At 39.4% G+C, this 121,896-nt stretch overlaps 5 protein-coding genes and 1 long non-coding RNA gene across 6 annotated transcripts in view; 3 read left to right on the top strand and 3 right to left on the bottom strand.

The window, feature by feature from the left end:
• Window positions 1-14,202: 14,202 nt before the first annotated feature.
• Window positions 14,203-16,114, top strand: LOC137172502 (uncharacterized). Its single transcript, XR_010924993.1, has 2 exons — window positions 14,203-14,525; window positions 15,550-16,114. It is a non-coding gene; the product is annotated as an uncharacterized lncRNA (long non-coding RNA).
• A 21,910-nt stretch (window positions 16,115-38,024) lies between these two features.
• Window positions 38,025-61,527, top strand: LOC137167862 (calcium-binding protein 7). Its single transcript, XM_067570179.1, has 5 exons — window positions 38,025-38,920; window positions 55,143-55,286; window positions 55,444-55,556; window positions 56,672-56,822; window positions 58,631-61,527. Exons 1-5 carry the CDS (start codon window positions 38,812-38,814, stop codon window positions 58,759-58,761), a joined length of 648 nt encoding a protein of 215 aa, XP_067426280.1. The 5' UTR covers window positions 38,025-38,811; the 3' UTR covers window positions 58,762-61,527.
• A 17,666-nt stretch (window positions 61,528-79,193) lies between these two features.
• zgc:112294 (transmembrane protein 17A) lies at window positions 79,194-81,748 on the bottom strand. Its single transcript, XM_067576977.1, has 4 exons — window positions 81,464-81,748; window positions 80,730-80,836; window positions 80,005-80,118; window positions 79,194-79,691 (listed from the first exon to the last, which is right to left on the bottom strand). Exons 1-4 carry the CDS (start codon window positions 81,588-81,590, stop codon window positions 79,365-79,367), a joined length of 675 nt encoding a protein of 224 aa, XP_067433078.1. The 5' UTR covers window positions 81,591-81,748; the 3' UTR covers window positions 79,194-79,364.
• Window positions 81,749-82,103: 355 nt separating this feature from the next.
• On the bottom strand, window positions 82,104-84,466 carry selenoe (selenoprotein e). The gene is made up of 4 exons (XM_067576961.1): window positions 84,255-84,466; window positions 83,832-83,908; window positions 83,462-83,540; window positions 82,104-82,530 (listed from the first exon to the last, which is right to left on the bottom strand). Exons 1-4 carry the CDS (start codon window positions 84,360-84,362, stop codon window positions 82,387-82,389), a joined length of 408 nt encoding a protein of 135 aa, XP_067433062.1. The 5' UTR covers window positions 84,363-84,466; the 3' UTR covers window positions 82,104-82,386.
• An 8,921-nt stretch (window positions 84,467-93,387) lies between these two features.
• scarf2 (scavenger receptor class F, member 2) lies at window positions 93,388-114,037 on the bottom strand. The gene is made up of 11 exons (XM_067570148.1): window positions 113,333-114,037; window positions 110,723-110,781; window positions 110,524-110,625; window positions 109,794-110,313; window positions 109,045-109,263; window positions 108,671-108,799; window positions 108,222-108,325; window positions 106,755-106,869; window positions 106,324-106,421; window positions 99,532-99,687; window positions 93,388-97,042 (listed from the first exon to the last, which is right to left on the bottom strand). The coding sequence occupies exons 1-11, from the start codon at window positions 113,440-113,442 to the stop codon at window positions 95,805-95,807; spliced, it is 2,850 nt and encodes a 949-aa protein (XP_067426249.1). The 5' UTR covers window positions 113,443-114,037; the 3' UTR covers window positions 93,388-95,804.
• A 2,631-nt stretch (window positions 114,038-116,668) lies between these two features.
• The window catches only part of prodhb (proline dehydrogenase (oxidase) 1b), an 11,742-nt gene continuing 6,514 nt past the window's right edge, over window positions 116,669-121,896 (top strand). Inside the window, exons 1-8 of the mRNA XM_067570157.1 lie at window positions 116,669-117,170; window positions 118,222-118,430; window positions 120,542-120,576; window positions 120,666-120,815; window positions 121,106-121,170; window positions 121,268-121,384; window positions 121,511-121,584; window positions 121,796-121,877. Of these exons, the coding sequence (XP_067426258.1) occupies window positions 116,802-117,170; window positions 118,222-118,430; window positions 120,542-120,576; window positions 120,666-120,815; window positions 121,106-121,170; window positions 121,268-121,384; window positions 121,511-121,584; window positions 121,796-121,877 (1,101 nt within the window). The 5' untranslated portion in view covers window positions 116,669-116,801. The remainder of the gene's footprint in view (window positions 117,171-118,221; window positions 118,431-120,541; window positions 120,577-120,665; window positions 120,816-121,105; window positions 121,171-121,267; window positions 121,385-121,510; window positions 121,585-121,795; window positions 121,878-121,896) is intronic.

The following is a 121,896-nucleotide window of genomic DNA, read 5'->3' as shown; positions in this document are numbered from 1 at the left end:
GTTACCAATGATCCATGTGGAAGACATGTAAACAAAGAAACAGCATTGTTCATTTATTGCAATGTAGAGCTAGGAGTTATAAAAAAAATTCATGCTATTTGCTCATAAATAATGACTTTAGGACCCGTTAAACCTCACTGAGCATGAACTGATGATGGGCCAGTCAGTGCAAACTCATGCTGTGCAGAAAAACACTGTTCAAACCCACAGCACTTTATCTTAAATTGTAGTCGAGGAGTATAAGCTACAAATAAACTGCTGCTGTTTCAACTACATTCAAACAACCATATTTCAATGGGTGAAATGTTCTAACTACATGTTTAAATCTAATAACTTAAATATGTATATAACCAACCTAGACATCTAAAAACCTTTAATTTTAGTGAAAATTAAGCCCAGTTTCAAAGACACAGAGAAGTCTTTTGACCTGCCATTTACTAAAACCATGCTTACTGGGAAAGGTCTAATAAGGTGGTGTTATATCATAGTACAAAATAACAGAATAAAAACTGTCATACCTCATTTTGAGACTTGTTAGCCTTTGTAGTTGGGTTGTGCTCTGACATCTGCTGCTGACTTGTATTGCTGTCCTCCATCTCTGAGTGGCTGAGAGTGTGATTAGGTGGAGGAGACTGGGAATGTGTTGAAATGCCAGTAGATGGGGAGTAGTTGTTCCAAAAACAGAGTAGAGGCAGAAAATGAGCTCTGAAAGCCAGATGCTTCAGCACCTGGTGAAATAAGAGCTGAGTCATTTGTATTTATCAAAATTCCTATCAAAGTGTCAGATTCATGGCTAATTAGTGTTCTGGGACAAGTTGTAGTTTTTTCCCTTAAAATATGCATTTGGTGCAAAACACTAGTCTGAGGAAGAGTTCCCCTGCAAAGCTGGCACACTGTCAGAGTGGAACTCATTCACAGTTACAAGACCACAGAAGCACTGCAAACAACACTCCGACATCAGAAAAAGTAGCACACCGATGCATGATGATACCCTTCGTCACCACTGCTCTGTTCAATTTCATGCCCACCGAGCACTGAAGCAGGTGCTCGCAAGTCCACTCGTGTATTTGATGCCATGGGCAACTCTCCAGGAGTCTGTTTACCTCTCGGCCTGTCAGCGAGTGTCTAGCAACCCTGTTGAAAACCTCAGTCACCCCCGGTAGACACACACACACACACACACACCCCCAAGGACGAAGAGCTGTCCGCTGATATACTGTCAGCTCCATCGCTTCTTACAATTTTTTTTTTCTTTTTTCGCAGCATGTCTCTTATCTAGAGGATAGATTTCCAGTGTCAGATTTTGTATGTATGTGTTTCATGCAGATGCGCTACAGTGTGATTTTTGTGACAGTCTTAATTTTAAAGAGAGATTTATCTTAATCTTATGCTGCTGGAGGCTTCTTCTACATGGAGGAGATCACAGATTCAAAGTTCAAATAATAAAAAAATACTTGTAAATGTTTGCCTTTGTTAATGTACTTGACAGACTTTCATTAAATGCTGACAGTATGGCAATATATTTGGGTGAATAATAAGACACTTCCAAAGAAATAAAAATCATTTTAATTATACCAACACTCACATTTGTGGCTGAGACAGTTTCCATTTCATGTTTGTTTTAGCGTCATGTATTCATCAGCGTTGTTACTTTGCTGCTATGATGAATGACTGCACAAACAAAATTAAACTAATTTGACTAATTTCTCACGAACATTTCAGCAGCACACATTAAAGAGGATGACTGATTGCAGTAAGTTATGTTTGGAAATACCCAACCATTATTGCATGATAATCCCAAAATGAAGTATGTTTCATTTGCATCTATCTTGTGTCATCATGAGACATGTTGACATATTGCTGAAGAACAACTGATATAATTGTGAAAGCACGAGATAATATCTGCGCTTCCTCAAGACACATAAAAACAGACAAAAAAAGTGATAGTCTTTGTAGAAACACAACACAATACATATAAGGGAGTTGGGGCAAAAGGCCATCACTTGATCATTGCAAACTACATTTACAAAGAGGTAATTAAAGTAGCAACAATACAATTGTTGCTACTGAAACTGCATCATTAATACACATTACAAATTTTGTTTAAGGCGTCCTTTGTTTCGGTCTGGAAATTGCTTCTCACAGTCATGCTTACTGCTCCACAGATGCCAAAAAGCCAATTATTTCACCAAGCCTTTCGGTAAAACTAAAAAAAAAGACAAGAAAAGAAGAAAAAGTGAATTGAGTGAAATTGCCATTTGCCTCCCTCTGGCCTGTGTGGTGCTGCCAAAGGGGTGGTATTAGCTCACATTTTGTTTTTTTAACACATGAGTGAGTTTAATTGGGAAGCAGTTTCATTTGGGGGCTATCAATACCGAGGTCTAGTCGGCTTGGGATCCGACGTGTGCCTTGTTCTGCAGGGGTAATTTCATTGGGATTGTCTACAATTGGCTCTCCTGCCTGTTTCCATTACCCTCAGAACCAGAGGAAAAATAAACAAGGTAAGATGAATGAGAATGTGTGGTGAAAAAGAAAAAGCCGATGGGGTGTTACAAGGAGTTCCTGCTGTCCAGCTGTCATGGTTGGGTGAGCAGTGTTTTAACTGAAAATGTGTGAAAGGAGCAAAGTTGTAGGTGGTGTCAGAAATGTTCCAGTCTGTTGACGCTGTGTATGCATGTGTATACATGCGCGTGTGTGTATTTGTGGACTTTGGAGAATAATTACACGGCTATGCAGATGTCCTCCAGGTAACCTTGTTAACAGACTGATTAAAAAAAAAACATCTGAATATTAAAAACATACAAAACATCTCAGTGTCAGTTGTATATGCTTCCCTCACTGTGATGATAAAGAGTTCAAGTTTATTGTCATATACATTTAAAAAGTACATTCAAGTGCAATGAAATGCATCTGCCCTGGCTCTCTCAGCCCTATATATAAATAATAAATAAATAAAAACAAAAACAATAAGTAAGAAATCCCACAAATAATAAATCACTGAGTTATGTAAGTGCTTACTGTTCGGTAAAAGATAACATTCTGTTGTGATGAAACCTTTTCTCTACTTTGTTTCCAGAATCTTCCCCCACTGTCATTGATCAAATGCAGTCAGTACCATCTGGGAGACTTACATAAGTTCTATAAAAGCCTGCCTCTTTCTGCAGTTTCCACTGAACGTGCAGCCTCTTGCTAACGAAGATCCCTCACATCAAAGACTTTTCTGGAAAGGACTACAGGCCCAAAGTGTCCTTCTGTGTCCTTTTTCCTCTTCTCTCTCAAAACAAGCAACTGTTGCACGTGAACGCTGCATCAAGAGATACCGTAATGTATGTTTTTTTTTAAGGGGAATGTGCACACAGAAGAAAAAAAAAACTGATTAAATGAAACAGGAATTAGGATGGGGGTGTTTATTTCACAGTACAGCTGTTGGCCTCTATTGAGGAGGCAAAGTTAATTGATTCAACATAAACATAATGAAGTTTTATTATCAGAATTTTCCTGCAAAACTATCAGTCACTTGACAACTGCTACTGTGAAATGCAGGATATCATTTTTTAAAAATATTTATTTTTCTCATATTTCCAGATTTGACTTCTATACTGTTCATACGTACACATTAAAGCGTGACAATATTTGGAGAAAACACGTAAAATTGGATGTCTTATTTTCGAAACGTAATTAGCTGATATGGGTTACTCAGAATAGGCAATTAGTCTCTTAGAAGCTTTGCAATTCTGAGATACACGCTAAACAAGCAAAAACATTTAAAAACCTCTCAGCAGTTATATCTGTTACCATCTGTTAGATTACAGTCTTCCACAATGTGACTGGCTTTCTTGAAGCTTTTAACAAGTAGGGTGCAGACTGCAGAGTGCACTCAGATCATTAAAAAACAAACATGTCGAGAACATTTTTGCACCTGGAGATGTGTGCAGAACGCACAGCGATGCCATTAGAAGATGTTTAAGTATAGATATCAGCAAAACAGATGTGGCCTTGAGGCGTCTTTAGCTTTTCATTGACTGCTAACAGGAGGCAGAATGAATGCAGAAAGAGCTTATTCTTGTTTGTTGTTTTTTTTTTGTGGTGATTTATGTGTTTCAAGTTAAAACAACTCACATCTGCTGCCATTTGGTAAAGGACTCACTGCTGTATCAAGAATGTTATTTGTTGGATGATTAATTGTATGAGTAATTGGTTTCATGTGGAAGGTCACGCGTATACAATGGGTGTCCTTGAAAGGACGGTTACGTCTAAAAGCTTTAGCTCCTGATTACCTGCTGAATGTACCAGTGACAGATGGAACAGTACTGCATTATTTTATATGTAGCAAAGTGAGACCAGGAAAAAAACTGAAAAACTACAGCACTGGACATTTATTCAAACCACAGACTGCATATAAAGATGGACGTAGCGAGGTGTGATGTCACCCATGGGTTTGCATTAGAGACGGTTGAAGGCTAGAGTTGGTAGGTGCCATCTTCTCCATTTGGAGCCAGGATCTTCTAAATTGGGATTGTGGGTTGTTTTCTTTCATGCTCAAAGCGAAGGCTAGCTTACTGGGAAAAAAAATGATTGACTTAGTATTTCTAAAGAGAAGTTGACACTTTTTGAATGGGAGGCAAGCTTCAGCCTCAAGCCGTGGTTGTTGCCACTCGATTTAAACACTGAAAGCAGCATTGATTCATTTTTGGGACATTTCGGAGCAGCAGAACAGGCTGTAAATACAAACACTGACATGTTATCACCTTTGTTGGCAAACTGGCCTATTCACACATTCATTAGACACAGAGCAACATTAGCAATGCTTTGGAGTCGCATTTCTGGTCACCTGTTTAATTTAAGTCCAATATTTACTTTTTGTTTTAGCTTTTTAATTGGCCGCCACCAACTCATGAGGTAAATATTTGGCTTTTTAGCTGCTAAATGCTCAACTGATTTCATCAGCTAGTCGCTAGCAAAAGTTGTGGGTTGTAAGACCAAAACAATGAGCTAAAACACATTAAAACGCTCCGTGGAGCTGAGGGGAACTATGATTTGTCCCTATGAGCGACCCCTTTAATATTACACATAATCAATTGACTTGATTTAGTATAATTTTTGTAAAACTAATTTTTGGAAGGCGCTCACAAACATCATCATATTAACGATACCAGATCAAAAACACTCATTTTGGACATTTTAGAGACAAACAACCAATTAATATTTAGGTCAGAGGACTTGTTTAGTCCATAGAAGCCAAGGATCTTTACTTTTTTCTTTTTACAGTTACTTTTCTCTCCCCCTTTTTTTTTTTTTCATTTTGGCATCCCATTAACTGCCTCCTGTTTATTTATACAAGCTACTAGACCTTATTCCCTGTGGAAATTCTCTGACATGGGACTCCCGGGCCCAACAACGACGCCTCAGCATAAAGTGACAAAATTATCCTAAACGATTACCCACTAGTACCAATTATGGGCGCCCTAGAGTACTCTATCTGCCTTTTTAATGCCATAAATATTTCCCTTCATAAAACTTCAGGCAACAAGGGGATAGGCGTCACTTGAAAAATGCATATCAAAGGAATGTGTCCCTGAAAATGATGAGGCGCCATTACCCTGGGAGGTAATATCCTCTGATCATGAATTTTCTTCTCACAGAAGTCTACAGATGTGTGTGAGAGGTTGTCGACGAAAAGGCAAAATTGAAATTTGACTTTTTCATGAGCACCCAGCATCATGAAAGAAAAGGGAATAACACTTGTACAGTGTGATCAGATGGTAAATTTAAATAATACGATCCAGGTCACGTCAATTTTAAAGTAATAACTGCATCTGCATTAAACACATTAATGCATGAGAATTATTGACATCTTTTAGATGATTGCTTCATGTTTTGGGATTTCATCAAAATCAGTATCAACATCAATAAATTAGTATTGAATGATGTGTCAACACAGGCTGTGTCAGGGCTTCTCTGTGAAATGCAGATTTCTCTTGCAGGATGATTGATGGCGACTGAGGAAACTAAATAAGAGGAAGATTTCTTACTGAAAAGTAAATACCCATTGTTGTCCTGGAATATTCTCTCTGATCACACTGATAGAGTACATAGCAAATACATTTCTATCCTCTGTCACACAATTACAGACAAATGTATCACTTTGGCCCTAATCCATGTAAATTGCTTGTTGACTGCAGCTACATACTGTAAAATTCCATAAAACCTGCTATAGTTTTACCTGGTAAGTTAATACCTCTGTGATGTTTTTAAGTGAATTCTTCTATGCTAATCTGTGCTAATCCGACATTCTCTTCACACATCATGCGCTGCAAAGCAAAGAGGTGTAGTGCAGGCTTATGCCACCAATGTGCACCAGTTAGCAGGAAAGAGCCATTATTTACTCAGAACCCTATTGGCCCTCATTGACTGCTGACATGTCATTGTCCTTGTTTCAGCTCCATCATAACACGGTTTGACATGTTCTCTGTCCATTATCCATACCCGCCTGCTCTAACATCATCGCCTCTTATTGCAGATCCTGTCATTCCCCCAGCTTTTCCCGTGTTCCCTGGTCACCTGGCTATTACCTGCCTGTGCACCTGTCCCTTATCCTATCAGCCACCGGGTATATACACTAGTCCGCTAGCTCCCCCATACTTCCATCTTCTCTATTGTGCTCTAAGCCGTAGCAGTCCAGCCAGCAATATACTTGCCTGTCAGTGATCCCAGGCTGTTTTTGGTATTTGCTTGCCTGCCTGCTCCCCTTTTAGGACTTGTTTGATCTCGCTGACCGTCTACCTGTTGCTGACCTTATGTTTGAGCAACGACCAATTAAACTGCCTTTTTTACCTTACCTGTCCTGCTCCCGCATCCTGTTTTGGGTCCTCACTACACTAATCTTCTTGCCAAGGTCATGGCATGAATTTAAGGTGGTGTCGCACAGTTCTGTGAACACTGACACACACAAAAAAAGCTTTCAGGTATCATATTGGTTCCATATTTAACAGTCATGGCAAACAAGGTCAAAGTTGAAACCGATTAAGCTTCGAGTGTAGTGTGCAAAAGCCAAGGTAGAGCTGCCACACCATTCAATGTCTTCATTCTCCCGGCAGGAAACCAATGATAAGTGTGTGTGATTCTGCCACTAATTATATGTAGAGGGCCTTCTCAATGCCACTTCAAACTGCAATTTTGTGTTTTTGGCACAAAAATGCACTGACAAAATACAACAGGATAAAGACTGCCTTACCATCCTCATGTATTCTTTTCTATTGTAATCTAGTCTATTCTTATTTAGTTTACTGTCTGTTTTTTTTTTCTTTTTTGGGGTAGTATATACCTCTCACGGTGAAGACTTTTTCTAAGCAGACTGCCGCAGTACCATTGCAGCTCAAATGACAGTCTGGAAACAAGTATGTTGCAGAGAGAAAGAGAGAGAAAGAAAGAAGGCAAGGGGGGGAGGTAGCATGGTTGCTGTGGGGTGGGGAAAGTGTAGAAGTGAGACAAAAAGATGACTGATGAGTGTTAATGTGTGTGTGCGTGCGCATGTCTCATATGAGGCAGAGGAGAGCACCGAGGTAGAGAGAACAAGAGAGAGAGAGAGAGACAGTAGAGCAAGAGAATACCCCCTCCACCCTCGAGTGAAACCTCAACCGACGTGTTGTGCAGAATCTTAATGGCTTCTACTGTCAAATATGGGGATTTTCCATCCAATTCCCCAGACATAAAGGGCACATACACAAACACACGCAGACATTAATGAGTTAGTCAGGGAGGGAAAGCACCCTGAAGCTGATATCGTGCTCCACAAACTATGTATTTATGTGTACAGAAATACAAGTGAAAATGTGATGATAGTGATTTTATCAATCAATATCCTATTATCTACTACTGATAGTCCATTAACTTTGCTGTCTGGCCAGCACAGATAGGGTTTTATCACACTTATCAGTCAGCAGTGAAAATGAATTCTACTTAAAGTTGTTTACATACACAAACACGCACATGCATGCACATTCTCGAGCGAGTCAGTGTGGGAATAGTTAGCATCTGCAATCTTAGATTCAACTCAGATTGTCGCTTTCTGGGGCACTTTTTCCAATATGTGCAGGAGCCAAAGGGTGGTACAGTGGGGAAATATACTCTCTGTTTGACACAAACACACTGACCTGTTGTAAATGTTCGTCACAGCTGGTGTCGGAGTCTTCTGTGTTGAAATCACTGCAATGCTACAAAGAGATTCAGCTGCATAAATATGTTTGCTTTACAGTATTGTTGTATCCTCCGTTGTGACATATTTCATTCAGTGTTTTGCTTTTTTTATTTTTCCTAATGCCATTGTTGTCATTTGGAGTGTACACTGCCAACTTGTCAGGGTGGTAATTTGGACAATTACATTGATGACCCAAAGTCAAACAAGCAGGTTTTTGTCAATCCTGCAGGCGGGATAAATCTCAGTGGTATTAGAATGAGGAGGGTTTGTCCCTTCCCCTAATTATTCATTGAGCTTTTGTGCCCTTGAGCAAGGCACCCAACTCCAAATCTAAATGATAACTGATAAAACGAAGTAGCACTGGGTAACTTGAGTTTGACTTTGTAAGTATGGAGCTGAGATAGAGCAGAATTACTAACAGAGGAAGCACTGAGTAAAATCATCTGGGACATTGCTATATAATTTATATAATATTCCACATATATATAAATACTGTGGCTTTATAAATAAATGAACTTGAACTTAGCAACTAATGTAGATGTCCTTTTCCTTCTCTGTAATATCATCCTACTGCAGACATCTATTTCTTAATAATAAAAAAGGTTGAACATTGATATTGACATTTTTTATCATGCACTATCGGTCTGATCATTCTGAATCGGCAAATGATTTATTGTAAAGGAGTGTAAAATGATTTTTCAAGAAAGCACTTCAAGGTTGTGGCAAGTGAGTAGTATATACTTGTAATGTGGCACTCCTACAGTGCTGACATCTGCACACAACATCATTTTACATATTGTCGCTGTCCAGTGAATACAATACATCACCTAATTTGTTCATTTTAAAATTTTCACATAAACTGAAGGATTAAGTGAGTGTTCCTTTATGGGAAAAGAAAAGTCTACTACTTCTTAAGATAAATAAACCACTGGATTTTTACAGTATCTTATAGCTCACATATGAAAACTGACTTTGAAAATGTGACTGGCTGAGACAAATTTTTTAATCACAATTCCCTTTTGCGCATAGCTTGTTGCCCCTAAAGTACGAACAAAGATAAATTGTGCGCCCTCAGTGACCTTTCACATCTGCATGTGCAAAGTTAAGATAGAGTCCTATATTCTGAATTCCACAGGGATGACAACCAGAGACAGCTTTGAATAACAATGAATGGGATTCTGGTGGTCTACCATGAATAAGGTAGAGACAGGGAATGAGCTGTGGGAGGCTGTATACATAATTCAGAGAGGTGTCCTGACACATGTCTGTCTCTTAAATGCTAAACCCAACACACAAGAACAATTTTACTTTCATATGAAAAATATTTTTTCTGGGGTTCATTATTCAGTATTTTATTTTGTTACTCTTCAGGCCTTCCATACATTATTTTAGATAATTAGCCAAGGTAAACAGAGGTTGTGTATATTCATTTTTATAGATGTTGTGTATGTATATATTTTAAAACATTCATTTAAAAATGTGCCCAAACCTTATACAAGCAGTAATTAGTTTATTCTAAGCACTGACCATTTTGTCATCATTGGCAGATACTCTCATTTAAATCTAAAACCTTACACACAAACGTACTGTTTTGTACGGAGCGACAGGCAATCAATAAGAGCATTCAGAAATAAGTTTTTAAAGATTTCCTATGTCAGTAGTTGCCAAACTGCCCTACCGTGCCCTCATTAAAACTACAGCTAGAGAGGGATTTAGCTTGTAAATAAGGCAGAACTGTGACAGTAGTAAGGAGAGCGCTGCTTTCCTCCCTCTGAAGTTGAACACTACTTCTGCATGTTGATGAATTTGCTATCGTTTCCTCCTTGACTGCTGGAATTCAGGAATCCTTGGCACTGTTGCAGGGCAAACACATTCATAAGTGCACATTTGCATAATGACATATTATGTTGTTTACATCGAAAAGGGAAGTGACAATTAGCAACGGGCTGCAGAGTGGGGGAAGAGAGAGACACCTGTTGAGATGATTTTGGAGACAAAAGAGCAGCTTGCTCCTCTGGGACCCCAGTATTAAGCTCTGCACCATGGGGGATCGAGCTTTCTGCTCTGCTGCACCACAGTTGTGGAACAGCCTTCCTAACCATCTGAGGGCAGCACAGACCCTAGTCTCTTTTAAAAAAAAAAGGCCTAACCTTTCTATTCAGGGAGGCTTTTTCATCTTAACTCTTATTACTAAATCTTTATTTTGTATGTTCTATGTTATTAATACTATAGCACTTTGAGTTTCACTATGAATCTTAAAGTGCAGTGCAAATGTATTATTATTATTATTATTATTATTATTATTATTATTTCAGAACAGGCTTCAGGTATGGCACTACATACTTAGAATTGAAGCAATCCATCTTCAAATGTTACACATCTATTCAGAATGTCAGAATCCTTGTAATTTAGTAGTGGTGTATAGTAGTGTTTAATTTTTAAAGCTTTAGTGAAGGGGTGACAAAGAGTTTTTTCAATGCTCTAGGGTTGCCTCCTTATATTGGATTCTGAATAAGAAACAGAAATAATTGTAAAAAAAACCCAACAACAACAAACAAGTCAGTGATGGTTGCAACCATGCTGTTTTTGTTGTTCTTGTTTCTTGGTTCTTTCTCAAATAAAAGTTGTAGAAACTTGGGCAGAACATTGAGCAGAACAGCTGTTAATATAGTTATTAAATCCATTTGACAGGTAAATAGTGATTCTGAATGGCTGTTGATGGCCGATGACTGCAAATAGTGCAGTCATGCCCAGTGTTTCTTTGCTGACAACCTTGCTGATAGTTTAAACATTGTCTGTAGTACTCTGATTGTGAACTTGAAAATGAACGGGCCTCTAGATATTGTTGAATTATTAAATAGCTTTGCATATGCTCTGTGTATACAGATACACACTACACAAATATTCATACTGTAGGCCAACACAATGTACATACACAAACAAGTGAGTGTGTGCACTTGATGCATACAACTGAGCTCATTAAACACAGACACACAGACACTGAATCACAACTCCAAACACTGCAGGAGGAAGGGTGTCTGCCCTAACATCCAACCCAACTCTCCGCGTTGGCTGGGCTGTAAATCAACGCAAAGTAAATCCAGACATCTGTGCACACTCTTGCCCACATGTGTGTCCACTGAGGACTGGTCACGCCACCTGTGCATTACCCGTAAGGCTGCATTGTGGTTGGCCTGGACAAATGAGATGGTGAGCATCTGTCGGAGAGAAACTTCCTCTGCCTCTCTCTTTCTCATCCCTATCCAGCCCACCAGACTGTACACACACACACACACACACACACACACACACACACACACACACACAAACAAAATATACCCCTAATGAGATTTACTTGTCAAGGAATGGTAGTTGATTCATGGCATGCCATATCAGCGCGATAGAATAAACATGAGGCTGCTAACTCTCAGTAGAATATAACATGGGCCATTTGGTGGATAGGTGGTCATATGCATTAATTTCAGCAGGTGGCCCAGGGAAATAAACTAACTGCGCTCTATTTTTTGGCACCACAAATTAGGAACCTCATCAGTTCAAATTTTCTGAAAGGACTTTTTTTTTCACTGTCACTGCCATAAAACATTAGTGGGAATGGCCAACACGGTACATCCAGTTATAGCAATCAGATACCACAGCAGCATGCCAAATTGAGATGTGTTAAGAATGCGCAATGGCAGCGCCAGTGTGTCTTCGATGCCGTTACGAGACCCAGCAGTGGCTGTCAGTGGCTGTCCAGGAAGTGATTGTTGATTTTGGAAAGCCCCCACCGGAACAGCTGTCCAATCATAATGAGTTTGGAAGTACTATCTTTCTTGTTAGCCTGACTGAAAGTGGACGTCCTCCAGCTGGTGAATAGTCTTGTGAAGCCAAGAGTTGTGTTAATGTAACGAAGTGTTGCATCCAGGATTGCTGCTGGGCAAAACTATTACAACCTGGTCGACTTTTCTAAGAGAAGTATTTTGAAAGCTGGGATCCTTTGATTTTATAACATAATGTGCATCATTCTAACACCAGACATTTCTTGTGACAGGAGAAATATTTGTTTCCCAAAGGGTTATATCTCATGCAGCAACGTTGCTTTGGGAGGTCAGTTACATATTTTCTATCCACCAGGTGTGATATCTCATGTTATAACCCTCTCACATCTAACGAAAGTCTCATCTTGTTTAGTCTACTGCAACTCCCTATAGTCCTCACATACATGAAAAACCAGCTGCTTTAGAAACAGTTAGAATCACCACCACAGAGCAAAGAGCATGTCTCTCCACTGGTTGCCAGTTAGATTTAAGTTTAGGATTTTTTTTTATACAGATCAAATTAAAATTTGAGGTTTAGCCAATATACATGAAATATGTTTCAGTAAAATAAATATTCACAGAAAAGATCTTCAGAGACTTGTAAGGCAGTCAGTTGGCCTAAAGGCAAGCTATCAGAGTAAATAAGACACATTAGTTGTACATTTTGACAGATACACCACTCACCATTTCACTGTTTTTTCTACATCCGCTATCTTTTCATTAGTTTTCTTCATTTTGGTCCCCATGATAAAACTTGTAGTGGTAGTTAGGACCTGCTTTCTGTCAGTCACCTGGTATTATGGGAATATTTACATAGCAATTGCTCCTAGTTAGAAAGGGTAAAATAGCCAATACACCATAATGTGAAACAGCACTGGAAAAAAGGTACAGCTCATGAAAGAAAACTATAAAGGAATGCAGGAAATGAACAAAAACTACAGCCATACTACCACCCTTGAAAACCCAACTAGATCTGACCTCTACTTATATCAGTGACCTCTGGCTCCTAGTGAGGGAGTCAGTCATCAAATATCCGTAAATGTCCCTCAGCTTAAAGACTAATGGTAACTCTAAATAAATTGTTCAAGGCTCAATCAGTAATTAGTTATGATTACAAGTATATTCACAAACTGTGTGTAGGCTATTGGAAGGGTCTGACTTATTTGTGAGGGAAGTTAAATTCAAATTGCCATTGTTTGTGTTGTCCACTTGCCTTTCTCTGTTCAGATTCTGGCTCAAACATGTACGGATGTATTGGTGAAGTTTCCATTTTGAGTAAAGAACGAGAAAGAGGAGTGAAATCCTACTACTACTTTGTTTATGTAGCCTTCGGAAACCAATCAGAACATAGTTGGCTCTGTGGGGCGCGCCTTAAAGAGACAGATGCTAAAACAGCCTGTTTTAGACAGAGCCTGAACTGAGGGTCAAGTAAATCCAATCCAATAAAGGGCCAGTGTAAGCTATAACCATTATTAAAATATTTTTATTGATTTTTTAAACATATAAAACACAACAACCAGAGAAAACCCATTACACACAACCACCAACAAAACAAAAGGTAAAATACAATAAATAAATCAATAAAAGCATTTCCATCATGATCAACAAACAGGGATTCTTCCAGTTTTGAACATAAAGTAGGAATGGCTGCCAGATCTTTGTAAACCTTTGATTGAGCCCTGAGTAGTGTGTTTGAGTTGTTCTACTTTAAGGTGTGTCATTATGTCCTCCACCCAGCGTTTATGAGAAGGTGGTGAAGCGTAACGACTCAGAACCTCAGAACCCAAAAGCACGATACCAGAGACAGGAGCAGAGTCCAAAATACTTTAATCAGTCCAAAAAAAATGAGCAGGGTCACAAACTAGGGACTAAGGCAATACTCAAGACCAGGAAACAGGCAGGATCTAAGGTAACAGACAAGCAAACAGGTAGGTATAGAAATGCTGGAAGGCTAGATAAGCACGCTAGACAATCTGGCGAGGGGCATGTGAAAATGGACCAGTATATATAGGGAATGGCTGATGAGCCGAATGGGATCCAGGTGAGGAGATGGGTGGGGAAACTCAGGTGAGGGGAATGAGGTGATTGCAGGGCAGATGGGTGTGGCAGGATCTGCAATGACAGGAGAGTAAGAGATCAGGCAGGTGAAAAACATGAATAGTCACTAAGACGGTGAACCCGTGACAGTGAAGTCTTTTTTCATCTGAGCAGGATCAGCTGCAATCACAACCACAGCTTGGTGAGCTGACATTCTTAAGTCCTGCAGGGCCACTTCAAATATGGCTGTCATTGGGTTCGGTTGAACCTCTGTCCAGAAATCTTCCAACTTTGGACTGGCTGAGGGTGCCTTGATCGTGTCTACAGCTCGGGCAGTTTTCATCTGTTCCTGGAAAAAGTTTGGCCAATCTACTGCTGGTTAGGTGAAGTCTATGGACTACTTTAAACTGTAACAGCCCATGTCATTAAAGACGTATGTACTGACCTGTCCGCTAACTGCCACATTACTTCCAGTATGTTTGAGCCCAATTCCACCTTCCACTGTTGCTTAATGTGATCTAGTGAGGGGGATCCGGTACTCTAACTCATGCAAAGATATACCCCAGAATATAAATATAGATCTGGAAATGTGCATGATACATACCCTTTAAAAGACCTGTGAATCAATTAGGGAATAAAAGCAACTTCAAATCTGTTTGGAAGTTTGGCCCAGTAGATTACATTTATAGGAGATGTGCCTTCAAAGCACATTTATAGATTTGCAGACTTATTTTACTTAATTTCCTCAGTATATTCATCTTCCTTGTTTTTCTGCTATTTATGAGCCTTATTTCATCTCCTCTTTAGGAATGATACTGACTGTTTCACGCGTTCGTGTCTCTATGTAGAGGACTTTGTAAACTCTTTAGTGCTGATGGATTATACAGTAGCTCATGATCGGATGATGCATCCTCTCTCTCTCTGAAGCTTGCATGATTTGTGTGGGAAAACACATTTACTTGATTTTGAGTGAAATACTGATTCATTGTCATTATGGAGTTGACCTTGGACAAACAGTAAGTAGTTTCACAACATGATGTTATTAACATACTATTGGTTCCTTCAAACCAGACCTTGGATATTCATATTCATTCATTAAATATGAAGCATATGAAGCAGCTCATACATTTTGCTCTTAATAACTTCACTGGTGACTTTGCTGCCATTCATTGTGCCACTCAGGGAGCAAGGTCCATGTGAAGGGAGACAAAGACATGACATAAACACAAGCACAGAAATACTGCATGCGGTGTACTTTTTCACATTATGTATACTGTGTATCACTGTATACCTCATTAATTTTTATACCAGCATTGTGCATGATAAATATTTCATTAATGTATGAAATTCAAGTCATTGCCATATTTTGTTTTTAAAGAAATTATTGTGGCGCTTGCATAAGCTTCCTCTGTCTGTACGATGCATGTTAGGGCTTTCAGTATCATTTCCTATTCGCAGCTTTGAAAATGTTCTTAGTATCAATCTTTTCCTTTGCAGCACCAGAATCCTCCTCTGACATCAAAAAGTGTATTTGCCTCTTCCAACATGTCAACATCATCGCTGTCAACATTAGACTGAAGATATCACATCAAAGATGTTCCCCTCTGTCTCATTCACTTCCTTACACAGGCTTCATTTACCCTATGATAGCAGTCAGTGATGTTATATTGATTTGTGGCACCAAACTTAGCGAAGGCCTTGTCTCAGGCTGTGATTGACAGCACTGCCTCATGTGGGCACTGACACCGGAACTGAAACATTGACTGTAGGCTCGAACCAAAATCAATCAAGATCACTTTGGCATGAACAGCTCAGCCTGTCTTTCCATAGCTGTCAGGTGACTTGTCAGATGGAGAACTGTATGATGACTGTGTGATGAAGGCCCTATGTAAACATTGTTGGGGTCCAATGTGTATTTTCCTAGCCAGACTATTGACATGACTACAATTGCAACTGTTGACATAAATAGCAACATTGTTCAGTCAGAGTATGTTTTCCTGTTTTTAGTTTTTGTTGTTGGTGAAATGGACTCATTAAATTACATGCAGATTGATGTATAGCATGCCAGCTTCCTTGTAAAATTGATCTGTGCTTGTGGTTTGAGATAAGAAGATTATAAACTAGTGTAAGTTCCATTCATTAGGAAGAAACTTCCTATCTGTAGATATTGGGATTATCTTCGTAATCCCAAAATCTACAGAATGCTTCTGCCATTATAATGTCATTCAGGATGGCAAACAATCATAATAATTGGTAAAATAATATTCTAAATAATGTCTCCTTGGGAATAGATTTCTTGACTTAATACAAATTTGCCTTATTTCCTCAATGAACTTTATCTTTTGTGCCTTCATTCTCTTTGATGAATTCCCCAAATTAAGCCCAACTAGCTACTTAGAGCTGCATAAATTAATCACAAGCTATCAAACCCACCTGTAATATTTTGACCTTTCAGAGCTGGGCTAACATGTTGGCAAATAATTAGTCTATTTTCACATTCAGAAGACACAACATGAGCATTAATTTGGAGTTGTCCTTCTGCCTTTAGCTTCGGTTTGGTCTCCACCAACTCCTGATGAAAAAATATCTGTGCCTTTAGCAGCTAAATGATTCTCTTACTTTCTTACTAGAGTTCACCACCTAGTAACTTTGTTTACTATTTGGTCAACAATCAATTTTTCTGAGCTTTTCAAACCAGCTGCCACTGCAGAAAAACGGGTAGATGAAAGTGGTTATACTGAACCATACAGTACATTTGTGGACCATAAAACCAAATCAATGAGCAACAACGAAAGTGTTTGTAGCTGTTCTGAGAAGAGATGCAGTGAGTTATACAAATATGTAATGGTGTACAATTTTAGACAATCTCACCTTAAAGGCATGAGTGGTGTTGCACATTTGTGCACATGAAAAAAAGATAAAAGTGTGTAGAATGAAAAAGAGCGCTTGAGAGAGAAGTTCAAACACCGTCTATTTTCTCACCTTTGGAAATCAGTCGCTGGGTGACATAGGCGTGAATGTCGGCTTGTCGGTTTTGGAAAGTCACAAAAATTGTCACACGCAGCTCCCCGATTCTGTTGTTGGAAAACTGTGTGGGAAGGGGGTTTTAGACGCTCATCAAGCATCCAAAAATCAGTTCTGTTGAAGCGTAGTGACGCCTTTAAAACTGTAACCCTGCACAACTGGGAGATAATTCTCTGTGGGTTCATCATGATGAGCGACACCTTTCACAATTTATGCAGTCATTTGATTAACAATATTGATTAGTAAAGCTTTAACAAACTTTAATTTGACATTTCCAAAGTGATGTTGCCATGCATTTCTATAAAATTGTAACCTTTTGTAATCTAAGGTTTTACAAGCTTAATGGATTCTGTTCTCAGTCCACCATTGGTTCTTGGATGCCGCTCTTTAATTATCATTGTGCTGTGATGACGAGTGTCTAGACTATAAAGAATCATGTCCTGTCTCCTATCTTCATGAGCCTACTGAATGAAAATGTCTCAAACCAATGAGGTCTAATATTAGTCTTTCTTCATTGATAACCTCAATAAATACTCTCAACTGATCTTTCTTTGTGGAAATTCTATTAATGTGAAAGTATCAACAGAGATATATGGGGCAGTTCCATGTGCATATTTACTTAAATCCCATCCTCCCTCATCTGGGAAGTTTTTCTAGTACAAAGCTGTACGTAAAACTTCAGAGGTGCCTGTCTTCAATATTCTTCTTATCTGTTACCTGAATCCCCCAGCAATGGAATCCTTAATCTCTACTCAGGGATGGAGAGGACAGCCCATTTCAGCCGGTGGTGTAGGGAAAGGAAAGGGAGGGCTGGCGGCTGGGTTGGGGGGGGGGGTGTTACACTCTAATGAAGGCTCCTCACCCTCCTGCAAAGCACACGGTGTGATATTCCCCGACAGGCAGAAATACATTAGCCTCTGACTGTCCATTCCCCATTTGACAGCATTACACAGCCAGGCCGAGGCAGGGGATCAGGACAGACTGCTGCCTCAGAAATTCCCACTTTTTCTTTTCCTGTAGAGCTCTGACTGACACCTTAAGTCACCGCTGACAGTAATGCAAATAGCAAATCACATGCTGACAAACATCAAATGTTGGGAATACATAAACAGCAAAATATCAATTCACAAGCGACCCTTTTGGTGTAAAACACTCAATGATTTATTTGATCAGCGGAGGATAAGGGATGATTTATGATTCACTTTATGCCCACCATTCAACAGCCAACACAACGTATTGGTATGCGGACCAAGTAATGTTTTTGGTTCACTGGTTACAATCAAAGCTGGGTTATTATAGTGGTGCAGCCCCAGCAACAGAGCACCAGGAGAGAGAGAGCGAGAGAGAGAGAGAGAGAGAGAGAGAGAGAGAGAGAGACAGAGAGAGAGAGTGTGTGTATCCATTGTATATTTGTGTGAGAGTGTGTTCAGTGTGTCCTGAGCTTATCTGGTGCTAATGCATCTACAAGAGGAGGTCCCTCTTCTACTGCTCTATTGTGCGTCTCTTTCACAGTTCACAAGTCCCTGCTGTTAAGAGAGAACAAATTACAAATGTGATTGACTACTATGTGTAAGGTACACTTATATTTTAGATGTTAAATCCTGTCAAGAAATAAAAAAAAAGACTAATAATACTAATACAGGTTTTTCTATGAGCATAGAGTGAGCAGCCTATTGAATTTTTATGTAAATTAATCTAAAGTTATCTGCTACAATGATAAAACAACAAAATAGTAACTAAGTGAAAAAAGGAAGTAAAAATAAGACTATTTTAAAAATAGGATACTTCAAAGACATACACATTATCTCTCCCAAAGGTGAATCTTTTTGTCTCTAATCTCCAGCTTGTGTTTACAAGATGTGACTGTCAGTCAGCCTTTTGCTGACCTTGCTCATGCAGGCACTGTTCCCGTTCTGTTATCTTTCTCGCTCATCGAGGCTGCTGTAAAGCTGCTCTAGATAACGTTCTCCGGTCATGAGGACCCTTCCACCCCCTGCAGTCACTTAATACATGTCTCAGGAGGACAAGCCCGATGCACTGATACGTGTACATACAGTATACTGTATGTAAGTATGGTCATATTTTTCCCATTGTATGTAATGCATTTGGACATCAATAACATGACTTTTAGATTTGCACTGATTGAACAGAGGTCATAGAATCCTTACAATATGATACAAGTCAAATTTTTATTATAATGTCATCAATAATGCCCAATAAATTTCTAAATTATATAGTGCAAGAAACATTTTATGAAAGCCTGTGCTACTGGAGATGTCAATTATAATAGCAGAAATTGCTACCTTTTGCATCATATTGAACCTTGCATGTATTGTAGTTGTTGGTAGGTTTAAATTCTTCATGGGCGGCATAAGAATGAAAAAAAGTAAAAATGGTAAACAGCATTTATACAGTGCTTTTCTAGTCTACCGACCACTCAAAGCACTAAAAACACATGCTAACATTCACCCACTCACACAAACATTCAAACACTGATGGCAGAGGCTGCCAACCTGCTCATCAGGAGTGATATAGTGCTTTTACAATGTTTCTAATGCTCACTCACTCATTCACACACACGCACACACACACACACACACACACACACACACACACACACACACACCGATAGCACAGCCATCAGGAGCAAAACACAAGATATACAAATAAGTTCCAAATGTATCAACGATAGGCTATATGATGTTGCTACATACAATGTATCTCATGCACATTTTCTCACTACAAGCTAGCCAGAACATGTGGCCAACATAAATACACCATCTGTAATTTTATCTGCACACAAACCATTCAAATATGTCTGATTTGTGAAAATATACATATACATCAATAAATAATCCCAAAGGTTACCTTTACATACTGACCATGCTTTCAAAGATGATGTCAGATAAAAAGATATAAGCTTTCCTTAGGCTCTGACATGGAGAACTGCCCAAATGCCTACTGTTGATGTCATCAACTGATGTCATCTCACCTTGAAAGTGCACAGACAGGGAAGAGTACTAACTCTTTGATCTTAATATCTTAGAAATTTGAGTATTTGGTTAATGAGTGCGTGGATACTCTTGATTAAGTGAGATCTCCCCAGTTTGTTCCTGTCTGTGTGCATGTTAGTGAGCTCTTAGCTGTTTACTGTCTATATGTTATTGGTTAACCTGCTCTCCCTTGCACAAAGTTTTTTTTAACTGCATCAGATTATTATACTGAGTCCATGTAACTGTAACAACTCAGGACAATTTATAAGATCTGGCAGCAGTTTACTACCTATATCCAGTTAGTTGGATGAATTGCTGTGTGAGCATAGCTATCCTTTCACTTCACTTCCATTGCAATGAAATGGATAGGTATGAATGCAACATAAATTGAGCACTGGTTTGGTAACAAATCAGTACCATCAAATAATTGGCTTAATAACATTAACAATAACAATTATTGTATTGTGTTACTCGTTAAACTCAAGGAGACCTTTCTGAGTCCATGGACTAGTAGAACTGAAATGGTTTTCGATTGAAAAAGAGAAAGAAAAGTAAAAACATAAACAGAGTGTCTCTTTTAGTGGGAATCCAAAGGGGTACACCCGCGTGTTGCAAGCAGTGTGAGTGCGTAAGATAAGCCTTTATTGATCTCCAAGAGGGAGAGGCAGTGAGAGAGGTACAGCTGTTGTATCTCTGCTGAGTATGGTCATAAAGTGGACTTTTTTAAATACTTATTTTGTTAATTTTATATATATACTTAGAATTTATTATAAATTATATAATGATGATATGATGCTACACATAGTTGAGATAGGGTCGTATGAGAAAGCTGCCTGTAAAAGTCAAAGTCCTACACATGGTTTATCTCATAAGGGGAACAGTATGGAGAGCTGCAAGTAGTTTGGTTTCTGTCAGATGGAAGCTTAGTCCAAGGGAGATAGATCAGTTGAAAAAGAATATGGATACCAAGGATAGTGAAGAAAAGCTGATGTGAGGGTTAATAGACAGGTAATAGACAGGGAGAATAGACAGGACACACACACAGGAGCTGTGTTGAGAACTATAAACAAATAAAGTATATATATAGTGAGTTCTGGTTCAAGACATATTTAGTGTCATGTATTAAAATGTTGAATTTTGACAATTTAACACGATTTATGTATAATTTCCAACAGAGTGTATGAGCTGTTATCACCCCAAAGAATTTGTTCTCATACAGTCTTATCAATTTCAACATCACTGATTGTGATCTCAATAGTAGAATTGATTTTATGATCACCAAACACAGTGAATCTAGGTGAAAATTTATTAAAGTCAAGCCATTCACAAAAGTTATTGGATTGGCAGAAGGAAATACATATCAAGCAGGGTATACTAAAAATCGCCAAGATGCCAACTGCAGCTGCAGAAAACCTCCTCACAGTCAGACAGCAAAGGGGCAGAGGCAGGAGCAGCAGGGGCAGAACCAAAAGGTGGCCAGGGGGACCCCTCCAGCTCCTAAACTCTGCCATCTGGAGTCCCTTCAATCCATTTGCCTCCAACACCACCTGAACCTCCTGTCACTAACACCATGAGAAGCACACTTAAAGCCCTGCTTCATACAAGGATTGCCTCCAGACATCCAGAATGAGGCAATAAGACATTAAGTTTGACTGTGAAGCAGGAAGATTGGCAGCAGTTGAAAGATATACTGCACATGCTGAAAAAAGAAGAAAAAGACAAAAAAAGCATGAAGAAACAGTGGCCAAACTTCAAATGGCACAGCTGATGGTGTTCACAACTCAAGCCAAGTGTCTGGACAAGGCAGAGGTGAAGGCAACGGGAAGACTGGACATAAGTGTTTCATCTGCAGAAAAGTTGGACATTTTGCCCAAGGCTGATGCCAAAAGCAAAGAGATTGATGGTGCGGGGGCTGGAGACATGCCGGGATATGGATGACCAGGAAGACAGTAAGAACAGAAACAGAAGTATGTATGTAAGTAGTGCAATTAGTGCAAAAAGCCGTTAAGACATTAGAACAAAAATAACAAGCTAATGATTATAAAAAAATATAGGCAAACCAAGCTTTGATTTTTTTCACATCAAGCCTATAAAGCTATGCCCACATTAATGCTACAGGCAAAAAAGTGGACTTTTAAGTTGACTCAAGGGCCATACAATCAGTAATTAAAAGCTCCAGCTCAAAAATAAGCAGGAGAACACTGCTAACCACAGGAGCTAGTAAGAATACTGTCAAAGAATGGTACTTTGCTCTTTCATCAATCTAAGACGAGGATGGAAAGAGATTTAAAACACTCTCTTCTCCCGTCATCCGTTTGTCTAATAAACCTAATGAAAAAGAGACCCAGTGTGCAGTGAGCACACACACACATGCAAAAAACAGGAAGTGCAGTACATGAGAAAAGATTTATTTATTATTTATTAATAATTATACTTCAATCGAGACAAAATGCTCTGCGTGCGTTTGTGTGTTTGAGTTCAGAGCGCTTACAGGAAAACTTCCACGACACTGCAGGGATGGACCTTGTGGCATGGTCCGCAGGGATGTTCAGTGGATACATAATACCACTGCTGTGGCTGTGTGCTCCTCCTGATCCTCTGGGTCTGATTGTTGACATAAATGCTTTTCATTATAAATGTAACCCAGAACTACCTTGCTGTCTGTATAGAAGGTGACTGCCTCATACTCTATGTCAATCTCATTACCTCTGAGATTGACATAGATTGACATTGACATGGTGGGGGGTTGGTAGATGCACTACGCAAATCTCGGGAGAGACTCAGCAGCCACACATTTCTCCATTTCTCCACCTCAGTTTCTCTGTTTAACATTGTCAGGTTAGGCTAACCCACTGTTGCTAACTTTGGGCCTAACCCTCTTCACTTTTCCAGCAGCTAGGGAAACAACAGACGTGACTATTCTTGGTTTTGAGAAGCTGCAGCATTTATTAACTGACACATTGCAGCTAGTATTGTACATTTACTGCCAGATTCACAACTTAACTTCTGACCTTTTCCTCTGCTCTGCTCACATTCACGTCACTTTTCTGCTGTTCATACTCGCTCAACCACTCACTTGCTATGTACACACATTACGCACTGCCCTATTCCTTAAAAGGAGCTATGTTACTAGGAGTTTCCCAGGCAACGACACAGAGGTTGACTTACATTTTACATTCAAACGCTATTGATTTTTGAATGAATGGATATTTGGTGTTATTTTTGACATAAAAAAATATTTTTTTGGCTGAGCAGGGGTTCTCATTGGCCTGTCAGCCTACCAGGCCTGTGCAATTATAGAGGAAACACTGAAGTCGATAGCTGCCTCTGTTGTGGGCAGGGACTTAAGTCCATCATCAACATAAAAGTCTCTTTCAACGAATTGCCTGGTATCATTGCCAAACTCTCTTCCCTTCTTCAGCCACTTGTCTGAGACAGTGAATGGCAACTGCTGGTGATGGACTATTTCTGAAGACATGCACTCTCATGTGATACTGTGTGATGTCATTTTCCAGGTTGTTATCTCCATACCAAAGAAATCTCAGGCCTGACAACAAAACAGTGGAACATCTGTTGTATGTCCACTGTGATGGCAATGGAGTCCTTACGAAAGCGGAGTACCCCAAGAAGACTGCTGTTGAGGTCTGGATCAGTCAGATGATTCAGTCAGACTCCCTTGTGTTGAGCATTTGAATCAAAGACCACCAAAATCTGGCCTGGTTTCTTTGGATGGTAGACCCCAAAGCAAGTGAGATACCAACATTCTTCATCTTTTCTGAGGGGACGAGCTGCCTCTGCATGGCCATTCTGGATATCTTTTCCATTAATGAGATGAAATGGTCCTTCATCTCAGGCTTCTTGTTAAAGGAGTGGTGCAGTGAAGACAGATAGTCTGCTGCTTGTGTCCTGTTGTTGGGAAGGCAAGGTTGTGGCTCTCTGAATGGCAAGGGAGCTACCCAGCTATTGTCCTCATCTCTATAGGCTCACCGTTCCATAGTCTTCAGAAAGAGTATATCCTCAAGTGAAGGGCCCATCATCTTTAGTCTGTTGAAAGACACCACATCCCAGGTGCAGGGAGACCTGGGGCCTTGCTGCTGTATCACTTTTCCTTTACGACATACTGATTAGGGCATGGTTCAAAGACAGAGTGGTGATCATTTTCCAGAATGTTGTTATAGTAGGTGCTCACAGTGGCTGGCTTGTGGACATTTCCTAGACATTGCCAACAATTACCCAAGTCCAGTTTTTGAGCATAGGTGGAGTCATGTGGCCCATTTATCTGTTTCCTTGCTTTGTGGATCCTTATGATGTCTCTGCCAAGCAGGATAATGGTAGAGACTCCTTCTAAAGCAGTTGTTGACTGATAGGTAGCATGCTTTGCCTGCTTTTCCACATACTCTTCTGTGTGCTCCACTGGATCATGAGTTTGAAGATCAATTTTGGAGCTCATTTTTCTGTTCCATGGCTGCCTTTTCTCCAGTTGAAGAGCATCAACTGATACCTCTAAATATGTCTTCTCTACCTTTAAAGATACCTTTAAGCATACTTGTTCCATTTTGATTTGGCTTTGCTTATCTACAAATGCTGCCTCTGCTTTAGCGGCTTTGGCTTCAGTACGAGCTAAGGCTGTGACTGCACTGGTGGAGGAGCCATGTGGTTGTTTGGATGACCATGAACATGAGGCATGAAAGCTTGTCCATAATGACTGAGATCCTGATGATTTTTCGTCTGACATTTTGGAAAGAGAATTGTCTTCATATTCAGTGTGTCGTGGCACTGTTGTGACATTTGTTGTCTTGTTCCTCGCAGTTCAGTCTGCCAGAAAACATTGTTTTACTGTCCTGTCCTCTTTACACGCCTTACATTAATTGACAGGCAGATGAACTCCATCCTCAATTACTACATGGACAAAAATATTCCAAGTTGGCCTTCTTTAATTTAGCAACTTGTAGTAGGGTAAAACTAACAGAAAGAAAAACATTCAATCAAAAAGTGTTCAAATTCCCATTATGGTAAGTACAAGGTAAGTATTAAGTATACCACAAATGATACAAAACAATACACAAAGTACATCCAAACCCTCTTAAATTGTATCCAGATTTCCCTCACTTGTGTCTTTTCCTTGCATCTCAGTCCCCCCACTGTGGATGCATGGAGAGAAGCAAGGAAACCATGTGAGGAGAGAGGAAATGAGGATATTTGTTTTAGAGTTTGTGTCTGCACACATGTGCACTGTGCTGACACTAATAAAGGTGCACAGGTATCACTGCCAGAGCAGCAGTGTTTTCTCTCTGCAGCCTGTTACCTGTTTGACAAACACCTGCGCATGAATAAAAACCTACATTCTGTATTTATACTGCGTACTGTCTCCTGCTCAGAGGCACATGAACAATTTCTACTGACAGAATGCGTTTATATTATTTATTCGTTATTTATTGATATCCTGATAGTGAATTCATTATTTAATATCCCAGAATATGGTCAGGGTGTCTTTTGAACACTGGAAATTATTTATTAGGCTAAATGTTTCAGGGAAAAAGGAAATTATGTAACTCATATCCAACCCGACGCTCAGGAATTTTTAGACTCACATGTGACTGAATGGAAATGACGATAAATGATTTAAAATATAAATCTGTTTAAAATGTGTTTCTTGCTGACAGATAGACTCTCCCTTACTTTTTATCCATAAAAAAGTTAATGGGGGAAATAACAGATCATGAAAAGAAAAATCTTTCTAATAAATGAAACCAGTTGTTTATGGTTCTTTTGTTGATCAGACCGACAACTAACACAGATTTTTAATTAGATGGTGAATCAGAAACCAAATAAAATATAAAACTTGGGAGTTATACACTTGAGTTTAGTCTGTAATCTGTCTTCACTGTGGTATGAAACTGCAGTGATGTTTTGATGTATCAGATCAGTTCGTTCAGCTGCAATCAATAAGGGAATCCAATAAGGGGGCGCATCGACCTGTAAAAGACTTCCCTGAAGGCTGCTCTTGTGTATCCTCACTCATAACTCCTAAGAGATCCCTCCTCACTCCTTGCTCCTCGCTCCTCAGAGCAGAAATAAGAGACTTGGGATGGCCCTCAAAATGGCAGACCAGAGCAACTTCCGGTTTAAGTGAGGAACGAGGAGTGAGGAAATAGAGAGAGAGAGTGAGAAAGAGAGAGAGAGACACTTGGGGTGTACCTATGAAGAAGTGCCTAGATACCTACTGAAGATGTCATCAACTAGAGACACAGATCACATGACCTAAATGACTACTATACAAAACCACCTGCAGGGGGTGCTAAATGACAACTCCCTCTGTGTAAATCACTGGATAAGAATATGCACACACATCCAAACCAAAGCGGGCAGGTGCTGAGCCGAACGTGAGCAAAAAGTCAAAAAACAAAGCAATAGCTCGCACACTGCAGGGCTCCAATGTCCACTACAATGGTGCAATAAATTCTTGTGGACATTGGAGCCCTGCAGTGTGCGAGCTATCGTTTTGTTTTCTGACTCTCTGTAAATCACTGCCTGCTCTTTCAAATGCTTTTCAGCAAATTTCTGACCTTCACCAATAGCCTCCTGGTGTTTTGTTTCCTGGTGTTGTTTCATTTTGTAGGGCTTCACGCTGTCATTAGCTACCGTCTTGCCACAAATGACACATTCTGGCCGAGACCTGTCCTGTCCTTCAATAAAACCAAACTTAAGGTAACTCGAGATATAGCCTTACTTTCTTTTTTGATACAGATGAGTCATCAGCACTGTTGCATTTCTCAGACATGTTGTTTCATTCATAAAATAGTGATGCTCTGACTGCAGGAAAAACGTGGATATGCTAGCTAGCTGACCTGACAAAACTGATTAAGAGTGCAGGTCACAGAAGTTGAGAGGTCACAGAGGTGTGGCCCACTAAGTACTACTATATTTTGAGTGAGGACCAAAAATTGTACAATTTTAATAGTTTTATAAACTGACTTTTGTATAAATTACCCTTTAAGTGTGTTTTATTAGGATTTTATATATTTATATTTGTATTATGGTTTTATGCAACGTGCAAATATAATTTTGACAACCTCAAAGCCTTGCACCCCCCCTTTGAGGGGGCACGGACCCCAGGTTGGGAACCAATGGTGTATGGGAAGTATTTACAACTTTGTGTAGGCATTCATGAATGTACATTTTGTTAAGAATTCAATTATGCACTTTACAAACAAGAGTCAATACAATATAAAATGAAGGTTAACAGTACATACAACAGCCAGCACCCATCAATACAAGGTTATAGGACTAAAAAAGAGTAAAATAATGAGGTTGTGTTTTGATGGGCTTTACTCTTTTGAGTGAAAGTAGTTTTTGATCCTTCTGATTGTATTCTTTTCATTGTGTGGACTAACAGCTTTGGACTTATGGCCCATTCTTTGCACATTTTATGCTCCCTGTCATGATCCTAAAAAAACATTTTTAGTTTTAATTTGTATGTTTTTGACTCTACTACCCTTTAACTCTTTTAATGTGATGAACAAGTTCAGCAACATCCAACATCACAATTCTCTTCAAGGTAGAGGCGGAGAAAAATCTAAAATAGATGTAACAAATGATTGCTGAGCTTTCTACAGTGCCAAATGTGTCACAGTTATACAACATGTTACTATCCAACACAGATTGAGTGGACTGCAAGCAGTAGAACAGGAAATAACACTTAGTCCATCTGCGTCGATACTTGGCTGTGAAAACACAGTCATGGTGTCACAGGGAAATGGAGTCTCTCACAACGGGGGAGTATCGACCACAGGCTGTTACCTGGGAGAAATATCCTGTGAGTAGAGGTTTAGGGAGGGAGCTGGGACAGATTGATAGACAGGACCCATTGAGTGGTTCCACTGAACTACTGCTTTGTTAGAGGTCCATCCGTCAGCAGTGTATCTGCACATGGGGTGTCTGAAGGGCTCCCTGAAAATCAAGCAGGAATTAGGGGCACTGCACCTATCCATCTGTCTGTCTGTCACACCTGCTAGCATCGCCTCCAGTTTGCCCACCGGCAGCACATCCAATCCCAGCGAGGACACCTGGGTGGCCTTCATGGTTATCGGGAAAAGCAGATTTGCACCAGCTGTTTTCCTCTGAATGCGCCTCTGACAAGCCAGAAACCTTTGAGTGCAGAGCGATTTCACTGTTGTACCTTTCAGGCATTGTAAGTTTGATTCACAAAGCTAATTCAGTGGGGCTAAAAATAGAATCCTGCAGTAAAAGCGTCCCTACAACAATTAGAGGTATTCAATATTAGTCATGTCTTTTTGAATTTGAAAGACATTAAATGGGGCATAATCCTCATTTACATCTTAAAACATTATTTTCATAATGTGCAGTAAAGCAGGACTCAGGAGTAATCTAACCAGAGTTTTCTTTATGTATTGCATAATTACAACACAGCTTATTATTACTGTATGTCAGACAGAGAATTAGGCAAATAAAGAGATGAAGAAGAATTTACCCATGTATTGGTAAATTTATTCCAACATTTACATCAGATGTATAAAATGGTATTAATTTATCACTTCTATTATGAATATCATTAAGCAAGAAATGAGTAGGAAAAAACACATATTTAAATATGGATGCAATTAAGTCATGACATGAGGCTCCAGGAGTTCCATAACAAGATGAGCGTGGAGAAACTGACATGTGGACTGCATGCAAATATAATATGAACCAGCACCACCCAGCTACATTTCTTGCACTTTTCTTCCATTTTTTTTTTTTTCACGGTCTGGTGGTTCTACCTCATAGAGCGAACACATGTGGAGGGCCATGCTAAGAAAGGCTGTTCAAGAATAATGCACGGCAGGTCGGCATTCAGATCCACTTTTCTTCAGATCTATTACGGGGTCACACAGCAACGTAGTAATATACTGTTAAGATACTGACACGGGAAACTGAAGATGAAGGATTGCTTGTTTGGTATTCAAGAGGAAGCCGAGTGCGTTGAAGTGGAGAGGACCCGTTGACAGCTAACAAACATTGGTGAAAATGTGTGGCTGTCAGACTTTATGGACTGCTATGATCAATCTCAGGGTTACACTATAAATAAACACATAATATTCAGATTCAGAATGACAGTGATGCAGAGAATAGTATAGAAAACCAGTGGTGGAATGTGACCGATTAAATTTACTTAAGTGCTGTACTTCAATACAATTTTGAGGTACTTTTTCTTCACTTGAATATTTAAATTTTTTCCTACTGTACTTTATAGTTCTACTCATACAGGTTTCGTACGTTCATTATCATTATTTTTTGTTGCATACTGGCATCATTCATCATCTTCTCCCACTCCTGTGGTGTCTTTACATAAGCCAATTACCTCAGTCTTTGGTGAGATGCTGTTTCAGGATAGGCAGCTCATCAAGGTGGGTGACAAGTGTGTGGGTGGAAAATTGACTGACTAACTTATAGGGAGAAGGGCATGACTAGCAAACACTTGGCTGACTCATGTTGGAGAGGAACATAGTAGCACATAGCTTTGAATGAAGGCTAAATGCCTTTTTGTCTCTTAATGTGAGAAAGAAAAGAGATAAACTTTAAATGATCGGCTTAGGGGTGCACTTTGCCTAAAGTGGTGTCTTCTTTTGTATTACTGTGTAAAACTCACTTTTGAGGATATTTATTTATTCTAAGGCCTTTTTAATAACCATATCAATATCAATTTATTCACAAGACATAATCTGTGTTGCAGCTAATTAACCTGAAATACTATTATCTCAAGGTCATGTCTAACAAATTGCATGGAAACATTTTTAAGGACATTTTCCCCAGTAATCTGTTTAAGACACTTTATGCAATGACACTTAAATAAGACAATGAGTAGACTAAGAATAAGACAGTGCCTCAGTTAAAAATAATTTGCTTAATATTGTGTTTTATATAGATATTTGGGTTTCTAGCATAATATTTATGTACTGTAAATTCAAACTAGATACTTTTTTCCGCCCTCCTGTTATTCTGAATACATCTTATTTTGAATATATCTGCAGGCAAACTTTTCAATTTGGTAATTGTAAAGGGTTTTGTGCCGAATGTTAAACGCTAGTGGTTTTCTATATTTTTCTTATTGTTGACAAATGTTATGTGCAGAGCCAAACCAACAATGAATCGATCTACTTACAATTATTATGAGTTACCCAAAGCCTGATATATCGTATTCCTCTGTGCCTTAGACTTCTGTTGTTGTTGAAAAACTATTAAAAACATATCAGTGAGCCATGCTGTTGCACCGGGTGTTCCATTGCCCTGAAAATTACAGTTAGGGTAATTTGTTTAGAAAAGGCTCCAAAGACTGATAACAGCCATCACGTTTTCAGTCTCAAGAGAGTGGTTCCTTGTAAGGCAGATGCCACTGCTCTACGCAGGAATGCCATTCTGTTTTCAATGCGTCACTAGCTTGTTATGCTACATATCACAACCTCTTGACTTTGTATTGAAGTTCTTTGAGACATTTACAATGTAGTACAAAGTCAAGAGGTTGTGATATGCGGCACAACAAGCTAGCTAAGCTCTGTAAACGGAACCATGCGTAATACATCGCAGGATTGAAACTTAATCCAATTGGTCAGGAATTTAAAATGAATAAGTAAGTAAAGAATTATCTATATATAACTTTTACAATACAATAGTTACAAGGTGCTTTACAACAAAAGCATTAAATATAGAGCAGGATGGCAACAAACACAAAACCAACAAAATAGAATTTATAAAACAAAAATGGCTTAAGATGTAGTATATTTTACCTATAAAATGTTACACAGAGACTTTCAACATCTTTTATAAATTGACCTGAACCCCAGGAGGATGTTCAATGTGTGCACATATTGAACATAAGGATGTAATTTGACAATTGTTACAATTGCAACAATTGTTTACTTTTCCACCTTGAGATTATTGGGCATGAGTTAATAGTTCTTGATGTGAACAAAAAGTATAATAGAGAAAAAAAGAGAAGAAAAAAAAAAAGTATATAGTGCAACACACATGCATGCACACAAAAAGGCTGGAAAGGAACACTGCACATCCTTTCATTTTAAAATGTTCAGTGCTTCTCAGTAGTGGGATAGCCAGCAAGACTGTACACTAAAGAGACACTGTAACCTTTTCCTATCTGCTCTTGCAGGCCTGTCTGAGAGGCCCGTTTTCTCAGTGGGGCTCTGTCATGGAGGACACGGCTGTGGCAGCTATGGTTTGCCTGGCTACACTCTTCATCGAGAATGTTACCCACATTATGCTAAAGGGTTTAGCCTGAAACTTCCACATACTCAGACAAACACACACACACACGCACGCACACGCACATGCACGCACACACACACACACACACATACACACACACACTTCTTAGGGAATTCAACTGCCAGGGCCTGCACATCCCTGGAGATGACTGTGAATAATTGATTTTAACCAAGGAGACGTTTGCATTTTTCTCCGATTTCCATATAGAGGGAGTCTTGAGGAGGTGATTCAATAGTTGACTGATACTTGCAATACTTTGGAAAAGTTTGAGAAAGTATAATTTGTAGGTCTAGGATGTTTCCCCAAGGATGTTAGCAAATAATGCCAAGTTTTATTAAATTCTGAACAAAATGTTGTGTTTTTTTTCTGTATGGGTTGACTTGGATGCCAATATATAAATGCGGAGCTACAACTAGGCATGTATTATACCAAACAGATGATATACACCAGCAACCTTTAAGAAACATGTTTTCATGTTTGAGGCCTTCCACTGGGACATTTTCTGCCCTTAGGAACAGTGGTGCAAAATAGACAAGAAAGAACATTTTCACCAGTGTCATGATTATCTAATCAGATTTCACCTCACTCTTACTGAACTTGGAGTTTGCTTAACTTTTTTCAAAAGGCTAAATTCCCTTGTGGTTTCTCTTTCCACTGCCTTCGGTGTTGTCTTTCATTTCTGGGTCATGAGAAGGAAAACAGACTCGGGCGTTTTTGATGTGTCGAAACGGTTCCTGTAGAAAAGGTGTGTAAACACTCAGCAGCTTACTCAGGAGGTAAACATGACGCCGCTTTCTTAGCCTAGTTTCCACAACTTTGATGTTTGGGAGATGGCATTAACATTCTGGGGGGAGCATGAGCTCAGTGCTTATGTTCATCTGATATCCCTCAAATTAGGAGCTTAAGGCAGAAAAGTCTACCAGGAATTTTTCTGCTCTAAGTCCTGAGTGTGTCTTGGATTATTCTGTCACCGTTCAGACGCCTCTGGCTGTTGGTAGCGCGGTCAGTCTGACATCACAAGGGTTTGTGGGAGAAGCTGGGGGCGAATGTGTGATGGCTTTTTAAAAGAGGATGTCTCCAGTGTCTGTTCAATATCAGTACACAGGGAGTGGTCTCAGTACTGTGGCTCTGTGAGAACTAATGGGCATCCAAGTCATTTAAAATCTGATTGATGCACATTGTATATTACATATGCACAGTCTTTACATATTATACTGCTAACATAGCACTGTTGCAGTTAGCTTGGGCTCATTTGCCCTCAACACAGCTGCAGTGCTGAAGTGCTCATTAGTCCAATAATCAAAAATTAATAATACATTGATCAAATACTGGAAACTTAAGCATTTTTTAGTTTACAGCAAATGAGACATGGTAAGCTGTAGAACTTTGTCAGAGTTTCTATATACTGTACTGAGGCACAAGTAATTATTGCATGCCCTGGGAGTCTTATTTCCCAACCATATTTTGCAAAGATCAAGAGGGTCAACTGGCCGCTTCTGCAAGAAATGTCAAGGTTTTTAATAGGTCTTGCTTTCTACAATATATGCACATGGAAACTATGCTATGGTTAAAGCATTTTGCAGGTAAATAACCAGATATTTCCAATTGGTAGAGGCCAAAACAGAGGAAAAATGGAGTGAATATTGGACTTGCATTTGCTAGGTGGACACAAACATTACTCCAAATGATGGATGTGTAATAAGCAAATGTTTGCTGACAAATTCACACTATCAACTTAAAAGGTTATAATATGTAATTGTTGTGTTTACAGCTTGTTTCCGCTGCCCCCAAGTGGCAAAAAAAAGGCAAAGTAAGGAGTTCTTTAGCAAATATAAGCAGCAATTAATGCACATGATTCCAGTTTTGCATGGGTTATATGCCCAATGGGTCATTCTGTGTCAAATCAGATAAGGTTTTTGCAGCACCATCTCAGCAAAAAAATGGGTTTATAACACAATCAATATCAGTCTTGTTTAGGAATTTTGCACTTTTTCCCCCAAATCCTTATAGAAAATCAAAAGGCATGCAGTACAAACTTTTAATGGTTCAGTCATACTGGGAGCATATTTGTCTTCCATCCTACAAAATTTGGTGAGGCTAGGAATAATACTTTTCAAGATATTATTGCCCAAACATGGCTTCCCAGATAAGGCATTTGAGAGAGTAAAAATTAAAAAACATCAAGGGCCAAAAAAACATGAAAACATTGGAACTGAACAAAAATATTTTACAGCCTTTAGTTTTGGACAAACCTCATATAAACAAACTTGACAAAGTCTTCTGCAACTGCAACTAATTTCCTGGTTTCTCTCTGATTTGACACAGAATGACCCCAGTATGAGAATGACAAAACTGGAATACATTTTGCCAGACATAAATATCAAGACACAATGGCAGACACAGAATATTTTGAATGAAGCCATTGTGAAACTCTCTTTGTCCTTCTCTCACAACAGTACTTCAAATACCATGTTACTACAGGGAGAAACCAGTCTGTATCTGATTGCCACCAGGGGTTGCTGTTTCGTTTCTTCCCTAAAAAAAAGAGGGTTTTCTTTGCTTCCAAATCCAATCTCTTTTTCCTCCTACACCTCCTCCCGACGGAAACTCCCTAAATAGCAAAGCAGTACTTCAAACAGGCACTGACATCCTCTGAAAACCATTGACGGGGTCCAGCTTTTTGCTGCCCAGTAAGGAGAGGCGGAAGGATAGAGAGAGGAGGGCGTATCGTAGAGATAAACACAAGCTAAAACACCTAGGGAATACATGTTTGGGCTTGCAGTGAAGCTTATGTTGATCCTGCAGCTTCATTCAGAGGCGTATTCAGCGCAGGCGCCCACTGGCATATCCATAATTCCCCTCATAGACTGGAACTCCTCTTCCCACAGTCAGAAACTTTTAAGAATTGCAGCATCAGGCCAACCATGTTTGGTAGAGGAGAGAGGCATAATCTGAAAAGAGGGATGAAGCCAGTTCTCCAACAGAGGATGTCTGGATGTGTAATGGGACTGTGGGGCAGTGGAGTGATCCAAGGTAGCGCTTAGTCAGTAATGTCAGACTTTTGTCAGCAGTTCAGACCCCCAAACATCCTTCTTGTCATGCAGAGTTTTTGTAAATGCGTCACCTAACTACATTAACTAATTGTAATGCAGTGCTTTAATGACATAAGTCTGTTTGGGATTCTGTGAAATGACCACATCTGTCTTTGTTTCACCCAAGCAGAGAGGAAAAGCTTTTATCTCCATCTATCCCCTTCAGTCTCCAGCTCTCTCTGGCTCCATGCTTATAATCCTGGAGCAGCTCAATGGGCTCACAGTATGGGCCATTATTCACTCCAATACTTTTTTCTCTGTGCTGGTCAATAGCCAAGGACGTAGTAGAATTGAAAAGGTTTATTTGTTCCAGGGGGGTAGACGGATCTGACCACACGGGCAGCATCACAACAAGCCCTCATCTTATGGACTCTATAGCTTTCTTTCTGTATGACACAGAGAAATGTCCACATATTTTCCAGCAAGATGCAGCTTTGTTCATTTTTTACCTCTTATCCCGGCTATTTGAATGTTGTTTTTTATTTTGACATGTGGTAAATCTTCAGAAGTAATAACTTATGACAGGTAGCCTGACATGAAATTGCAGTCTTTCTCCTTATTTCCCTTTAATCTAAAACAACTCAATCAGGCAGCTTGGGCTCTTATCTGTACTCTGTCCTTGTTACAATCTCATCAAGCCTTTCTTTTTGCTCATGTTAAGATGGGATACTGGGAAAAGAAGAGACAAGAGGATGAGGATTACAGGTTTCCTGTCAGATGGGCTGAAAATGAGAATGAAGGGTTTAAAATCCGTCAAGCTAGTTTGTCATTAGGAATCAGAGGGGCATAAAGGTACAACCTTGTCATATTCCCCTAATTTAATTCAGTCTAACATTGCAGCATTTTTATTTTAAGTGGTTATTATCATAATGAACAGCCTCTACTGATTCAGTGAAATAAAACACATCACATTTTAATGGAAAAACATATCCTCCTGATTTTAAGTGTCAGTAAGCCCAATAATAAAAACTGTTGACATTATCTATATCTACACACTTTCAAATCAACACGACTTTAGTGGAAAGCTGGAAAGTATGTTTTACTTGAAATATACCATACCAAGATTGGTAGGTTTCAGTTGTGTTCCTTATTAGAGAGGAAAAACATTAAAGAAGATGGATTTTCAAGTCAGGCGAGACAGCTTTGGTCTTGGTATCTTGCTTATAACACAAAATGCACACTTCTACTGAAATAAATTACAAAATGATGCACAATTTCTCCTTATACTGTAGCACAAGTAGTTCTGCACTTCTCTGTCAATAATAAAATGACACAAAAGTAGCTTTATTCAGAGACTAAAAGCACTTGAACACACAATGAGTTTCAGGCTACATTTTACAACTTTGAATTTTGGAATGAGAAGCTTATTAGCAGATGAAGGCAGCGGGACTCTTGCGCCAGACTGTAGGGTGATGCATGATGAATGAAGGAAAATTAGGACTTAATGAGGGAAATATTAGACTCTTGAATCGACAGTGCAATCATTTGGCTTCAGAGCACTTGGATTATGCTGCAGAATTGTTTGGGATCATTTTTGCACTTTTGGAAGTTGACTCGACGACCATGTTCACATCCACTTAAGCTGATTCAGACTTGCACCTGCTGTGTTACTGAAGACATTAAAAACTTCACTTTCCTTTGGATTCACTCAGGAGTGAATTGGTGATGAAATTTGAGTTTTTTTCCCCACTAACCTATTCTTGGATTTTCTCTATTGGCATTATTACAAAATTGGATATAATTCGAATTCACAAGTCACTTTTTTTCTGGTGGATATCATTTAGAGTTAACTATCCTTACACCACTTTGTATGCAAGTGGCATTTAGTGACTAAACAACAGTGTGAGGAGACACTGGAGTGGTAAAATCAGCTGCCATCTAGTGCCAGCAGTAACAGCAGTCCACCTCTCATACCCAGAACCTGAGAGACCTCAGCCTATCAGGGGGTAATCATTAAACATTTTCAGTGACAAAAGAGTCCTGTGACGTTTTTGAGTCTGAACACCGTGGCTATTGGATTCTGAAAGTAGTCTGACCTTCAAAGTTTGCCCCTGTTGAGAGGGCTTTTGGTGGACTCTTTCTGTGAAAATAAAAAGTTGCCACATGTCACCCGAGGATGCAAAGTTGGTGGTGCCCTTTTGTGTCCAGCCAGCGGTTGCTGGTCATCGGGGACACTCTCAGACTGACCAAAGGTCTATTGAGCATTGGAAAATGGCAGCCAACACAGTGAATGTTTTTATGTGCGGACTCAGTGACTGAGCTGAGTAAAAGTGGGATTTTGGAGAGGTTTCAAGGTTTTTCTGGGGTTATATTTGAACCAATTCAGAAACTGCACATTATAACTAATCAGGTATGTAAACAAGGCAACACACTGTCCTTGGGGACTCTATATGTTAAGCTATTTTTGCAAAGTGTGAGGAGAAGAGGAGATGGATTTGGTAGTAGATCAACTTTACAAGTGTTTCCATAACCACTTTGCAAATTATTAAGCCACTTTTATTGCTACGTTCCCCCAAAACAAACCCATAGACCTGTCAAATAACATGCTTTACCAAGATATAGCCTGTACATCATTGTAGTTTATGATCAACTATTGCCTTTCCTAGTTTTATGTGACATCAATAAAGTGGATAATTATAAAAATCACAAAAGGGACAATAAACACAGGAGGAGCGAGTCCCCCCAATGACAAATCTCACTTTAGGGCCTAAAAAGGCTGTGGCTGGCCTTGTGATTGATTGAAATAAAAGAAAGACAGGGAGAAAAGAAATGTTTGAAACCTATCTGGCAGGTTTCTACCGAAAGAGAGATACATTTCAGGGAATTACCAAGAAGACAGCTCATGATAACAATAAAAAAAAAAAAACAACAAGCAACCCAAAACAAAACAAAAAAACAAAAAAAAAACCTAGTGGCTCCATTCAGCACTGGCCTACTACACCTTACCCTGAACTGCTTAGCCAACCATGTCAAATAGTCAAAAAGTACAACAGTTCAATTCAAAGGCTGGCTCTGCACAGATAGTGGTGCAGCAAAGCATACAATTGGGGATGATGAGACAGGAAGCCAGAAGAATTTAACTCTGCTTCTCTCTCTCTCTCTCTCTCTCTCTCTCACACACACACACACACACACACACACACACACACACACACTGTACAAAATACTTCCCACTGTTATGTACTCCAGTCTCATTCAAGCCAGCTAAATCAGTGGTAGGTGCAGTTTTGCGTCATAGCAAAACTTCAAATGCACATTAATTATCTGCTCTTACGCCATATGGATTATAATTTAAACAAGTGGCGTTGCAAGGTATTAATTCCTTACATAGCTGTGGCACAAGAGGAAATCAATCATACACGTACCATCCATCGTCATCAATCACACTTTATGGTTAAAGGATAGGTTGATGAGTAACCGAAATGCGCACAGTGAGAGTAACTGAATTAAAAAAAAAGGAAGACAGAGAGGGATGGAGGGAGGGTGTTGGGTGTGTTTGTGTGTTATACGTGGCGGATTTGCCCATGCAGAGTGTGTGTATGTGCAGACGTATGTATGGGAGAGACAGAGTGACGGGGGTGAGACGAGAGAGAGGAGACTGACTACATATCTTCCTTTCACAAAAGCGTTTTCTGTTCTCCACTGAAGATGGAACAACTGGATCGCACTGCGCCCCAGTCCCTATGACCAATTAAGAGCGAGCAATTATAGTCTTTGAGGATCCAGACACGCGCTGACCTGATATCTTTTCACGTTTTCAAGAGACACAATTTTAGTCTGTTCTGTCACCCAGTGTAACGCGTCGTTTATGTGGATTATATGAAACTGGCTGGATCTTGAGGACGGAGTGCGTCAAGTGAGCGCGCGTATCCAACAAGTGGATGCATGAATTTGCCCGCACCAGACCAACCCTGGGACTAAAAACACAAATATTCAGTGGATTGATAACCTACTATTTTTGTATCAGTTGCTCAGTTTACAACTGAGACAAACAAGCTGCAGCAATTAGCTCTGCCTCAGATGTGAAGCTTGTCTGGGTTGATGGTGATGCACGTATGTGCGCATTGTCTCGGTCTGAGGTAGTTTTCTATCTAATTGACATTGTGTATTAATCAGGAAATTGTTTTAAAAGCAAATAGAAAACTGCAATGAGGTAAGATATCCCCCACATTTTCATGCTCTTCGCTCATTGACCAAAAGCAAGATTTCGGCGGACACGCTGCGGAATCCACCGTTTCCCACCTCACCCCTTTCCCCCCATCCATGGACTCGCTTCTCCATTCCCTCGGCGACCGTGGGGGGAAGTTGGGATCCTCTCTGTAGATATTCCTGTATGACGAGGGCGCAGGTGGTAGCCAAAGGTCGCAGCCATGCCGATGCATCCAGTCACCTCCACGTTGATGTACCGGGGAATCTGCACCATCCCTGACATCCTCTCATACAGCGCCCCGGTGAACCTGCCCGAAGACGAAGTTGAAGGTGAGATGTTACCTGTTCGTGCAGAGCTGAGTTGGTTCAAGGCTCCCGAGCATCACAGGGGGTGTTTATTCATAATGGGCTCATGTAGTGACAGTGTATGTGGCTTTGGTCAGCTCCTGCGGTGGAGCTCATTCAAACAGACGCGCGGTCAGCACCTTGGACAGCGCTCAGCACGCGGATAGAGATTTGAAATTTGATGCCTGTTTCAGCCCTTTGAGTCTATTTTAAAAATCCAACCTTCTCTGATCTTGATGTATGAACGCTTAACAGAATGTGCAGAAATAACCACCCACTTTGTTATCAGTGTTGCTCAAAGATCAGCTATCTAGATTCAGTTTATTTTCATTTCTTGAAAATATAGATTCAACCTTTGGAGCTTATTCAGAAGATTGCTCACATACCATATGCCTCTTTGTGCCCCTTTGTGTGGAGTTGATTTGGTTAAAACAATTAGGGATCCCTGCATTATTTTTGCCAATAAGTATTGCTTCTTGGAGACAGAGATGATGCATTGGCTCTAACTAGAAGCAGAAGATCCTGGGTGGAAATATACTTCTGATTTCACTAGTTAATTAAATCTGGCCTCAGACTTTTTGGCGGTCAGAAGGTCCAATGAGTCTTTCATAAATCCATCTTAAAATGTTTTGAACCACAGCTGTTGAACAGTTCAGCCAACATCCAATGTAAATCCGCTCTTGAGTAAAAAAAACCCAAAAAACTTATCTACATAATTATACACACTCATCCTGCAGCACTGCAGTGGCAGCTAATAGTAAAAGAGGCGCCATCCCCCGACAAGCATACTGACACATGACAACTATTCTGAGCAATTTGTTTTTCAGTATCATGAGAATATTCATGCCTGGGGTCTTTGTAATTGAACCTGTGACATCTGCACATTATCATGCAGGAGCTCTTGGGTTCATTGTTCTGATGACAGTAAGTTGTTGCACTGTTGCCATGTTTTCAGTGTGGTGATGCTGTAAGGTAGCTGACGTATGATTTGTTCACTGCACCTCTTGCTCTTGTTACCTTATTAATATACACTTTGTAGGGAAAACAAAGCATAGACATTTCTTATCAAAAGCAGGTTTTCAAACTGTGTTGTTTAGGTTAGTTTAATGCTGGACATCTTTGTTGGACAGATTCAGAAGTGATCAGTGTGCATGTGTGTCTTTAAAGATGACACATATCTAACTTGGCTATGAGTGAAATGCATATGTGTGAATTACAGACAAGCTGGGTCTTGTGAGAAATCTTGTCAGTGAGTGCTGGTGTGGAATGTCCTGAGGAGAGATGACAAATGAATTGTTAATTGAACCTGGAGCTGCACAAATTTGAATCTACACAATCACACTCCGTTGTCTCACACACACATGTAGAGGCTTGCTTCTGTAATACACTCAAAGACAAACTCGTACACACACAATAAGGTTGGCAGTGAAACGGCACTGAGGTACTGAGGTCAATTATTAATTAGAAATGCGGACTGGAAGAGGCCAAATTATGAATAGGTTTCAATTCCCAATTAGTGTTCAATGAATGGACTCCATCCATCCGTGGACATCCAGAAATGGCAAAAATGCCTCCAGGATAGACCAGGTTGGTTCAAGGTGCTGTTTTCCCTCCTGTTTATTACACTCTGTTCCCTTTTTTTGCTTTGGCACTCAACAAACTGAGCCTGTGATAAAAGAAAAGATCAACACGTCAGTTCCAAAACTGATCTTAGCATGATGTCATCCCCATGATTATAGCATGGCATCACTCATGCGCTTTATTGTCAAACATGATTTCCAGTGTAAAAAGACCTTGCATGACAGAAATATATTCTGCGCACAGCAGCAGCACAGAAAAAAAAGAACTGGTGTCTCATATTTCAGTCATTTTTATCGACTACATGAAGAAGCTTTTGTTTGTTGAGGAATCTCTGTTTCCTTCTGTCCTCCCACTTTAATTTATAGTCAGCTTTGGATGCAATAAATAGAAAACACTTCATTTTGACTTTGCCTAATGATTCCACTTGTATACTGTCAGGCTGCAGTGTCTCTGTTGCAAGACAAAGTGAGCCGTTTGGGCTTTACAGCTCAACTTATAGTGGCAGTTTGACTGGAGAAGCAATGGGATGCTTTGTGGAGATAGGATAGGAGAGCCCGGGGTAATGCACAGTTAACAAAAGTGACAGAGCCTTTTTCAGCTGTTGCAGAGCATTAGTGATCCCATGTGAGGGATGTCTTACAGGTTGTGAAAAGAGGCAGACTTTAAAGGTGATGTCTGTGAGGAGATTGAATGTTGTTGTTGTCAGGAGTGAAACTGGAATTCATTGAGATTCACAGCTTTTCCTGCCAGATAGCACAACATGACAGTAACATAAATGTGACAGGGCCTGCCTTTTCCTTTATCATACTTCCAGCTGCTCAAAGATGGTGGTCAGCGCTACGAGTGAGCAGCTGGAGTATCACAATGCAATTTTCTCTCAAGCAATATTATGTTGTATAGTGATACATTACTTCTTCAGTGGATGTTTCTCTTGGATCTTTGCTTTTATTGTCGTTCATTGATTGCAGATACTGCAAAGGTCAATAAGATCTCAAATGTAATATGCATTGAACAATTTTGAGTACTTGTCAGTCAGATTTTGACAGCGGTTACATTTCATAAACGACTTGTTGATGAGAAATTTGCTGCTCGAGCGACAGTCTCTGTGTCTCATCACCGCTCTCATCTCTTGAGAGATGGACGCGAATTGGCTGGTAGTCTGAAGTGTCACATACATCAGCTTGGCCATCAGGGAGACAGGGCTTTGTCACGAAACAAAATTGCACATTAGTGAATATGAGTGTGCGGGTGCATGTATGGGAACAGGAGGCTCAAGCCCTATTGGCACGCATAGCCAAGGACTTGATTTTCAATTACTGGCTTGGACACCTCAGGGAATGGACCAATGACACCATACTTTCCAGCTGAGAAGGCTGTCAAAGCTATAATAGGAACAAAGTGCTATTTTTTTGATGCTCAATAAGCTTGTGTGTGTGTGTGTGTGTGTGTGTGTGTGTGTGTGAAGGTTTGGTGGGGTGGTTGGTGGTGGCAAGTGCCTTAATGTACATTGATGCGAGCATAAATTGAATTGGACTCCATATTCTCCATTTCCCCTCCCACACAAGAGGGATGAAAAAACAGTTGGTCATATTACAGGAGCTCAATATAGTTTTAGACCTCCTCCACCACTAAAAGACACACATACACACACACATACACACACACACACAGCTCAGTGTCAATATCACTGCAGGTGGAATTAAGTGGGTAGCCCATTTCCACACTGCCTAACAACAACCTTATTGGAAGCAGCTTCAAAATAGTCCCAGGGCTGAGCTTAAAGCATTTGTAACAGGTCCCAGAGTGAGGCTCATGTAAACACATGCCAGCAGTTTCCTGTAGACACAAGGAAAACATAAGACAGGAGCAGAATGTTTGCATGTTTCCGGCAAAGTGAAATTTATTCGTCATTTCAGTACAAATCTACTCTTGATTTTCTTTCATCATTTCTCACTTTTCTCATTTTTAGACCTGTAGAATCGAGGACAAGTTCAAATTTGCCGAAATATATTTAGACATGTTCTCTCCTTCAGTCTTCCTCCAGTTCCCTGTTCCCTGTATTCTTGTGATTATAGTAATGTTGTTTGAGGGAAGTCATTCATTTCAAGAATTTGGCCCAAATTCGTTCTGTTGCTGATGGATTCTCAGGAGAGTTGTCTCATAAACCTCAAAATGCCTTTACTCATTTGGGACAAAGTGTGAAAATAGAATGTATTCATAAGTAGTCAATAAATTCTGATATTATGGTAAATTAATCCATTTGACATACATGAGTGAGCTGAACAAAAGGATAATTCACCTCGAGTCTAATGACTGAATTTTATATGCTAACAGGAACACTATAATTGCATGTTATTGGAAAAAAATAGCTGTGAATTAATTCAGAACAAAAAGCTAAACATTGCATTACCATTACAATCCACATGATATAGAAGCAAAATGTCAATACAAATTACAGTCTCAACCACATGCTTGCAGACATTACTAATCTACAATAAAAAAGAGAAAGAGACAGGCAAACAGGGGAATTTACTTCATTTACACGGCAGTCATATTTGATGGACATCATGTTCGGACCAGGATGCAGGTGGAATCAGAGGAAAATCTCATGGTCCGAAGACAAAACTGTCAATTTACATCAAAATTATGTTTTCAAATCCACACACTTTTAATTATACTCAGTTCCAGCTCCAATGTCCAAGCTCCAAAGACTTCCCTTAATCACTGTCAAAGAAACATGAAAGTGTATCCCGAGCCAAACCTGTCACAAAGCCCCAGTGGGGACAAATCTCTCAAGGAGCATTGTAAACTCACCGAGTAACTGTCTGCAGTAATCGGAATCAACGCAGCCAACACAGTTATCTCCCCATTTGTTCACACTAGTGGCGGAGTGAGGGGGCTTTCCTCATTTCGAGATCAAACACAGACGTGGCTGTCACTCCCCCAGAGACAGGAAGCTGCGAGTAGCAAACAGGAAGTGATTGGAATAACAAGAGCAAGGACACTAAAGCGTAAAGCTGGATTTATAGTAATTGTGTTTACGTTCTTTCATTAATTTTGAGATATAGACAGCGGGAGGGCTTACTTGTATCATTAATAAATAGAAGACTATCACCATGCAAATGTTCACTTTGACAGAGAACGACAATTGGGATGAGCAGAAGTTTTGGTGGAAATTACTTTGCTAGATGTGTGTTACTGAAAAGGAGAAAATTACGTTCGTCCACTCGCTTCATGTCTTTTCACATCAACTGTCACCACCTGCATTGTAGTGCTCGGAAGTTTGAGTGTTTTAGTTGTCTCAATACACTCGAGTCCAGACTAAATGCATTGAGTTTTTCAGTGCTGGGTGTTGTGCAGGTTACTCTAACCAGATGTGTGTGTACCAAGTGGTAGTTAAGTCGAGTGGAGTCTAGTTTATGGGTTTTTAGTACTGAACGGTCTCAGCACAGCAGTGAGGTGAGTGAATACAGCTACCATAATGCCTGCTTAAAGCGAGCTAAATGTTATTTCGCTCTCATTTTGAACACAGTTTAAAGTTGTAATGCTTCTATTTTTACTGCACGCAGCTAGTCTGGTGACATATAAAACAAAGTATGCGGGAGAAGGTGAAGGCTTTTCTAAGTGTCAGACTGCGAGTAATTGGCTACCAGTACAGACCAAATACATATTGAACCCACAAATGAATCTGCACTTTTGATTTGTTGGTTCATTTTATGCCAGTACTACAGCATTGGAAACTTGTAGGGAGAAAACACAAGCAGCCCAAGCAGATCAATCAGTTCTTGTTGTCTCCGTGTCTCTGAGGCTGCCATAGCCCTGAAGTGGAGTAACGTTTTTGAAGAGGTGCTTGTCAGCTATGGTGTAGCTATGTGTGTAGGCTAAATACACCAAAACATAATTATAATTCCCCTTTACAACAACATGAGACTAATGAAATCAGTGTCTACCAAAGGGGACATTGAGTATCTTTAGTTAGATCACTTATCACAACAAACCTCCTAAAGCTAATTAATTTAATTGAAATCACATTATGCCTTAATTTCAGCTCTGCATTTGTTTGGTTTGTGTCTGAAAAAAAGAAACTCTGTAGGGACAGAGATGTTAGGTTGAATAAGAAACCTTCCCAACACCCAGCAAAACTCCGGTAGGTAAAGTCTACATATTTGAATGAGGAAACTCTGAAAGGCAGCACTCTTGGCTTGTAGACATGGCTGGCAAGTATTTCACAATTTGTCTTTGAGTCATAAATATGCATTTTAGATTCTAATTTCCATTCTGCATTTTATATTTCAAAGTAGTTTGCTTTCAGTAGTAGAAATGTAAAACATTATTGGGGCTTCAACATTTTTAGTCGTTCCCTTGGCAGAATTTATGGGACTTTGCAATTCACGTTGACTGACAGCTGTTCCAAAAACACTGACACTACTGTGTTCCTAATGGCATAAACTGCCTGTGAGGCGATCTTGATGTTTCTGCTTAACTCCTACTGTAGCTGCAGCAGAAAACATTGACTCATTCCTTCGCCCCGCGGTGGAGGGTTGACTTCCATTCCTTTGGAAATACTTACATGAATACAAATGAAGATATTTAAAGACACCGGCATCTGCTTGGCAAGACAGAAATTATGCACATAACGTATTGCTGGTGCAGAATCAGTGGGTGTTGTGGGGGTGTACTTCCAAGGGGTCAACTGAGACCATTTTAAAGCATCTGCTGCTAAGAACAACACATAATAAAATGACCAATCATGACGGTAGCGGATATGCTGGCTCATTTTCAGGAGGTGGAAAGGATCCAGATGTGTTTACCAAAAACCAACACTTGTTTTTCTTTCCTGTTCACTCTCAGTTATTGACTGCTATTAGCACAGCTCTCTCCCAGGAAGCCAGAATTAATTCAATGATTGTTCTCTTACGGAGAAAAACTCCTCATGGTATCATTTAAGTGGATACCCTAAACAAACTGTTTATTTCCCTTTGCATAGAAGAGAGTTTTTCATACCTTCCTAGAGGAAAAGTTCTTCATCAAAGCATCCTCTCCCTGAAACAATATTGAAGCAAAATTGAAGAAAAAAATGAATCAAGTTAACAAATTAAATGTTTTTCCAGTGCCAACACCACTGCATTTCCACTTTCTGCCTTTTAAATCCTTTTGACAGTGTAACAAGTCTTGCAAATATCAGTTTATAAGTCAGACGGCCTTTGTTAATGATCAACAAAGAAGAAAGACATGCGACATCAGCAGCATTGACTGCTGTAATTGTTAAATTACAGTTACAGTTAAATGCCTACAAAGCCTGTGCTTTATTTAGAGTTCACTCTGTCAGAATTTGGCTTTAGTGATGTTCGACTTTGTGCCTTTTTATTCAATAAAACAGTGATGCAGGATGGTGAGATAATGTTACAGAGTGGAGGGAAGGTAGCAAACTAAAGTGAAATATCTGAAAAGCCTCAGAGGAGTTTTTGACTAAAAACCACCAAAGAAGAAAAGCTACAGACCTGGCTAAAGAAAAACAAAACCCCACAAGATTAACTTCATCCATTTTGGAAAAGGACATGGATCGTGACATTACAGATGTGCGGCACAGAGGACACCCATAAAAGCATCCTCCTCCTATCTAATCAGGCCAAGAATAATAAATCTCACTTTGTACGTCTACCTGTCACTCAGCTCCATCCTCAACCGTTCTTACTCTACCTACATGATGGAGGGCCATCTTACACAACCTGTCAGACAGACAGGCAGGCAGGCAGGAAGGCAGGCAGGCAGGCAAGCAGGAATGGATTTCAAAATGGCTCTCTCGAATGTATCACCTGCCTGGATGAGACAGGCGGCATATGAAAAAGCTCTACTTGACATAGATGGTGATAAAGATGTGAGCAGAAACAAGCCGTTTCTCGGGGGTAAGGTGACCCAGCACTACAGCTGGTGAGCCACAGGTCGTATCTGTAGAGTAGTACCGCTTTTAGAAGTGTGTACAAGACATTGTGGTCATGATTATGAGTTATAAAATTTGAGATTCTGTAAAATAAGAGAAATATAAAGGATTTGGGAGAATCTGTGATATTATTGGTTAAGATTTTAGCAAAAAATATGTAAAAACACAAGAAAATTGATAATTTCTTTGCATTTATTGTGAAATGGGTACATATTTTTAAGCAGAAAATCAACTAAAAAGTTGAAAATTACATTTTTTACTTTTCGCTCACTTGACATCTCATCACATCAACAACCACAGTCACATAAATTTTCAGTTAATCAGTTGCTGCTATCTGCTATGACATCTTACCTTGGCAAATTGGGTTTTGATGGAAAACGTGGTGCAGATTAGCGAGGAATATCATGAAGTGCTGTGATTACGGCTGTCGGGTTGGTTAAAGTTAAGTCATTTATTTCCATTGTGATCGATTGCCATGAAGGAGTGGATCCAGCAGACTTTATTACCTGTGAAATGAACTCTGATGAGTTCTGGAAGGTGAAGTGCTTTTTCTCCGGGGTAATATTCCCTCACTTTTGATGAACAATACTGCAAAGTCTACACTAGACAATAACATAATACAGCAACAGAAAAAAATCATCTATCCATAAGCGAGTGCATACAGTTAACATGGTGGAACTGAGGGAGTGTTGGATAGACTGTAATGCATAGTGGAGGCTTTTGATTGTTCACATCTGACCTCTGTTTGAGGTGCTTCTCACGGGGTTTTTCGCCTCGTGGATATTGGCGCTGGCTCAGCTTGGTATCGGCTGTGATGATGAAAACTTGCAGCTTTGAAAACATAAGAGCGAGGGAGGGAAAAGAATGGAGACAGATCAATGATTCCCCATCCCTGTTGGAAAAGAAAACTGAAAGAAGCAACGGAGACGGGCTAAAATTTCACAGCCTTTCACTGACTTCAATCATTCAAGGTCAAGTGGGGTTTAAGAAGTTGGCTGGGGGATTTCTTCTTATTGAGGATAAAGCAACTCGACCTTTCCAACTTTTTTCCCCCAGTATCTCCCTATGGTTGTGTTAGTGTTGCACTGGCGAGGTTAAAGCGTTTCAAATTTCATAATGGAGGAAGGAGTTTTTATCCAAACCCAGAACTGAGATTTTTTCCTTAAGACACAGATGACTTAGACTCTGCCATATACCCCTTTTGAATACTCCAGAGCCTTGTTAAAAGCCTGTTATGGTAATATTAAAATCTTCTGGGTGCCCAAGTCGGCCCATATCCAGCTAAAGATGGATTAAGGTTGCTATGGGTGTTTAAAAATAGTCACCCGAGGTTCACACACACACACACACACGCATGCACACAGCAAAAGCAGTGTTTTTCTCACACTGATAAGGTCTTACTCAAAGAGTGGGTGTGCTGCAATTACCGATCCAAAGCAGCTCTAAGTAGATGCAGGTCTGACAGAGGCGAAGAGGATCTCTGGCTCTGAAAAACAGGCCCTGGATTACATTCATGGACTCTTCACCGCTACAAAAGCCCCAGCATTAGCTCGCTCTGCTCAAAGTAAACCGTGCGTAATTAGCAAAAGTTTTCATTGATGCTAAATTTAGCCAGAAAAGGGGTAAAGCTCTGCTCCAGGCATGCCTCAAAAAACTCGAGTAAATATTTCCCATGTGACGTGTTTCTGTTCTCTGAGGATGAGGAGAGTTCATTTCACTCATTTTTTATTTGTTTTCCCCCCCATTGTTGCTATAATAGAACACACCACATAGAAAGTCGATGTCACACCCTTTGTCATGATCCAAGAGTTTTCTATTTGTCTGCATGAATCAGCTCCTTTTCCAAGTGATTCCTGGCTTTGTCTAGTGCCGCGTACAGTTCACAGACTGTTCAGCATCTCTGTGCTGCAGCCAGGATCCGGTGCACTTCATTGATATAGTGTACAGGGAGTACGGTGCGATGGGAGTACGCTGCACCTTTCACTTGTGAGAGTTCAGCTTTAGATGCTTGGTTCTCACAGCTCCCGATCTTAACTTAGGCTTTTCATCCTCTGTCAGATCATACCACAGGGGACCGCATGGCTTTGCATCTTTGAAGGCCAACAAGCACCTCTCTACATCAAAGCGAATACCACACGCTTTCAACAAAAATATTCACACCTCCCCGGTGTAGCAGTGGTCCCGGAGACTGAGTGGAAGATGCAGCATCAACAGCTTCTAAAATAAAAAAAAATGCTAAATTTTCTTTATAAGGAAAGTGAAATGTCATTGAAGCTGAAAGTGAGAGTTGCTGTAATTTAATTAGGTGAGGTGCTGTAATAATAGCTGCAGCAGCAAAGGAAAAGTACAAGACAGCGGCACTTCAGTTCACATAAGGTAAAATTTAACTTTAACAAACATAGAAAATCACTCAGCTTTTTGAACAGCTTCACACTTTCCTGAAAGCTTTGAAGGAATTTGTAGCAATTCTAAAAAATTTCAGGCAGTAGGAAACTAGTTCTATTTTAAGGAATGTTTTTTCTGATTTGAAACCCTCCAAAATTTAATGTACAGTACTGTGTTGCCATTCAAGTCACCGTTTTTTATTATAATATGAAGGTTATTTTAAAAATCTATAATGCTGAAACTATTATGTACACCAACAGTAATGAGTTTCCAGATGAAGAATTTTAAAATACATTTTTATTTAAAAAAATACTTCTAAAACTTTCAGTTGACTCATTAAGAGAATATTAGACATCAATAATTTTGATAGATAATCATATAAATTATTTATTAAGCAAGGATGACAAACAGTCTTTTAGTCCTGCTTCTCAAATCAAATAGGATATAGCATTACTGTCCACCAAGGTGGAAAATTGTCCCACATGGCAGACAAACCTAAAACATATACACTGACAGTATGAACACTGTTATTAATAAAATACAGCACACACATAACTTTTGATTGAGGAGGCCATTTGCCTGTGGAATAAATTACTTTCTATGTTCTGTGTTGCCAAAAACATCCAGCTCAGAGTTGTTAACCTGTTAAACTTGGAAAATGGAGACTGTGAAGGTTCGTCAGCCTCAGTCAGTCCACCTCTGTTCCCAGAGAGCCCCCAACTGGCTCTGTGGCCCTCTGATTAGTTTACTCGCCAGATTGATGACCCTTTCCAGCTTGTTGTGTATCTACTGTTCAGGTATACCATGCAGAGATATTTTATGATTGTTGATATTTTATAGACTACTTGTAAAATTTATGGGCTTATTCCAAAACTGTTAATAACATAATAAAACAAAACTATTCCAAATGATACTTGAGCATTTCTTTATTCTCTCAGTTTTTAGATGATTGTAAGTTGAATATATTAGGGTTTTAGGCTGTTGGTCAGACAAATCAAGCAATTTGAAGTTGGAAACATGAAAGTGGATTGTAGTTATACTGACCCACTGTCGCTTTAGTTAACTATGCCTCACCGTTCTATCTTTTTAGTTCAAAGCTATATGACTAGGCATATACATACCTCTCTTTGACTGGCCAGTATAAGTCAGGTCATTTGTGCAATTTCAGAATTATTCTCTTTTTTTTGCCTGAGCATTTATTCACAGTCAGGGGGAGAGAGGTTTTTTATTCTGACAGAGGCTATTTGTCAATTACAGTAGAGTCACTGCTGGGGCATACATGTGAATTTGGACTATTTTGGGCTCACAAATGAAAATGGGAAAATATAGTTTTCTCTCCTGAGGACAATGAAGATAGTTAAACTTTCAAAGAGATAACACTCTATCTGGATGGCGTGTGGTCAAAAAGAAATTCATTCTTTTAGAGGATGATTAGTCAGCCCCTTTTGATAAATTGTTCGAGGAGGGATTTTGTATGGTCTGCTTTACTTCAGAGGTTTGCCATTTCATACTAATAGTACTCTGGCCTGATTTCAAACAGAGCCAAATGGTTTGATAATGTATTTGTAATAGCTGTATATATTCCAGCATTAAGGTTGTATATCTCACTGGGCTTGATAAACCATTCATTATATTTCTGGCCTATACAGCTTCAAAGCATTTGTATTCTGGGAATATAGAGTATAAAATCCTCCTACAAACTTTTTTTCTCGTATTTCATCACACAATACCAACTATTTATATCAAATATAATATACACCACTCACCAGACGGGATGTTTTGCTCACCTTGACCTTTGATCAATAAATAAAGCTTTCAGGGGAGATAGAGTATTCGCTAAAACTGTTTTGGCACCTTATTTAAGAGTGTGTTTGCCTCCTGCGAGGCGGCAACATGTTGTTTTTCTTCTGTGACGGTCTGCTGGAAAGCCCCTCTTTCTAAAGTAAACAGATGGTGCAAGGACCTCAGGTGGATACTGAGGTATTGTTATTCTATAAACAATAAGATCACACCCTGGGAAGGAAAAAGCATAGCTGGAGGCTCTCAATGATTCAAACTATACCTCCAGTAAGACATTTTGTGGGGAAAAGCAATATGAAAAATAGCTGCTGCGAATGTTACTCTGCTTGGTATTATAAACTGCATGCCCGGATGTAGTCTATTGTAATACATGATTGCCAAGTACCCTTGTCCCTGTGGCACAGTTTCTATTCTGTGGATGTGTACTTGATTACAACAAACTATTTCCTGAAGCCCTGCTACCACATTATATACAGAATGACACACAGTTTCCTGCCATCACCGATATTTCATGTTTTGTTTTCCAACTGAAATATTTGTCACAGAATGTCACGCTGTGGATTTTAGCCCAAGGCTTGACCATTCGTCGCTGTTCTGACACTCCGGTAAATCACCAGAGCAGCAATTCCCATTTACACGACTTCAGGCTTTGCAGCGGATTGATAAAGTTTGTTTAGTATTACACTTCAGTAACTTAACAAAAGCTAATTGGCTGTAAACTGAGAAGGGAAAGTCACATTGGATTTTTTTTATTTCTCTACCTAGAAGGCTGTTACTGTCAGTTAATTGTATAACAGAGACAAGTTACGCATTATTTAGCAACAAGATTCAATACTTGTTTTGTTTTCATTAATCATTCAAACCTCACTCTACATTTTCTCATTTACAAACTTAAATTTGCTTTATCTTTTCTCTGACCTAACGTATAATTATCTCTCAGACCTCTGCGAACCACCATATTTCCATAAAACTTATTTTAAAAAAATTATGACTCTTACATGCACGTGTAATGATGCATTTTAAGGTTCCTGATTCCAGCAAATGCTAGATTAGAGAGATTATACACATTACATGTAATGTTCAGGAGATTTACTCTATGCATCATTTCTATCTTAAGACTCATCTCCTGCTCTGCTCTTTTGTGTGCTAATCAGGCGTGTGACACGAGGATGTGACAAGTCTGAAATAGTAGGTGACTTGGTTGTGGATGTTATTGCATATAAATGAATGGATTCAGTTCCTAATAAGGAGTTAACAAGCAGAGAAGATTTCTGATTGAGAGGAAATATGTTGTATGGCTGAACTGAGGAATTAACTGCTTAAAGTTTTCCTATAGTGATTGTGGCTCTGTAACAGCAGGGGCCATACACGCGCTGGATTTTATATTGCTGAATTTGTCTTCTGTTATTGCTGCTGCTGATAACATAAAGTACCAGTGAGTTAAGTTTAAAGGGGTACTCCAGCAATTTAGTATTGCGCTTCCATAGAGCTTAGGGAGTTACAGACAGATTAAAAAAGTATGGTCTAAATCGGTATTGAAGGCCAAGATAGTTTTTGTCTTAACGATGAGTTCCTAAAATCCCTCTCCACTCAAAAATGTGTTTTGCTTCTTGTTTCCTCAGTTGGATGTTTGAGCTTCACTGTGCAGAATGATGTATGTGTAGAGTTTGAAGAAGGCTGTTTTCACATTCATCTGCTGAAGAGAAAATTCTCTGTTCTCACCACAAAAACTGGGTTTAAGACATGTACCTTCAAGCATGATTAGTGACATCACAACTAGTCTAGATCTAGTCGTGGTCCAGTATGCAACTTATACAAGTGTGATGTGGAAACTTGAAAGCTCCAGCGCACATATACTAAAAATGGACTTTACAGTAGAGTAGCAGACATCTTTTGGCCAGCAGCAATATTGACATATTCAAATATTCTCAAATATTTAAGAAGGAGAAGGTGGTAAATGGACTGTACTTGTATAGTGCCTTTCTAGTCTTCCGACCACTCAAAGCGCTTTTTACACTACGAATCACATTCACCCATTCACACACATTCATACGCTGAATGGTACAGGGGCTACCATGCAAGGCCCCAACCTGTCCATCAGAGGAAATATAATCATTCATACACATTCACACACTGACGGCACAGCCATCAGGAGCAATTCGGGGTTAAGTGTCTTGCCCAAGGACACATCGACATGTACCCCCTGAGCCACAGCCTCCCTAAGATGTCATTTTAATAATTTAACAAACGTTTTTTGTGGAAAAACCATATTAGACATTAGTTATTATTCAAAGTAGGACATTTTTATATACATCTTAGAATATGTCTGGAGGGGATCTTTATGTATCGATCAAGCTCAGTCATCACAAGGTTGAGTGCACTGATTCAAACCGAAAACTTATTTTATGGACTAAAACTAAAAAGCACTGACCAGTCCACACCTGCAATCCTTCGATTTAAAGATTGAACATTCTTGGAAGCTTTCATTGACCACTATTACTACACATCATGGATACCAACACTGCCAGCACTACACCAAAACCATTCAAAAGAAAGACACAGAACTCTCCCACAGACACAGATGATGTTCAAACTAGAAAAACGGAGGTTGGTCTCCTAGCGAGTATCAATTAAAATAAATGAATTTTTTAGCATCACTTCACAAAGAAATAAAAGACCTCTGTTCTGACCTCGAATTTGCACACAATAACATCATCTGTTGAAAAAGCAAACTGTAATCCTCTGTTAAATCATCCAGCGAACAGACTGAAACCGTCCCAGAAGAATATAGACTGATGAAAGAACCCAAACTCAAAGCATTTGTGACAACCTCATCTTCTCTGGTATGCCAGAAAACGCACTCGACAACCTGGAGGGTCTAATCAAAGGCTTCATCAAACGCGCACGTCAAACTTCCACCAGACACTGTTAACAAGATTTCCTTTCAGTACGCCTCACCAACACATGATCAAGAAAAGGATATAGACCTATCACCGCAAAATTCTAACATTTTCAACAAAAATAATGAATCAAAAGTTAAAGGAAGACAAGAGGGGTTTTATGGATCAAGTTCAAAAACACTGAACCATATATTTGTCATGATGCAACTCGGTAGCATAGTATTACCAACGTTCACAATGACCATGAATGTTTGTACCAAATTGCATGGCAATCCATCCAATGAGGTATGTCACCCTGAACCACAAATGGCAAACTGCTGGTGGTGCTAGAAGAAATGTCAGGGAATCATCAGTGTCATTCAAATTCATCCTCCGAGGATCTGCACAAAATTTAATGGCAGCCAATGTAATAGTTATCGTGACATTTAACTAAAAAAACTAAAGTGTCAACTTCATGGTGGTGCTATAGGAAAAGTAATTAAAATTCATCCTCTGGGGATCATGACTGTCTGTACAAAATTTCATGGTGATCTATCCAGTAGTTGAGATATTTTGGTCTGGACCACAGTGGTGGACCCACAAACTGTCAAACAAACTGACAGACAGACACTGACATCCATGGAGTCATTTTGCTAGCATGGCTAACAACATGTTGTCTTGCTGAGAAGACTATCATCAGAGTTATTTTCTCAAACTGTATTCATTGTACTATTGCCTATTGCCTGTTCTGGTTTTATGTTGTAACAGACTTCTTTGCTATTCACTTTGTAACTGCTGTTCAGAAAAGTGCTCTTTACATAAAGCTTCTTCTTTTTATTATTATTCTACATAACTAACAGATATATAACATGATGGACATCCTATTGGGGTCTTCTTTTACTCAAGCATTACATGCATGGCTGATAATCTCTTGATTTTAGTTCAAATTTGGTCCACTAACTCTTGAAACTAACATTTGGCTCTCTAAATATTGACTTATCTTAAGCACTCACATATTTATCATTTTCTGATAGTAAGTTTGTGCTGTGGAAAAACTTAAAAACAGCTCATCAGTGGCACTACTAGCAATCTTTTCACAGTACAGGGGGGCATTTGATTTTATGTTAATGTCAGCGATCTTTTTTAGATAGCAATAATTGTTTCAAATAGTGGGCATTTTCTTCTAACCTTTTTGACATTAATTTGTCTTGCTTTCTAAGAAATTATTAGACTGATGGGAATCCAGGAAATGCAACCAGGTTATTTTGGCATCAAGGCTTTTTTCAGATTGTGGCAAGAAAGGAAGTTTTACTCATCCCCATGAAATGTAAAAATACACAGAGGTGAGGAAGAACTGCACTATAGTGTTGACAATTTGTTCTGATCTCAGCTCTTTGTTCAATTTTTACCCACTTTTTTTTGCAGGTTTTTTATCTTATTTTGGCTCTTTTTTTGTAATTTTACTGGTGGAATTTATGCTTTTGAGCTGCCAACCCCCATATAACTATGACTCAAGCACTGATGCGGCATAACAAATGTGTCTTTGGTGCGTGGAACATTTCCCATTTTCATATCCTGCTCTGCCGTAAGCAGCTCGTCTGTGTATGTGTCTTCTCTGCAGAGATCCGTGAGGCCTTTAAAGTTTTTGACCGCGATGGGAACGGGTTCATTTCAAAGCAGGAGTTGGGAATGGCCATGCGCTCACTGGGCTACATGCCAAATGAGGTGGAGCTGGAAGTCATTATCCAGAGACTGGACATGGATGGTGAGGCAAACACACACACACACATGGTACTACAGCTTGGATTTTATCTTAACTCACACAAGCACAGAAGCATTGCTCTCAATGTGCCCACAAAACTGGACTGTACTAGGCAGTAAAACCAGCTACAGTAAATGCCAACTGTTCCTTTTTCCCGCAGGCGATGGCCAGGTGGACTTTGAGGAGTTTGTCACTCTTCTGGGCCCAAAGCTGACGGCAGCTGGGATGCCAGATAAGTTCAACGGCACTGACTTTGACTCCGTTTTTTGGAAGGTGCTCATTCAGTTACTCATTTCCTGCCTATTAGAGAAAAGATAGACTGTAGAGATGCTGCTGTTGCAAACCTCCAAGCGCAGAAACATTTAGGCACTGTCGCTGTACAACTTTAAAAGAAAACCGGTTTAAATAGCCACATCCACTGGTTCTTTAATGAGGGATTTAATTCTCGGAGAGGTTTAGGATTCCCTTAAGAACTGTGTCCTACATCAAGACTTTGAGTTGATATCTCAGCCTCTGTGTGTGCGGCGGCCGTCTTATTACGTAGAACATTAAAGTCTATTTTTATGTAAAATACATATTAATTTATTTACAGACATCTCATTAGATAATCAACTGCTCACTTTGACAGTGGGATGGAACTTAATGGGATGTAGCTCGCGTCAAAGCCGCCTTTGTTGTAGCTAAGTGATAACGGCTCTAGAGTGGCTGTCAGAAAGTGAGGCTCAAAATCAAGTGTGAAAGAGAAGGGATTTATAGGAATTCATGGTACAGTCCGTGTATGAAAAAAGAATCACAACTACAGACACCTGCTGGGAGAGACAAGAAACCCAGGGGACTGTTGCAAAGGCTGCATAGCTTCACATAACATTATATAACAGAATAGTAGTATGAAGCATGTGCTGCTGGATTGATCACACAGAGCCTCTGGTCACACTGGTGAGCTGAAAATGAGTAACACAGATGAGCTTTCCAACAGGCGCACATCATGGATTGGTATTTTTGCAGGGATTTTGTTTTTAGATTTGTCTTATTCATTCACAGAGTCTTTACTTTATTTACCCTCAACTTTACATAATTCCCACAGTGGATTATAACCGAGATCATTTACTGAAGACCTATACTTTAGTACAATTTTAAAGCTTTTTACTAAACTAGATTTATCTGACAGCTGTAGCTACAAATCAGATTTTACATGATTTGTGCTTATAAAACTTTTGTATTTTAACTTAAGTAGACTTTTGAATGCAGTTGCTGTTATTGCGTGATATTGTGTGAGAGTGCATATACTGTCTGCATGTATGTGTATTGTATTTGCGTGTGTTTCCATACACACCAGCCTCGTGTCTATATTAATGTTCGGATATGTGTTTGTGTGTGTGTATCTCCAGTGTGACATGCAGAAGTTGACGGTGGAGGAGCTGAAGAGGCTTCTGTACGACACCTTCTGCGATCACCTTTCCATGAAAGACATCGAGAACATCATCATGACTGAGGAGAACCACATAGAGAACCCTGAGGACTGCCAGGTGGATATAGACAGTAAGGAAGATCCTCCTATACTTGATTGAACAGAACACACTCCAATATTCACCTTAAAACACTTCAGAATCCTGCTTTTTACAATGTATTTTGCATTTCTGGGGCAGTTTTGTTGTCTGTTATACATTGTTTACATACTTATGGATGATTGGCCAAACAGACAAAACAATATCATCTCATTACATCATCATTGCACACCCTACGGGTGTAGAAATGCAGATAGTTTCAGTTTTATTTATGGCAAGATATTTTTTCATTGTTATTTCTCGATGCTTTGGGAATTACTAACCTTACTTGTTTGAATTATTTAGATGGTAGTTGCATCTTTTTGACAAAGTGATTATGAATATATTGTTTAAGGGAGTTATGACATTATTGTGCAACCCAGCAAACATCATTTGTTGTCTTCCACCACAATATATTAATAATATTGTTACAGTTAAAAAGAAAAAAAAAACATTTTGGATTTAAGCTTTAAATTATCATTTTTATTTTTATAGCCCAGTATCACAAATCACAAATATGTCTCAGGGGGCTTTACAATCTGTAGAGCAAAACAATATTTCCTTAGATACGGATAAGGAAAAATTCACCCCCATAAACCCTTTAATGGGGAAAAATGGAAGAAATCTCAAGAGGAGCAACAGAGGAGTGATCACTCTTTCAAGATGGACAGAGATGCAGTAGATGTTGTGTGCAGATAGCAAAATTAGATAGCAAAAGTACAGAAATACAGCATGGAAAAACAGGATGACAAAATTGTAGATGGATTGATAACATAAGAAAAGTAAGGGCTCCTCTTACTTACTCACCATTTTGCATCAACATCTAGCAATCACAGGGGAAGAAGAACTGTGTTGTAGGAACAGCAGAGTGACCAATTCTCCTATTAGCTGTCTCACTAGATCATAATGTACTTGTGCAGCCAGTCATAAGCAGTATATGAAACGCTGTGCCCCTGTTCAGCTTTTCTTCAATTTGAGCAAATGTGCACAGCAAAGCATAGCATTGTTCTCTCTCCCTTCTCAGTTTTTCCTCACTTGTAAAAATGACTGTATTAATGCTAAAGCTCTGTCCACCTAGAAACAAAGGAAATCCCTCACTGAGTTAGAAGTGTAGGTATAGGTTTTGGAAAAATGTCCACACAGGGTTAAAGTAAATTACACCTTTTCATGGTTGTTGAATATGGCACCATGGTATCTCAAAAGAGTGGAAATGTATATTGATGATTAATTTACAGAGGGCTGTGATTGTAGATGCTTTGCTTTTAGGTTTAATGCCTGCTGCAGCCATTAAAATTTACATGATTCACAATAAGAAAATGTTTTATTTATTGTTTCTGAAGATGTGAGATGTTTTTCTCCACGAACAGCAATGACCTCTGGAGGAAGTAAAGATAAATCAAACGCAAGATCAATTTCAAGGATTTTGAAATGTCACAAAGTTTCTGTTTGAACCTCTTTTTTGCCTCAACTGCTTTAGCTCTTACTTCAGATGATTCTGCAGGTATACTATATCTTCTCTCGGAGTGCCAGTGTTTTGATCAGCATGTTTAATATGCCAGTCAGGCACTAATAAATTTGTCTGTTGTTCCAAAACTCCAATCAACATTTCAATCTCCATGCAGTTATGTACCATACAGGTGTGAAAACAAATTTTCTTGGCAGCGTTCATCCCTTATGATTGTGTTCATGTAATTGTGATGAGCTCTTTCATTCAGAAATTATTATCAAATATCTTGAACGTGCCCTCAAGTAATCTCTTTTTCTTTCCCTCCCACCTCCTCTTCTTCTTCTTCTCCCCTGCAGGTTCCAGCCCGACGCAGCAAGTCAAGCAAACCTGCGTGCGCAAGAGCCTGATATGCGCCTTCGCCATTGCTTTCATCATCAGTGTAATGCTCATCGCAGCCAATCAGGTGCTGCGGAGTGGCATGAAATAGGAGTTGCGGCATTTTCAGCCTTGACCACCACCCAAAGGCTGCCTTACAGATAAATGACTGTGGAGATTAAGCTCAAAAAAACAACAACAAATACAACAGACAATCACACAGCTGTAAAACAGGCCGACATATGACTGCTGAATAACTGACATCACCAAGGACATGTGCAGGAATTTGTCTTGGTGACAGAGAAATGACAACAACTTGCAGAGTTTCAAGGACAACAGGACCTCACAAACAAAGAGGCAGAGTGTTTAAATTGGACAGCTGACTATACATATCACTCTCCATAATACAACATTTAGTATTCATTAGCTATGTGCATTTGAGCAGTGTTGCATTCAATATGGTGGCAGCTATAGAAAGAAGTGTAGTGACTGTCCAGTTTTGTATTTGTCCAGTGTACCATGCGGTTATTATAAACAAGTAGAAAGAAATCTGTGAAATATTGTTAGGGACATTGGAGGAAATGTATTCCTTAAGATGGAAGGTGTTGTCATGTTCAAGGTCAGGAGTGCACAGTGTTGTGGAGTTTGCAACATTGTTGAAGAACCACTTGGGAATAACAATAGCTTGGTAAGAAATGGAGGTAATAGGAGGGGTTTGCAGGGAGGTGCATGTGATTGTATGGATGGTTTCACTCATTCATAGTCTGTGGGGACTCAGTATGAGAAAGATGGAGTAGGGTGAAGCAGGTTAACGGCTCTTGGGAGGAAGATGTTTAGATCTGAATGGACAGGTAACTGGCTGGAAAGTGGCTGGACATGCAGTAAACACTCGACTCTTTCTGTCTCCACAGCGGGGCTTTGCAGGCCTCAGAGGATGACCATCATCTATGCATGAAATGCATGGATTTAAACAGTTGTCTTGACACATTTGTAAAAGTTCTTATCAATGTATTAATCATTATGACTGTGTAACAGAACTGTTTTCAATTACTAAATGACAACTGTGAGCAATTGTGTGTGGTGCGAGGTATCAGCAATCACAACAAAAGTAAAGCATACAACTGCATGAAAAAGAAGGGCTGCTTTAGTACACGCTCGTAAAAATTATTTCCGGGGTTTCTGAGCTATGGACCTTTTGCCTCACCGGGCACCTGATGATCATTTCTCACTGCCACCGCATAGCGAACAACTTCAAGATATGTGCCACTCAACCATTTAAAGAATATGCATCAAAACTGATCTGGTTGGTAGTGAGGATACAAATGTGCAGGAATCTGTTTTGTTCTTTCAGTTGTTTTCTGTCTGGATGCGTTGCTATAGAGCAATAAATGTATGTAAAATAGACATCTCACAATGCTTTGAACAGATATGAATCCTTGAAAACATTAGCACCAATGGACCTACTAACTGGTGAGGTCTTTAATAATAGAAAAATGTCTATAGCACTTTTCAAATTAAGGCTTTGGCAATACAATAGAGACATTGGTTCTGATGTTCAAACATGGAACCTATCACTCCTATTTAGTGAGATACAAAGATTAAACAGATGAGTGGAAAGCTGTGTGTCAGAAGCTGCCCAGCGTGTTGATGTATGACAAGGGCCAAATGGTGTAAACTGTTGCAATAAAACATTAATATCTGTGAATCACCACATGAATTTGATTGGGTGTAGTTTAGGATTGTTGTGCATGCATCTGAGTAATGTCTGTCACTATAAATGTGAGTTGTACATATACTATATACCAACTTCAACCAAAGCTTTGTAGGGGTCTGTGACATCAAAACTGGGCCAACTTATACATTGTCTTGAATTAATGTTTGACAGCTTTTAAATTAGAATTAGAGAGAAAATGGAAATCCTGCAGTACCCACGCAGTATGTAGTTACAATGTGCTGATCAGTCGATGTACGTCAGGAAAGATTGAACCTGAACTTTTAAAAATTTGAATCTTTTGAAAGGGCCAATACATTTTTGGAAAGTCAAAACCCTTCAAAATGCCCTCAAAAATAAGACATCGTAATATAGAGATGTAAATAATTCACATAATATAAATACCCCTATTTTGGTTCGCTATTGGCAGCTCCCCAAACTAAAACTTAGATTTCATGCCAGTGCCTCAAAGAGGCAACAAAATTAGATTACCCTATCGCCCAGAGCCAGGCAGGATAACGATTATCTGATGCGCCCAGGCAATTTGTCATAAGTGTCAACTCTGTGGAGAGCTCAGTTTTTAACAAATACCTTTGTTTCCATTTTGCACTTTAAGAGGCGCTGCAGCGCACAACAACAACTCACCGCCATGATTGTTCATCCATTTCAAGATATAGTTTAGGCATAAAGAATTACTTTACCATAGATGTATCTATTTTTGTGATAAGAATGTGATGGAATAGAATATTAACTGACTGACAAATGATACTGTCTCATTCCTTTTCTATTATATCGTTACTGAGGGAACATTTTCATGGGGAATAAAGTTATGATAATAATTATTTGAATTGTTGCCTTATTCTTTGACACACTTTGGCATTGTGCATACACATAACAATACACTAACCATGGGTTCATTATTTACTACCAGAGAAAAATGTACAAACCAATATTTATTTTCTTTTTACAGATGAAAAAAAAACCTGTATGAACATGTTGATAGTCTACTAAATGTTCTATTTCCATTGTACTGTACTTTGATACTTGTCTTTGGATCTTGCAAAAAATGTTTATTGACCATGTGATATCTGTTCATTGACTCCACCCCGATGCTCTTCTGTGTCTGTGGAATGGTATTTCACATGAATAAAAATCATATAACGACGACGTTATGTGTGTGTGAAATAATTTTCGATTTGTCAAATCCTCAATCACAGAGCTTGAGATGACTCTATGAAATACTGAGGATCAGTTTCGTGGTATTGATTGACATCCTGACATTTTAGATTGAAATCCATAGAAAGTGATGGATTTTTCAAGCTTCAGTTATACCATTTTGAGATGCCCTTTGGTGTTTTGGGCCCCTTCTGTCACATTTACCTCAACAAATCACCTATTATATCTCTTATGTCCACTAGCAATGGTCAGGCTGTCTAAAGCAGATTGGGAGGAATTACTAGCTAGAAAATGTTCATTTAAATGTGCTGCATATAATTGGTGGCCGAGTTATCTAGACAGACACTTGCTATTATTATAATTTCAAAAGGTAGGTAATTTAACCTTTATGAACTTAGGCTGATGCAGTGACAGGCAAAGAGTGAGGCATTCCCCACAGCTTTCCCATTCCCTCATGCTACAGCAGCTTGTAATGGCCAGTAAAATAGTTCAGATGTCACTGATTCATCTTGTGAGGCAGTTTTATATCAGCATACAAATACTGAAAACATATTGCTGCAAGGACATTTGTTTTTCTGGCTTGAGAAGGAAACATCTCAGCCTTTTTTTATTTTGATCATATACTGCTATGATGCTGGCCTCTTGCTCAAAGCACCATGCTCTGTCTTTTAGCTGCTGAAAATGCAAGTAGGTGGGAAAGGAGATTAGGAGTGTCTGAAATTGCCAGGAGGCAGAGAGTTTCTTTACCAAAACTGGGATTCAGCTAAACAATACATCCTCAATGCAATTGGATGTAACTGTGTGCTATACACACAGAATTTTGGTCATTTTGTTCTATTGTTAAATAAAAAATTAAGGTGGTGATGAATCTTTTACTGAACAAACAAATGCCATTGTGGAATTATTCATATAAAAAGGTTGTCTCTAAATTTCCACCCATTCCTATTGGCGTTGTGCTGCATTTTTCTATCTTAGCCAGTAGCCACACAAATCATTCAGATCTCTCAAGTGTCATTTTTTATTTATTTTTAGTTCATTTACAGGGACCATAAATATAAACAACAAGATAAGCGATGCAACAGATGTAATGTAGTGCATGTATTGTATATGACTGTATGCATTAACTTATGAGTGTTATGTTGTGTGTGTACAATATGTAATCATATATTTAACAAGTGAATCCAGTCAGATATTATTCAGAGTTCACATCTTTGTTGTTCTGCATATTGAATGTAAAAAGGGACTCATACTGTTGAGAGACAGTGACTAACATTCCCCTGGAATCAGACAGCAGTATAATGATCGATGCAGCGTGTTATTGACGCCTCAAACAAAAGTAGCCTAAAGAAACTATATCTGCATGCTGAGAGACACATTATACATGTATTGAAACAGTAGCAACTGAAGATTTCCTTATCCCCCGTGGAAATGTCCTCATGAATTATACTAGAAAAGAATATGAAAGATACAAATTCATGCAATAAGTCAATACCATATTTAGAGTTGCAAAGGAAATTGCAATTCCTGCAGGGAGAACTGTACAGCATTGTTCCATTTTAAGAGTGGGTCACTAATAATGATTATTCTTTATGTCCTTTAACACATTTTGCCAACCAAATATGCTCTACAATGTTCTCAATGGTACAAGCCCTTGCCAGAATGAATAACGGTTTTGTCATTCCCAGAGGGAGAGGAAATGGCAAAAGTATTTCATTTCTTTTGTCTCAACATTAATCAGTTGCTGAATGCCTCAAGGTGAACACTAGTAATCAAAAGGAAATAACTGGCATGACATTCATCTTTTTTGTGTGCCGTGTAAAAACCTTGGAGACACAAGACAGAGAAAAAAACAACAACAACAAAAAATAAATAAATAAAAAAACGCAGCAAGCAGCTGATGACCAGCGAACCATTACAGTGACCTGATGATCAATGGAGGTCAGAAACTGAAGTTCCACATGAACAGATAAATCATAATGGAAGAAGATGAGGTACTTGTCAGTTTTTACATGGTGGTGGAGCACCAAAGTTGAAAGCCTTGTTTTTTACAGGAGAGCCAGATTTATCTCAGATTCCTCTGTGGTATCAGTGACTCACAGTAACTTTATTACTCAACTGCAAGGTTCAGAAAGAGCACTACTGTATTGCATCAGTCCGTAAAGGGCTTTCACTGAAGTTCTTCTGCGTACTGTACCACCAGTGGCTTTATGCACCCAGGAACGATCTCCCTTCTTGGCAAAGCTTAAAGGCTTTTCATTAAAAAAAAAAATATATCTTGATGCTGTTTCAAAAGAACAAGCCAAGGTTTGACATGGTTCTTAATATGACTTGAAATCCCGAGATGGCAAAAGCCCAATAGGTGGTGGTATGCTACAATGTTGCCTCCGTCTCAGTCCTAGAAAGGACATGAGATGTTTCAAAAATACCCAAGATAATACCTACGAGCTATGTAAACCCTTAGAGGAAGTTTTGTTAATCTCATCAGAGCTGCACAAACAAAATAGGCAATTGAGCATGTTTTTCTCTCTACCATACCTAAATAAGCACTAGAGCTAAGCCGATATGGTGCAGTACCAGTGGTAATCAAATTTATTTATGGAAGGGAGCACATTAGAGAGCAAATAAGTTTGTTCTGGGGATCTCCGAATCCATAAAAAACATATTTACATATCTAGGCAAATGTTCACAAGGGAGGACAGCGATATTCATGCAGGAAAACATTGAATATTAAATTGCTAATTGCTTGACTGTTGCCAGTCAGGTGCATAATGTGTATTTGTGTGCAGATAGTGAATGTGCATGCAAATGTTTGCAAAGTAATGGTTCTAAGTAAGGCTCAGCCTCGGAAATAAAGGCTGCATATTCTTGTTTTAACCAGTTCTTTCAATCGTTCCTGCTCTCCCAGGCTTCAGAGTACTGAGAACAGATCATTATCATTTCCCAATAAGGTGCTAAATACATTTGCTCTATCCAGATAACTTAATTGTCAAGGGACTGTCTGTAGTGTTGCCAATCACCATCAATTTGGACCGCCCAGTCTGCATACAAATTGCTGGTTTGTAATTTATATATGTGGCAAGCTTTCTGGAACAGGAGTACTGTAATTTGTAATGGTACATATTTCAGCATCAGATCACATTGTCTACAATGGGGACATTAGTAGTCACATCAGGCCACACTATGAAATCCCACAGAGAGCGAGTGATTAAAAGGACTGCTTCTCATAGCAGCGGCAGAAAAAAAGAGATATTTTTCATCCATTACTGATGAGCCTGTTTAGCCTCCACAGATGAAACTATGGATCTGTACTTATTAATGATTTATTCTTTCAATCTCAAATTTCAATGAGGGCAGAGCTACAATTGTTTAAATGAGCTTTTTGAAGTCATTACATCAGCCAGAGTAATCAATAGCAAAACAAAGGTGCTGAAAACTAAAGCCATTTAGGGAAGTTCAAGGTGATCAATTAAATTGACCCAAGTTATTGTGAGTCACAAATGAATCTCTGTAAAATAGATTCACTTTTCTTTCTTCTCACTAGATGCATCAAGCTGTATCTGTGCTTGCTCTACAAATTTAAAATGTGCACCAGCCATTGCTCATCCTTTCAAATGTATATTTACCCAAACCATCACGTAACATCTCAATCTCTTAAAACTCAACAACCAAAAAGCAAGCATGAAGACAGACAAACGCTTGAACACGTAATGCAGTGATAGCTTAGAGCAATACTGGAAACAAGTTAGACCTACACAAGGCACAGTTTTTGTATCTTTGGTAGAACATGCTTTGTTAATTAGACAAATGATTGTGATCCCTGTGAAGAGGATCAAGCGGATATCCTAATTAAATGGTTAGCCAACTCTAAACATCCGTAGTCAGGGTCAACTATAAATCTCAGGGCAGGTATTTTGTGCAATATCATCTCCACCACCACACTGCATACCACAGTACACCATAATGTCTGTAAAGCTTCATCTCAATCATCCAGTTGGATCACTGCACTGGGGTTTTGATTCCAAGGGTTATGCTCTGTTCACACAGGGATTCAAACACTGGATGAACCTCCAAACAACATCCTGGCACCTCCTTCAGTTATTCAAGACTCAAAAGCTGGAGAGGTTGAGAAAGGTTTAACTTTGCGTTCCCTAACACACAGGAGTGTGTTTTCTACACATCCTGATTTCTACTCCTCTCTATTCTACATAAAAGCACCTCAAACAGGTGTTAGAAAAGCAGATCGACAGGTTCAACGGCTTCCCCATTCAGTATGACTGAACCTTAACTAGCTGCAGGGATTTGAATAGGAAATACAATACGTGGAAACACATCGCTTGGGAAATGAACCACTGTATTGTGCATCTGTACAGTGTCACTTGGAGCCAAACATGTATATTGTGCTTAACATACTTAATGTTAAACATACTTGTGAGAGGAAAGAAGGCATTTGCTACTTTGAGTCTGTTTACGTGAACACTCATGTAAACAGAATTGGATTGAACTTTCTCTAGATGCCCTATCTAACCCTCACTTCCCAAAATTAACTCATTAATTTGATCCCTTATCGTAACTAAAGTGAACCTGAAAATCTTAAGTACTAAAATGATTATACCTTATCTAAATCTCTAACCTCAATTCTAATTATAGCAACACAAAATTCATCTGGTTAAGGTGAAACCAAGTGGAGGATTTTCCAAATGGACTGTCATCAGGGCTAGGACAATTTCTCCTCTCAATATTACACCCACACTCGCATGTCCAGCCCACACAGATACATTTCAGTCAAGGCGAGCAATATTTCAGAAGCCATAAACATGCCACACACACACACACACACACACACACACACACACACACACACACACACACACACACACACACACACACACACACACACACACACACACACACACACTTAAAGATCTCATTTTGCTAATTTGCTAAAGATTTTGCCAGATGTAGTGTGAACTAAAACTGCATGAAAGCAGCTCTTTTCCAGCTTCCACTTAGAAATCACCCATCACTGGAACAACACATCTGTCCAGCTCTGGCTGCCACTCCTTCCCACCCTGTGCCTTGTCTGGCATGTTCACAGCCCTGGAGATGAATAGCAATCAACAGACTTCTAGGAAGTCAAACAATGTTATATTTCTTGCCTCGAAGAGATGTCATTCAAGTTGATCCTGAGGTCAAGGCCAGTTTGATTATGTGAGTGAAGACCTGTTTAATGCCATCAGTGCTGGACTTGATGGGAGCAGATGGAGCACTTGCTGCTGATGTTAGGACAGCTGCAGCTGCCAGAGATTTAGAGTTTTATTTTCTCTTATCCTTAGTAATTTATTGATGTTTTTATCTAATTCATGCATGTTCTTTTTTGACAGGAGGTCCTGCTGTTCCTCTTTTGGACAGAAGAGGTTGTAGTTTTACCCTCCATTCCGCGCAGTACAGTTATTGAGACATCTGGGGGCAAAGGGAACTATTTGAAGTCTGAATTAATGTATATCGTGTCTCCAAGTTGAAGTTCATGGATGATTCAGTTCACAAATGGTTAGTATCCTTTTTACTGAAAAAAATCCACATTTCCTTCACTCGTTAGATTAAAGATTGCTGATGAAAGGAAGCTTTCCATATAGACCACAAGGGCTTATTACTCTTAGATTCTGTATGAAACACTGTTAAAGGGAATGTTACTTGTTTCTTCCTGATGTACTTAGCAATAAAAAAATAACTGCAGTGGGTTAACAAAGATTGCTTACTGTACAGTGATGCAAAAAAGCAGTGTTTTGTGTGTTTTCTGTTTTCTCCTCTATAACAGCTGATATGTTTTGGACCACTTTATGCCTTATTTGTGATATGTTGGCTGAATTTGTGCTGTCTTTGAACTGGTTTGAGCATATATGGTTCCATCTTTAGAAGTCTTTTTTTTCCCCCATTTTTCTATAATTAAGCAAGAAAACAATAGGGAAAACCATCAAGGAGAACAAGAGAAAGTAAAAAGACCCAACAATAGCATTTGAAGTCCTGTGTTTGTGTGTGTGTGTGTGAATGACACAAAAGGAGTTTGTGTACATAAAAAACACATGTAGTGCATGTTCACTGACATCAAGTGTGTGGTCTAAAAGGGTAGATTTGTTTTCAGATTAGTGTTGCTGTTGTACAAGCTGGCCTGTTGAAGATAGTGTGATTTTACCAAAAGTCGATGTAATCCCTAGCAGCACTGTTTGAGCATGAGGCACTGTAACTTTCCATTCACACAAAAGGTTATTAAGTGCTCCGGTACCTAATGAGACCTAGTTGGAAAAAATGCCTAATCATTTCACTTTTAAAATGCTCTTAATTGAGGTCATTGCAAACCAAAGGTCTTGCATAGTCAATTTCATGAGCGCTCTAATGTCTTGAATATAGGGAGCCTCGGTTTCAACACTCAGAGACATGACCCTCTGCCTGCTTATGGCCATCAACCCAGTCAGGCCCCTCTGCCTGGATAATACCGCACAACTCCAGATTTAGAGGCTCAAAGGCTCTGTGCTGCAGGAGTATCAGGCAGTGGTGCTGCAGGAGGTCACACAAGGTACTGAGGGATTACAGAGTGATACTAGGCTTTGTATTGTGTGAGCTTCCTCCACAAATTCACACAGAATAGTGGTTATTCCTTAAACCTGCATACTGTATATCCTAAATATATTGAATATCTTTACCACCTCAACAAAGTAGACAGTTATTTATAACTGTCAACATCTAAGAGGAATGAGAAATTCACTTTTCCAAATATTATACAGTATATCTACGTTACGTACAAAAAAAGCAGGAATGGTGTATGTGAATCGATTGCTTTGTTGGTTGCAAAAGTGGTAAACAAACTAAATTTTTGTTTACTCCAAATACTTAACCTGACAGTCAGACTACCATTTTGTTTCTCTTCATTCATTCATTCAGCCTGACATCATTTTCATGTAGCCTATTTCTGTACAAGTGAAGTACTGTATATGTCCTGCCTATGTCATAAGAAGAAGTTGTGCTATAGCAGTTGCTAGGAGCATTTAACGTTTTCACAACAATCTGAGAAAATGCTAATTTAAGAAATGTCATTTATGTAAGTTAACTTACAGCAGCCTGTATAGCTGTCGATCTCTTCCACTCTTATCGCCAGATTTATAGTCATTTCTCTGTTGCTATTGTATTGTATTATACCTTTTGCTATCCAAACAAACATGGATATGTCATTTCAGTCAAGGTAATTAAACCTAAATCGAATGGTTATGGTGCTATATTGTACTTTTAACCCTCACATGGACAACTTTGCAATCATACAATTATCTTGTGTTGTTTAATGACGTGTATGTTCTCAAGTCATAAACATGGGAATCTTTCCCATTTCTTCTACCATTCATTCCATACAGTATATACCATGATCACTTCACAATCTCCAGCATAGGTCTGCCCAATATCAACCTGAGCAGCAGAGGTGTAACCCTTGGAAACATCTACATGAATGTGCCTGGGCTTTTAACAGAAATCCTTCCAAATAGTGCAAATTTGACTAACTTGAGACTAACTACAAACTAACTAATTACAAACTAGACTAACTTGAGATTGAAATGTAAAGTTGAGAGCGACTATACTATAATAATAAATACTTCAGTACTATTATGATTTAGTTCTACTTTTCCGTTACAGCATGGTCTAGTATGACTAGTAGCTTATGCTGGCTAATGTTACCAATTCATTACATTGACTTAATGACTCTTCTCTTCTTGTTGTGCCATTTCATTTTGCTGTTTTGGTTTACATTTCTGAAATGTTATTTACACAGTACAGTAAATATTGAAATTTCAGTCACATCAGTGCTGTTTTTCATTTTGCCATCGGTTAATGTTATCTTTCTTTTCTCCATTAGATTGACAAAGCAGCGCACGGTGCAGCATTGGAGAAGATTTATTATTCCCTCTGCTCAACCTTCTCTTCTAGCATTGAAACTGAAACAACATCATTATAATCTCCAGACATCTGGTCATCATGCTGCAGTGACTTATAGACATATGCTTGTGCTCATTGTTTTTAATTCATCTCACTGTTATAAATTTCCATCACGGTCCTGCCTGCCAGATTCCAGTGTGTCATATCTCTGTCTGTCTCCAAGATTGTTTTTGGTGGCATTATCATTCACGTCATGGTCATGGACTGGAGCCAGGAGCTTGATTGGATCAAGAGTCACCGAACTTCCAGATTTAATTGAATTGAAGCCTTTCTCTCCCTAGGAGTCTATCAGTGCCCATGGGTAGAAAATACTAAGCAGAGCATTAACAATATGCATGAGATAGTCAAGGTGCATTAACTGCAGCCTTTAATGAGGTTAATAGCCATTGAATATCAATAATACATCAATGTTTTATGATACAGGCTATCTGTAAGTACCCATTCTCTTAGTCAGAATACATGTGACTGGATTTCAGATTGAATATAAACAAACCATTACTTTAGAAACTATATAGCCTGAATAAATATTTAATGAAAAATGTGATGATGAATGCAGCTCTGTGAGATGGAGGTTGTGCCTATATGGCTGATCATAAATTTGAATCTCTATATCTTGATTGTCAAATATTTTCCGCTTTTTATTTCTCTTTGATGTGTTGGGCTTCACATACAGTATTGTCAGGCTGGAAAAGGACTTTTGAGTTTTTTGTTTTTTTTTCCTCAAAAGCCTGGCATCACTCTCTGCCATGTTTTCCCTCAGCTGTTTGTCAGCTTGAAGGCAGCTCGATCATCCGACTAACTATCACAGTTAAAACATGTTTTCCCATAAGCCCCTGAGGAGAATTCTCAGAAGCTCTGTGGCTTCCGTTTCTGCTGTCGCTGCCCCCGACAAAAACACAAACACACCAGTCATGCATAATACTTCATAAAAGAGTATTTTTTTAGATAGTTGGGGGTAATGAGTCTTATTTTTCCTGAATTAATTATTGTTATTCAAATAATTATCACTTTTGAGTGTTGGCACACATGCCACATGCTTGCATCTTACAGATCAATTAGCAGGAATTTCACACACTAAAAGCTTTAATAGTTTTGTCAGAACACACCTCAAACATATCAGAGCCTCGCCTGAATCAAACGTCTGGCAGGCTCATGACTACTTCATCTCAACTTGGAAGTGGAGCTCTGCTGCTCTGTTGTTTAATAGAAGGGCTCGAATAAGCCCTCAGAAATCAGATTTCTTTTAAGCACAAAGAAAACATTAGTAAACAGTGGATTTAATTGAGGAGTTGTAACTTTATGTGCAATATTAATGTGAGATTTGAGAACTTATTTACAATGAAATGAAAAATGACTTTTGACCCCGTATAATTAACAGCAAATGTCACAAATATTATACATATACAAATTAGATTGCATAATGTAACCACATCATAACTGATTTAACCTTCTGTTAAATAACTGCGGTGGCCCTGAGGTGCAAAACACAACAACATTTCAGGAAACACGACATTTCGGAATACACTACATCATTTCGGAAAACACAACAATTCACAAAACAACATTTCACAAAACACAACATTTCAGAAAATATTGTGTCATTGTGTTTTGCACCTCAGGGCCACCGTACATAACACCTGCAATTTCACAACTTTCAAAGTGAATCAAATTGTGAAAAATGATACGTCATAAATTTGCTGCTGGAATCTTTTCATTTCAATACAAACTACAGCATCATTTTCCATGTTTGTCATAGTCCAACCACACCTCAATTTATTGTACGGCCATATAACTTATAACTATAGCTACATAACTGAAGAACAGCCACTCTGGCTAGAAGAAGCAACGTTAAATTTCCTTTAATTTCCCAAGATATTCGTGTCAGTTGCTCTAAAGATGTCATCAGTATGCGACTTGATCGACAGTGAGTGGAATGGGATTACAAGCAAGAAGAAACAAAACACACATAACAGCTAGATTAAGTACAGTGCTTTTACTATTTTACTTTTACAATAAAATTATTAAAATGTTTATCTGTGACATGCTGAAATGTTGTGTAATGACAGCCCAACTTAAAAAGGAGTAAAAGTCAGCAAATTGAGTTACACATCCATCTAAAGTTTGCTAACATTAGCCACTATAAGCTACTGGTCATACCAGACCAAGTAAGGCTGTACAAACAAAACAGCTGACTGTTTGAGTTTGAGCAAGAGGGTGTTTTATCATTTATGATTTCAATGTTTATTTGTAAGAGGAAGATTGTGATTTCTTCTTTGAAAATTACATACTGTTGCTTTAAAATATGTGTTCTAATTTGAGTCCCGGTAAATATTGTGCTGCATTTAGTTCAATCAGCTGTTGAATACTTACTTTGCTACATAAAAAAACAAACTAACAAAAAAAAAACATCAGTTAAAACTCTTAAAAGTGTGCACAAGTTTCTTTGTGACCTTTGTGTCTGCCTGAAGCAGGAATGATGATACTTCTAAGGTGATGAAAGAATTCATGTGTTCAGTCGCTGCAACAGCTGAGGTTACTGTCGATCCGTCAAGTGTCAAGGAGTAACCTCAACCTGCTCACTCAATGACAGACCCTTTGATCATCAGATAAATGGTTAAACAGCAATTCACACACGCTCAAATACAATGTTTTTGTCATCTGTTCGATTATAAGTTGAACCGTACTCACTGTGAGTGACGACTGTCTCGCAAACCTGGGATTATTGACATGTCTACAAATTAGATAAGCAGTCTTGGCAAAAGTAGCAACAAATCACAGACTGGTGACTCTGAATGAAGCTGAGGATAACTGAGAACAGTTTTTGGAATTCAGTGTCTCTAGAAATCATGTCATAATGTTGGTCAGTTGCACACAGCATGTTTGCATTTACCAACTTGGCCAGGCTGGGATCTTAGTATGACTAAGACAGCCAAATGGACAAAAGGTTTCTTTGAATGAACTGCTTGGTGTCAGATGTTCAGGAGCATTATTTTGCCTTGATACATTGCTTCAAATAGTTACTCTACTGGGCTGCATTTAATAGAGTTGGGATGTTTTTGTCAGTTGGACATCATGATCAAAGTAGGTAGGATCCAGTTACACAATAATTTTGCCTTCTGCAACTTATCTCACTTTGGTAATTGTCCTTTAACTGAAGGCTCACAAGTTTTATATACACACTACAGCTACTGCGTCTCAGATTGTATATTATATTTAGTGTCCGCAGCTATTATCAGAATCAGAAACAGAATCATCTTTATTGGCCAAGTATGTTTACGCATACAAAGAATTTGACTCTGGTTTAGTGGCTCTCAATGTACTTACACAAAAAAACACAACAGTCTTCCGAAATATACAAAGAAATGACTATATACACAGGTGAAACTGTTTCTGTGAACTGTGAGCAAATACTGTGTACAAATAGTGCAAAGAAGTGAAAAGTGCTGAGATAAATAAAAAATGATAAAAAAAGAAAGACTTTATATACATATAGTCGGTGGTCATGTACAGTATATACAGCCTGTTCAAATATACAGTAATGAAATGTATTGCACATTTTGTATTTTAAACTAAATAAATATGTATAATTTGTAGGTACAGTGGGTATTATAATACTTTCATTTAGCTGTATGCATTCTCATAGGCCTGTTTCTCCACACATTTCTCCACACATTTAATGTTTACAGTAATAATTGCTACTTGTGGAAATCACCAAGGACAATGGATCTGACAGGCAGATGGATTACATTTATGGTGTAGTTAGGTTTTATCTGTAATGGTGGGGGATGATTTTTATGTTTGCTGGCAAGAGTTCTGGCTAGTTCTGGCTCTAACCAGACTAGAGTGAGATGCTTTTTCTGTTTTGCCAGTTTGTGTATGCCATTAAAAATGAATCCCTCATTTTCTCTATTCATACTGGTAGCTGGTTTGGTGCAATAAGCAGAATTCCACACATACCAGGTCCTTATCAATATGTATAATACTTGTTTCTGCACTCACCTATGTGTGGAGCAGTTTCAGTTGGGTTTACTTTATTTCCAGGCAGTCATGTGGGTACACATTTTATGAATAAATAATAAAACATAAGACAACTGGTCTATTAAAGACCAACAGCCAGGCTTCCAGCACTATACCATATATATATATATATATATATATATATATATATATGATTTGGGCTCCATCCCTGGCCCTTAATGGTCACTGATTCTGATTCTTTGTTAAAAGGCAGATGTTAATGTATTAAAAATCTTATATTGTATCATGTATATTTGTCATATTTTTGCACATCACCATTTACAGATGCATTATGTTCACCAGCCGCCAGTCAAAACTCAGCCATCATTAAAATCTTGTCCTTTTTTTGAGGTCAACATTTACATAGTCTCCAGTATAGTAAAGGGTGGGAAAAAATAGCTTCAGCATTCCAAACTTTAGTAAAACATGGACAGAAAAAAACAAGTGTGCATTAGAGGTGAAACTCTCTGCTTTCCTTTTTCTGCATATACATATATACCACTTCGGCAAACCCAGTCTGAGCGTATAATAACATTTGTTAGAATTCTAACACCAGGAGTGAAACAAACCTCCCTCTTATGTAAAGAGCAAAATTGGGTAACATGCATGGCTCTATTCAAAACCCTCTCAAAATTATATCAAAAATAAAAAAACCCCCATAAACTGAATATAACAGCCTTTAGGCAGTACATTTCCCCATGACATCAAGCTCTGCAGATTTAATACTGTCGCCCCTGATAAAATATTCATCTGTACAGTACTGCATGGTGAGTGGCCATTTAAACCACAGGGAGAAGTGAATTGCCCTGCCATTCCCCCTCACCCAGGTAATCAGACCCAAATTGAAAATATCCAGCCGCCAATTTCAGTCTGAGTTTCAATATTCCCTGCCTGCCAGTATGATGTCACATTCTCTACGGCGCCTGGTGGCTATAAAGGTGGAGACAATATAACTGGCTTATGAATGAGATTTGAATTTCATGGCCCAATATCATTTAGAGTCCATAATTGTGCAATATGTATCCTGTACCCCTAAAAGGCAGCCCACTCATTCAGATTTGAGTGGGGAAGCACTTGGGTCATAGGAATGGCATCAAAATAATGGAGCCATACATGTGTTCCTATCAACAATCATATTGCTATTTCTTTGCAGATGCCAGGTCCTATTCTATCAGCCACATCTTGATAAATGAGAAAGGAAGATTGAACAATGTCCTGGAGGATTTGCAGTAGGCTTGCAGCTTGACACTCCCTGCAAGCCTGCATGTCTGTTATCAATACTTGCCAAATTCCCCAACCTATCTGTGGCTCTCAGCCCCAAGCCCATTAATTTCTACTGAAGACATAAATGATCAAAAATGGGTCACAAATACACAGTTTAACTTTGAAAGAGGTTTAATAATATCCAAAACATTTCTACTTTATACTTTAGTGAATGCTACTCAAACAGAAGTAAACATGATTTTGTTGGAGATTATTTTCAGCTGCAGATTTCATGCTCTGTTGAGAACACCAGAAAATATGTGGTTATATATCAAAATAAATGCAGTGCCCATGTTAATGCTATTGAAGGAATATGTCACCCAATGCAATACTGTGGCTCATTGATCAATAGTTTTTGAACAACAATGAAGCTTCATGGCCCAGTTGAATGAGTTTTGGCTACACAGACAGTACTTGTTAGTACGATCAAGGATAATAGGTTCATTGTATGTTTGGACCTTTTCATTGGATTTGTTGACAATAGAGAAAATTATGAAATATCACCAGACCTTTCCCTTAAGTGAGAAAATTTTGTGCTCTTGTAATTTGACTGAACTAACCCTTGAAATGTTGCGCATAAGGAACTTGTCATCACAGTTTGTGAATGAAGCTGAACTACAATAGTTTGTGAGAGTTAAAACTCATTATGTAGCCACCTGGGATTAAAAGGATGGGAACATTTCCAGTTGTCTTGGCAGGACCGGCGGGCTCTCCACTGTGAGGGATTACTGAAATAAGGGATGAGGATGTCGCTGTGATGCCTTGGATATTGCTTCCCGCTGGTGCTTAACACAGCCTCGTCAGTCACATTTTCTGAATACCTCTGAGCTGCACCCAATCATAATTAAGGTGATGCCAGAGTCACCAAAGCCCAGCTAACGATGCTATGCCGTGGCATTGTGGAGAAGATGTAAAGAAGAAAACTTGATCAGAAGTTTTTAAAAGGATACTAATAAGCATAGAGGGAAACAATATGTTTAGTGAAATTGGGAACATTATGTCCCCAGACTATACCAGGCTATTATTCACTGCACTCCACCAAAGAAAGACAATTTGATGAGACAAAAGGAGCGAGGAGCTGCCTCAGATGTGACCACTGTGCCTCAGAGGGGAATTTCTATTCTGTTTTTCACCACCAGCTGGTTAATCTTCTTCCTCTCCATCACCTAATAGAGTTCATACTTATTAAAACCGGACACAGGGGAAGCTGAATGGGGCAGAGCATCCTGGTGAAAATACAACACCCTCTTGAGAGAGGGGAGTGTGAAAGCAATGCTAGTTCACAGGGCACACGTCATAGAGCACTTGTCATTTTTTGAAGCTCAACACCAGGGCTATTATTTCATCTTTGCAATATGATCACCATATTTCAGTCGACCATAAAGAACGTTGGCTAGAGGAGAGAAGAGATTTAATATTGAAGGATTCTGAGTAGCATTTAAAACAAATCAATACATGGCAACAAGATTAATTAATACTGCCAGCAAATGAGAGCTTGGTAGAGAGGATTTGTAGCTCCATCGTTAGATGCGTGCAGTTTTATTAGAGCTTTTTCTCTGAATTGTCTCCTTTTTCTGATGCCTCGCTGCATGCATTTGTGTTCTCTTTGGCTTTACTGAAGAGGATAAACATGTTGAAAGTGACTTTGACATAGTGATTTCAGAGTTTTACCCTCTGCCACTGCAGGCAATAGTCAAACCCAGGACATGTTTTGCATAGTTATAGCAAGGAAATGTTCGTGTCATTGGTCAATTTCAGATGGCAACTAATAATGTTAAGGTGTCAACGAATAATAAGTGGTCTGCTCTGGTAACGCAGGAACTGGTAGCCAAATGAAACAAGGACAATCAGGCATCACAGGTACAGATAGACCAAAAACAGTCTTGAAAGCAACAAATGAAAATTTCCCCTCTATATATAAACTGGGAAGAGTTAATGACTAACACAGTGCAGCTGGACAAGCAGGTGAACAAAATCAGATGATCAACTGAAGAAGAAATCCAGAGAGGAGAGGAATGACAGTCTAACTGAGTCTAACTATTGGAAATGATCTGACGCAAAATGTCTGTGTTGTTTTTCAACACTTAAATTACCCTTGGGATTAATAGAGTATAATTTTATCTATTTCCTGCCAAATGAATACATCACCGTTTTCTGATAAATAGTTAATTCCCAGTCGCAATTAAATTCCCGAAAATCCCAGTAGCAATTATTCTTGGATAAATTGTAATCATGATAATTTCCATATGTGAATGTAGATTAGATCACTATATCTGTATCAAAGCTGTGCTACCCTGACAACACAATGCTAAGCACTTAAACACTGAATAAACTGCACATTTGGTCCTGTTGTTGGCATTGGTTGCTCTCAGTTTATCTTTGCCCTAGAAGCACTAATTAACCGAGCTGCCTAGTTGTTAGTGCTGTTTCTTCCATTTCAGCAAAACAGCACTGCTGGTTGAAGGTCACGCCGGTAAAATTCAAAACATCCAGTGTATTGTTAATTGAGGTTAAAGGGCAACATGTTTTTGGAGCAGCTTGTTTAGTCCACATACACTTGATTTAGTCTTTAGATTTTGAGACTATCAACAATAAATACATACATACATACACACATATACATTACATTTTAATTCCCCAAAATGTGTCCTCATGTTAAGAGTGTCTTTTGACTACTCACTTAATGAGGTTTCCATTTTCTGTTCTCTAAGAACAGAGCAGCAGACACTGCATCTTGTTGGTTCTTGAATGTAAAGTAGAGTGGAATAAGTATGTTGTATCACAGAGACTGTAGCTCACACACCCAGCTTGTTGACTACTGTGTACCACACTAATTAATTTCTCACCAACAAAGAAATAATGGAGCATAAAATGCTGTCTGTTCGCTTGTGGTACAGCAAGTACGACATCTGTAGTGGTTAAATTTATAACAAAGTCATTTCCAAAAAAGGTAAACAACTGCAGATAACACAATATAAAATTGATTTCCAAGTAAAGTTATAGATGATCAAATAATGTATCATTTTCAAGGGTGGACAGCCTTAACCTTTATTCCTCTGCCAGAGGGTTTCCTGATCAGGACATGTGCTGCATGATAATCTGTTCTTGTTGGACTTTGCAGCACAGTCCTCCTCTTTTGGTCGCTGACTGCCACTGTGTGGTCATAAATATTTAACACAATTCTCATGCAGTCAGGTTGAGACTCTTTCACTTTATAAGCCTTAACAAATTCGATAACCTTCAACAGTCACAGTAATATTTTACACTGTAGGTGCAATTTGAGCACAAATTGGAAAAAATATCATATTGTTCCTTCCAGAAAAGAAAGAACAGTTTACTCTGTACCTGGGGGGAAAAACAAATTTTGTCTCGTGTACGAAAAATTTCATTCTTGCTTTGCCAAAACAACTCACATTGTTCCGCCAACACCAGCGTGTCCAGCCTCCATCATCCATCATCATCAAAGAAAAGGTAAAAAAAAAAACCACTGTGACATTATTGCAATGCACTGCCTTGTATTTCTGAGTCCATTTTGTTGTTTAGTTGTATATTTTTGTCTATTTCTCCATAAAGTCATGTTACCCATGACAGTTTGGATGACATGACATTGGGTTTTGACATTTATAGTGGGGATAAAATGATGCTTTTCACCTTTTTGAAACATCAACAGCAAAGGTCAGGCTTTGACATCAGTGTTTTTTTTCCAAATCAAATAGTCAGGCCTGTTTCGAGAGATGTCATTTTACACCAGTGATCAGCAATCATACAGGAAGAAGAGGTAGACATGGGGCCAAGAGGTTTCAGGCACTGACCATGTAATCGTAATATCCCCAGTTTAAGGTCGGCGGGGGACCTTTGTTGCATGTTAACCCCTCACTCTTCCCTGTCAGATCAACTTTATCTACTGTCTAATAAATGCAAAAATGGCCAAAAATATACTTAGTCCCCCTCCAGTCAAAAATTGGCTTAGCTTATTGTTCCTTTAGTTGGATGTTTGAACTTCACTGTGCAGAACAATGTATGTGCAAAAGTTGACACTAGAGGGCTGTTTTCACAATCATCTGCTGAATGTGAAAAGTTTTGCTGTGCTCACCTTAAATCTGAGTTTAAGGCGTGTACTTACAATTATGATTTGTGACATCACAACTAGTTTGGAGCCAGTCGTGGTCCAGTATGCAACTTACACAAGTGTGATGTGGAAACTTGAAGCCTCCAGTGCACATATACTGAGAATTGACTTTTGAGTGAAGTAGGAGACATCTTGCGTCCAGCAGTTAAACCTTTGAAATGAAAAATATTTGCATATTCATAGATTCTGGATTTTTTAATGAAGGAGAAGGAGTAGATCTATTTTCATTAACATAAAGGAACTTTTTGTGGAAAAAACATGTCAGACACAATTTATTATTCCAAGCAGAGTATTTTTATATATCATAAAACAGGACTGGAGGAGATCTTTAAAAAAAAGAGGCATGGACAAATTTCTCCATACTGAGTTAAGGTATCTGATGAACAAAAATGTGCAATAATTAGCTATAGACATCACACATTCAAGAAGTTGAATTTTTTTTTCAATGGTACATATCACGAGTGGGTGACATTGACATGGGCAGCACACTGCGGTGGTAGGACAGCCCGTACACAGGACTCATCCTTGTATGACGGAAATTGTCCACCTTGCCAAACTGGCGCAGATGGAAGAGGAGGGTTAGCTTTTGGGTCATGGTCCTGAGTGCCAGGAAGGAGGCCAGGATCTGGGTGAGCAGGAAGATGAGGTAGAGGGAGTGGACAGCTCTCTCCAGAGGCAGGATGATAATTCCTTCATCGGTCAGGAAGAACAGCAGTACTGGCAGCTGGAACATAAAAGAGAGGAGCCAGAAGGCTGCCAGCTCTGGCGTCTGATGATAGCAAAGGAGAGAGAGAGTTTGGGTTGGTAGATGGAAGCGATGCAAAGATAGAGCAGTCAGGCATCGAGTGCTTCAGTTGTATCCACATAAAAGTGCAGATACACACCTTCATGGACACACATACACCTACACACACACACACACACACACACACGAATTCCATAGACAGTTGTAGCCAAGAGTTGATTGTTTACACACACAGGCAGAATACTTAAGCAGCCACTTCCTCCGCTCTGTTATTCAGGAGACGAGTTCATAAAAGAGCTCTGTGTTGTGGTTCAGAGAGGATGTTGGTTTGAATTACCTTTTCTTTAAGGTTGCCAATGTAGCCCAGATAAAGTCGGACCACTTCAATGACTGTGAAGAGGATCATCCCAGTTATGAGCAGAGCCTGGTAGTACCCAGGCAGATAATAGAACTGGAAATGAAGCAGAGCTGTAACTTCAGTATGTCAGTGTACATGAACAGGTATGGAAATATCCTCTCCTCACATGGACTTCTGATACTTAAAAAGAGACTACTATTTAGTGGCCAAAAATACCCAAAACACAGTAAAAAATTATGATTTCACTAAGTTTCAGCACATCTGAAGTACAACTCCAAACCACTGTGTGTATTATTTTTAATGAAATTATAATCTTCCAAAATTTTCTGATGGCATTAGTTTTTGTTTTTCAGAAAGATTAGATAATCCTAGTGAAAAGTGGTGCAGTCTACTTTATTCACCTCAGTGTTTCTGGGTTGGATCTTTCTTTTTTGATGCTACCACTGTGGGGTGCCATCGTTACAAGTTTTCCAGTTTGACACACTGTCTTTAAGTGGTTTTGATTTAACACATCTTTTTACACACTAAATACTAAGTATGTTTTATATACTTGAGTGTATTTTTTCTTTGGTAAAGCCTTTAAGTGCAATAAAGCTATCAGTTACCAGAATAAACTCTGTAATTTGTCATTTGATCCAATCACTCTCATTTTGAATTTGCTTTCATTTTATGTTAAGGATAAACTTCTCTTCCACCCAACTAACCTTTACTTCCAACATGAAAACCGCTGAGAACCACCAACAGGGAAAATAAAACATGTTGAAGTAGAGGAGCATCTGAAGGGGAAGGTGAGAAACCAACTCGTTGACCACTGCAAGGCAAGTAACAACAGTACAACAATGTCATCAAGACACCATTAAAAGCAACACAAACAACAGACAGAGTAATATAAACACCTTATGAAAAAGGACCTTACTCTCATGCAACTGAAAGACAATTACATTAATTACATTTGGTCAGTGCCAGTACTTTATGACTGTATAAGGCAATGTAAAACAGCTAAGTTTTAAAGAAACTCAAACATATTGTATGTGTCTACAATACAGAAGCATCAATAACTGAAAAACAGCAGCACTGATTACAAGTTGGAGTTGAAACTAACCATCAGAGATATTATTTATTTCAAAATTTAAGGATAAACCCCTTGAGATGTGCCAACTTGTTTTTGAGGGGGTCCTTGATTATGTTCAGTACCTTCAGTTCACCTTTAATGTTTACAATGGTGATTAATTTTCTTAAGAATATGCCCAGTAGTTTATTCCGTTAAACTGATATTGTCTGCCCCTTGAAGTGAGTTTGTTTAAATTATAATTACATGTATTCCATGTCCTTACTATATTTTATTATGACACATTCTACACCACTATGTTATATGTTACAGCATATTAAACTAGACATTTATACAACAGTTGCAAACAGTCTCTTGCCAGTAACCAACCAGAAACATCCTCCTGCTCCCTGGTGAAGTCACTATCTGCCGTCCTGTTGTTGGTGAACACAGAACCTCCCATGTAGGCCAGACCCATCTGCAGGTTCTCGGGAACAGGCGAGTAAAATACAGGCATTGTGGGTAGAGATGGTGATCATGACCAAGCTGCGAAGTCAGGAAGTGTAACCGTCCAAAACTGCGTTCGTGTTTCTATGTCTGCTAATCCTTGTTGTCTTAAGTCACACAAATGCACAAATGCATGCGCACAGAGATACAAATGGACACACACAGACGCATGCTGGCAGACGCTACTGTTAATCAGATTATAGTGAAGGAGGCGGGTTGAGGATTAGGCTGAAACAGTGGCATGGCAGTTGTTAGTCAGTTAGTGGCCATTTATTATGCTCAGTAAATTTGTTTATCTAATTAGAGAAAAAATGTGTTTCTTAAAGTCTACAGAGAAAAAAAAAAGGACAAAAATGAAAACCGGAACAATGCCTGTTAAATAAAGAAAAAGGAAATGATAATTATAATATAATAATATATATTTATAGAGCACTTTTCAAAATTCAAATTACACAGTGCTTCACAAAGGCAGCAAAATAAAACAAGACAAAACTATAAAATATGATGGCAAGAACATAATTATTCCATACAGATATGTGATTCAGTTTACTGTATGTACACTGTCCAAAATTCAAGGTAACTGGTGAGAGAAGGAAAATAAGGCTCATCAAATGCATTGCTCCAATCAACATTTATTGTAGTGGTTCAAAATTCCATCTTTTTAACAGCAGTGTCTATAACCCTGCACAGTGCACCCGGCCAATGAGTCCTCAGAATGGTGCCTGGCCTATCGTTTTGGCCTTGGGGCCCCACTCGTCATTAATGTGGCCAGGGATGCAGTGGCAGAGTTTGGCCACAAGGTGTCATCACAGCTCGTCCCTGGGGGCATGCATGGGGAAATGCTGAAACTCCTCTGGCACCTCTTCCCCTTTCTGGGACCTCTTGTAGAAACCGAGTGAGTCTAACAGGCTGCTGATCTCGTCTGCCTTCATTTTCTTCACACGAACAGTCTGAAGTGTTGGGAAGCACACACACAATCACAGAGAGACATGTGGACTCACGGTTAAAGGCATTAAATAATGAATGTAATGTGTCTATAAATGAGATACATATATAGCTACACACAAGTATATGCATGCAGACATACAATATCTTTTGATTCAAGTTAGGTTAGGCTGATTGTTTTGCCAATATCTATATTCTTTAATTTGTTCTGTTGCTGCTGATATGATGGTTCCTCCTGCTAATTTATTTTCATTTATTTGTTCAATAATATAGTCTCTGCCAAAAATATTAATTCAAAGTCAATTTACGGTCTCACATGAAACAATAAATGAAAACAAACATAATAACCTGAATGAGACAAAATAAAAACTCCCACATAAGTCATAAAATGGAAAATAAAAGATAAATACCCTAGGAAAGCAATAAAGTATGGAAGCAGTTTCATATTAAATCAGAACAATGACTCTTTATGCATTCAGAGGAAGGTTATGCTAAAGAAATTCATTAGTATTAGTTTCAGTGGAGAGTTTTATTGTCCCGTGCTGGTATAAATGCAGGTTCAGGGGCTTTTCTTAACAAAAATAAGTCTGTGGGGAAAAACTGAACATTTATAATTTGGGGGAAATAAAAAGGTTCAAATCTATATCAACATTGGTACCAACTATCCTATTTCAGGACAAAAATATTGCTCAGCTGTCAGAAACCTTTATATACTTATCTCACTCTCCCTCTTTCTTGCCATTCTTTTTTTTTTGTACCTCTTTCTTGCTCCTTCAAACACACTCTATCTGCGTGAGTCTGTGTGACAGAGGATTTGATATCAGATGCAGCAGTCTTAAAACCTCCCTACATGAATGTGTCTTGACTTTCTGGTGCTCTCCAGATAAGCCCCATCACAAGGCGGATACGTAAAAGATCCCTGAACTCACATCTCACCTTTACAACCTCGTCCTTTTCGTTATAGAATATCAGACGGGGATTCTTCTCCTCCGATGAATCATATTCCAAGTTGTGGCTACACAGGAAAGAATGGATCAAGGGAAAAAAAAACAGGTAGGTAGTGTTGTGAAGAATAAGGCACATCCATCTGTTTAGCTATTTTTAGACTCACTCCTCATGATTTCAACTTGGAAGAGTGGAGTTTTGGAAAGCTTTGAGGCACTCATAGAGCTGGCACTGGACTTGGCAGCTTACTAAGAACACTGTTTTGTTTATGAAGGAGGTCATGAGAAAGTCTGTGGTGTTTTTTGTTAAGGTCAATTCTCACCAAAAAGCCTGAGGAAAATAAAAAAGAACACAAGGATACTACAAAGCCCATCGCTCCAAGAGAAAATGATGGAGCTCGGGCATTTTCTTTATGCTTCATCCGACCACACTAGGAGCCTGCGGGGATGACAACAGACAGTTGTTACAACAGCATGACAAATAGCATTGTGCACGTTTCATTCTTTTGTGTGATCAAAGGTGCCAGAAATAGGTTTCGTATCTCAGCAGAATACAAACTGACATGACAGCACAGGGCTTATCCCTCGTCTTACTCATTTCCCCAGTTGCTCGTTGAATGCTATTACTATGTCTCCCCACCATGTGCATATTTAATTTCAGACTTTTAAAGTGCTCATATATCTGCTCTGATATCACAAAATCCTACACAATTTATGGACATTACAAAACATCCAGATGAAATCTTGATTTTATCCATGCTGCACACGCTTCCATCTGTACTCACCAACAGTTTACCTCTGGCTATAACAATCTTTTCTTCAACCGCTGTGTCATTGGTTTTCTCTGACGCCCCAACGACAAGGGCAAGAGTGAGCACCAACAAGGCCCACATTTTATGACAGAGTAGTGTCTTACAGTGCTTCTGCCTAAGTTCTTACCAACAGAATAGTTAACCTTTTGATCTACATGGACAGTTTCTCAGGATGGACAAGCCCATGACACATTCCCATAGGGGGGGCAGCGCCTACCTGTGTTAGATTTTTCTTTCTATTTCATGTTGTTTTTCAATCATATCATGCTTAACCTAAGCAGTGTGTCACTGTTTAACAAACTGGCCTACATACAGATGTTTTTTTTTTTGCTGTAGTCTTGTTTATTTAGCTGTTTTTGATTTTTCAAAAGCTATACAGAGGCCCCTGGCATTATAGTTTCTTCCACATCAGATGTCATTGGGGGTCCAAAGAAACCATGGAACATCTGTGCTCTTATCAGTTTTTCCCATGCAGCAAACGCGCAGGTGGTTGATGACCACTGAGAGCCAGCCACGCACTCATAGCTGCTGAAAGCCAAATTTCAGCTGAGCCAGATTTGAATTGCAATTGTCCTCATGTATCTCTTTTCTTAAAAATAATTATTTAGAAATAAGAAAGGAGTTTGGAATTTCTGGAAGGTTAGTATCCACATTATATATGCGAAGGGGACATTTCTACATTCTTTGACTTAAACTTGCTGTTCACCAGTTGTTAACAACCAAAATTATGTCACAGGGGAATTCAACAAATCATTTCTAGTCACATGTACAGTATATTTTAAGACTTTTTTTAGGGAACTATGCCCAAAAATCAGGAACATCAGTGTTTCAAATGTCAAGCTTTCCTCAACTGACGTAAAAACATTTTTGGTTCCTTAATCATTTTTTGACACAGCAAAGCCCCAAAAACTGTCACTTTTTTGCAAGACTTGTGGAACACATTTTTACATTTTTTATATTTTACATTTGTATATTTTCATTTATAAATGTAATTATTTAACATGTTGGGAAATACACAGTACCAGTCATCAGTTTGGACACACTTTCTCATTCATGTGAATGGGAAGGTGTGTTCAAACTTTTGACTGGTACTATATGTTTATTCATTTTCTTGCAGAGAGTAATATGAGAAGATCAATGTCACTCTCATATTTGTGCATGAAGCTGGAAACTGGGGAAATCAGCTATGCTATTTCACTCCAAAGTTCAAAAATACATCTACCAACACCTCTAAAGCTCAGTGATTAACATGTTGTATCTTGTTTGTGTAATCCATACACAAACAGAAATCAAAGGACGATTTGTGGTTTTTGGCTTACGTGCTGCACTGTACTATTTCTTAGCAAATAACAGCCAGCCATACTGACTTCACGGAGTCTGGTGGTCACAGTTAGGTTGTAACACAAGTAGTAGGCAGAAAGATAAACTGTTGTTGTTCATCAAACTGTTGTTCATCAAGACTTACACTCGATAACTCTCTCTAAACCCACAAAATGTTGTTTTTACATCACCATTAACTCTTATTCTGTATGCAGATCCTTATTTATTAATATCCCCTGTCTCACCATTTTATATCCTAAAATAGTTTTGCAAACCAAAACACAATCTTCACACAGATACAATCAAACTACTACATGGCAAGCCTCCAGTATCTTTCTTACTAGAAGTTGCATGAGAAGCAATGTTTAATTCCATTGTGTACTCGTGTTTGAAATCAGACCTTATGACATCATGACACATTTGCACTGTGTTAACACCCTGAAAGAGGAAAACATCTCTCCCTTCCAAGTAAACCCAACTTTTGTGTTGTGAAAAAGCAACTACATTAGGTCACCACAAGAGGGCAGTAACACCCATATTTACACTTCCTGGCAGTTTGGCGGGTAAAATGTACTTCCAAATCCTAGCCACAGACAATTATGTTTCCAACAAAAATAAACCATTCCTGCCTGGAATGCTGAAGCAAAACCATCTTTCTGTCTCTATCTTTTCCAGACACAGAAGGCTGAAGCTCAGAGTCCTGTGCTCTGCATGTGCTGTTTGAGATTATGTGTCAAATGGCAGTAAAACAGTCCCCCCTTTTTTTTAACAAGGTTTCCTCCCCTTGGCAGCCATTGTAAACCTGCAGACCCGTACGCTCCCCTTGCTGAAGTTTTACGTTTGCGTCTTAAAAGTTATTATGAAGTGGATTTTCCCTGAACGAAGCTTGGACAACTTAACTTAAATTGTTGATTCGGCAAAAGAAAGTTGATGAGAAAGACGAAGAAAGAGCACAATGAGCGGTGGGGGTGGGGTGATCTTGCCATGGCTGTGCGCAGAGTCCTCTATATGTGTGGATGCATACCATATGTGTTCACAATCAGCATGTTTCAGCTTACATCACGTGGTGCTTGCCAAAAGGAGACGTTGTTATATTAATCTGCTGACAAAGTGGAAAATGCAGTCATTTATAACCAGAGGGTTATGGAACAGAGACATAGTCGATGAAAACATTTAAAAATTTGTGGTGAGCAACTTTTTCCAGTAGGAGTTTTTGCAAATTACAACAATTGCAGCTGGCAAAAGATCAAACGCTAAAACACCTCACTGTAATTCTGCCTCCTTCAGTGAGCTTGTTATAAAGACACACACTTCCTGTTCCTCCAAAGCACCGTATGCTGCCTACCAGCTAGGGGCATGTCAGTTTGTGTGTGTGTGTGTGTGTGTGTGTGTGTGCTCTCTACTGTACCAGTCTATGATGTGCACACTCATTTGGGAGTGAAAGTATATTAACTCTAGTGTCTATTTCTCTCAATTGTTTGTATGCTTAAGGATGAGCAAGGGAGAAGAATAAAAATATAAGTTTGAGTATAAATAGTTATTGTGTGTGTGTGTGTGTGTGTGTGTGTGTGTGTGTGTGTGTGTGTGTGTGTGTGTGTGTGTGTGTATGAGTGTGTGTGTGTGTGTGTGTGTGTGTCTGTCTGTCTGGAGCCTCGGGGCAACTGGTGGGAAAGCCTGCTGCCTGTCTGCCTGCTGTGCTCCAGCCTGGTCATAAAGAAGAGAGGCAGTGTTGAAGGAAGTGCAGGCCATGTGGAGGGCTTCATTCAGTGAGAGTACAATGCTAATGAGTGTGCCGTACTGTTGTACAGTAAGTGGACATAACCTCATTAAAGTTCACGTTCAAGGTGCAAAATATTATTTCCTTTTCTTGGAAAAATTGTTTGTCCAGTGTAATGAATAAAATAACATCACATCTGGGTGGGAAAATGAACAGGAAAAGCCAGTTCCTGTGTTTTTGTATTGTTCTCTTATAGGAAGCTTATACATATAAAATACTCTTTTTTCATTCCATAAATTGTTGGTCTGTTGCATTTGTTTGTCATGATGCTCCTGTATTGTTCATGAGATAACTTATAAGCTGAATAAAGAGCAATCATAGTAAATTAAGCAATGGACAGAGGGGAATAGAGGAAAATGTCTATGCGTGACGGTAACTGTAAGCAAATTTACAGCTCATGGAGTAAACGACAACGTCACCGAGTTTGATTTAGCTTGTGGTTAGCTTGAACCTACGACCTAAAATAAGTGGCTCCATTTTTCCCCACATAGGGAGGCCGCAGAAGGCTCTGAGACGCTGCTGGCCTTGGCAGAGAATCCGTCTTGTACAGACACGGATGACGAGGATGATTTGCTGCCAGTGACCTTATTTGCAGTGTCTTTGTTATGTTGTTGGTAAAGATGAGAGAACACCCCTGCTTTTTTACTAAGATTATGGTCTATTCACTCAGATTTGTATCTACAGCATATGATACAGTATCTGACACTTGGGGAAGTATTAATTATGGGAAATTGACTTCTCCTGGAACACTGATTTCTTTTGAAACAATGCACTACTATAAATGTTGATTGAAATAACACAGCAGTGGTTCAGCTTGCAACTTGCATTGATCTCTTGAACTGGAGATAGTTTTTGCTTGCTTTTCCCTTATTTCTGCCCTTATGTCATTTTTTCTTTCAGGAAAGATTAGGGTACTTGACATGTGAGTAGTACATTACATAGTTTTTTATAAAAAAAAAGTATTTTGACACAATTTACTGTATATCCAGAGGGCTGAAGGGATTAAGCTCTTACACTTCTGTTCTAAAAAGGTAAACCTGCACAAGCTCAAACTCCACTGACAGAAAAAATGTTAACAGAAAGAACTCAAATTACTGGCAACAGTGTCTGACTGACAAGTAAGATGACAAAACTAGTATTTTATGGATTATCACATCACAATTTTGGGAGGGAAGTGTTTTAAAATAAAATTAAATACGACTTGCTTTAATGACAAGTCTAGAATTACAATCTATGTGAGGAATGATCTGCTTTTCGTGTGGCAAGGTGGCCACTGGCAAAGTATTCCTTCAATCTCACAATTTGCGTTTAGGCCTTGTGACAGTATACATTTACCCTGCTGAAGAGTCCTTGAGGTAATCATCGTGAATCCTCACACACTCTGGGACGTTGCTCTGTAGTTGACCCTGGCCTCTGACTTCTCTAGAGGAAAGGCAAATCAAAAGAGACTCTTGTCCTGAGCCACGACCGTGTTTATGACTTAGTAATAACAGCACATTCTCAAGAATTCGGCAGTGACAGTTTGTTGCTTTCAACACGATATGTGGGTCAAGTAGGAATAATTTCACTGACAAAGATTCCAGTGTTTACATATTTAAATGTGGAACAGGATAAGGTGACAGATAGGCCTGGTAATGACATCATGACAGATGCGGGAGAGGGTTTGGCGTGGAAGTGGGAAGGGGGTGAGGGCGGCGTAGGGATTTGCACTGATGGATGTCCAGTTGCTGGCCACATCAGAGGAGCCGGGGGGCAAGCAGACAGCAACCGCTGCTCCCCTCCCTCTAATCTCTGCCTGTGTAATCAGAAACACATGGCTCCCCATAATGGCTCCAGTGTTGTCCTGTGAAGTAGAACAGGGCTGTGAGGGTCGTGTACACACCAGCACACAGCCACGGTGATGGTAAATATACAGCAAACACTTCCTTTCACATGCCAGTGCACTGCAACCACATATAGTAAATGTATTCTGGCATTAATATACAAGTAAAGGCAACTTCTCTGCCCTTTTTTAAGTTATCAAACTGTGTCTGACCAAATAAACCATGGATAAGAAGGGTGTGAATAATTCAGACCTGGCCTCTGAGTCACAAAGATGTGATAAAGCAAATCCGATGTGGTCTGAAATAATGGGGGAAACTTTCCTCCAGGCTAAAGGCGAGTAATGCTGCATCGACATGTGTTTATGTGACTGGTCTTGGCAAAAAATTGGAGTGAAAGTTTGCGTCTCAAACAACAAAGCTGTTGTAAGCTACAGTTCGTCGGTCACAGACAGGACTGATTGTCGATACAGTTGGGGTTCAGTGCATAAAAACATAAGACATCTGCTTATTTTCCCTGGGTTTGGGCAGGCACATTTGGTCTTGTGATCATTTTCCGTCCTAATATCTGGAATAAGGCAGCAGCTCTCTCTCTCTCTCTCTCTCTCTCTCTCTCTCTCTCTTTCTCTCTCCGCTGCTCCAGGTTGGAGTGAGAGGCAGAAAAGAAAAAAAAAAAAAAAAAGAAAACTTTGGGTCAGCCTGTGGAATTATGTGAAAGCTGAAACCTCAAGCCACATTATGAAGTCTGAAGTCCCACTTTACTGCACAGATAGCGGATGGATGGGTGTGTGAGGGAATAAAGGATAGGGGGAGGGGGGAGAAGGAGGAAGGAGTGAATGAGGGAGAAGGAAAATAGGCTACAGAGAAAAACATGAGAGAGGGAGAGAGGGTTTAAAAGACAGGAAAGGAAGGAGAGAAAGAAAGGAACAGAAAGAGAGAGCATCTGACTGATCTGCTTTCTATTAGCCATCCAAATACTATAATACACTCGTTCCATAGAATTATGCTGACAAAGGGGGAAAAATCCAGGGCAATTTGAAGTCCCAGACAACAGTTTGCACACCCCTCCATGTGAGAGAAACGGGAAAAAAGGAAAAGAAAATCTCCATCTGGATAGAGAGCGACTGTGGCCTTATTACAATTCTGGCAATTCATATTCATTTGTATTTCCACATTTGCAGAACTAGTCAAGATGAAAACTGTGTGTACTGTTCGTGTCTTCCAGAAGCACTGTTTGGTCACAGCTTGAATAATGATGCATCGGTTTGAGCTGATACAGACACATCAAAGTGTGCTGAGCTAAATAGTAGTTTTTCCGACTCATACACTGATTTTAATTAAGTGTAATACTGATCCCAAACCGAGACTCCTTCAATCTCAACGAAGCAGCTCTTTTGACCTAGTTTTAGCACATCACCAGCTTGTCTGAGCATCTGTTTGGGAGGTCGTCTCGTTGTGTAGTTGCTCTTAATTTGTGCATTAAGAGCGGCCTATTTCAGCTTGGTGCCACTGTGAAGAAGTTTCGGGTCTATTATAACGACTATCTTAAATCACAGAATGAGTAGATGTCACTGGAAATCTATAAACACACGTTCGATGCTGGCTTTGTCCCCCCCCCCCTATTCTGGTTGCGTGCTGACCTCAGTTCTCAGTGGTTTTGGCTCAAGAGCAGCACCAGCTCCATTTCCAGTAAATGTCATTTCATAGTTACTGCATTTCCACAGGGCTGAGAAACAACATTTAACGTGTAAGGAGGACTGCAATTAGACAGTGTTTCTCGCAGACAGCGCGTCGACAGGGATAAGAGACGAAAACAGCATTTTCAAATCTCCTCCGGTCGTGTCTGATGCAATGAATCAACCAGGGAAATGACTGCATTTTAGGAAATCGTAGTGCAATACATTTATGTTAGGCAGCCAGTCAGTCGTTTGAACAATAGAAGAAAAAGCTAATTTTCAATTGGAAATGTCAAAACCTCAGACTCTTGGGGTTTTTTCAACAGGTTTTCCAGACAAATAAAGGGATTTGCTTAGAAAAATGTCTTTCTATGACCCCATAAAATCTTTCCTTTATTTCTTGAGCATACGTATGCATGCAGATAATAAAAGCTGCTTCACACTGAATGCCATTTTACAAGATTACAACTCAGATGGAATAAAGCCTAATCTATTATCCTGAACTTACATGGGCACCAGAAAACGGCTATTGACTCAGTCCACAGTAGAATTCATATTTTCAACCCCTTTCAAGTGTAACTCGACTCCACTTTCTTTCTGCTTTGCATTGCAGAAAATATTTGTCTTTTTCCCCCTCACTCATAAATTTCTTTCTTCCTCTCCTTGCAGGGACTGAAATGGCTACCAGATGTGGTTCCAATCTGTTCCCGTTGCTATGGAAACACAGGGACTGGAATAGGTTTTCTGAGTCCAGGGCTTTTGGCTGACTCATAGGGCCTGAGTTTTAAAGCGTTGCTGTTTCTATAGAGTTGGCACACTGAGGGGCGCAACAGCTCCAATTCATGTTTAGACTGGCAGACGACATGTCATTGAACCCCCTTCCCACACTCCTAACCCTGACTCTTCGACCATGCTTTGTGTTATCCTGTATAGTCACTCCTTTGTATTCATTTGTGTTGCAGGCCGAAACAGATTTATGTTTCACACATCGACCTTCAGTACCAAGTCAATAAAAACATCAAAATATTACTCTTAGCTGACTGCAGAGGGGATTTAAGAATTCCAAGTTTTATAATCATACACAGACTTCTCCCATTTCAATCAATTAAAAAGCAGCAGGCTCTGAAATCCATCACAAGCCGTACACATGCTCAATCAACCCAGTTTATCCTGAAATGCTGTGCAGTGGTGACACGCAATGTACATTTCCAAACTGTGACTTTCCCACAACATGTTGATGAAAAGCAAGAGAACATTGTGTTGGTATGCTCAGCTGAGACTGAGGATGGGCAGATGGAGGCAGTTGTGTCAACATTCCTCTCCATCCTGGCACTGAATCAGACTTTGAGCCACTGTCACATGAAAAACTGGATGATTTGGGGGTGGGGGTGGCGTGGGGGTGTATAGACTCCAGTGTGGGTCTGTAAAAAATACTTAAAGGAAAGATTGATTTGGAGACATCAAGGTTGTGGTAGTTGAGTCTGACCTGAGACCAAGTCCAAAACGGGGCCAGACAAAAGAAAGACCTGATCCAGATCAAAATGTGAAATAGTGAAGACGTAAAAGGGCAATAAACAAAAGAATTTTGCTGAAATTATTTTGCACGCTTGGGCGAAAACAAAGGAGGACCATGTGGTAAAAACCTTTCAGTACTTTCTATCTTTTTAGATTGTTTAAATGTGAACATCCAGTGGTGTTTGAGACCAAGTCAAGGCTGATCATAATAGATGCGGGTTCCTGAGAAGTTCAAAAGTGGATTTGAGACCAGAGTGATGTTCTATAGCCCTGAGAAACTCCATACTTTATCATAAAATGCATACATGCATTCAATACACACGTACATAGTAAGTAACACCATGTCAAAAGAATAGAGTCCAAAACAAAGCTGCTTTGCCTTCTGGTTCTAATTACCTATGACATGACCTTTCCATCCATTCTTATATCCATCCATTCATCCTCCTTCACTGCTTCACTGCCTTGTGGCCCAGTCCTGCCTATATCCCTCTTCACCCCTCTAAAAGAGGACACATATGCAGCGCGTGATTAACTCCTTAGCACAGAGTTTCCACTGTTTCTCCCCATGAAAGGAGCTCTTGTCCCCCATCCTGAAGGAACCAAATGAACAGTCCCCTGGTTCCCTCGGGCTCTTTGAAGAGCTGCTGTGACCGAACGACTCTGCAGGACTCCCGCCTCTTCCCTGAGACTCAGCAGCCCAGAGTCACAGGAAAGGGTCAAATATCAATCAGCATTCACATGAATCTCTTTAGAGAATACAATTGGAGATTTATGTGGTTATTACTCAATACATACTTTTTAACCTCACTGTTGTTCTAGTTGAGTGTAGACTAGAATAAGATGCTGGCAAGAAGCTGAGGAGAGGACGTGCCCCCATGAGAAATAATAGGATGTCCATGAATTAGAATCTGATAACTATAAATCGATTAAATGAGGACTGATTTTTAAGTTTTGGTTTCACTATAGCTACATGTATTGCTTTCTTTATTCCAGAGAAGTAAATGAGGAAACACCAATTTAATGACCATACACAAAAGGAAATCGAAGTTGCTAAAAACAAACCACAAAAGACAAAATATACCTTACAGTTGGTAAATGTTTTGCAGCTTTTTAGGCCCTTCTTTACAAAAATGCACTGCAAGCCTATAAAAACAGGAAAGGGCCAGTCAAATAAAAATTGCCACTTCATAATTACACAATGTTATGGTTTTACGTATATGCAACTGTTTCAACAGTGGTATCATATCAAGTATTGTACAATCCTTTCTGTGAGTTATCTTTTATGGGAGGCAATAACAACAACTGGAGGGAACAAGAAGGTTACAGATTTCCTGTGCAGCTATTAATGCCATATAATTACACTCTGCGTCATGCAGTTAAGTGTTACAGAAACAATAACATCAACAGAGAACAATTACAATGCCAATGTAAACTTTACAGGAGGAAAGTACTCATACTGCAGGTTCGCTTCAGAGCCCAAAATAAGCAACATATCAAAAAAAAGCAAATACAACATGAAAGCCAGTTCATTGACATCAAGAAAAACAGAACTAAAGAGGTCATATAAGCACAGCTTACAAAGATAATAAAAAGTACACAATGTATACAAGTAGAAAATGCTGAAAAAATAACCAAAGAACCTTGTTGTACCTTGAAAAAAACACCAAGAATTTTCAATATAGCTGTCCACCAATAACTGGAATAAAACTTTTTCCTCTTGACAAGCGTGAAACTAAATCAGTCCAGTTTAGGTATCTTTGGTTCCACTTTTTTTGGTTTGTTCATTTAAGATAACAGTTAAAATTAAAATTGGCAAAGATATGTAGGCAAACATAGCTTCTTTTGCTTAAACCGATCCACAGTTGAGGCATATTTAAACACTGGAGGCATGGTACCATTTAGTCTTACAGAGTCTTAAACCCTAAAACAATGCAATAAAAGCAGCTTGTTACTTCAGCATAAATCTATGAGAGAATCCTTAAGGGACAAAACATCTCTGATACAAGTTTTTTTTTTTTAAACAATACCCTGATGGCATAAACAAATTATTGTGAAATGAGAATAACTCACATGGTGATATTGGCCTAGTTTCTTTATGTAACTGAAAGAGTCTTCTCTCTTTCAGACATGGCAGTCTTCCTCAAAATATGTTTGCCAGAGAAGGTAATGGCCTAATCATGTTCACTGATCTGTAGAGAATGCCACTAACAGCCATTACATCAACAAAACTATCTATTGCATATGATTTACAGGGAGTGTGATTGTCCTGCAGTATGTTTTTTAAACATAGCATTGGCAAACTGCAGATGTTGCTGCATTACAGAGAAAGTAAGGGAGTTTAAAGTGATTTAAAGGCATGCCATAAAGTGAGGACATAGGATAGCTTGGGATTTCATTTTTGGTTTAGTGGTTTAGCTGACTGAATAAAACCTACAGTAAGAGCACATTCTGGTGATTTGGTGTTAGCAGAAGTATGAAAGAGGTTTAAAACAGCCCTTTTGGAACAAAGATCAAAGACCTTGTTTGGGCTTCAACAAACCATATCTGACAGAGTTGGAGAAAAGGGAGCTAAGTGTTTAAATCCAAAAATATAATATTTCTGTATGGAGGAGCTATACAGAAATAAGTGAGGAATTAAAGGTGACTCACAAGCGCAGAAAACAGCTAAGTCCTTAATGTAGCATAACTTCTATACTTTGGGGTGTCAAATTTATTTGATTAAAGAAAAACTTTCCTAATAACATGGTATATCAACCTGAAACTTTTCCTGGTAGCAAAAAAGAGGACAAAAGTAAAAATCTGTGTGCTTCTTTTGCTGGAGATTTTTGTTTGTTCTAAAGCTTAAGGTATAGAACTGTATTTGTGCATGTTCGTCCATTGAAATGTGAAAAACCCCAAAACAAAATAGCTTGCAATCCTCAGAGGATTTAATTTTTAGTACCTTCAGTACTTGTGGAAAGCGTACACAAAAATATCTTTTTCCAGAAACCTGTATAGCAAATTACAGTTATGAAACCTAAAAAGCAATCCATATATAAATATAGTGGTGGACATACTGCAGAATAGAGATGAATGAACTATGGATTATGTCTGTGCGCCACTGTTCTCACAGTTGTGTCCGGCTTAGCCACAGGTTGTGGTGTGAGACTGATACATAGTTGTTACGCAAAAAATGATTCTTGAAGTGTAATACAATGGTATAGAGGTCATTATAATACAACTCACCAATACAACTCAAGTGCACCCTCGGTTTAAAAGCATTTCTCACTCTTGACTGGTCCTGGAGTTACAGCACACTCAAAGAAAAATGTTTAAATTCCTTGATTGAAAAGCTATGTGCTTCACCTTCCAACAAATCCATTTTAGTCTCTTTGGAATCCATCACAAACTTCAGCAATTTGTCTTATAAAAACACTTATTTCACCATCTGTGGTGGCATAATGGCTGTCTTTTGCTGGGGTGTTTTAATTTCCGAGGTATCCAAAGTACCCTCCTTGCCTTTCTTCCTTGGTGGCTTTTTTATGGGAGTCTTCTTTGGTGTAGGATCCAACTTTGGGTCCCCTGCCCTTGAGCCGTTCAAGTCCTGCTTCTCCGGGCTCTTCATGTCAGGGGTCCCGAGGTCGGTGGTGACGGGCGCCACCATCTTCTGGAGGCTGCTTGAGGTGGGCAGCAGGGGCTTGGTGGAGCCCTGCTGGTTCAAGCCAGTGGAGGGGGCCCTCTTGGCTTTCTGTGGAGGTGTGGGCTTCTCCCGGTTTCCCTTGGGTGTTGATAGACCATTGGTCTTTGTCAGGCCTGTCCCCTCGTTCCTGTTAATGCTTTGGGTTTTCTCTTTGAGCTGAGCAGCCAGGAGTGTGGCAGCCTCAGAGTTCATATGAGGATGGATGACCTTGGGGCTCTTGGGCGGCTCCTTGGGGGTCTCCTTTGGACTGTCGGCACTCTTCTTCTCAGATGAGGAACTATGGAAGTTGCTAATCTTCTTGAGGGCATTCTGAACCACACCATTAATGTGCTCCATATGACTGGGACTGCTGTGCTCATCCCCAGACTTCTTGCCTCGCAGAGGTTTGTGCTTGCTGGGGGAGCCATTGACGTCTGCCTCCTTACCCTCCTGTTTCTTCTGCTGCTCACGGTTTTTCTCCTTCATTTTCTGCCGCTCCTCACTCTTGGCTGATCCATCACTGGAGCTCCTCTTTTTCTCCTTTGGAACTGCAAGTACTTTTATTCCCCCCTGCCCCTGCTGATCTGGCTGGGAAGACCCTGTAGTATTTCCATGGATCCATGACACTTTGGGCTTAGTGGATGGGTCTGGTGGGCGTGGTTTGGGCTTGCCAGGTGAAGGCGGTGGCTTTCCATTGCGCTTGGGCTCTGGGGTAGGAGTGCTATCCCCATCCTTGCCGCTGCTTTCATCCTCCTTGGACTGCTTGGAGAGGCGGGCAATGCGGGCATAAAGGGCTGCAGTCGTGGACTCAGAGCCACTGGTGGAGCCTTCACTGTCGGACGACTTCAGCAGGGGCTGCTCGCTGCCTTCTTGTTTTGTGATGCTGGTGTCTTTGAGGGAGGTGTACTCCCCTGCATCGTCATCATTAGGGACAGCTTCTGGCTTCTCTGTTGCTGGGCTGGGACAGCGTTTTTCCTTATTTTCGTTCACAGATTCTGTGGATCATTGGCACATCAACAGGTATTAGTCAAGGAAAGTCAAAATTAAGTTACAACAAAATCCTTTTCTGACAAACCATTTTAACAGATCAGACACTGAACATTCATGCAAAAAAATCTCATTATTCCTCTTACAAATGAAAAGTTGAATTCATAAGGAATAAACAAATCGTTGCTTTATTCACTTGGGAATTTTGCTCATACCGCCATACTTGGTCTGGTATGACCAATATCCCTTGGTGGTTTGTGTTAGCTAATGTTAGCCAACTTTAGATACAGTAGATATTGCTTGTGTCACTAACATTACTGATTTGGTTTGCTGACCTGATGATTCTCTACTTGTGCTATTATTACACTGTGTTGTACTATTTAAGCTATTATCTCATAATTACCACATTTGGCCACAGTGGCCACTGTTCAGCAAAAGTTACTTTGCTGAACAGCTTTAGCAGACATTATTGGAACCTTGTGCTGGCCTACAGGTATTATGAAACATTTACAAAAACATGTACTGATGCTGCAAAAAATCTTGTTTTTTTGTGGAGTATTTTTCTTATTTGAATTTTTGAATTAAGGATATAGGGTGTCATATATTATACAGACTGTAAAGCCTTTTGAGGCAAACTTGAGCTATTTTGTGCTATATGAAAAAAAATACTTGACAACACAAGACAATCAATCAAAATTTCTCCAATAAAATAAAATATAAAGTAGAAAACAGACTACATAGCTAAAAGTAGCAGCATGATATTATTTGAATTTGTAAGGGGACATTTTTTCATTTTTTCATTTTTCACAAGCCTTTGACAAATTGCAAGATGCACTCTTTAATTTGAAATTAGTCCTGAATTCAAACAAGACTAAATCTATGCAATTCTCCAGAGCCAGAGATATTGCAGACAGTAGTTTGCATACTACCACCCTGAATGGACACAACATTGAGAGGGTCTTAGAGTATAAATATCTTGTTATCTGGCTGGATCAAAAACTTACTTTTAAATTTCACATTAACACACTTCTCAGCAAGCTACAACAAAAAAGGGATATTTGTACAGAAATGTAGGATGACCACCACTCCACCTGGCTAAATCTTTGTAATGTGGTGGAAACATCAACATCATGAATAGATTTTTCACTTTAGTCAAAGTGAAATACTGAAAAATAGATCTAAGTGAGCAGTAGTGAAATACTGCATAGATCTAAGTGTGCGGAAATCTTTTATCATATTTGTACAGAAACAAAGCTAATTTTCCTATGTTCAGTAGGAAGCGGATAATCAAGGCTGTCTTCTTGTCTGTTTTGGATTATGGTGATGTTATCTATAGACACGCCTCTGCCTCCACTCTTAAACCGCTTGATTCAGTTTATCACTCTGCCCTAAGACACATTACAGTGACAGTTATTCCACACATCATTGCTTCTTGTATGAAATGACAACTTGCCATCATATGTTACTCCTTCATTAAATCAGTCCTATTGTCACTATTCAATTCATTCAAGTGATTAGCTAATGCTTTAGGTCCTGTGTACAAACACTGAATTTGCCTTTAGTTTCTGTGCTGCACACAGAAACTGTTGTTGTTTGTTTTCTCATTGGGTGTTTTTTTTTCTTCATGTTTATTTTATTCTGTGCTCTCGGTAACATTGTAAATGTATGATCTGTTGTTTGTTTGTTTGTTTTCTCAATGTTGTTTTTAGGTGTATTTTACTCTGTACTCTAAGCAACATTGTAAATGTGGGTATACCCTCAATGTTCTCTGAGAACTAAATACGTCAAGGTTGAAATTTTTTTATTCCCACCAGAAACACACAGGCACACAGGTTATTCAAAGACTGATTTCTGTTCTACGTCATTTTTGTAATTTGTGTACACATACTTGAGAGCTGGAGCATGGAGCAGCTCCAATACAATAGATATTATCAGCACAACTCTAATTCAAAAACCTTCTCATGATGTTTACAGTAATTATTTTGTGCTCAAGGCTTTTTTTTAACTCACAATCAATTGTTTCAAAGTCCTTGAACCATTCATGGGGGGAACTAAACTCTGAGAGACTACTTGAAGTCAGTCAATCAAACAGACAAAAAAAAAAAATCCCCTAAAACAAAACCTGACTTGCACTGTCTGATTTCCAGAATAGAAACTGGTGAAAAGGGTGTTTTCCACCAAACTTCAAGGAGTTAGTCACAGTTTGGATTTGTGCCATATGCTGACTTGACCATTCCATTTCCTGTTTATACGCTCCTTGTTCTCATAGAGAAACCTGGACCTAGATGGCACAAGATAGCAGCCAACTATCTCTGTAATGAGATTTACAGAAGTGGGTGAGTCACTGCGTAGTCACACATGGGATCTTGACTTCTTTGGAAACGTATGAATATCAGCAAGCGTGTCTGTGTGTTAATGCTCCTACATGCCAATTTACGGATTTTTTGTGCGTCATTCAAGATAACTAAACAGTTTATTTATTCTTACGATGACTCACCTTCATGGGGAACACAGTAAACTGGCCCCTCATCTCCGCTCTCAAAGGAAGAGAAAGACTCCTGGGATGACCATGAGGAGGGGGAGGGCTGCTCAGCCACTGAGGGGGGCTCGATGAAGCTGCAGTTGAAGGTGTTCTCCGGGTCGTGGTGGGCTACTGAGAACAGAAAACAAACGCAGAAGCCAAAAGGTCAGTTGGAGGGTATTATACCATGTTACAAGAACAACAGTCTGTTCTCACTCACTCTCACAACTGCAGCAGAGTTGTAGAAAGTGTTGGTTTAAGTGAGTCTGTGGACAAAATTAGGTTTTATTGAATTTACTTGTGAGTTAACAAAGGCCCCAACATTATGGGCTTTTCAAAGTGAATATTGAAATTTTTATATATAGGCTTTTCAGCATTTTTACATTTTGACACCCAAACCTAAAGAAATTCACTTTTTCATTCAGATCTATATTTGAGACTAAAGTTGTCAATTTGCCAACAAGAGGACTTAATGGGTTTCGTTTGGGTCCATCACCAGATCTCTGTTGACCCCAACCATTCTGATTGTACAGGAAAGGCAGGGTTGCATTTGTCCTTTAAATAAGGTATAAATAAATAATGTGAACACAGAGCCCAATAGACAAAAAAAGCACCCTACACAATATTGAAGAGTTATTGTGTACTTGTAGATATTACCACATAAAGCCATTAAGGTACAGATATAAATTTGCTAGATCATCAATTTATGAATTAATAAATAATTGAGGTTATGTGAGCTTTTATGTACTGTTATTTTCTTGATCTATGAGATGCTAAAGTAAAGATTCATAATCAATTAAATGAAGCATAGCGTTAGTTCAGGTGGAACACTGAAGTGGTGCTAGTATTGGCTGATTGGCATCAGCTACATATGAGATTTACAATCTTTGGCTCATTCACAGCTGTGTGACTAGTAACATCCAATCATATTTATGCAGGTGTACATTGTGGACATTATAATCTGTCGCTTAATCACTGTTATTCTGCTGCTACGCTCATGCCAACATTGTTTGCTGCCGCTGCTTCCTCCACCACTCCAACTTCCTTGTAATGTTGATTAGTAGTAATAGCAGAATCCTTGTTCATATTCTTTGAATCTCACTCAGATTCTTTGAGAGCACCATCAAAGAGCAGAGTTTTTTGCCAAATCTAACTCTAACCATTTGCTATAAATCGTTAAATCCTTGATGTAAGTGTCTCTGACTGTAATTGAAATGAAAGTAAAAAGGAAAGTAAAATTTAATAGTTTTCTTCAGAAGGATTATTCAGTATTTAGGGAATGTAACCATATTTGCTTTTTTTCTGAGAGATGATGAGAGGATCGATATCAATCTCATATCTGCTCTGACTACAGAGCTGGAATAGCCTGATATATGGACTGGAAACAAGGAGAAACAACTCGCCTGGCTCTATTTGAAGTTAAAAAAATATTCCCACCAAAACTTCTAAAGCACACCAACTAACATGTTGTATCTCGTTCTCCTGTTCTAGTCTTTCCAAGTGTTTAGGTGTTGAGCAACACCTTTCACAAATAATTTTCAATTGAATCCTATCCCTCAATGATATGTAGGTCAAGTCATGTTTCTCTCTCGCTGTCATCGTCTCTCCATCTTCCTTCCTCCCTTTTTGCTGACCCCTCAGTCTGTGAGGACAGCTGTGGTTTCTGAGGGATGGTTGTGCTTGATCTTCCCATCTGGCGTGAACAGTGCAGTTTTGGCCTAAACTGTACTGGGCGTTAACTCGACATGACCGACCACATCAGATGCCCCTGCTTACACGCCCGATGACACATGGGTCCATCCGTTTGTTTAGTCCTCAGATAAACCCTTCATGGAAGGAATCCTCCAACTGTGCCAGGACCCTGGCCAGGAACAAATCTTTGCTCCTTAGCTGTTGTTGTTTGACTGTAATAAAAAAGATGAGCTACTTAAAGAGATCTGCGGCCGGTGTTTGTTGACGTCGTGGTGTTTAGAAGCAGCATCTGATAAAAAACAGCACTGACTTTGTATTTCAGCAGTAATATTTGCCACTCAGATTTTATATAGATTTGTTTATATTTTCAATGCATCTCCGCTTGTTTTTGATATGCATGCACTACTGATACATATAACTTGAGAATATAATATTAGTTTAGAAGTTCCCCTCACCCTAAAGTGTAAACTAAACATGTCTGGTTTATTTTTCATCATAAGCAGATCTAATGTTTATTCCCTTGCTTCCCGTGTCCATCCCTCTGCCTCATACCATGACTTTCTGAAGTGCCTTTTTTTTTTTGCTTTCAACTTCCAGCATTTTCTCAAACAACAACCAGATTTAGTCGCAGCAGAAATTTTGTGTGTGCTGACATGTTTGTACAAAGTGATTTTCAAGGACCCAGATTTGTTTGATTTGTTTTTCCATGCTGACTTTTATCTAGTTTTCCAAATTATAGATTTTAACTGTTACTTACTACCTATTGAACCAATAACTCAGATGGAACATCTGTTTAACTGTCTTGCTAGCATGCTAAGAAATAAGATGCAGATTAATCTTTACTGTAACAATGATCTCTTCTTAAAAAGATTTTCTTACATTTACCCAAAACAAGTAATCTAAACCTCTGAGCAACAGATGTCTTTGTGTGTTACTTCTAGGGCAGATAATGTAAACACAGAGGCAAAATGTCTACAGTAAGCAAGTTCAGATGTGTGTAAAAAAATAGCAGAACCAAAAACACACACATAGGTATGTGTAGTACAGTAAGTGTTTGACCATTGTGACTACATGACATGAAGTCATGCACCAGTGTATTTATAGCAAATTGACATATAGATGTTAAATTAAAGTTTACAACACAATGCAAATGATTCAAAAGTCTAACATGATTTAACTATTCTAGTTGGATGAACTGTGAAAAGGAATTAAGCTTTGTGTTGATATGATAGATTAATAACAAAATACTATATATAGAACCCAGTAAAATGCTTGATCCCTACAGTGAAGGGATCTGTTGGCTCTGTTATGCTGTAGGGGGCATTTTGCTGGCATTGTTTGTGTCTACATGGCCCCTTAGAGGGAAGGGTCACTGCAAATCAATACAAAGTTGTTCTGAGTGATCACCTTTATCCTATGATGCAACATTTCTATCCTGTTGGGAGTGGTCTCTCCCAGGATGACAATGCCCCGGTCACCAGATCTCAACCCAATTGAACACCTATGAAAGATTTTGGACTGACGTGTTAGACAGCGCTTTCCACCACCATTGTCAAAACACCAAATGAGGGAATATCTTTTGGAAGAATGGTGTTCATCCCTCCAGTAGAGTTCAGAGACTTTTAGAATCAATGCTAAGGTGCATTGAAGCTGTTCTGGCAGCATGTGGTGGCCCAACACTTAACTAAGACACTGTATGTTGGTTTTTGCTTTAATTTCTCACCCTTCTGTATATGTATGTATATGGACAGGGTCCTTACTGTGTAGCAGCACACAGATAGGCAGAGTCTCAGAGGAACTGAGGAATGTAAAACAGCTAACCAATGCAAAGACTTCAGTTATGTTAGTCAACAGGCTAACACATGGGCATTTTGCGACATAACTTCTGTGCAGTAATGAACAACTGCTGCCCTTGAAAGCTGCTCTTTCCAGACTACGGGTCTAGAGGGGCAGATAGTTCCGCAGAATGGACGCCACTGTGATCCCTCCCTATATGGAGGCCAAAGCACAACAGGGCATTATTGACATGTCCCAGCTGCAGAGCTCTACCACCACAGTTGCTCAGTGGGGGGACACATTTACAGACCTGGGGCAGTGGTAGTCTAGAGGCTAGAGAACTGGGCTGGGACAAGAAAACTGCTAGTTCAAATGCCTTGCTCAACCGTGGAAAAATGGGCATAGAATGGGAATGTTACTCGCTAATAATAATAAGAATCAATATGTTTCAGCCTGAAATAGCCTTTGCAAGGGTTACAGGATTGCATACAGAGTCTAAAACAAATACAGCATAAAGTGACATTTAGCATGGTCACTGCAGAGTCTAACAACCAATCACTGATCATATTTATTAACAAATACACAAAGAATTTACTGATAAAGACTACTGCAACATTGCACACATTGGTTCACACTATTAAAACCCGAACAGCTTTATTTTGCGTGCACTTGAGAGTTACTTTAGGGTGTGAGAATGCTTTCTGCCCATTTTATTAGTCAACTAACAACTGCATGAATGTGAAACAGAATGTTGTTGGAAACACATCTGCAATCCAAGCCAACTTTTCCCTGGATAAACAAAGATGAAAAAAGCAGGTGGTGCTGCTCTCAGCACTCATCCATGGCGAAGCATTTGGACACAGAGGATGCAAGGAATGCTGGACACACTTGAATCTGTAGGGTGTGGAGTAAATATGCTTAGAATGGAATGCCAAACTACAAACACAGCCTTAGTTTTGCCAAGAGGGGAATAGGTGACAGAGTGTTCCTGTAGCTACTTCTCTGAGGCTAAGTATGCTAACAGAGGAGTAAATGTTGTCTTCCTCTCCTACTTCCCCCCCTTTCCGTTTTCATTCTGTCTTGCCACATCTGTTGCCACTGACCCTGGTGTGGATAAATCACAGTTCTGACACGGGCTGGGGTAAATTTGACCACTTCCTGTTTCCAGCCCCATCGGGCCCCCTCTGGAATGTGTGTGTGCAGGACTCTGTAGCCCCAGTCAGAGTTAGAGTTTCTAAATGTTGGCAGACCATGCTTCTGTGGGTAGCCCAACAGAAAGCAAACTAGCAAAAATTTGGATAGGACAAACCAGGAAGGACAAGAGAGACTTCGACCAGTTGTAATAATTGACTGGGTATTGAGATCTGTTCTTAAATTTGATTGGTGTGTGGTAGTCTTATTTGTTTTGAAAGTATATGACTAGAAATCTTGATTGTAAAAGCCTAAACATTTATTTCTTTGCTTGCAGTGTAAAAAGCCTCCAGTATCTTTATGTACAAGAATGAAATAGATTATTCATTTCAAAAGGAATTTGAATAAGGCAATTCTGCTTTTTATGCCTCTGGCTTGTGGCTTCACATGGTAAATTCAAGCTCTTCACAAACAAGCATATTCATGTCCAACACTATGATGACAAAGGCAACTCTGTCCCTGTGTTGTATGTTGAACTAGGGCATAATGGAGACAGATTCTAGCTTAAATAATCAGCTGGATAACTGAGGAAGCACATGCTGCTCAGACATGCAAAAGAAACCAGGTCATCATGTTTTAACTCCTTCCACACCACACTGACTTCAACAACCCCTTTTAAAAGCATCAGATTAGAATGTATCACAAGGATACTTAAGCCCAGCAAAGTTAGAAAGCACTGCATCGCTTTGAATAGAGAGAGTTTTTTTTAACAAATCAATAAATCATTCTATCTATAAATGTATGAACAAGTTCCTAGAGCCCAAGCTCATGGTTTATTTTGTCCGACCAACAGACCAAATATATTTAATTTAAAATGTCATAAAGTGGACAAAAGCAGCATCTTCACATTTGAGAAACTGAACCAGGGAATGTTTGGCATTTGTTCTTGATAAATGGGTTTTTAACAATAAATCAATGAAGTAAATTGCTGTATATTAATTTTATGTCAGCTGATTAATTGACTGATTGTTTTAACATTACTGCAAATGTCATCCCTATTTTCTGTCTATGTATTTAGCTAAACATTATTAATCTCCTAGTTTGACAGGTAAATTAAAATATGAAGCCCGATTAATACAATTAGGCTCCTATAGGTTTGTAAGTCTGTACAGAATTACAGAAAAATACTACTATTGTGGTCTGAAATGCAGCACATGACAATACATTTACCTCTGCAATTGACGGTATTGTCACAGTGAAGATTAATCATGTTATAGTGATATAGAACAACAAATAGGGGCAAGAGAACTACCTGCTTATACAAAAAAAATGATCGCTGCCTGCTTATACAAAAGATTGAGGTAATTAAGCGTGTATATTTAAACTGACCCTGAACAAAAACAACCAAGTTTAACCGCTTATCGAGGTTTAAAAGATCAGCATATCTCCACTGCCTACTATAAAAAAGACCGGGGTCACAGACAGATCTGTCACATACCACAAGACCTCCACATGGAGCAAGAGAGCTGCAGCGTCCACCCAAACAGTGCGGCCTTTGATAACGCGTCACTCAGCACCACCCGGGCCCCCCAACAACCACTGGCCTTCTTTTAATAACACAGTCTCCTCCTCAGCCCAAGAAAAATTGTCTTGGGGAAGAAGACGATGGAAACGAGTAAAGAAAATGGGACGAAAAAAAGCCCCAGTTTAGGGTTGTAATAATATGAACACATGGCATTTGAGGGTGCCAAGAATAATAAGGGGCTCTAAAACCAGTGCATTCCTTTCAAATGAAACCCCATACTCGCCTGGCAGCCACCATACACTTTTCAACCCTATTCATCATCTAAAAAGCAGACTAAGGTAGCACCAAAGGAAAATGCTCACTCTGACTGCCATTCATTGCTGTCATAGTCTCTGGTGTTAGGCTAAAGAAACTTAAAAGCACTGATAGCCACTGCAACCACAGTTTTCATAGTCTCTAACATCCAAATTGTGAATCAAAAATCTTCATGACCTGTGCTTGTTACACCACGGCTAATATTGAAGCTAAGAATGATGCGACTTTAGCAGTCTGTATTATACAAGCACCAGAGAGTACAATTACATAAAACATAGCAGCTTCTGGCAGCGCTGCGGTGGGATATGAGAAGGAGTTTTAGGGCTTACCGACTACTTTGGGCAGTTTCTGTCGCCTCAGTGGAATACGGGGAAGTTTAGTGCTGATTCGGCTGAATCGTCCACACAGGATCCGCTTGGCTTTTTTGCTGTTGGTAGAGTTGTCTTGGTTAGGATTGAAAAGGGATGACGCCATGGAAATCCAAATGAATCATTCAAAAGAGGCATATTAAATCTGGCCCTTAGCCTCTTTTGAGGGCTCAGGGGCTACTCACATTGCTACTCACACTGTAATGTCAATGTATAAAAGTATTTAGAATACAATTTATATGCATTTATTCATTTAACAACCTGGCACCTATGAGAGAAAGAAAAAAAACAAAACATTTTCCCCTGTTTTCATAACCAGGGCAAGCCCTCCTACTACAAAACTGAGCCCCCATCACACACTGCTACGGTGAAGACACCTATCTGTCACTCACTTGTGGTCGTCCTTGTGTCGACAGAGGCAGCAGCAGCACAGCAGCGAGAGGAGGACAATCAGTAAAAAGGAGACCAGGGTTCCAGCCGCGATCACACCCATCCGTTGGTTGGGCTCTGAAAAACGAGATGCAGGGAATTCTGGGTGTGCCACACTGGCGCAGCGAAGAGAGTTTCACAAAATCTCTCTCTCTGTCATCACTAACACTAAAGACCTTGGCATACAGTAAAATATTATGATGGACTATGTCACTGCATTCAAATGACTTAAATAGCTGGTTTAGATCACTGTATGTAATCTTTATTAATGTGATAATGAAGATAAATCATGGTGTTGCATTAATGATTGATTTTCAATAGCGGCTTGACATGTGATGCATCTCTGAGGAAATGCATCAGGGTGAAATTCACTATTAATTTTATCTCCCTCAAGACATGTGACCACTTACACTTTCACTTCTGATTTCCTGCAAACAACTTCCTCCCATCCTTCCTTCACTACACACCCCTCATCATAACTCATCAATGATTTATTAGCACCCCTCCCTCTTCATGTGGGATACACCCCAAAGATAATAAGTGCTGTATTGCATAACTATGGACGGCATTAGCACTTGCAAGGACAGATGCCACCAGAAGAGAAGCAAACCATCAGTTAAAGGCTAAATGGTGGTGTCCCTCGGGTCTTTACACTGTCACATAAGTCTGAGATGGATTGTTGGGCAGTCTGGGTGTGGCGTGTTGTCATTTCTCTGTGCTCACAGCTGGATAAAGGATGGAAAATGGTTTGGGAGGGGGGTAAGGTAAAAGTGACAAGGTCTTATGATATCACTATCCCGCCTGCCTCCGCCCATAATGTCCACAGGCCAAAATCTCTACTACCTTTGACTCCTATAAAACAATATTCTTCCTGCCTGCCTCCATCAAACCGTCCACTTTTTCCTCTGCTTTCTGTCTCCTTTCCAAGTTCTCTTTTTCTCTTCCCTTTTCTCTATCCCTTTCTTTATTTTTTCTTCCTTCCTCTCTTGCTCTCTCTTTTTCTTTCTCTCTCTCTCTCTCTCTCTCCCCCTCTTCCTCTCTCTCTGGCTGGACAGGAACAGAGCCAACAAACACAGCCATAAAAAGGACACCGGTCTGGGTCTGGAAACTCTATCAAGGCCTCGCTACGTTAACTCTCCCACTACACACACTGACCTGAATAGATTTGTTTGTTGGTACTCAGTGTGTACAGCCAACTATTAGACATTTAATACACAGGCAGCACTAGTTGCTTCTGGCATTTTCGACAAACAGCTTGGAGGGTTATAATTCTTTCTGTATGTGCATCACGAGAACAACATTTTTGTCTCAGTAAAGGTACATTATTTAGAAAAACACTGGTTTCTGACTCACTGCTGTTTGCTGAAAACCCTTTAAAAAAAACATCATAACCACAAAGCATGTGGTTGCTCTTAAAAATATTTTCTTACGGAGATAGCAGGCACCAGACACAGGATCACAGTTCTTGTCATGGCAAGAGCAGGTTTTGTTGCAGTTAACTCCGTATTGCCCAGGTTGACAGGTCATATTGCAGCTTGAGTAGAGAAAGAAGAGACAAAAACAACATTTGTTTAATATTCATTCCAAGTGACAGATGCATAAACTGGGACATAGTTCTCCATACGTCTTTGTTCCAAGTAAATTTTTTCCTGTGATAGAAGTTTTTTTTTTTTTTTTTTCACTTGTAGGAATTCTATACTCCAGGATGTTGCTGTAAAATGTGCCTCAAAACACAAGCATGCTCCTTCAATTCCCAAGATATATATACGTGTGTGACAAATGTAATATGAGAGCCATCAAGCTTTTTCACTGTGTACAGTAAAGTTGTAGAGGGCATAAACACAGGTTTTTCTTGGGTATGAGGTGTCTTATGACTTACTAGGTTCCATAAAATCCCGGGTCACACAGGCACTCTCCGGTGACAACATGACAGATGCCGTTGTAACAGTGACTGCAGTTGTTCTCACAGTTTTCACCATATGTGCCGTTAGGGCAGCGTACCTCGCACCTATCGCACAGAGAAGGAATGCAATGATTACAGTCATTATCAAGCTTAGCGGTAGGAGTCATAGACATTATCACAGTGCAGAAAATGGTATTACAGCAGCTACTAGTTAAAGTCACTGCCATTATGTTTTTAATGTTGGACACGATAAAGCACCATGTGAGAAAAGGGCTGACTGAACAACAAAATATAAACAAAACAGCATGTTCTTTTAACATTTCCAGGTTGTATTGCATATGTTTTCTTACCTGTCCCCAATCCAGCCAGGGTTACAATGTGAGCACTTGCCATGAATGGGGTCGCAGTGGTGACCGTCTTTACAGGTGGGACACACTTCCTGGCAGTTTTCACCAAAGAAGCCTTTGGAGCAGAGCTGATCACACCGTGTCCCATTCCAGCCTCTGTCGCAGGTGATGCAGCGTCCTTCTGTCACCTTGCAGGGCTGCTGGCCCTTGCAGTGCCCACACCTGGGATCAGTCAAGGAGCAGAGGAAAAATAGCTTCATTTATCTTGTTTACACAGAAATTCCTCCATCTCATTTAAGTGTACTAAAACGATTAAGGATCTGAAACGTGATGTGAGGCATCTGTATGCTTTGATTTGTTGCTCTAATCATCATTGAAGGGGAGATAAACAACACTGAAGTCTAACTGTGTGCTTTTTGGTTTATAGCAACTGAATCGTGTGAGAACGACACAGTCCATGGAAGGTAAAGCACTTAACCTGAATTGCTTTTACATGTTGCCTGATGATGATGGGATAATGTGAATACCAATTCCCATATCTCACTTTATTATTGTTCCATTAAGTAACCTATTCAGATATTTTAAGGGTTATCAGCTGCAGCATATATCAAATCTTATTTCCTATCAAAACCACAAAACCACACCATAATATGGATCAGACAGGGGAACTGAACATTAGGCATCTGTAAAACTGCATGTTTCCTGTGTTTCTGAAATGGTACATTTGCTCTCTGCCAAGATATTTCCCCCACCTGTTCCTGCAGTTTTGACCATAGAACCCGGCAGGACATGGTTCCCTGCAAAACTTCCCACGGTACCCTGGTGTGCAAGTACACGAGCCGTCCGCCTGGTTGCACTTGCCGTGGATGCACTGGCAGTATCGTTCACACCTTGGGCCCCACAGCCTCTCCCGGCACTGGCAGCGTCCCGTGAACTGGTCACATGGTGAATTGTTACAGTTACACTGGATTGCACAGTTCCTGCCCGTCCAGCCGGGGTTGCACTGGCAACGTCCTGTCATCGCATCGCACACCGAGTTGATGCTGCAGTAGCAGTTGTTGTTGCACTGGGGACCCCAGGCGCCAGGGTGGCATGTGCATTTGCCAGTCTCTTGGTCACATTTGCCCTTTTGGCATAAGCATGCATTCTCGCAGTTAGGTCCCCAGCGATTGTGATTACAGGTACACTCGCCTGTCAAGTCATCGCACTGGCCATTGGGGTAACAATTACATTTACCCTTGCAGTCAGGACCCCAGAACTGGGCAGGGCATTCTGTTAAAAGACAGTGCAGTAATCAGGAAATAAGCAGAATTTCTTCTGACTAGTCAAATATCCTTGAAAAGATACATTTTGACGCTCTCAATGCAAGCTAGAAATTGGTATTTACAAGGTGAAATATTTTTTTCTTTATTTGACCTTTTAAAAAAACAAAAAGTCAAAAAATTGGTAGAAATGCCAGAAAAATAATTAAAAGTCCCTTACTAGTGTCACAGCTAGCTCCAAAGTATCCATGACGACAGCGGCATTCATTTGGCCTGACACACACCTCATTTTCCTTGCAGGTGAAGTTGCCTTCACAGAGAGCTTGGGTGAACAAGAATAGGGTACATTATTCAACTGGCTTGTACAATATGTAATATGACATGTATTGATAAATGTTAGCACTCTGTATGGTACATACGTGTCGGGCATTCATCCCCTAGCTGCCCCCATCCACTGCAGCACACTGATCCTGATGATCTGGAAAAGAAATTATGAGATTGAAAATGAGAGGGGAAAGATGAAGCACCTAGCTAAAACATAGTAAAACAAACACATATCAAAGCTGCAGTATCCAAACCCAACTCACGGCTCTTTGATCTCACAGTTTTCACTGATGTGGCTGATGCCCAACACTGCAAATGTATGCAGGGCATTGTAACTATGGTACATATGTTTAACAGATGATTGTATAATTATCTGAATGTGGGGCATTCACATCTAACCGTATACTGTACATACATTCAAAAGCTCTCATCCCCTGAATTTGCTCAGGTTATCAGCTTCTTTAATCTTTCCTAGCCTTTGCGGAAAGACAGGAAGAGTGTGAATATTCAGAGACAACATTTTGCAGCCAAGTTTTAAGCCTGTCAGGAAAGGACGGATGCGTCTCCTCTCCCTCCCACGCCTGTGACCTCTGTGGGGCCCCTGCAACACGTCAGCTTCCCCTAAAATGTTTGAAGATGGCAGTTTGCATTCAGTCAATGAGTAGGGAGCAACGTTGTTTTTATCCTGCCAAAATAGGCGCGTGGTAGAGATCACTTGTCTAACCTCTGTATGCTTTCACTTTTTATGAAAGGAGAATGATTTAGAAACAAGTCTTTACCACTTTATATACATAATACAGCACTGGATTTAACTTTTTGTAACTGTGCTGCCTCAACTTTTTACAAAATCCATGTATGGCGTTGACCCTTGCTGACCTTGAAGACATAGCCAATCCATGTCAGCACTCAGGAACAAAGATTACATTCACTGTTTTGTGGAATTAAATCGGTGTTTAGAAGTATAGCTGCACTCGTGTTTGCTTTCCATTATTGCATAAGGAATGTACCAGCTACCTTTGCCAAGGACATCAATAGCTGCTCTTTCACTTATTCAAAAACACATTTTTCTGCATCAATGCTGAAAACATCACATGACTAACAGCTTTCCCAGACCTTTTTTTTTTTTTTTTTAAAGAATACTTGATGCTAGAAAACAATGAGTGTTGATGGCATCATCAAACATTTTAGTTTCCATTCCACCAAGATTCAGCCGTTGATTTTGTAATCCAAGGACGCATATAGCAAATGCTGACTAGCGATGATAAATGCTGATCTACTTCCTTCTATTCATATGATTCAAGACAGAAAAAAATAAGAACATAATGGGTACAAGTAAGTGGTGAGTGGAGAGTGCACTGCAATGACTGTTAGATACTGAAAGAAGGGCAAAATGTCAAACTTGTAGAGCAGTGAAGGCCAGCACTATATATATATCACAATGACAACTTTTAAAGGCACTAAAATTAGCAACTTTTTTGGTAAATGATGCATATTTTGTTGCCCACCAAAGCAAAGTAGGAATCTGTGAGACAACAAACAACATCAACTTTGAAGAGCAGTTTTTGATTGTTTTACATTTGAAAAAATGCCAAGTATGGCTTGGCTGTAATCTGTACTGTAATCTATAAAAACTGTTACTACACATTTTTTACTTTTTATTCTCATCTGTCCCAAACTCTGCAAGTGAAGTCAAATGTGTTCCATTAAATAAGAAATACTTAAACATACTATGAACACATTATTCCTTGTCATACAGCTTTTTATAGCATATTGGAGAATAAGGCACAGACTTTGCTGTCTACCACAATTTCAAAATTCTTCGACATCAGTCCAACAACTGTGGATGCTGCACTCAGCAATTGTGGACACGGATGTTTTTCTTTTACACTTGTAACCAGAGATCCACAGCTATAATCCTGGAGTCATTAAAAAGCTTGTTGGATCTTCACCTTTGAAAGTTGCCTGGTTATGTGGATTCTAGGAATACACTTTTCACAGTATTAGGCTTTACTCTGAAGTACGTAATCATAACCAAGTTCCTCAAACCACTCAAACAGTTTTCCAAAACTTCCCCATATTGAATTTTAAGTACATTATCAACCCCAGCGTGTTATGGTGCCACGAATGCTGTGAAGGTCAATGAGAGCGCCCCCTACGGTGCAACGCAAACACTGCGTGTTCCAGATGTACACATCTGTATAGCTACTTTCTTCAATGGACTCCTCCTCCTGCTACGGTGGACAGGGAACATGTTATACGCAGAAAAAGTGGTCAAAGTTAAATTACAAAATGGGGAATTATAGTGTTACTACGATTTCTTGATAAAAGCATAAAAGCAAAGTTTAAAGAATGAAGATAATGGTGGATTTCAAATAGTTAAAGCGACTCTTTCACTTTAGTGAGAACCGTTATTCGTGCATATGACCACTTGGATCACACTGGATCGCACACACTGCAAAAAACTGCAATTTTATAAAGTTGTTACTGTCTCGTGCTCGTTTTTTAACCCCACGTTCTTAAAGAAAATAAAAAAAATGCTTGAGGAATGTGATTATACAACTTGTTTTCAGTGCTATCTGCAACTCTGACTGGATTATTTGAAACAAGGGAGAATGAGGGAAAAAACGTCACAAGGAAAAGAAACAAGCTGATTTGCATTAACAACCAGCGGGATAACTCTTTTTTTCTTTTGCAATGATGCTTACCCAGATGCCTTGCATACATTTCTGCCTTTAGGATTGAGTTCTTGGCTGACACAGGAGCAAAAAAACAGACAAACCACCGCAACAACAGCAAAAGAGTTCTTCACTTCCATTGTACAAGCAGCAGCATCCTTCTAGACGCCTTTTGTACTCCACATTTCCCTTCTCCAAAAGTAAAGATGATGAGTTTCACTGGATTTTAAACACTCCGATTTCTTTCACGCACATAATCCAGATGAGTTTGCTGTAAGAAATTCAAATCCTTGTCCAAAAGAGGTTTTTAAAAAGTCCTACGCCATCGATAAAACTCAGCAGCGCAAAAAAGTGACCTGCGACAACAATCCCAGAAAAAAGTCATAAAACCCACTCTTGCAAATCACAGTAATCTTGATAAACGCCGTTCTCATGCATTGCGCCGTTAATTCCACAAACATTTCTAAAAGAGGCCATTACGCAAAGATGGGTCCAGACTCATAATGACATTAAAACAACTTTTGCCCATGTAATGTCCTCAGTGCGTCTAGAAACGTGTCAATTGACAATAATCTTGACCAAAAATAAAAGTGAATGATTTCTCCTTTGCTTTTTCCTCTCTGATGAGAAGTGCTTAATCCGTAACTTTTGTCCTCTCTTGCGCTCCCAGGAGTGGCAGGAGGGAAATTCCTGATTTGTTACTCTATCTTTGGCTGTGTGCGCCATGCGTGCGCCACCAAATTTGCATAGGCCTGTGTGCAGAAGGGTCTGCTTTTGTGTCGTTGGATAAAAAAAAACAACAACCTATAACTTATTGCCTAATTTGGCATTTAAACAAACTAAAAGTGTATTGTATGCGATTTCGGTGAAAAAGGATTGTTATATTTTATATAATGAAAAATATCACCGTTGTCATTGTTCTCATAAACCCTACCAGTAGTTGTATATTTTAAGCATCTGTCAATCATCTTGAACTAGATTTAAAATAACAGATATGTAGATCAACACAAACTTGGCGATGTGGTAATCGATTTAATTTAGTTTTAGTTTTTAATTGACGGATGAGAAGAATGTGTGTGTGTATGTGTGAGTGTGTGTGTCTTTGTGTGGGGGTGGAGGGGGCAGCAGTTCAATAACTACATATGAGACAATGGCTCCCCCATCTGTTAACACGGACGAAGGGATACTGGCATATGGCACCCCCTGAGCTAAATACTTAAAAACCATTGCCTGCCTGTGCATAGTTGCACAATCATGCGCCTGGGGTCTGGAGGGTTTCTCACAGGAGCACCGTTGATCTCTTTAAAAGGGTTCAAGTCCCCAAGTTATTCGTTACCCTTCTACAAAATGTTATGACATGTTTGTAATTTTACTCTACTGGCATAATCACTATGTCAACATTAGTAACAGGACACACAATTTGCAGATTGATTGACTTTTATAAATGGCTTAACATTATACAACTGCTCTTCTATAATACTGTCTGATATTGTTATGGTAATTCATATGGTCAAAAATATGTGTAATTACGATACAAATGTTCCAAGGGTAATTTGTGAGTCTTACTCAAATTTAAATTAGACCTACTTGAATATTAGTCAAACATATGATAATTTGTGTTGCAAATTATGCTTAAAGATAGTACTCTTTATTTCTTATTTTAGTCATCATGTCAATTTTATCAACCAATCCTTCTCCATTTTAGCATTGTGCAAAGTAGTGAGGTATTTTCCTTGTAAGAAAAGTTTCTGAAATGTTACTGATTGTGTCATAACAATCAGGGGTGTGGTGTAAGAAGTATTTAGGTTATTTAAGTAAAAGTAGCAATGCCTTAATGGTAAACTACTCAATAACAAGTAAAAGAACAAAGTTTTACTCAAGTGTGCCAGCAAACTGAAGTTCCTGTTTCACAGAACAAGGCTTTTCCACTTTTTCTGTTAAGAAACTTCTCGTGTCATCATTGATACAGTGTCATTTCGATTATGCATGCTCTGCTTGGTACAGTGGTTTGACAGCTAAACTTAGGAGCAAACTGCAGGGGATGCAAATATTCAGTATTTATTAAATGCATCCTCTCAAACTCATGTTGGTAGTGATGAATTCAGAAAAGGGTAGGACTGCTGCCGACACAGCTCAGAACAACAGAAGCTGCATAAATATTATCAATGGGTATGCTCCTCAATACTTGTGTTCTCAGATAACAATAGTCCATACTCAGCATAACTGAAATACCAGGGCTAGTGTGTGTTCATGTAAAGTGCCACGAGGGGATAATATAGCCAGAAGTTTCTTTTTTTACACCAGTGCAATGTTGTGGAACAGCTTTCTATAATGATGGGGGCTTATAGAAGTCAGGTTAGGACTTTTTTATGGAACAGAGTAAAAGATTTATGATGAAATCTGCAATGACACTGTTACTTCATCTGTTGTTTTTTATTTCTTAAATTGTGGTGATGTGTTTCTGGATTTCAGGATTGTATTGTTTAATTTTTATACTGAATGTCTGTGGTTTTTTTATGTTATGTTTATATTTTCTTTGTCTTTGAACATCTTGGGACCATGTTGGAAATGTGTGTTTTTACTTTAACATGCTATCCTTTGGACTTTTGTCTTTTTATGTGTCTGTTAAATTCATAAAATCAATCAATCAATCAATCAATCAATCAATCAACCAAGTACCCCATTTCAGAGTAATGGGGTTTTAATTACCACATTACTCTGAAATAGGGCACCTAAAACACCCCATTTAAGAGTAATACTTAATATTAGTGGATTACTTACTTGCAATGACATACAGTATGTTATTACTGGGCATCTTGTACAGTATAGACTATATTCAGTTTAGTTTATATTTCCACATTTATGTTAGGCTGTTATAGTTAAATGTTTATTACATAACTCTTGAAATGTACTTAGCTCATTTTAACTACTTTAAGTCATATAGGCTACTGGTATTAAATCAATAGCAGTGCATCATATTTTAAGATGATAATATGAATCTGCAAGTAACTGGCCAACAGCTTTTTAATAAATAGAGTGAAGTAGCTTAACTTTAGGCTAAGGCTACTTCTAAGTGGAGTAGAAGTAAATTATAGCCTTATGAGTTTAACTATGTAAAGTATAGGATAAGCTAAGTAGGTCAAAATTTTAAGTAAGAACAACAAAAGAACCTTTTGTCACTTTTAGCCTGATGGTAGCCTCACCTGTGAATGACAGAATAATGTGTGTCACTACATGAGCAGACCCCTCTTAAATTCTTAGTTTATTTGCACCGCTGCAATCTGCTAAAAGCGGGTTAAAACACGACTCAAAACGAGGTGTGCACTCGTGTGGGGCGTGTGATGTGAAAAAAAGTTTGGGAGTGAAAAACAAAAGTAATGCGTCACAGCTTGTCCACCTGTTTGGCTTCCTAACTGTTAGCACTGTAGCGCGCGCGGCTCGCACAGATAGATGGTCTGTGCAACTTCACCACACTGCAGACACCTACACTCCCAGGCTAATGTTTTATGTCAAAACCGTGCCAACCCTGACACGGGCAGGGGCGGATATTTCCTTTAAACGGGTACTCTGTAGCCGAAGACTCCGGTCCACTGTCACCTCCACCTCGGCGACCCAGAGGGAGCAGCAGGACGATAGCAGCCGCGGCACCGCTGAACATGACTCGGCACGGTCGGAGTCCCCCGGATCCGGACCCGGACAGCCCGGTACAGGAGGAAGATGCGGCACCACCAACGCAGCTAATGAGATCACCGTAGACTTTGACCAGAGCCAGGAGGCTTATAAGAGCAAAGACTCATTAGAGCTGCTGAGAAGTTTGGTGGTTTTCAAACTCTGCTCCTATGACTTCCTGGTTGATAAGAATAAAGAGGTAACGAGGTGATACCTGCATAAAGATAAAATCTGTTTGTTAATGTGCCTTTTGTTCCTCGGGTGACTTTATAATGACACTGCAGGCTATTAAAAGTCAGCATAATTGTTTGACATTTTCACACAGCACAATGGGGAAAAGGGGTTGTTAACACTATCAACCAAAAAACAAGTCTGAGTTATATAGGCACTAGACAAGGGAGTCTAGAGACATTATCAACTTTTATCACATAGCAGTGTGCACATTTAAACAACCTGTCTCAGTACTGACAGCTTATTGATAACAAGATACGTCTATGCTATAACATGAAAGGCCTCAGGTTGTGTTCAATGCAAACCCTCAGTCAGTTATATGTCAAGTCTGAACCCACAGGCCCGACTGTTTGCGCCTCAGGCTCACGTGTAACACTCATCTCTCAAATTACAACCTGTTTTTCCAAGCATGTAAGTGAACCCCTCTGAAGCCCATGATGCTCATCCTCAGCTCGATGTCATGCCAGTTTTTACTGTGGTGTAATATTTATACACAGCATATTGAATTGATTGGTGATAACAAGACACACTTTACATTCATGAAAATATATCCTTTTCAGCCCATGTTGTGAGTCTTTTAATAGACTGCAGGTTAATTCTTTCAGCAATTATCACATCTCACTTCATGTAATCAATGAAATAAATGTAAAGCCGGAAGCTACACCGAATGTGAAGTAGTGATCTAATCTGATGTTAGTGTGGTTTTCAGTTGCAACATGTTATCCTCTGTCATTGTTTTAGTCTGACATGCCCTGTGTAGTTTCTAGCTTGAGGGCAGCAACAAGATTTGTATTTCTTTTGCTCATGAAAGAGCAACTTGCTGCTTTTTGTCTTTTTTTAGTCTGTCAGGTAAAACCTGTTGCCTTAAAACATGCCTAGACATAGCCTGTTTTTTTCTGGGACATCATAGTTTACATAATGTCAGCCAAATTACATTGTGGAATTGATTTAAATGATTAATGAGAGTTTATAGTTTACCTATCAAAACTGGTTATAATGTCTTCTCTCCTTCTGTTCAGATAATGGATCTAGGTAATAAGATCCTGGGCCAGAGAGGCTTCAACCAGTTCATGAAGATGACATTTTATGGGCAGTTTGTGGCTGGTGAGGACCATCGGGCCATCAAGCCGCTGATCCAGAAGAATCAGGCCTTTGGTGTCGGCTCTGTCCTGGACTACAGTGTTGAGGAAGACATCAGCCAAGAGGAGGCTGTGCAGAAAGATATGGAGTATGAAAGTTGCGGTATTACCATACATTTCAGCAGATATTAAATTCATAAGATGGTGTGGTCAGTGTTTCATGTAAACTGTTCAACAATTAATATCAAAGTAAGAGGAATCATGGGACTACTTACTGAGAAAAACTGACATCAAGTTACAAATATCATTTCTCCACTGTAAATGGAACTGTAGACCCTAGAGTATTTTCCTCTTGTTTGATGCCAAAAATAGATTTATTTTTATTCCAACCAGGAAGTAAACACCCTTTAAAACCTGATTTGTTGGCTCTGACATGGCCCCTCACTCTGGATTGGCTGTCTGGACAGAATTTCTCACTTGTTAGGAATCCTGTCACATGAGAAGCACAAGGCTGCTATGAGCTGATGTAAACTTGGATGACAGTGCAAGCCTTATGCAAGCAGTCTCTCCGGACAGCAGGAGCAGCAATGTTACTTAAGTTGTAGCTCTGGGCATTCATGCAGTTTGAGTAATTAGGACATCTCTTCGTCCAAAATTAAATTTGGACATTTTGGCTCATTTAGGATTTGGTTCACAGTCACATCAGTGAATATCACATCAGTGACATCGCTAAAGTGAATATTTTTTGATGCCCATTTCATTCAAGTGAAAAAGGCAAATGCATTTGTCAGATTTACCTATCAGGAGCATAATGCTCAGCCAAAAAACACTGACCTTTATTCTCTCACACAACACCTCTACTTTTATAAAGGTCAGGTGCAGTGAATAAACAAGGTGGCTAGGCAGTAAGTATCCAGTGTTTAAGTCTGTTGACGCAGACTGACAGCTGACTGCAATGTCGGCTTGTGCCAGACCAAATGTCCTTTATTCTTGTTTTATTGTGTTATCACATCCTGTGCAATGATAAAGCTCCCAGGCAAGCCCTTTGCTATGACTTTTTTGACCCTTCTTGTAAGTTTTTCATACCATATCACTAGTAACAGGATATCACTGCAGAGCTTTGATATACTGTGTCTAGGGGATACCTGCTTGGAAACATCAAACGAGTTATCAAATCTCAGCCTATAAAGCTTTTGTTTGGCGAACGTACACCTTAAAACCTAAGGCAGGACGACAAGGTGCATTAAGCCAGCTTGATCTCAGAGAGCACTGTTTGACAGGCACCCCAATGATCTGTCAAGATAGCAACAAGAACATTAGTCTGCTCCTTGCCACAGAAAGAGATATAAGGAACAGAAGAGAGCCCTGGCTTGATGTTGAGAGCATGATACTTACAATGCCAGGGTTCAGATGCGTAGGCCATCTTAACTAAAAATATAATCCCTGATTTTACAGTTAGGATTTGACTCATGCAGGTTTTTGAAGGGCACTACTGACATTTTTGTAACAAAGCTGCCGATAACCAATATTTTGTGCCAGATGTCAAATTCAATTAAATCTTTTGACGCTAAAAGATTGGCTATAATCAGTGCTTCACAGTGTAACACGGAAAGCATCTTCAACAGAATTGAAGGTACACTTAATCCTTCCTCTGACAGCTGGGTTACTTACCTCAGCTATTCAATGCTACAGAAAACATTATGATTGGTTTTGATTTTTAGATGAAAAATGAAAGTACATAAAACAATACTGAACAAGTGGCCTCAGTGACTAAGTAACATCTGTTTAAGGAAATAAACGTTCAGCTGGTGTTTAATGGATTGCATTGGAATCACATCCAGATTTCTACAATAAAAGTGCTGGCCAAATGGCATCTAATGTTAAAACAAAAGAACTCCTAGCTGCCTTCCCACTGACGTCCCTTATGTCCAGTCATCTGTCTGGTTACATGAGCTGCCCAGTGCTCCATGATGAGGGTAGAATAGGTCAAGTGTGGTGTGATGCTACAACTGCCCTCACCAGAGGACCAGCAGACTGACAGCGAGACTATTCAGCACATATAGGATCACTAAACACAAGGTCAGCTTCTGGCATGACACTGCAATAAGGCCAAAATGTTCACAGACAGAGTTCAAGTTCTCAAATTGAACTCTAAAATGCCAGATATTTGCTAAAATCCCGATGCAACTTACATTTCTAATGATGCTCAAATTCAGGGTAAATTAACTAATTGTATCCCTTTGTGTTTCCTCCAATTTAGCTCATCCATCTCGGCTGCAGAGAAAGAGAGCATAGGTAAGCTGCCTTGTTTTGTTCCTCATTTGTGGACACAGTATATGATGTAATTAGAGGTAATAGGGATGCAAATTTGTTTTCACCCTCAGGCAAGGACCACAGTGAGAAAAAATTTAAAGCACACAAGCAATTCGGTGACCGACGTGGGGGAGTGACTGGAGCCCGCACATATTTCTATGCTGATGAGGCCAAATGTGACCAGCATATGGACACCTTTATCAAATGTATTAAAGCGTCTGGTAAGTAAACAAAAGTTAAATTAAGTCATTAATACAATTTCTCTGTTTTGGCACTTACAGCTGTATCTGTTCTAAATCCGGTCGGTTCATATTGTCATTTTTGGTATTTTCTACCAAATATTGCAAATATTGTCATCCCTCAACCCATGGACATGTGGTCCAGTTCTGTTATACACTCCATTTATTACATGCAGCACACTCTTAAAGCATGCATCTACCATAATGTTAATATTTCAGTCTTAACATCATTTGATTTATTTTAAAACTAAGTGCCTGTGTCCTACCTCTAGGTGGGAGTACAATGGATGGCTTTTCTGCCATCAAAATGACTGCTCTAGGACGACCTCAGTTTCTGGTAGGCACTAAGGGGTGATTAGGAGGTCAATGCACCAGTTTAGCTGATATTCTTGCAGCAGAGGTGGGGTGGGTTGACATGTTTTTTTCTTTTAAAGCTCCAGTTCTCAGAGGTCCTGGTGAAATGGCGCCGATTTTTCACCTTCTTGGCATCACAGCAGGGGAAAGATGGCATGGAGGCCTTAGGGCAGAGGCTGGAACTAAAACAGATGCAGGTGGAGTTTTTCTTCTTCTGTTGACCTGGTGATGTCTGTGACCCACACAGTGTAGAGATGTTGCTACAGATATTTTTTCAGTATGTAAAGTGCAGTACCTTAGATTTATATACTGTATCCATCTAGGAATTCTTGACCAAACTGGGTGCAAAAGGTGATTTCTATGGCTGGTTTACTGGAAGAGAGGAGGAATCTTCAGGGTAAGCATGAACACAGACTACCAAAATAGACCAGAAATATCTCTGAAATATCTGTCACACAATGTCAGTGTAGGAAGTGGGGAAAATTATTTTGTTCAAAGCAATTTATAAGAAAATGTGGATATAAGAAAAAAGTGGCTAAGCTATGAAATGCAACCAAAAATAGTTTTTCTGGTTCCTGTTGATATCTTGCAATCCTCTGCCTCGACAGAACTATTGACATGCTTGACTGGAACAGCCTTATAGATGACAGAACAACGATATCGGACCTGCTTGTTGTCCCAAACGTAGAGGTCAGTGAAAAAAATAATG

Source organism: Thunnus thynnus, chromosome 2 (assembly GCF_963924715.1).
Source record: "Thunnus thynnus chromosome 2, fThuThy2.1, whole genome shotgun sequence".
NCBI lineage: Eukaryota > Metazoa > Chordata > Actinopteri > Scombriformes > Scombridae > Thunnus > Thunnus thynnus.
Note: the sequence above shows the minus strand (reverse complement) of the source record. Positions and strands in the feature narration are given on the sequence as shown.

Coding starts and splice junctions, on each gene's coding strand:
- LOC137167862 (XM_067570179.1), top strand. CDS start 38,812: ATGCCGATGCATCCAGTCACCTCCACGTTGATGTACCGGGGAATCTGC. Junction 55,557..56,671: donor TTGACTCCGTTTTTTGGAAG/GTGCTCATTCAG, acceptor GTGTATCTCCAG/TGTGACATGCAGAAGTTGAC. Junction 56,823..58,630: donor CTGCCAGGTGGATATAGACA/GTAAGGAAGATC, acceptor TCTCCCCTGCAG/GTTCCAGCCCGACGCAGCAA.
- zgc:112294 (XM_067576977.1), bottom strand. CDS start 81,590: ATGCCTGTATTTTACTCGCCTGTTCCCGAGAACCTGCAGATGGGTCTG. Junction 80,119..80,729: donor TTTTCATGTTGGAAGTAAAG/GTTAGTTGGGTG, acceptor CTTCATTTCCAG/TTCTATTATCTGCCTGGGTA. Junction 79,692..80,004: donor TTGGCAACCTTAAAGAAAAG/GTAATTCAAACC, acceptor TGCTATCATCAG/ACGCCAGAGCTGGCAGCCTT.
- scarf2 (XM_067570148.1), bottom strand. CDS start 113,442: ATGGAAGTGAAGAACTCTTTTGCTGTTGTTGCGGTGGTTTGTCTGTTT. Junction 110,782..113,332: donor AATGTATGCAAGGCATCTGG/GTAAGCATCATT, acceptor TTTCTTTTCCAG/ATCATCAGGATCAGTGTGCT. Junction 99,688..106,323: donor GAAACTGCCCAAAGTAGTCG/GTAAGCCCTAAA, acceptor TTCTGTTCTCAG/TAGCCCACCACGACCCGGAG.